Here is a 144,179-nt window from a genome sequence, read left to right as displayed (position 1 = left end):
CTGGAGGAGGTTACAGAGATAGGGAGGTTTGCAGGGGCTGGAGGAGTTTTCAGAGATAGGGAGGGGTGTCGGGACTGGAGGGGCTTACAGAAATAGGGTTGGTTGTAGGGGCTGGAGGAGGTTACAGAGATAGGGAGGTTTGTCGGGGCTGGAGGAGGTTACAGAGATAGGGAGGTTTGTCGGGGCTGGAGGAGGTTACAGAGATAGGGAGGTTTGTCGGGGCTGGAGGAGGTTACAGAGATAGGCAGGGTTGTCGCGGCTGGAGGAGGTTACAGAGATGGGGAGGTTTGTCGGGGCTGGAGGTGGTTACAGAGATAGGCAGGGTTGTAGCGGCTGGAGGAGGTTACAGAGATAGGGAGGTTTGTCGGGGCTGGAGGAGGTTACACAGATAGGGAGGGTTGTAGCGGCTGGAGGAGGTTCCAGAGATGGGGAGGTTTGTCGGGGCTGGAGGTGGTTACAGAGATAGGCAGGGTTGTAGCGGCTGGAGGAGGTTACAGAGATAGGGAGGTTTGTCGGGGCTGGAGGAGGTTACAGAGATAGGGAGGTTTGTCGGGGCTGGAGGAGGTTACAGAGATAGGCAGGGTTGTAGCGGCTGGAGGAGGTTACAGAGATAGGCAGAGTTGTAGCGGCTGGAGGAGGTTACAGAGATAGGGAGGTTTGTCGGGGCTGGAGGAGGTTACAGAGATAGGGAGGGTTGTAGCGGCTGGAGGAGTTTACAGAGATAGGGAGGTTTGTCGTGGCTGGAGGAGGTTACAGAGATAGGCAGGGTTGTCGCGGCTGGAGGAGGTTACAGAGATAGGCCTGGTTGTCGGGGCTGGAAGAGGTTACAGAGATAGGGAGGGTTGTCGTGGCTGGAGGCGGTTGCAGAGATAGGGATGTTTGTCGGGGCTGGAGGAGGTTACAGAGATAGGGAGGTTTGTCGGGGCTGGAGGAAGTTCCAGAGATAGGCAGGGTTGTAGCGGCTGGAGGAGGTTACAGAGATAGGGCGGGTTGTAGGGGCTGGAGGAGGTTACAGAGATAGGCAGGGTAGTAGGGGCTGCAGGAGGCTGCAGAGATGAGGTGCTGTTCCTCGATCTTGTGTTGACCTTCTTTGTAACTCTGTTTAACAAGCTGGCGAGGGGCTGAATGGCCTCCTCCTGTTCCAGTGTGATGGACTGGAGTGGGGCTGAATGGCCTCCTCCTGTTCCTGTGCAACCGGCTGGAGAAAGTACTCGGCGGGCCCTGCATGAACTGCAGACACAAAGGCAGGCAGAGTTAAAGTTTCATGAACAGGAAGGCCATTCAGCCCCTCAAGACTGTCCAGCCACCCTGCAATCTGGTGGTTAATCGGTGACCTATCTCCCCATATCCGCGTTCGCCCCGTGTCCCTTAACACCTTTCGGTTACAAAAATCTATCAATCTCAGATTTCAATGAAACAAGTGTTCCAGCATTAATTGATGTTTGCAGAAGCGAATTCACAATTTGAGCTGGCCTTTGAGTGTAGAAGTGTTTCCTAATTTCACTCCTGACTCTAACGGCTCAAAGTTTTAGACCCTGCACCGAGGCTGAGACTCCCCAACCAGCCGAAATCATTTCTCTCCATCGACCTTTCGCGTTCCCCTTAATATCTCGCAAACTCCCATCACCTCATCGCCTTAACCTTAATCAGGGCCCTGACGAACTTCATCCTAGGGTCTTAAAAGAAGTGATTTGTGATGCCTTAGTTTTAATTTTCCAAAATTCCTTGGATTCGGCGAAGGTTCCATTAGATTGGAAAATAGCCAATGCAACTCATTTATTCAAAACGGGAAGGAGAGAGAAAGCAGGAAACTACGGGCCAGGTAGCTTAACATCTGTCTTAGGGAAAATGTTAGAAGCTATTATTAAAGAGGTGATAGCAGGGCATTTAGAAAAATTCAAGGTAATCAGGCAGCTTCAACATGGTTTTGTGAAAGGGTAATCATGTTTAACCAATTTATTGGAGTTCTTTGAGGGAGTTACATGTGCTGTGGATAAAGGGGAACCGGTGGATGTATTGTACTTAGATTTCCAGAAGGCATTTGACCAATGTGCCACATCAAAGGTTATTGCAGACAATAAAAGCTCATGGTGTGGGGGGTAACATACTGGCATGGATAGAAGATTGGCGAGCTCACAGGAAACAGTAGGCATAGATGGGTCATTTTCTGATTGGCAAGATGAAACGAGTGGTGTGCCACAGGGATCTGTGCTGGGGTCTCAACTTTTTACAATTTGTATAAATGACTTAGATGAAGGGACTGAAGGTACGGTAGCTAAATTTGCTGATGACACAAAGATAGGTAGGAAAGTAACTTGTGAAGAGGACATAAGGAGGCCACAAAGGGAACTAGATCGGTTAAATGAGTGGGCAAAGATCTGGCAAATGGAGGATAATGTTGGAAAGTGTGAAATTGTCCATTTTGGCAGGAAGAATAAAAAAAGAATCATATTATCTCAATGGTGAGAGATTGCAGAGCTCTGAGATGCAGAGGGATCTGGGTGTCCTAGTGCATGAATCGCAAAAGGTTAGTATACAGGTACAGCACGTAATGAGGAAAGCTAATAGAATGTTATTGTTTATCGCGAGGGAAATTGAATACAAAAGTAGGGAGGTTATGCTTCAGCTATACAGGGTATTGGTGAGACCACATCTAGAGTACTGTGTACAGTATTGGTCTCCTTATTTAAGGAAGGATGTAAATGCATTGGAAGCAGTGCAGAGAAGGGTTATTAGACTAATACCTGGAATGGGTGGGTTGTCCGATAAGGAATGGTTGGACAGGCTAAGCTTGTATCAGCTGGAGTTTAGAAGAGTAAGAGGGGACTTGATTCAAATATATAAGATCCTGAGGGGTCTTGACAGGGTGGATGTGGAAAGGATGTTTCCCCTTGTGGGAGAATCTCGAACTAGGGGTCACTGTTTAAAAATAAGGGGTCGTCCATTTAAGACAGAGATGAGGAGAAATTTTTTCTCTCAGAGGGTGGTGAGTCTTTGCAATTCTCTTCCTCAAAAGGCGGTGGAAGCAGAGTCTTTGAAAATATGTTTAAGGCACAGGTAGATAGATTCTTCATAAACAAGGGAGTGCAAGGGTAGCAGGGGTAGGTGGAAATGTGTAGTAATCAGTTCAGTCATGAACTTATTGAATGGCGGAGCAGGATTGAGGGGCCGAGTGGTCTGCTGCGGCTCCTAATTGGTGTGTTCACATGCTCCAAATTGCAGGGAATACAACCCCACTTTGTATCATCTCTCCTAGTCACTTAAACCTTAGAGTTTCTTGTTTCTCTCAGTCTCTCCCTCTCAGGGTGATATCTGTACACTGACTGGTGTCACTCAGTCCCTCTCTCTCAGGGTGATATCTGTACACTGACTGGTGTCTCTCAGTCCCTCTCTCTCAGGGTGATATCTGTACACTGACTGGTGTCTCTCAGTCCCTCTCTCTCAGGGTGATATCTGTACACTGACAGGTGTCTCTCAGTCCCCTCTCTCTCAGGGTGATATCTGTACACTGACTGCTGTCTTTCAGTCTCTCTCTCTCAGGGTGATATCTGTACACTGACTGGTGTCTCTCAGTCCCACTGTCTCAGGGTGATATCTGTACACTGACTGGTGTCTCTCAGCCCCTCTCTCTCAGGGTGATATCTATACACTGACTGGTGTCTCTCAGTCCCTCTCTCTCAGGGTGATATCTGTACACTGACTGGTGTCTCTCAGTCCCTCTCTCTCAGGGTGATATCTGCACACTGACTGGTGTCTCTCAGTACTCTCTCTCAGGGTGATATCTGTACACTGACTGGTGTCTCTCAGTCCCTCTCTCTCAGGGTGATATCTGTACACTGACTGGTGTCTCTCAGTCCCTCTCTCAGGGAGATATCTGTACACTGACTGGTGTCTCTCAGTACTCTCTCTCAGGGGGATATCTGTACACTGACTGGTGTCTCTCAGTCCCTCTCTCTCAGGGTGATATCTGTACACTGACTGGTGTCTCTCAGTCCCTCTCTCTCAGGGTGATATCTGTACACTGACTGCTGTCTCTCAGTCTCTCTCTCTCAGCGTGATATCTGTACACTGACTGGTGTCTCTCAGTCCCTCTCTCTCAGGGAGATATCTGTACACTGACTGGTGCCTCTCAGTCCCTCTCTGTCGGGGAGATATCTGTACATTGACTGGTGTCTCTCAGTCCCTCTCTCTCAGGGTGATATCTGTACACTGACTGGTGTCTCTCAGTCCTCTCTCTCAGGGTGATATCTGTACACTGACTGGTGTCTCTCGGTCCCTCTCTCTCAGGGTGATGTCTGTACACTGACAGGTGTCTCTCAGTCCCCTCTCTCTCAGGGTGATATCTGTACACTGACTACTGTCTTTCAGTCCCTCTCTCTCAGGGTGATATCTGTACACTGAATGGTGTCTCTCAGTCCCACTGTCTCAGGGTGATATCTGTACACTGACTGGTGTCTCTCAGTCCCTCTCTCTCAGGGTGATATCTATACACTGACTGGTGTCTCTCAGTCTCTCTCTCTCAGGGAGATATCTGTACACTGACTGGTGTCTCTCAGTCCGTATCTCTCAGGGTGATATCTGTACACTGACTGGTGTCTCTCAGTCCCTCTCTCTCAGGGTGATATCTGTACACTGACTGGTGTCTCTCAGTCCCCTCTCTCTCAGGGTGATATCTGTACACTGACTGGTGTCTCTCGGTCCCTCTCTCTCAGGGTGATGTCTGTACACTGACAGGTGTCTCTCAGTCCCCTCTCTCTCAGGGTGATATCTGTACACTGAGTACTGTCTTTCAGTCCCTCTCTCTCAGGGTGATATCTGTACACTGACTGGTGTCTCTCAGTCCCCTCTCTCTCAGGGTGATATCTGGACACTGACTGGTGTCTCTCAGCCCCTCTCTCTCAGGGTGATATCTATACACTGACTGGTGTCTCTCAGTCCCTCTCTCTCAGGGTGATATCTGTACACTGACTGGTGTCTCTCAGTCCCCTCTCTCTCAGGGTGATATCTGTACACTGACTGGTGTCTCTCGGTCCCTCTCTCTCAGGGTGATGTCTGTACACTGACAGGTGTCTCTCAGTCCCCTCTCTCTCAGGGTGATATCTGTACACTGAGTACTGTCTTTCAGTCCCTCTCTCTCAGGGTGATATCTGTACACTGACTGGTGTCTCTCAGTCCCCTCTCTCTCAGGGTGATATCTGGACACTGACTGGTGTCTCTCAGCCCCTCTCTCTCAGGGTGATATCTATACACTGACTGGTGTGTCTCAGTCCCTCTCTCTCAGGGTGATATCTGTACACTGACTGGTGTCTCTCAGTCCCTCTCTCTCAGGGAGATATCTGCACACTGACTGGTGTCTCTCAGTACTCTCTCTCAGGGTGATATCTGTACACTGACTGGTGTCTCTCAGTCCCTCTCTCTCAGGGTGATATCTGTACACTGACTGGTGTCTCTCAGTCCCTCTCTCAGGGAGATATCTGTACACTGACTGGTGTCTCTCAGTACTCTCTCTCAGGGGGATATCTGTACACTGACTGGTGTCTCTCAGTCCCTCTCTCTCAGGGTGATATCTGTACACTGACTGGTGTCTCTCAGTCCCTCTCTCTCAGGGTGATATCTGTACACTGACTGGTGCCTATCAGTCCCTCTCTCTCGGGGAGATATCTGTACATTGACTGGTGTCTCTCAGTCCCTCTCTCTCAGGGTGATATCTGTACACTGACTGGTGTCTCTCAGTCCTCTCTCTCAGGGTGATATCTGTACACTGACTGGTGTCTCTCGGTCCCTCTCTCTCAGGGTGATATCTGCACACTGACAGGTGTCTCTCAGTCCCCTCTCTCTCAGGGTGATATCTGTACACTGACTACTGTCTTTCAGTCCCTCTCTCTCAGGGTGATATCTGTACACTGAATGGTGTCTCTCAGTCCCCTCTCTCTCAGGGTGATATCTGTACACTGACTGGTGTCTCTCGGTCCCTCTCTCTCAGGGTGATGTCTGTACACTGACAGGTGTCTCTCAGTCCCCTCTCTCTCAGGGTGATATCTGTACACTGAGTACTGTCTTTCAGTCCCTCTCTCTCAGGGTGATATCTGTACACTGACTGGTGTCTCTCAGTCCCCTCTCTCTCAGGGTGATATCTGTACACTGACTGGTGTCTCTCAGCCCCTCTCTCTCATGGTGATATCTATACACTGACTGGTGTCTCTCAGTCCCTCTCCCTCAGGGTGATATCTGTACACTGACTGGTGTCTCTCAGTCCCTCTCTCTCAGGGAGATATCTGCACACTGACTGGTGTCTCTCAGTACTCTCTCTCAGGGTGATATCTGTACACTGACTGGTGTCTCTCAGTCCCTCTCTCTCAGGGTGATATCTGTACACTGACTGGTGTCTCTCAGTCCCTCTCTCAGGGAGATATCTGTACACTGACAGGTGTCTCTCAGTACTCTCTCTCAGGGGGATATCTGTACACTGACTGGTGTCTCTCAGTCCCTCTCTCTCAGGGTGATATCTGTACACTGACTGGTGTCTCTCAGTCCCTCTCTCTCAGGGTGATATCTGTACACTGACTGGTGCCTCTCAGTCCCTCTCTCTCGGGGAGATATCTGTACATTGACTGGTGTCTCTCAGTCCCTCTCTCTCAGGGTGATATCTGTACACTGACTGGTGTCTCTCAGTCCTCTCTCTCAGGGTGATATCTGTACACTGACTGGTGTCTCTCGGTCCCTCTCTCTCAGGGTGATATCTGCACACTGACAGGTGTCTCTCAGTCCCCTCTCTCTCAGGGTGATATCTGTACACTGACTACTGTCTTTCAGTCCCTCTCTCTCAGGGTGATATCTGTACACTGAATGGTGTCTCTCAGTCCCCTCTCTCTCAGGGTGATATCTGTACACTGACTGGTGTCTCTCGGTCCCTCTCTCTCAGGGTGATGTCTGTACACTGACAGGTGTCTCTCAGTCCCCTCTCTCTCAGGGTGATATCTGTACACTGAGTACTGTCTTTCAGTCCCTCTCTCTCAGGGTGATATCTGTACACTGACTGGTGTCTCTCAGTCCCCTCTCTCTCAGGGTGATATCTGTACACTGACTGGTGTCTCTCAGCCCCTCTCTCTCAGGGTGATATCTATACACTGACTGGTGTCTCTCAGTCCCTCTCTCTCAGGGTGATATCTGTACACTGACTGGTGTCTCTCAGTCCCTCTCTCTCAGGGAGATATCTGCACACTGACTGGTGTCTCTCAGTACTCTCTCTCAGGGTGATATCTGTACACTGACTGGTGTCTCTCAGTCCCTCTCTCTCAGGGTGATATCTGTACACTGACTGGTGTCTCTCAGTCCCTCTCTCAGGGAGATATCTGTACACTGACTGGTGTCTCTCAGTACTCTCTCTCAGGGGGATATCTGTACACTGACTGGTGTCTCTCAGTCCCTCTCTCTCAGGGTGATATCTGTACACTGACTGGTGTCTCTCAGTCCCTCTCTCTCAGGGTGATATCTGTACACTGACTGGTGCCTCTCAGTCCCTCTCTCTCGGGGAGATATCTGTACATTGACTGGTGTCTCTCAGTCCCTCTCTCTCAGGGTGATATCTGTACACTGACTGGTGTCTCTCAGTCCTCTCTCTCAGGGTGATATCTGTACACTGACTGGTGTCTCTCGGTCCCTCTCTCTCAGGGTGATATCTGCACACTGACAGGTGTCTCTCAGTCCCCTCTCTCTCAGGGTGATATCTGTACACTGACTACTGTCTTTCAGTCCGTCTCTCTCAGGGTGATATCTGTACACTGAATGGTGTCTCTCAGTCCCACTGTCTCAGGGTGATATCTGTACACTGACTGGTGTCTCTCAGCCCCTCTCTCTCAGGGTGATATCTATACACTGACTGGTGTCTCTCAGTCTCTCTCTCTCAGGGAGATATCTGTACACTGACTGGTGTCTCTCAGTACTCTCTCTCAGGGTGGTATCTGTACGCTTGACTGGTGTCTCTCAGTCCCTCTCTCTCAGGGTGATATCTGTACACTGACTGGTGTCTCTCAGTCCCTCTCTCCCAGGGAGATATCTGTACACTGACTGGTGTCTCTCAGTACTCTCTCTCAGGGTGGTATCTGTACGCTTGACTGGTGTCTCTCAGTCCCTCTCTCTCAGGGTGATATCTAGACACTGACTGGTGTCTCTCAGTCCCTCTCTCTCAGGGTGATATCTAGACACTGACTGGTGTCTCTCAGTCCCTCTCTCTCAGGGTGATATCTGTACACTGACAGGTGTCTCTCAGTCTCTCTCTCTCAGGGTGATATCTGTACACTGACTGGTGTCTCTCAGTCCCCTCTCGCTCAGGGTGAAAGCTGTACACTGACTGGTGTCTCTCTGTCCCTCTCTCTCAGGGTGATATCTGTACACTGACTGGTGTCTCTCAGTCTCTGTCTCTCAGGGTGATATCTGTACACTGACTGGTGTCTCTCAGTCCCCTCTCTGTCAGGGTGATATCTGTACACTGACTGGTGCCTCTCAGTCTCTCTCTCTCAGGGTGATATCTGTACACTGACTGGTGTCTCTCAGTCCCCTCTCTCTCAGGGTGATATCTGTACACTGACAGGTGTCTCTCAGTCTCTCTCTCTCAGGGTGATATCTGTACACTGACTGGTGTCTCTCAGTCCCTCTCTCTCAGGGTGATATCTGTACACTGACTGGTGACTCTCAGTCCCTCTCTCTCAGGGTGATATCTGTACACTGACTGGTGTCTCTCAGTCCCTCTCTCTCAGGGTGATATCTGTACACTGACTGGTGTCTCTCAGTCCCTCTCTCTCAGGGTGATATCTGTACACTGACTGGTGACTCTCAGTCCCTCTCTCTCAGGGTGATATCTGTACACTGACTGGTGTCTCTCAGTCCCTCTCTCTCAGGGTGATATCTGTACACTGACTGGTGTCTCTCAGTCCCTCTCTCTCAGGGTGATATCTGTACACTGACTGGTGTCTCTCAGTCCCTCTCTCTCAGGGTGATATCTGTACACTGACTGGTGTCTCTCAGTCCCTCTCTCTCAGGGTGATATCTGTACACTGACAGGTGTCTCTCAGTCCCTCTCTCTCAGGTTGATATCTGTACACTGACTGGTGTCTCTCTGTCCCTCTCTCTCAGGGTGATATCTGTACACTGACTGGTCTCTCTCAGTCCCTCTCTCTCAGGGTGATATCTGCACACAGACTGGTGTCTCTCAGTCCCTATCTCTCAGGGTGATATCTGTACACTGACTGGTGTCTCTCTGTCCCTCTCTCTCAGGGTGATATCTGTACACTGACTGGTGTCTCTCTGTCCATCGCTCTCAGGGTGATATCTGTACACTGACTGGTGTCTCTCTGTCCCTCTCTCTCAGGGTGATATCTGTACACTGACTGGTGTCTCTCAGTCCCCCTCTCTCACGGTGATATCTGTACACTGACTGGTGTCTCTCTGTCCCTCTCTCTCAAGGTGATATCTGTACACTGACTGGTGTCTCTCAGTCCCTCTCTCTCAGGGTGATATCTGTACACAGACTGGTGTCTCTCTGTCCCTCTCTCTCAGGGTGATATCTGTCCACTGACTGGTGTCTCTCAGTTCCTCTCTCTCAGTGTGATATCTGTCCACTGACTGGTGTCTCTCAGTCCCTCTCTCTCAGGGTGATATCTGTACACTGACTGGTGTTTCTCAGTCCCTGTCTCTCAGGGTGATATCTGTACACTGACTGGTGTCTCTCAGTCCCTCTCTCTCAGAGTGATATCTGTACACTGACTGGTGTCTCTCAGTCCCTCTCTCTCTCAGGGTGATATCTGTACACTGACTGGTGTCTCTCGGTCCCTCTCTCTCAGGGTGATATCTGTACACTGACTGGTGTCTCTCAGTCCCTCTCTCTCAGGGTGATATCTGTACACTGACTGGTGTCTCTCAGTCCCTCTCTCTCTCAGGGTGATATCTGTACACTGACTGGTGTCTCTCAGTCCCTCTCTCTCAGGGTGAGATCTGTACACTGACTGGTGTCTCTCAGTCCCTCTCTCTCTTAGGGTGATATCTGTACACTGACTGGTGTCTCTCAGTCCCTCTCTCTCAGGGTGATATCTGTACACTGACTGGTGTTTCTCAGTCCCTGTCTCTCAGGGTGAGATCTGTACACTGACTGGTGTCTCTCAGTCCCTCTCTCTCTCAGGGTGATATCTGTACACTGACTGGTGTTTCTCAGTCCCTGTCTCTCAGGGTGATATCTGGACACTGACTGGTGTCTCTCAGTCCCTTTCCCTCAGGGTGATATCTGTACACTGACTGGTGTCTCTCAGTCCCTCTCTCTCTCAGGGTGATATCTGTACACTGACTGGTGTCTCTCAGTCCCTCTCTCTCTCAGGGTGATATCTGTACACTGACTGGTGTCTCTCAGCCCCCTCTCTCACGGTGATATCTGTACACTGACTGGTGTCTGTCTGTCCCTCTTTCTCAGGGTGATATCTGTACACTGACTGGTGTCTCTCAGTCCCTCTCTCTCAGGGTGATATCTGTACACAGACTGGTGTCTCTCAGTCCCTCTCTCAGGGTGATATCTGTACACTGACTGGTGTCTCTCAGTCCCTCTCTCTCTCAGGGTGATATCTGTACACTGACTGGTGTCTCTCATTCCCTCTCTCTCTCAGGGTGATATCTGTACACTGACTGGTGTCTCTCAGTCCCTCTCTCTCAGGGTGATATCTGTACACTGACTGGTGTCTCTCAGTCCCTCTCTCTCAGAGTGATATCTGTACACTGACTGGTGTCTCTCAGTCCCTCTCTCTCTCAGGGTGATATCTGTACACTGACTGGTGTCTCTCAGTCCCTCTCTCTCTCAGGGTGATATCTGTACACTGACTGGTGTTTCTCAGTCCCTGTCTCTCAGGGTGATATCTGTACAGTGACTGGTGTCTCTCAGTCCTTCTCTCTCAGGGTGATATATGTACACTGACTGGTGTCTGTCAGTCCCTCTCTCTCAGGGTGATATCTGTACACAGACTGGTGTCTCTCTGTCCCTCTCTCTCAGGGTGATATCTGTCCACTGACTGGTGTCTCTCAGTTCCTCTCTCTCAGTGTGATATCTGTCCACTGACTGGTGTCTCTCAGTCCCTCTCTCTCAGGGTGATATCTGTACACTGACTGGTGTCTCTCAGTCCCTCTCTCTCAGGGTGATATCTGTACACTGACTGGTGTTTCTCAGTCCCTCTCTCTCAGGGTGATATCTGTACACTGACTGGTGTCTCTCAGTCCCTCCCTCTCAGGGTGATATCTGTACACTGACTGGTGTCTCTCAGTCCCTCTCTCTCAGGGTGATATCTGTACACTGACTGGTGTCTCTCAGTCCCTCTCTCTCAGGGTGATATCTGTACACTGACTGGTGTCTCTCAGTCCCTCTCTCTCAGGGTGATATCTGTACACTGACTGGTGTCTCTCAGTCCCTCTCTCTCAGGGTGATATCTGTACACTGACTTGTGTCTCTCAGTCCCTCCCTCTCAGGGTGATATCTGGACACTGACTGGTGTCTCTCAGTTCCTCTCTCTCAGGGTGATATCTAGACACTGACTGGTGTCTTTCAGTCCCTCTCTCTCAGGGTGATATCTGGACACTGACAGGTGTCTCTCAGTCTCTCTCTCTCAGGGTGATATCTCTACACTGACTGGTGTCTCTCAGTCCCTCTCTCTCTCAGGGTGATATCTGTACACTGACTGGTGTCTCTCTGTCCCTCTCTCTCAGGGTGATATCTAGACACTGACTGGTGTCTCTCAGTCCCTCTTTCTCAGGGTGATATCTGTACACTGACTGGTGTCTCTCAGTCTCTCTCTCTCAGGGTGATATCTGTACACTGACAGGTGTCACTCAGTCTCTCTCTCTCAGGGTGATATCTGTACACTGACTGGTGTCTCTAAGTCCCTCTCTCTCAGGGTGATATCTGTACACTGACTGGTGTCTCTCAGTCCCTCTCTCTCAGGGTGATATCTGTACACTGACTGGTGACTCTCAGTCCCTCTCTCTCAGGGTGATATCTGTACACTGACTGGTGTCTCTCAGTCCCTCTCTCTCAGGGTGATATCTGTACACTGACTGGTGTCTCTCAGTCCCTCTCTCTCAGGGTGATATCTGTACACTGACTGGTGTCTCTCAGTCCCTCTCTCTCAGGGTGATATCTGTACACTGACTGGTGTCTCTCAGTCCCTCTCTCTCAGGGTGATATCTATACACAGACTGGTGTCTCTCAGTCCCTCTCTCTCAGAGTGATATCTGTCCACTGACTGGCGTCTCTCAGTTCCTCTCTCTCAGGGTGATATCTGTACTCTGACTGGTGACTCTCAGTCCCTCTCTCTCAGGGTGATATCTGTACACTGACTGGTGTCTCTCAGTCCCTCTGTCTCAGGGTGATATCTGTACACAGACTGGTGTCTCTCTGTCCCTCTCTCTCAGGGTGATATCTGTCCACTGACTGGTGTCTCTCAGTTCCTCTCAGTGTGATATCTGTCCACTGACTGGTGTCTCTCAGTCCCTCTCTCTCAGGGTGATATCTGTACACTGATTGGTGTCTCTCAGTCCCTCTCTCTCAGGGTGATATCTGTACACAGACTGGTGTCTCTCTGTCCCTCTCTCTCAGGGTGATATCTGTCCACTGACTGGTGTATCTCAGTTACTCTCAGTGTGATATCTGTCCACTGACTGGTGTCTCTCAGTCCCTCCCTCTCAGGGTGATATCTGTACACTGACTGGTGTCTCTCAGTCCCTCTCTCTCAGGGTGATATCTGTACACTGACTGGTGTCTCTCAGTCCCTCTCTCTCAGGGTGATATCTGCACACAGACTGGTGTCTCTCAGTCCCTATCTCTCAGGGTGATATCTGTACACTGACTGGTGTCTCTCTGTCCCTCTCTCTCAGGGTGATATCTGTACACTGACTGGTGTCTCTCTGTCCATCGCTCTCAGGGTGATATCTGTACACTGACTGGTGTCTCTCAGTCCCTATCTCTCAGGGTGATATCTGTACACTCACTCGTGTCTCTCTGTCCCTCTCTCTCAGGGTGATATCTGTACACTGACTGGTGTCTCTCAGTCCCTCACTCTCAGGGTGATATCTGTACACTGACTGGTGTCTCTCTGTCCCTCTGTCTCAGGGTGATATCTGTACACTGACTGGTGTCTCTCAGTCCCCCTCTCTCACGGTGATATCTGTACACTGACTGGTGTCTCTCTGTCCCTCTCTCTCAGGGTGATATCTGTACACTGACTGGTGTCTCTCAGTCCCTCTCTCTCAGGGTGATATCTGTACACAGACTGGTGTCTCTCTGTCCCTCTCTCTCAGGGTGATATCTGTACACTGACTGGTGTCTCTCAGTTCCTCTCTCTCAGTGTGATATCTGTACACTGACTGGTGTCTCTCAGTTCCTCTCTCTCAGGGTGATATCTGTACACTGACTGGTGTTTCTCAGTCCCTGTCTCTCAGGGTGATATCTGTACACTGACTGGTGTCTCTCAGTCCCTCTCTCTCAGAGTGATATCTGTACACTGACTGGTGTCTCTCAGTCCCTCTCTCTCTCAGGGTGATATCTGTACACTGACTGGTGTCTCTCAGTCCCTCTCTCTCAGGGTGATATCTGTACACTGACTGGTGTCTCTCAGTCCCTCTCTCTCGGTGATATCTGTACACTGACTAGTGTCTCTCAGTCCCTCTCTCTCTCAGGGTGATATCTGTACACTGACTGGTGTCTCTCAGTCCCTCTCTCTCAGGGTGATATCTGTACACTGACTGGTGTCTCTCAGTCCCTCTCTCTCTTAGGGTGATATCTGTACACTGACTGGTGTCTCTCAGTCCCTCTCTCTCTCAGGGTGATATCTGTACACTGACTGGTGTTTCTCAGTCCCTGTCTCACAGGGTGAGATCTGTACACTGACTGGTGTCTCTCAGTCCCTCTCTCTCTCAGGGTGATATCTGTACACTGACTGGTGTTTCTCAGTCCCTGTCTCTCAGGGTGATATCTGTACACTGACTGGTGTCTCTCAGTCTCTTTCCCTCAGGGTGATATCTGTACACTGACTGGTGTCTCTCAGTCCCTCTCTCTCTCAGGGTGATATCTGTACACTGACTGGTGTCTCTCATTCCCTCTCTCTCTCAGGGTGATATCTGTACACTGACTGGTGTCTCTCAGTCCCTCTCTCTCAGGGTGATATCTGTACACTGACTGGTGTCTCTCAGTCCCTCTCTCTCAGAGTGATATCTGTACACTGACTGGTGTCTCTCAGTCCCTCTCTCTCTCAGGGTGATATCTGTACACTGACTGGTGTCTCTCAGTCCCTCTCTCTCTCAGGGTGATATCTGTACACTGACTGGTGTTTCTCAGTCCCTGTCTCTCAGGGTGATATCTGTACAGTGACTGGTGTCTCTCAGTCCTTCTCTCTCAGGGTGATATATGTACACTGACTGGTGTCTGTCAGTCCCTCTCTCTCAGGGTGATATCTGTACACAGACTGGTGTCTCTCTGTCCCTCTCTCTCAGGGTGATATCTGTCCACTGACTGGTGTCTCTCAGTTCCTCTCTCTCAGTGTGATATCTGTCCACTGACTGGTGTCTCTCAGTCCCTCTCTCTCAGGGTGATATCTGTACACTGACTGGTGTCTCTCAGTCCCTCTCTCTCAGGGTGATATCTGTACACTGACTGGTGTTTCTCAGTCCCTCTCTCTCAGGGTGATATCTGTACACTGACTGGTGTCTCTCAGTCCCTCCCTCTCAGGGTGATATCTGTACACTGACTGGTGTCTCTCAGTCCCTATCTCTCAGGGTGATATCTGTACACTGACTGGTGTCTCTCAGTCCCTCTCTCTCAGGGTGATATCTGTACACTGACTGGTGTCTCTCAGTCCCTCTCTCTCAGGGTGATATCTGTACACTGACTGGTGTCTCTCAGTCCCTCTCTCTCAGGGTGATATCTGTACACTGACTTGTGTCTCTCAGTCCCTCCCTCTCAGGGTGATATCTGGACACTGACTGGTGTCTCTCAGTCCCTCTCTCTCAGGGTGATATCTAGACACTGACTGGTGTCTTTCAGTCCCTCTCTCTCAGGGTGATATCTGGACACTGACAGGTGTCTCTCAGTCTCTCTCTCTCAGGGTGATATCTCTACACTGACTGGTGTCTCTCAGTCCCTCTCTCTCTCAGGGTGATATCTGTACACTGACTGGTGTCTCTCTGTCCCTCTCTCTCAGGGTGATATCTAGACACTGACTGGTGTCTCTCAGTCCCTCTTTCTCAGGGTGATATCTGTACACTGACTGGTGTCTCTCAGTCTCTCTCTCTCAGGGTGATATCTGTACACTGACAGGTGTCACTCAGTCTCTCTCTCTCAGGGTGATATCTGTACACTGACTGGTGTCTCTAAGTCCCTCTCTCTCAGGGTGATATCTGTACACTGACTGGTGTCTCTCAGTCCCTCTCTCTCAGGGTGATATCTGTACACTGACTGGTGACTCTCAGTCCCTCTCTCTCAGGGTGATATCTGTACACTGACTGGTGTCTCTCAGTCCCTCTCTCTCAGGGTGATATCTGTACACTGACTGGTGTCTCTCAGTCCCTCTCTCTCAGGGTGATATCTGTACACTGACTGGTGACTCTCAGTCCCTCTCTCTCAGGGTGATATCTGTACACTGACTGGTGTCTCTCAGTCCCTCTCTCTCAGGGTGATATCTATACACAGACTGGTGTCTCTCTGTCCCTCTCTCTCAGGGTGATATCTGTCCACTGACTGGCGTCTCTCAGTTCCTCTCTCTCAGGGTGATATCTGTACTCTGACTGGTGACTCTCAGTCCCTCTCTCTCAGGGTGATATCTGTACACTGACTGGTGTCTCTCAGTCCCTCTGTCTCAGGGTGATATCTGTACACAGACTGGTGTCTCTCTGTCCCTCTCTCTCAGGGTGATATCTGTCCACTGACTGGTGTCTCTCAGTTCCTCTCAGTGTGATATCTGTCCACTGACTGGTGTCTCTCAGTCCCTCTCTCTCAGGGTGATATCTGTACACTGATTGGTGTCTCTCAGTCCCTCTCTCTCAGGGTGATATCTGTACACAGACTGGTGTCTCTCTGTCCCTCTCTCTCAGGGTGATATCTGTCCACTGACTGGTGTATCTCAGTTACTCTCAGTGTGATATCTGTCCACTGACTGGTGTCTCTCAGTCCCTCCCTCTCAGGGTGATATCTGTACACTGACTGGTGTCTCTCAGTCCCTCTCTCTCAGGGTGATATCTGTACACTGACTGGTGTCTCTCAGTCCCTCTCTCTCAGGGTGATATCTGCACACAGACTGGTGTCTCTCAGTCCCTATCTCTCAGGGTGATATCTGTACACTGACTGGTGTCTCTCTGTCCCTCTCTCTCAGGGTGATATCTGTACACTGACTGGTGTCTCTCTGTCCATCGCTCTCAGGGTGATATCTGTACACTGACTGGTGTCTCTCAGTCCCTATCTCTCAGGGTGATATCTGTACACTCACTCGTGTCTCTCTGTCCCTCTCTCTCAGGGTGATATCTGTACACTGACTGGTGTCTCTCAGTCCCTCACTCTCAGGGTGATATCTGTACACTGACTGGTGTCTCTCTGTCCCTCTGTCTCAGGGTGATATCTGTACACTGACTGGTGTCTCTCAGTCCCCCTCTCTCACGGTGATATCTGTACACTGACTGGTGTCTCTCTGTCCCTCTCTCTCAGGGTGATATCTGTACACTGACTGGTGTCTCTCAGTCCCTCTCTCTCAGGGTGATATCTGTACACAGACTGGTGTCTCTCTGTCCCTCTCTCTCAGGGTGATATCTGTACACTGACTGGTGTCTCTCAGTTCCTCTCTCTCAGTGTGATATCTGTACACTGACTGGTGTCTCTCAGTTCCTCTCTCTCAGGGTGATATCTGTACACTGACTGGTGTTTCTCAGTCCCTGTCTCTCAGGGTGATATCTGTACACTGACTGGTGTCTCTCAGTCCCTCTCTCTCAGAGTGATATCTGTACACTGACTGGTGTCTCTCAGTCCCTCTCTCTCTCAGGGTGATATCTGTACACTGACTGGTGTCTCTCAGTCCCTCTCTCTCAGGGTGATATCTGTACACTGACTGGTGTCTCTCAGTCCCTCTCTCTCGGTGATATCTGTACACTGACTAGTGTCTCTCAGTCCCTCTCTCTCTCAGGGTGATATCTGTACACTGACTGGTGTCTCTCAGTCCCTCTCTCTCAGGGTGATATCTGTACACTGACTGGTGTCTCTCAGTCCCTCTCTCTCTTAGGGTGATATCTGTACACTGACTGGTGTCTCTCAGTCCCTCTCTCTCTCAGGGTGATATCTGTACACTGACTGGTGTTTCTCAGTCCCTGTCTCACAGGGTGAGATCTGTACACTGACTGGTGTCTCTCAGTCCCTCTCTCTCTCAGGGTGATATCTGTACACTGACTGGTGTTTCTCAGTCCCTGTCTCTCAGGGTGATATCTGTACACTGACTGGTGTCTCTCAGTCTCTTTCCCTCAGGGTGATATCTGTACACTGACTGGTGTCTCTCAGTCCCTCTCTCTCTCAGGGTGATATCTGTACACTGACTGGTGTCTCTCAGTCCCTCTCTCTCTCAGGGTGATATCTGTACACTGACTGGTGTCTGTCTGTCCCTCTTTCTCAGGGTGATATCTGTACACTGACTGGTGTCTCTCAGTCCCTCTCTCTCAGGGTGATATCTGTACACAGACTGGTGTCTCTCAGTCCCTCTCTCTCAGGGTGATATCTGTACACTGACTGGTGTCTCTCAGTCCCTCTCTCTCTCAGGGTGATATCTGTACACTGACTGGTGTCTCTCAGTCCCTCTCTCTCTCAGGGTGATATCTGTACACTGACTGGTGTTTCTCAGTCCCTGTCTCTCAGGGTGATATCTGTACACTGACTGGTGTCTCTCAGTCCCTCTCTCAGAGTGATATCTGTACACTGACTGGTGTCTCTCAGTCCCTCTCTCTCTCAGGGTGATATCTGTACACTGACTGGTGTCTCTCAGTCCCTCTCTCTCTCAGGGTGATATCTGTACACTGACTGGTGTTTCTCAGTCCCTGTCTCTCAGGGTGATATCTGTACACTGACTGGTGTCTCTCAGTCCTTCTCTCTCAGGGTGATATCTGTACACTGACTGGTGTCTCTCAGTCCCTCTCTCTCAGGGTGATATCTGTACACTGACTGGTGTCTCTCAGTCCCTCTCTCTCAGGGTGATATCTGTACACTGACTGGTGTCTCTCAGTCCCTCTCTCTCTCAGGGTGATATCTGTACACTGACTGGTGTCTCTCAGTCCCTCTCTCTCTCAGGGTGATATCTGTACACTGACTGGTGTTTCTCAGTCCCTGTCTCTCAGGGTGAGATCTGTACACTGACTGGTGTCTCTCAGTCCCTCTCTCTCTCAGGGTGATATCTGCACACTGACTGGTGTTTCTCTGTCCCTGTCTTTCAGGGTGATATCTGTACACTGACTGGTGTCTCTCAGTCCCTTTCCCTCAGGGTGATATCTGTACACTGACTGGTGTCTCTCAGTCCCTCTCTCTCTCAGGGTGATATCTGTACACTGACTGGTGTCTCTCAGTCCCTCTCTCTCTCAGGGTGATATCTGTACACTGACTGGTGTCTCTCAGTCCCTCTCTCTCAGGGTGATATCTGTACAGTGACTGGTGTCTCTCAGTCCCTCTCTCTCAGGGTGATATCTGTACACTGACTGGTGTCTCTCAGTCCCTCTCTCTCGGTGATATCTGTACACTGACTGGTGTCTCTCAGTCCCTCTCTCTCTCAGGGTGATAACTGTACACTGACTGGTGTCTCTCAGTCCCTCTCTCTCAGGGTGATATCTGTACACTGACTGGTGTCTCTCAGTCCCTCTCTCTCTTAGGGTGATATCTGTACACTGACTGGTGTCTCTCAGTCCCTCTCTCTCTCAGGGTGATATCTGTACACTGACTGGTGTTTCTCAGTCCCTGTCTCTCAGGGTGAGATCTGTACACTGACTGGTGTCTCTCAGTCCCTCTCTCTCTCAGGGTGATATCTGTACACTGACTGGTGTCTCTCAGTCCCTTTCCCTCAGGGTGATATCTGTACACTGACTGGTGTCTCTCAGTCCCTCTCTCTCTCAGGGTGATATCTGTACACTGACTGGTGTCTCTCAGTCCCTCTCTCTCTCAGGGTGATATCTGTACACTGACTGGTGTCTCTCAGCCCCCTCTCTCACGGTGATATCTGTACACTGACTGGTGTCTGTCTGTCCCTCTTTCTCAGGGTGATATCTGTACACAGACTGGTGTCTCTCAGTCCCTCTCTCTCAGGGTGATATCTGTACACTGACTGGTGTCTCTCAGTCCCTCTCTCTCTCAGGGTGATATCTGTACACTGACTGGTGTCTCTCAGTCCCTCTCTCTCTCAGGGTGATATCTGTACACTGACTGGTGTTTCTCAGTCCCTGTCTCTCAGGGTGATATCTGTACACTGACTGGTGTCTCTCAGTCCCTCTCTCTCAGAGTGATATCTGTACACTGACTGGTGTTTCTCAGTCCCTCTCTCTCTCAGGGTGAGATCTGTACACTGAATGGTGTCTCTCAGTCCCTGTCTCTCAGGGTGATATCTGTACACTGACTGGTGTCTCTCAGTCCTTCTCTCTCAGGGTGATATCTGTACACTGACTGGTGTCTCTCAGTCCCTGTCTCTCAGGGTGATATCTGTACACTGACTGGTGTCTCTCAGTCCCTTTCCCTCAGGGTGATATCTGTACACTGACTGGTGTCTCTGAGTCCCTCTCTCTCTCGGGGAGATATCTGTACACTGACTGGTGTCTCTCAGGACTCTCTCTCAGGGTGATATCTGTACACTGACTGGTGTTTCTCAGTCCCTGTCTCTCAGGGTGATATCTGTACACTGACTGGTATCTCTCAGTCCCTCTCTCTCAGAGTGATATCTGTACACTGACTGGTGTCTCTCAGTCCCTCTCTCTCAGAGTGATATCTGTACACTGACTGGTGTTTCTCAGTCCCTCTCTCTCAGGGTGATATCTGTACACTGACTGGTGTCTCTCAGTCCCTTTCCCTCAGGGTGATATCTGTACACTGACTGGTGTCTCTCAGTCCCTCTCTCTCTCAGGGTGATATCTGTACACTGACTGGTGTCTCTCAGTCCTTCTCTCTCAGGGTGATATCTGTACACTGACTGGTGTCTCTCAGTCCCTCTCTCTCAGGGTGATATCTGTACACTGACTGGTGTCTCTCAGTCCCTCTCTCTCAGGGTGATATCTGTACACTGACTGGTGTCTCTCAGTCCCTCTCTCTCTCAGGGTGATATCTGTACACTGACTGGTGTCTCTCAGTCCCTCTCTCTCTCAGGGTGATATCTGTACACTGACTGGTGTTTCTCAGTCCCTGTCTCTCAGGGTGAGATCTGTACACTGACTGGTGTCTCTCAGTCCCTCTCTCTCTCAGGGTGATATCTGCACACTGACTGGTGTTTCTCAGTCCCTGTCTTTCAGGGTGATATCTGTACACTGACTGGTGTCTCTCAGTCCCTTTCCCTCAGGGTGATATCTGTACACTGACTGGTGTCTCTCAGTCCCTCTCTCTCTCAGGGTGATATCTGTACACTGACTGGTGTCTCTCAGTCCCTCTCTCTCTCAGGGTGATATCTGTACACTGACTGGTGTCTCTCAGTCCCTCTCTCTCAGGGTGATATCTGTACACTGACTGGTGTCTCTCAGTCCCTCTCTCTCGGTGATATCTGTACACTGACTGGTGTCTCTCAGTCCCTCTCTCTCTCAGGGTGATAACTGTACACTGACTGGTGTCTCTCAGTCCCTCTCTCTCAGGGTGATATCTGTACACTGACTGGTGTCTCTCAGTCCCTCTCTCTCTTAGGGTGATATCTGTACACTGACTGGTGTCTCTCAGTCCCTCTCTCTCTCAGGGTGATATCTGTACACTGACTGGTGTTTCTCAGTCCCTGTCTCTCAGGGTGAGATCTGTACACTGACTGGTGTCTCTCAGTCCCTCTCTCTCTCAGGGTGATATCTGTACACTGACTGGTGTCTCTCAGTCCCTTTCCCTCAGGGTGATATCTGTACACTGACTGGTGTCTCTCAGTCCCTCTCTCTCTCAGGGTGATATCTGTACACTGACTGGTGTCTCTCAGTCCCTCTCTCTCTCAGGGTGATATCTGTACACTGACTGGTGTCTCTCAGCCCCCTCTCTCACGGTGATATCTGTACACTGACTGGTGTCTGTCTGTCCCTCTTTCTCAGGGTGATATCTGTACACAGACTGGTGTCTCTCAGTCCCTCTCTCTCAGGGTGATATCTGTACACTGACTGGTGTCTCTCAGTCCCTCTCTCTCTCAGGGTGATATCTGTACACTGACTGGTGTCTCTCAGTCCCTCTCTCTCTCAGGGTGATATCTGTACACTGACTGGTGTTTCTCAGTCCCTGTCTCTCAGGGTGATATCTGTACACTGACTGGTGTCTCTCAGTCCCTCTCTCTCAGAGTGATATCTGTACACTGACTGGTGTTTCTCAGTCCCTCTCTCTCTCAGGGTGAGATCTGTACACTGAATGGTGTCTCTCAGTCCCTGTCTCTCAGGGTGATATCTGTACACTGACTGGTGTCTCTCAGTCCTTCTCTCTCAGGGTGATATCTGTACACTGACTGGTGTCTCTCAGTCCCTGTCTCTCAGGGTGATATCTGTACACTGACTGGTGTCTCTCAGTCCCTTTCCCTCAGGGTGATATCTGTACACTGACTGGTGTCTCTCAGTCCCTCTCTCTCTCGGGGAGATATCTGTACACTGACTGGTGTCTCTCAGGACTCTCTCTCAGGGTGATATCTGTACACTGACTGGTGTCTCTCAGTCCCTATCTCTCAGGGTGATATCTGTACACTGACTGGTGTCTCTCAGTCCCTCTCTCTCAGGGTGATAACTGTACACTGACTGGTGTCTCTCAGTCCCTCTCTCTCAGGGTGATAACTGTACACTGACTGGTGTCTCTCAGTCCCTCTCTCTCTCAGGGTGATATCTGTACACTGACTGGTGTTTCTCAGTCCCTGTCTCTCAGGGTGATATCTGTACACTGACTGGTGTCTCTCAGTCCCTTTCCCTCAGGGTGATATCTTTACACTGACTGGTGTCTCTCAGTCCCTCTCTCTCTCAGGGTGATATCTGTACACTGACTGGTGTCTCTCAGTCCCTCTCTCTCTCAGGGTGATATCTGTACACTGACTGGTGTCTCTCAGTCCCCCTCTCTCACGGTGATATCTGTACACTGACTGGTGTCTGTCTGTCCCTCTTTCTCAGGGTGATATCTGTACACTGACTGGTGTCTCTCAGTCCCTCTCTCTCAGGGTGATATCTGTACACAGACTGGTGTCTCTCAGTCCCTCTCTCTCAGGGTGATATCTGTGCACTGACTGGTGTCTCTCAGTCCCTCTCTCTCTCAGGGTGATATCTGTACACTGACTGGTGTCTCTCAGTCCCTCTCTCTCAGGGTGATATCTGTACACTGACTGGTGTTTCTCAGTCCCTGTCTCTCAGGGTGATATCTGTACACTGACTGGTGTCTCTCAGTCCCTCTCTCTCAGGGTGATATCTGTACACTGACTGGTGTTTCTCAGTCCCTGTCTCTCAGGGTGATATCTGTACACTGACTGGTGTCTCTCAGTCCCTCTCTCTCAGAGTGATATCTGTACACTGACTGGTGTCTCTCAGTCCCTCTCTCTCTCAGGGTGATATCTGTACACTGACTGGTGTCTCTCAGTCCCTCTCTCTCTCAGTGTGATATCTGTACACTGACTGGTGTTTCTCAGCCCCTGTCTCTCAGGGTGATATCTGTACACTGACTGGTGTCTCTCAGTCCTTCTCTCTCAGGGTGATATCTGTACACTGACTGGTGTCTCTCAGTCCCTCTCTCTCAGGGTGATATCTGTACACAGACTGGTGTCTCTCAGTCCCTCTCTCTCAGGGTGATATCTGTGCACTGACTGGTGTCTCTCAGTCCCTCTCTCTCTCAGGGTGATATCTGTACACTGACTGGTGTCTCTCTGTCCCTCTCTCTCAGGGTGATATCTGTCCACAGACTGGTGTCTCTCAGTTCCTCTCAGTGTGATATCTGTCCACTGACTGGTGTCTCTCAGTCCCTCTCTCTCAGGCTGATATCTGTACACTGACTGGTGTCTCTCTGTCCCTCTCTCTCAGGGTGATATCTGCACACAGACTGGTGTCTCTCAGTCCCTATCTCTCAGGGTGATATCTGTACACTGACTGGTGTCTCTCTGTCCCTCTCTCTCAGGGTGATATCTGTACACTGACTGGTGTCTCTCAGTCCCTCTCTCTCTCAGGGTGATATCCGTACACTGACTGGTGTCTCTCAGTCCCTCTCTCTCTCAGGGTGATATCTGTACACTGACTGGTGTTTCTCAGTCTCTGTCTCTCAGGGTGATATCTGTACACTGACTGGTGTCTCTCAGTCCCTTTCCCTCAGGGTGATATCTGTACACTGACTGGTGTCTCTCAGTCCCTCTCTCTCTCAGGGTGATATCTGTACACTGACTGGTGACTCTCAGTCCCTCTCTCTCTCCGGGTGATATCTGGACACTGACTGGTGTCTCTCAGCCCCCTCTCTCACGGTGATATCTGTACACTGACTGGTGTCTGTCTGTCCCTCTTTCTCAGGGTGATATCTGTACACTGACTGGTGTCTCTCAGTCCCTCTCTCTCAGGGTGATATCTGTACACAGACTGGTGTCTCTCAGTCCCTCTCTCTCAGGGTGATATCTGTACACTGACTGGTGTCTCTCAGTCCCTCTCTCTCTCAGGGTGATATCTGTACACTGACTGGTGTCTCTCAGTCCCTCTCTCTCTCAGGGTGATATCTGTACACTGACTGGTGTTTCTCAGTCCCTGTCTCTCAGGGTGATATCTGTACACTGACTGGTGTCTCTCAGTCCCTCTCTCTCTCAGGGTGATATCTGTACACTGACTGGTGTCTCTCAGCCCCCTCTCTCACGGTGATATCTGTACACTGACTGGTGTCTGTCTGTCCCTCTTTCTCAGGGTGATATCTGTACACTGACTGGTGTCTCTCAGTCCCTCTCTCTCAGGGTGATATCTGTACACAGACTGGTGTCTCTCAGTCCCTCTCTCTCAGGGTGATATCTGTACACTGACTGGTGTCTCTCAGTCCCTCTCTCTCAGGGTGATATCTGTACACTGACTGGTGTCTCTCAGTCCCTCTCTCTCGGTGATATCTGTACACTGACTGGTGTCTCTCAGTCCCTCTCTCTCTCAGGGTGATATCTGTACACTGACTGGTGTCTCTCAGTCCCTCTCTCTCAGGGTGATATCTGTACACTGACTGGTGTCTCTCAGTCCCTCTCTCTCTTAGGGTGATATCTGTACACTGACTGGTGTCTCTCAGTCCCTCTCTCTCTCAGGGTGATATCTGTACACTGACTGGTGTTTCTCAGTCCCTGTCTCTCAGGGTGAGATCTGTACACTGACTGGTGTCTCTCAGTCCCTCTCTCTCTCAGGGTGATATCCGTACACTGACTGGTGTCTCTCAGTCCCTCTCTCTCTCAGGGTGATATCTGTACACTGACTGGTGTTTCTCAGTCTCTGTCTCTCAGGGTGATATCTGTACACTGACTGGTGTCTCTCAGTCCCTTTCCCTCAGGGTGATATCTGTACACTGACTGGTGTCTCTCAGTCCCTCTCTCTCTCAGGGTGATATCTGTACACTGACTGGTGACTCTCAGTCCCTCTCTCTCTCAGGGTGATATCTGTACACTGACTGGTGTCTCTCAGCCCCCTCTCTCACGGTGATATCTGTACACTGACTGGTGTCTGTCTGTCCCTCTTTCTCAGGGTGATATCTGTACACTGACTGGTGTCTCTCAGTCCCTCTCTCTCAGGGTGATATCTGTACACAGACTGGTGTCTCTCAGTCCCTCTCTCTCAGGGTGATATCTGTACACTGACTGGTGTCTCTCAGTCCCTCTCTCTCTCAGGGTGATATCTGTACACTGACTGGTGTCTCTCAGTCCCTCTCTCTCTCAGGGTGATATCTGTACACTGACTGGTGTTTCTCAGTCCCTGTCTCTCAGGGTGATATCTGTACACTGACTGGTGTCTCTCAGTCCCTCTCTCTCTCAGGGTGATATCTGTACACTGACTGGTGTCTCTCAGCCCCCTCTCTCACGGTGATATCTGTACACTGACTGGTGTCTGTCTGTCCCTCTTTCTCAGGGTGATATCTGTACACTGACTGGTGTCTCTCAGTCCCTCCCTCTCAGGGTGATATCTGTACACAGACTGGTGTCTCTCAGTCCCTCTCTCTCAGGGTGATATCTGTACACTGACTGGTGTCTCTCAGTCCCTCTCTCTCTCAGGGTGATATCTGTACACTGACTGGTGTCTCTCAGTCCCTCTCTCTCTCAGGGTGATATCTGTACACTGACTGGTGTTTCTCAGTCCCTGTCTCTCAGGGTGATATCTGTACACTGACTGGTGTCTCTCAGTCCCTCTCTCAGAGTGATATCTGTACACTGACTGGTGTCTCTCAGTCCCTCTCTCTCTCAGGGTGATATCTGTACCCTGACTGGTGTCTCTCAGTCCCTCTCTCTCTCAGGGTGATATCTGTACACTGACTGGTGTTTCTCAGTCCCTGTCTCTCAGGGTGATATCTGTACTCTGACTGGTGTCTCTCAGTCCTTCTCTCTCAGGGTGATATCTTTACACTGACTGGTGTCTCTCAGTCCCTCTCTCTCTCAGGGTGATATCTGTACACTGACTGGTGTCTCTCAGTCCCCCTCTCTCACGGTGATATCTGTACACTGACTGGTGTCTGTCTGTCCCTCTTTCTCAGGGTGATATCTGTACACTGACTGGTGTCTCTCAGTCCCTCTCTCTCAGGGTGATATCTGTACACAGACTGGTGTCTCTCAGTCCCTCTCTCTCAGGGTGATATCTGTGCACTGACTGGTGTCTCTCAGTCCCTCTCTCTCTCAGGGTGATATCTGTACACTGACTGGTGTCTCTCAGTCCCTCTCTCTCAGGGTGATATCTGTACGCTGACTGGTGTTTCTCAGTCCCTGTCTCTCAGGGTGATATCTGTACACTGACTGGTGTCTCTCAGTCCCTCTCTCTCAGAGTGATATCTGTACACTGACTGGTGTCTCTCAGTCCCTCTCTCTCTCAGGGTGATATCTGTACACTGACTGGTGTCTCTCAGTCCCTCTCTCTCTCAGGGTGATATCTGTACACTGACTGGTGTTTCTCAGTCCCTGTCTCTCAGGGTGATATCTGTACACTGACTGGTGTCTCTCAGTCCTTCTCTCTCAGGGTGATAGCTGTACACTGACTGGTGTCTCTCAGTCCCACTCTCTCAGGGTGATATCTGTACACTGACTGGTGTCTCTCAGTCCCTCTCTCTCTCAGGGTGATATCTGTACACTGACTGGTGTCTCTCAGTCCCTATCTCTCAGGGTGATATCTGTACACTCACTCGTGTCTCTCTGTCCCTCTCTCTCAGGGTGATATCTGTACACTGACTGGTGTCTCTCAGTCCCTCACTCTCAGGGTGATATCTGTACACTGACTGGTGTCTCTCTGTCCCTCTCTCTCAGGGTGATATCTGTACACTGACTGGTGTCTCTCAGTCCCCCTCTCTCACGGTGATATCTGTACACTGACTGGTGCCTCTCTGTCCCTCTCTCTCAGGGTGATATCTGTACACTGACTGGTGTCTCTCAGTCCCTCTCTCTCAGGGTGATATCTGTACACAGACTGGTGTCTCTCAGTCCCTCTCTCTCAGGGTGATATCTGTACACTGACTGGTGTCTCTCAGTCCCTCTCTCTCTCAGGGTGATATCTGTACACTGACTGGTGTCTCTCAGTCCCTCTCTCTCTCAGGGTGATATCTGTACACTGACTGGTGTTTCTCAGACCCTGTCTCTCAGGGTGATATCTGTACACTGACTGGTGTCTCTCAGTCCCTCTCTCTCAGAGTGATATCTGTACACTGACAGGTGTTTCTCAGTCCCTCTCTCTCTCAGGGTGAGATCTGTACACTGACTGGTGTCTCTCAGTCCCTGTCTCTCAGGGTGATATCTGTACACTGACTGGTGTCTCTCAGTCCTTCTCTCTCAGGGTGATATCTGTACACTGACTGGTGTCTCTCAGTCCCTGTCTCTCAGGGTGATATCTGTACACTGACTGGTGTCTCTCAGTCCCTCTCTCTCTCGGGGAGATATCTGTACACTGACTGGTGTCTCTCAGTACTCTCTCTCAGGGTGATATCTGTACACTGACTGGTGTCTCTCAGTCCCTATCTCTCAGGGTGATATCTGTACACTGACTGGTGTCTCTCAGTCCCTCTCTCTCAGGGTGATAACTGTACACTGACTGGTGTCTCTCAGTCCCTCTCTCTCAGGGTGATAACTGTACACTGACTGGTGTCTCTCAGTCCCTCTCTCTCTCAGGGTGATATCTGTACACTGACTGGTGTTTCTCAGTCCCTGTCTCTCAGGGTGATATCTGTACACTGACTGGTGTCTCTCAGTCCCTTTCCCTCAGGGTGATATCTTTACACTGACTGGTGTCTCTCAGTCCCTCTCTCTCTCAGGGTGATATCTGTACACTGACTGGTGTCTCTCAGTCCCTCTCTCTCTCAGGGTGATATCTGTACACTGACTGGTGTCTCTCAGTCCCCCTCTCTCACGGTGATATCTGTACACTGACTGGTGTCTGTCTGTCCCTCTTTCTCAGGGTGATATCTGTACACTGACTGGTGTCTCTCAGTCCCTCTCTCTCAGGGTGATATCTGTACACAGACTGGTGTCTCTCAGTCCCTCTCTCTCAGGGTGATATCTGTGCACTGACTGGTGTCTCTCAGTCCCTCTCTCTCTCAGGGTGATATCTGTACACTGACTGGTGTCTCTCAGTCCCTCTCTCTCAGGGTGATATCTGTACACTGACTGGTGTTTCTCAGTCCCTGTCTCTCAGGGTGATATCTGTACACTGACTGGTGTCGCTCAGTCCCTTTCCCTCAGGGTGATATCTGTACACTGACTGGTGTCTCTCAGTCCCTCTCTCTCTCAGGGTGATATCTGTACACTGACTGGTGTCTCTCAGTCCCTCTCTCTCTCAGGGTGATATCTGTACACTGACTGGTGTCTCTCAGTCCCTCTCTCTCAGGGTGATATCTGTACACTGACTGGTGTCTCTCAGTCCCTCTCTCTCAGGGTGATATCTGTACACTGACTGGTGTCTCTCAGTCCCTCTCTCTCGGTGATATCTTTACACTGACTGGTGTCTCTCAGTCCCTCTCTCTCTCAGGGTGATATCTGTACACTGACTGGTGTCTCTCAGTCCCTCTCTCTCAGGGTGATATCTGTACACTGACTGGTGTCTCTCAGTCCCTCTCTCTCTTAGGGTGATATCTGTACACTGACTGGTGTCTCTCAGTCCCTCTCTCTCTCAGGGTGATATCTGTACACTGACTGGTGTTTCTCAGTCTCTGTCTCTCAGGGTGATATCTGTACACTGACTGGTGTCTCTCAGTCCCTCTCTCTCTCAGGGTGATATCTGTACACTGACTGGTGACTCTCAGTCCCTCTCTCTCTCAGGGTGATATCTGGACACTGACTGGTGTCTCTCAGCCCCCTCTCTCACGGTGATATCTGTACAATGACTGGTGTCTGTCTGTCCCTCTTTCTCAGGGTGATATCTGTACACTGACTGGTGTCTCTCAGTCCCTCTCTCTCAGGGTGATATCTGTACACAGACTGGTGTCTCTCAGTCCCTCTCTCTCAGGGTGATATCTGTACACTGACTGGTGTCTCTCAGTCCCTCTCTCTCTCAGGGTGATATCTGTACACTGACTGGTGTCTCTCAGTCCCTCTCTCTCTCAGGGTGATATCTGTACACTGACTGGTGTTTCTCAGTCCCTGTCTCTCAGGGTGATATCTGTACACTGACTGGTGTCTCTCAGTCCCTCTCTCTCTCAGGGTGATATCTGTACACTGACTGGTGTCTCTCAGCCCCCTCTCTCACGGTGATATCTGTACACTGACTGGTGTCTGTCTGTCCCTCTTTCTCAGGGTGATATATGTACACTGACTGGTGTCTCTCAGTCCCTCTCTCTCAGGGTGATATCTGTACACAGACTGGTGTCTCTCAGTCCCTCTCTCTCAGGGTGATATCTGTACACTGACTGGTGTCTCTCAGTCCCTCTCTCTCAGGGTGATATCTGTACACTGACTGGTGTCTCTCAGTCCCTCTCTCTCGGTGATATCTGTACACTGACTGGTGTCTCTCAGTCCCTCTCTCTCTCAGGGTGATATCTGTACACTGACTGGTGTCTCTCAGTCCCTCTCTCTCTCAGGGTGATATCTGTACACTGACTGGTGTCTCTCAGTCCCTCTCTCTCTCAGGGTGATATCTGTACACTGACTGGTGTTTCTCAGTCCCTGTCTCTCAGGGTGATATCTGTACACTGACTGGTGTCTCTCAGTCCCTCTCTCAGAGTGATATCTGTACACTGACTGGTGTCTCTCAGTCCCTCTCTCTCTCAGGGTGATATCTGTACACTGACTGGTGTCTCTCAGTCCCTCTCTCTCTCAGGATGATATCTGTACACTGACTGGTGTTTCTCAGTCCCTCTCTCTCAGGGTGATATCTGTACACTGACTGGTGTCTCTCAGTCCTTCTCTCTCAGGGTGATATCTGTACACTGACTGGTGTCTCTCAGTCCCTCTCTCTCAGGGTGATATCTGTACACTGACTGGTGTCTCTCAGTCCCTCTCTCTCAGGGTGATATCTGTACACTGACTGGTGTCTCTCAGTCCCTCTCTCTCTCAGGGTGATATCTGAACACTGACTGGTGTCTCTCAGTCCCTCTCTCTCTCAGGGTGATATCTGTACACTGACTGGTGTTTCTCAGTCTCTGTCTCTCAGGGTGATATCTGTACACTGACTGGTGTCTCTCAGTCCCTTTCCCTCAGGGTGATATCTGTACACTGACTGGTGTCTCTCAGTCCCTCTCTCTCTCAGGGTGATATCTGTACACTGACTGGTGACTCTCAGTCCCTCTCTCTCTCAGGGTGATATCTGGACACTGACTGGTGTCTCTCAGCCCCCTCTCTCTCTCAGGGTGATATCTGTACACTGACTGGTGTCTCTCAGTCCCTCTCTCTCTCAGGGTGATATCTGTACACTGACTGGTGTCTCTCAGTCCCTCTCTCTCAGGGTGATATCTGTACACTGACTGGTGTCTCTCAGTCCCTCTCTCTCAGGGTGATATCTGTACACTGACTGGTGTCTCTCAGTCCCTCTCTCTCGGTGATATCTGTACACTGACTGGTGTCTCTCAGTCCCTCTCTCTCTCAGGGTGATATCTGTACACTGACTGGTGTCTCTCAGTCCCTATCTTTCAGGGTCATATCTGTACACTGACTGGTGTCTCTCAGTCCCTCTCTCTCTTAGGGTGATATCTGTACACTGACTGGTGTCTCTCAGTCCCTCTCTCTCTCAGGGTGATATCTGTACACTGACTGGTGTTTCTCAGTCCCTGTCTCTCAGGGTGAGATCTGTACACTGACTGGTGTCTCTCAGTCCCTCTCTCTCTCAGGGTGATATCTGTACACTGACTGGTGTTTCTCAGTCCCTGTCTCTCAGGGTGATATCTGTACACTGACTGGTGTCTCTCAGTCCCTTTCCCTCAGGGTGATATCTGTACACTGACTGGTGTCTCTCAGTCCCTCTCTCTCTCAGGGTGATATCTGTACACTGACTGGTGTCTCTCAGTCCCTCTCTCTCTCAGGGTGATATCTGTACACTGACTGGTGTCTCTCAGCCCCCTCTCTCACGGTGATATCTGTACACTGACTGGTGTCTGTCTGTCCCTCTTTCTCAGGGTGATATCTGTACACTGACTGGTGTCTCTCAGTCCCTCTCTCTCAGGGTGATATCTGTACACAGACTGGTGTCTCTCAGTCCCTCTCTCTCAGGGTGATATCTGTACACTGACTGGTGTCTCTCAGTCCCTCTCTCTCTCAGGGTGATATCTGTACACTGACTGGTGTCTCTCAGTCCCTCTCTCTCTCAGGGTGATATCTGAACACTGACTGGTGTTTCTCAGTCCCTGTCTCTCAGGGTGATATCTGTACACTGACTGGTGTCTCTCAGTCCCTCTCTCTCAGAGTGATATCTGTACACTGACTGGTGTTTCTCAGTCCCTCTCTCTCTCAGGGTGAGATCTGTACACTGACTTGTGTCTCTCAGTCCCTGTCTCTCAGGGTGATATCTGTACACTTACTTGTGTCTCTCAGTCCTTCTCTCTCAGGGTGATATCTGTACACTGACTGGTGTCTCTCAGTCCCTGTCTCTCAGGGTGATATCTGTACACTGACTGGTGTCTCTCAGTCCCTTTCCCTCAGGGTGATAATGGCGCACTGACACGGAACACAAAAGTCCGAGTGTATCAGGCCTGTGTCCTCAGTACCTTGCTCTACGGCAGCGAGGCCTGGACAACGTATGCCAGCCAAGAGCGACGTCTCAATTCATTCCATCTTCGCTGCCTTCGGAGAATACTTGGCATCAGGTGGCAGGACTATATCTCCAACATAGAAGTCCTTGAAGCGGCCAACATCCCCAGCTTATACACACTACTGAGTCAGCGGCGCTTGAGATGGCTTGGCCATGTTAGCCGCATGGAAGATGGCAGGATCCCCAAAGACACATTGTACAGCGAGCTCGCCACTGGTATCAGACCCACCGGCCGTCCATGTCTCCGTTATAAAGACGTCTGCAAACGCGACATGAAATCGTGTGACATTGATCACAAGTCGTGGGAGTCAGTTGCCAGCATTCGCCAGAGCTGGCGGGCAGCCATAAAGACAGGGCTAAATTGTGGCGAGTCGAAGAGACTTAGTAGTTGGCAGAAAAAAAGACAGAGGCGCAAGGGGAGAGCCAACTGTGCAACAGCCCCAACAAACAAATTTCTCTGCAGCACCTGTGGAAGAGCCTGTCACTCCAGAATTGGCCTTTATAGCCACTCCAGGCGCTGCTTCACAAACCACTGACCACCTCCAGGCGCGTATCCATTGTCTCTCGAGATAAGGAGGCCCAAAAGAAGATATCTGTACACTGACTGGTGTCTCTCAGTCCCTCTCTCTCTCGGGGAGATATCTGTACACTGACTGGTGTCTCTCAGTACTCTCTCTCAGGGTGATATCTGTACACTGACTGGTGTCTCTCAGTCCCTATCTCTCAGGGTGATATCTGTACACTGACTGGTGTCTCTCAGTCCCTCTCTCACAGGGTGATAACTGTACACTGACTGGTGTCTCTCAGTCCCTCTCTCTCAGGGTGATAACTGTACACTGACTGGTGTCTCTCAGTCCCTCTCTCTCTCAGGGTGATATCTGTACACTGACTGGTGTTTCTCAGTCCCTGTCTCTCAGGGTGATATCTGTACACTGACTGGTGTCTCTCATTCCCTTTCCCTCAGGGTGATATCTTTACACTGACTGGTGTCTCTCAGTCCCTCTCTCTCTCAGGGTGATATCTGTACACTGACTGGTGTCTCTCAGTCCCTCTCTCTCTCAGGGTGATATCTGTACACTGAAAGGTGTCTCTCAGTCCCCCTCTCTCACGGTGATATCTGTACACTGACTGGTGTCTGTCTGTCCCTCTTTCTCAGGGTGATATCTGTACACTGACTGGTGTCTCTCAGTCCCTCTCTCTCAGGGTGATATCTGTACACAGACTGGTGTCTCTCAGTCCCTCTCTCTCAGAGTGATATCTGTGCACTGACTGGTGTCTCTCAGTCCCTCTCTCTCTCAGGGTGATATCTGTACACTGACTGGTGTCTCTCAGTCCCTCTCTCTCAGGGTGATATCTGTACACTGACTGGTGTTTCTCAGTCCCTGTCTCTCAGGGTGATATCTGTACACTGACTGGTGTCTCTCAGTCCCTCTCTCTCAGAGTGATATCTGTACACTGACTGGTGTCTCTCAGTCCCTCTCTCTCTCAGGGTGATATCTGTACACTGACTGGTGTCTCTCAGTCCCTCTCTCTCTCAGGGTGATATCTGTACACTGACTGGTGTTTCTCAGTCCCTGTCTCTCAGGGTGATATCTGTACACTGATTGGTGTCTCTCAGTCCTTCTCTCTCAGGGTGATATCTGTACACTGACTGGTGTCTCTCAGTCCCACTCTCTCAGGGTGATATCTGTACACTGACTGGTGTCTCTCAGTCCCTCTCTCTCTCAGGGTGATATCTGTACACTGACTGGTGTCTCTCAGTCCCTCTCTCTCAGAGTGATATCTGAACACTGACTGGTGTCTCTCAATCCCTCTCTCTCTCAGGGTGATATCTGTACACTGACTGGTGTCTCTCAGTCCCTCTCTCTCAGGGTGATATCTGTACACTGACTGGTGTCTCTTAGTCCCTCTCTCTCTTAGGGTGATATCTGTACACTGACTGGTGTCTCTCAGTCCCTCTCTCTCTCAGGGTGATATCTGTACACTGACTGGTGTTTCTCAGTCCCTGTCTCTCAGGGTGAGATCTGTACACTGACTGGTGTCTCTCAGTCCCTCTCTCTCTCAGGGTGATATCTGTACACTGACTGGTGTTTCTCAGTCCCTGTCTCTCAGGGTGATATCTGTACACTGACTGGTGTCTCTCAGTCCCTTTCCCTCAGGGTGATATCTGTACACTGACTGGTGTCTCTCAGTCCCTCTCTCTCTCAGGGTGATATCTGTACACTGACTGGTGTCTCTCAGTCCCTCTCTCTCTCAGGGTGATATCTGTACACTGACTGGTGTCTCTCAGTCCCCCTCTCTCACGGTGATATCTGTACACTGACTGGTGTCTGTCTGTCCCTCTTTCTCAGGGTGATATCTGTACACTGACTGGTGTCTCTCAGTCCCTCTCTCTCAGGGTGATATCTGTACACAGACTGGTGTCTCTCAGTCCCTCTCTCTCAGGGTGATATCTGTACACTGACTGGTGTCTCTCAGTCCCTCTCTCTCTCAGGGTGATATCTGTACACTGACTGGTGTCTCTCAGTCCCTCTCTCTCAGGGTGATATCTGTAGACTGACTGGTGTTTCTCAGTCCCTGTCTCCCAGGGTGATATCTGTACACTGACTGGTGTCTCTCAGTCCCTCTCTCTCAGAGTGATATCTGTACACTGACTGGTGTTTCTCAGTCCCTGTCTCTCAGGGTGATATCTGTACACTGACTGGTGTCTCTCAGTCCTTCTCTCTCAGGGTGATATCTGTACACTGACTGGTGTCTCTCAGTCCCTCTCTCTCAGGGTGATATCTGTACACTGACTGGTGTCTCTCAGTCCCTCTCTCTCAGAGTGATATCTGTACACTGACTGGTGTCTCTCAGTCCCTCTCTCTCTCAGGGTGATATCTGTACACTGACTGGTGTCTCTCAGTCCCTCTCTCTCAGGGTGATATCTGTACACTGACTGGTGTCTCTCAGTCCCTCTCTCTCTCAGGGTGATATCTGTACACTGACTGGTGTCTCTCAGTCCCTCTCTCTCTCAGGGTGATATCTGTACACTGACTGGTGTTTCTCAGTCCCTGTCTCTCAGGGTGAGATCTGTACACTGACTGGTGTCTCTCAGTCCCTCTCTCTCTCAGGGTGATATCTGTACACTGACTGGTGTTTCTCAGTCCCTGTCTCTCAGGGTGATATCTGTACACTGACTGGTGTCTCTCAGTCCCTTTCCCTCAGGGTGATATCTGTACACTGACTGGTGTCTCTCAGTCCCTCTCTCTCTCAGGGTGATATCTGTACACTGACTGGTGTCTCTCAGTCCCTCTCTCTCTCAGGGTGATATCTGTACACTGACTGGTGTCTCTCAGTCCCCCTATCTCACGGTGATATCTGTACACTGACTGGTGTCTGTCTGTCCCTCTTTCTCAGGGTGATATCTGTACACTGACTGGTGTCTCTCAGTCCCTCTCTCTCTCAGGGTGATATCTGTACACTGACTGGTGTCTCTCAGTCCCTCTCTCTCTCAGGGTGATATCTGTACACTGACTGCTGTTTCTCAGTCCCTGTCTCTCAGGGTGATATCTGTACACTGACTGGTGTCTCTCAGTCCTTCTCTCTCAGGGTGATATCTGTACACTGACTGGTGTCTCTCAGTCCCTCTCTCTCAGGGTGATATCTGTACACTGACTGGTGTCTCTCAGTCCCTCTCTCTCAGGGTGATATCTGTACACTGACTGGTGTCTCTCAGTCCCTCTCTCTCTCAGGGTGATATCTGAACACTGACTGGTGTCTCTCAGTCCCTCTCTCTCTCAGGGTGATATCTGTACACTGACTGGTGTTTCTCAGTCCCTGTCTCTCAGGGTGAGATCTGTACACTGACTGGTGTCTCTCAGTCCCTCTCTCTCTCAGGGTGATATCTGCACACTGACTGGTGTTTCTCAGTCCCTGTCTCTCAGGGTGATATCTGTACACTGACTGGTGTCTCTCAGTCCCTTTCCCTCAGGGTGATATCTGTACACTGACTGGTGTCTCTCAGTCCCTCTCTCTCTCAGGGTGATATCTGTACACTGACTGGTGTCTCTCAGTCCCTCTCTCTCTCAGGGTGATATCTGTACACTGACTGGTGTCTCTCAGTCCCTCTCTCTCAGGGTGATATCTGTACACTGACTGGTGTCTCTCAGTCCCTCTCTCTCAGGGTGATATCTGTACACTGACTGGTGTCTCTCAGTCCCTCTCTCTCGGTGATATCTGTACACTGACTGGTGTCTCTCAGTCCCTCTCTCTCTCAGGGTGATATGTGTACACTGACTGGTGTCTCTCAGTCCCTCTCTCTCAGGGTGATATCTGTACACTGACTGGTGTCTCTCAGTCCCTCTCTCTCTTAGGGTGATATCTGTACACTGACTGGTGTCTCTCAGTCCCTCTCTCTCTCAGGGTGATATCTGTACACTGACTGGTGTTTCTCAGTCCCTGTCTCTCAGGGTGAGATCTGTACACTGACTGGTGTCTCTCAGTCCCTCTCTCTCTCAGGGTGATATCTGTACACTGACTGGTGTTTCTCAGTCCCTGTCTCTCAGGGTGATATCTGTACACTGACTGGTGTCTCTCAGTCCCTTTCCCTCAGGGTGATATCTGTACACTGACTGGTGTCTCTCAGTCCCTCTCTCTCTCAGGGTGATATCTGTACACTGACTGGTGTCTCTCAGTCCCTCTCTCTCTCAGGGTGATATCTGTACACTGACTGGTGTCTCTCAGCCCCCTCTCTGACGGTGATATCTGTACACTGACTGGTGTCTGTCTGTCCCTCTTTCTCAGGGTGATATCTGTACACTGACTGGTGTCTCTCAGTCCCTCTCTCTCAGGGTGATATCTGTACACAGACTGGTGTCTCTCAGTCCCTCTCTCTCAGGGTGATATCTGTACACTGACTGGTGTCTCTCAGTCCCTCTCTCTCTCAGGGTGATATCTGTACACTGACTGGTGTCTCTCAGTCCCTCTCTCTCTCAGGGTGATATCTGTACACTGACTGGTGTTTCTCAGTCCCTGTCTCTCAGGGTGATATCTGTACACTGACTGGTGTCTCTCAGTCCCTCTCTCTCAGAGTGATATCTGTACACTGACTGGTGTTTCTCAGTCCCTCTCTCTCTCAGGGTGAGATCTGTACACAGACTGGTGTCTCTCAGTCCCTGTCTCTCAGGGTGATATCTGTACACTGACTGGTGTCTCTCAGTCCTTCTCTCTCAGGGTGATATCTGTACACTGACTGGTGTCTCTCAGTCCCTGTCTCTCAGGGTGATATCTGTACACTGACTGGTGTCTCTCAGTCCCTTTCCCTCAGGGTGATAATGGCGCACTGACACGGAACACAAAAGTCCGAGTGTATCAGGCCTGTGTCCTCAGTACCTTGCTCTACGGCAGCGAGGCCTGGACAACGTATGCCAGCCAAGAGCGACGTCTCAATTCATTCCATCTTCGCTGCCTTCGGAGAATACTTGGCATCAGGTGGCAGGACTATATCTCCAACATAGAAGTCCTTGAAGCGGCCAACATCCCCAGCTTATACACACTACTGAGTCAGCGGCGCTTGAGATGGCTTGGCCATGTGAGCCGCATGGAAGATGGCAGGATCCCCAAAGACACATTGTACAGCGAGCTCGCCACTGGTATCAGACCCACCGGCCGTCCATGTCTCCGTTATAAAGACGTCTGCAAACGCGACATGAAATCGTGTGACATTGATCACAAGTCGTGGGAGTCAGTTGCCAGCATTCGCCAGAGCTGGCGGGCAGCCATAAAGACAGGGCTAAATTGTGGCGAGTCGAAGAGACTTAGTAGTTGGCAGGAAAAAAGACAGAGGCGCAAGGGGAGAGCCAACTGTGCAACAGCCCCAACAAACAAATTTCTCTGCAGCACCTGTGGAAGAGCCTGTCACTCCAGAATTGGCCTTTATAGCCACTCCAGGCGCTGCTTCACAAACCACTGACCACCTCCAGGCGCGTATCCATTGTCTCTCGAGATAAGGAGGCCCAAAAGAAGATATCTGTACACTGACTGGTGTCTCTCAGTCCCTCTCTCTCTCGGGGAGATATCTGTACACTGACTGGTGTCTCTCAGTACTCTCTCTCAGGGTGATATCTGTACACTGACTGGTGTCTCTCAGTCCCTATCTCTCAGGGTGATATCTGTACACTGACTGGTGTCTCTCAGTCCCTATCTCACAGGGTGATAACTGTACACTGACTGGTGTCTCTCAGTCCCTCTCTCTCAGGGTGATAACTGTACACTGACTGGTGTCTCTCAGTCCCTCTCTCTCTCAGGGTGATATCTGTACACTGACTGGTGTTTCTCAGTCCCTGTCTCTCAGGGTGATATCTGTACACTGACTGGTGTCTCTCAGTCCCTTTCCCTCAGGGTGATATCTTTACACTGACTGGTGTCTCTCAGTCCCTCTCTCTCTCAGGGTGATATCTGTACACTGACTGGTGTCTCTCAGTCCCTCTCTCTCTCAGGGTAATATCTGTACACTGAAAGGTGTCTCTCAGTCCCCCTCTCTCACGGTGATATCTGTACACTGACTGGTGTCTGTCTGTCCCTCTTTCTCAGGGTGATATCTGTACACTGACTGGTGTCTCTCAGTCCCTCTCTCTCAGGGTGATATCTGTACACAGACTGGTGTCTCTCAGTCCCTCTCTCTCAGGGTGATATCTGTGCACTGACTGGTGTCTCTCAGTCCCTCTCTCTCTCAGGGTGATATCTGTACACTGACTGGTGTCTCTCAGTCCCTCTCTCTCAGGGTGATATCTGTACACTGACTGGTGTTTCTCAGTCCCTGTCTCTCAGGGTGATATCTGTACACTGACTGGTGTCTCTCAGTCCCTCTCTCTCAGAGTGATATCTGTACACTGACTGGTGTCTCTCAGTCCCTCTCTCTCTCAGGGTGATATCTGTACACTGACTGGTGTCTCTCAGTCCCTCTCTCTCTCAGGGTGATATCTGTACACTGACTGGTGTTTCTCAGTCCCTGTCTCTCAGGGTGATATCGGTACACTGACTGGTGTCTCTCAGTCCTTCTCTCTCAGGGTGATATCTGTACACTGACTGGTGTCTCTCAGTCCCACTCTCTCAGGGTGATATCTGTACACTGACTGGTGTCTCTCAGTCCCTCTCTCTCTCAGGGTGATATCTGTACACTGACTGGTGCCTCTCAGTCCCTCTCTCTCAGAGTGATATCTGAACACTGACTGGTGTCTCTCAATCCCTCTCTCTCTCAGGGTGATATCTGTACACTGACTGGTGTCTCTCAGTCCCTCTCTCTCAGGGTGATATCTGTACACTGACTGGTGTCTCTTAGTCCCTCTCTCTCTTAGGGTGATATCTGTACACTGACTGGTGTCTCTCAGTCCCTCTCTCTCTCAGGGTGATATCTGTACACTGACTGGTGTTTCTCAGTCCCTGTCTCTCAGGGTGAGATCTGTACACTGACTGGTGTCTCTCAGTCCCTCTCTCTCTCAGGGTGATATCTGTACACTGACTGGTGTTTCTCAGTCCCTGTCTCTCAGGGTGATATCTGTACACTGACTGGTGTCTCTCAGTCCCTTTCCCTCAGGGTGATATCTGTACACTGACTGGTGTCTCTCAGTCCCTCTCTCTCTCAGGGTGATATCTGTACACTGACTGGTGTCTCTCAGTCCCTCTCTCTCTCAGGGTGATATCTGTACACTGACTGGTGTCTCACAGTCCCCCTCTCTCACGGTGATATCTGTACACTGACTGGTGTCTGTCTGTCCCTCTTTCTCAGGGTGATATCTGTACACCGACTGGTGTCTCTCAGTCCCTCTCTCTCAGGGTGATATCTGTACACAGACTGGTGTCTCTCAGTCCCTCTCTCTCAGGGTGATATCTGTACACTGACTGGTGTCTCTCAGTCCCTCTCTCTCTCAGGGTGATATCTGTACACTGACTGGTGTCTCTCAGTCCCTCTCTCTCAGGGTGATATCTGTATACTGACTGGTGTTTCTCAGTCCCTGTCTCCCAGGGTGATATCTGTACACTGACTGGTGTCTCTCAGTCCCTCTCTCTCAGAGTGATATCTGTACACTGACTGGTGTCTCTCAGTCCCTCTCTCTCTCAGGGTGATATCTGTACACTGACTGGTGTTTCTCAGTCCCTGTCTCTCAGGGTGATATCTGTACACTGACTGGTGTCTCTCAGTCCTTCTCTCTCAGGGTGATATCTGTACACTGACTGGTGTCTCTCAGTCCCTCTCTCTCAGGGTGATATCTGTACACTGACTGGTGTCTCTCAGTCCCTCTCTCTCAGGGTGATATCTGTACACTGACTGGTGTCTCTCAGTCCCTCTCTCTCTCAGGGTGATATCTGTACACTGACTGGTGTCTCTCAGTCCCTCTCTCTCTCAGGGTGATATCTGTACACTGACTGGTGTTTCTCAGTCCCTGTCTCTCAGGGTGAGATCTGTACACTGACTGGTGTCTCTCAGTCCCTCTCTCTCTCAGGGTGATATCTGTACACTGACTGGTGTTTCTCAGTCCCTGTCTCTCAGGGTGATAACTGTACACTGACTGGTGTCTCTCAGTCCCTCTCTCTCTCAGGGTGATATCTGTACACTGACTGGTGTTTCTCAGTCCCTGTCTCTCAGGGTGATATCTGTACACTGACTGGTGTTTCTCAGTCCTTCTCTCTCAGGGTGATATCTGTACACTGACTGGTGTCTCTCAGTCCCTCTCTCTCTCAGGGTGATATCTGTACACTGACTGGTGTCTCTCAGTCCCTCTCTCTCAGGGTGATATCTGTATACTGACTGGTGTTTCTCAGTCCCTGTCTCCCAGGGTGATATCTGTACACTGACTGGTGTCTCTCAGTCCCTCTCTCTCAGAGTGATATCTGTACACTGACTGGTGTCTCTCAGTCCCTCTCTCTCTCAGGGTGATATCTGTACACTGACTGGTGTCTCTCAGTCCCTCTCTCTCTCAGGGTGATATCTGTACACTGACTGGTGTTTCTCAGTCCCTGTCTCTCAGGGTGATATCTGTACACTGACTGGTGTCTCTCAGTCCTTCTCTCTCAGGGTGATATCTGTACACTGACTGGTGTCTCTCAGTCCCTCTCTCTCAGGGTGATATCTGTACACTGACTGGTGTCTCTCAGTCCCTCTCTCTCAGAGTGATATCTGTACACTGACTGGTGTCTCTCAGTCCCTCTCTCTCTCAGGGTGATATCTGTACACTGACTGGTGTCTCTCAGTCCCTCTCTCTCAGGGTGATATCTGTACACTGACTGGTGTCTCTCAGTCCCTCTCTCTCTCAGGGTGCTATCTGTACACTGACTGGTGTCTCTCAGTCCCTCTCTCTCTCAGGGTGATATCTGTACACTGACTGGTGTTTCTCAGTCCCTGTCTCTCAGGGTGAGATCTGTACACTGACTGGTGTCTCTCAGTCCCTCTCTCTCTCAGGGTGATATCTGTACACTGACTGGTGTTTCTCAGTCCCTGTCTCTCAGGGTGATATCTGTACACTGACTGGTGTCTCTCAGTCCCTTTCCCTCAGGGTGATATCTGTACACTGACTGGTGTCTGTCAGTCCCTCTCTCTCTCAGGGTCATATCTGTACACTGACTGGTGTCTCTCAGTCCCTCTCTCTCTCAGGGTGATATCTGTACACTGACTGGTGTCTCTCAGTCCCCCTATCTCACGGTGATATCTGTACACTGACTGGTGTCTGTCTGTCCCTCTTTCTCAGGGTGATATCTGTACACTGACTGGTGTCTCTCAGTCCCTCTCTCTCAGGGTGATATCTGTACACAGACTGGTGTCTCTCAGTCCCTCTCTCTCAGGGTGATATCTGTACACTGACTGGTGTCTCTCAGTCCCTCTCTCAGGGTGATATCTGTACACTGACTGGTGTCTCTTAGTCCCTCTCTCTCTTAGGGTGATATCTGTACACTGACTGGTGTCTCTCAGTCCCTCTCTCTCTCAGGGTGATATCTGTACACTGACTGGTGTTTCTCAGTCCCTGTCTCTCAGGGTGAGATCTGTACACTGACTGGTGTCTCTCAGTCCCTCTCTCTCTCAGGGTGATATCTGTACACTGACTGGTGTTTCTCAGTCCCTGTGTCTCAGGGTGATATCTGTACACTGACTGGTGTCTCTCAGTCCCTTTCCCTCAGGGTGATATCTGTACACTGACTGGTGTCTCTCAGTCCCTCTCTCTCTCAGGGTGATATCTGTACACTGACTGGTGTCTCTCAGTCCCTCTCTCTCTCAGGGTGATATCTGTACACTGACTGGTGTCTCACAGTCCCCCTCTCTCACGGTGATATCTGTACACTGACTGGTGTCTGTCTGTCCCTCTTTCTCAGGGTGATATCTGTACACTGACTGGTGTCTCTCAGTCCCTCTCTCTCAGGGTGATATCTGTACACAGACTGGTGTCTCTCAGTCCCTCTCTCTCAGGGTGATATCTGTACACTGACTGGTGTCTCTCAGTCCCTCTCTCTCTCAGGGTGATATCTGTACACTGACTGGTGTCTCTCAGTCCCTCTCTCTCAGGGTGATATCTGTATACTGACTGGTGTTTCTCAGTCCCTGTCTCCCAGGGTGATATCTGTACACTGACTGGTGTCTCTCAGTCCCTCTCTCTCAGAGTGATATCTGTACACTGACTGGTGTCTCTCAGTCCCTCTCTCTCTCAGGGTGATATCTGTACACTGACTGGTGTCTCTCAGTCCCTCTCTCTCTCAGGGTGATATCTGTACACTGACTGGTGTTTCTCAGTCCCTGTCTCTCAGGGTGATATCTGTACACTGACTGGTGTCTCTCAGTCCTTCTCTCTCAGGGTGATATCTGTACACTGACTGGTGTCTCTCAGTCCCTCTCTCTCAGGGTGATATCTGTACACTGACTGGTGTCTCTCAGTCCCTCTCTCTCAGAGTGATATCTGTACACTGACTGGTGTCTCTCAGTCCCTCTCTCTCTCAGGGTGATATCTGTACACTGACTGGTGTCTCTCAGTCCCTCTCTCTCAGGGTGATATCTGTACACTGACTGGTGTCTCTCAGTCCCTCTCTCTCTCAGGGTGATATCTGTACACTGACTGGTGTCTCTCAGTCCCTCTCTCTCTCAGGGTGATATCTGTACACTGACTGGTGTTTCTCAGTCCCTGTCTCTCAGGGTGAGATCTGTACACTGACTGGTGTCTCTCAGTCCCTCTCTCTCTCAGGGTGATATCTGTACACTGACTGGTGTTTCTCAGTCCCTGTCTCTCAGGGTGATAACTGTACACTGACTGGTGTCTCTCAGTCCCTCTCTCTCTCAGGGTGATATCTGTACACTGACTGGTGTTTCTCAGTCCCTGTCACTCAGGGTGATATCTGTACACTGACTGGTGTCTCTCAGTCCTTCTCTCTCAGGGTGATATCTGTACACTGACTGGTGTCTCTCAGTCCCTCTCTCTCTCAGGGTGATATCTGTACACTGACTGGTGTCTCTCAGTCCCTCTCTCTCAGGGTGATATCTGTATACTGACTGGTGTTTCTCAGTCCCTGTCTCCCAGGGTGATATCTACACTGACTGGTGTCTCTCAGTCCCTCTCTCTCAGAGTGATATCTGTACACTGACTGGTGTCTCTCAGTCCCTCTCTCTCTCAGGGTGATATCTGTACACTGACTGGTGTCTCTCAGTCCCTCTCTCTCTCAGGGTGATATCTGTACACTGACTGGTGTTTCTCAGTCCCTGTCTCTCAGGGTGATATCTGTACACTGACTGGTGTCTCTCAGTCCTTCTCTCTCAGGGTGATATCTGTACACTGACTGGTGTCTCTCAGTCCCTCTCTCTCAGGGTGATATCTGTTCACTGACTGGTTTCTCTCAGTCCCTCTCTCTCAGAGTGATATCTGTACACTGACTGGTGTCTCTCAGTCCCTCTCTCTCTCAGGGTGATATCTGTACACTGACTGGTGTCTCTCAGTCCCTCTCTCTAAGGGTGATATCTGTACACTGACTGGTGTCTCTCAGTCCCTCTCTCTCTCAGGGTGATATCTGTACACTGACTGGTGTCTCTCAGTCCCTCTCTCTCTCAGGGTGATATCTGTACACTGACTGGTGTTTCTCAGTCCCTGTCTCTCAGGGTGAGATCTGTACACTGACTGGTGTCTCTCAGTCCCTCTCTCTCTCAGGGTGATATCTGTACACTGACTGGTGTTTCTCAGTCCCTGTCTCTCAGGGTGATATCTGTACACTGACTGGTGTCTCTCAGTCCCTTTCCCTCAGGGTGATATCTGTACACTGACTGGTGTCTCTCAGTCCCTCTCTCTCTCAGGGTGATATCTGTACACTGACTGGTGTCTCTCAGTCCCTCTCTCTCTCAGGGTGATATCTGTACACTGACTGGTGTCTCTCAGTCCCCCTATCTCACGGTGATATCTGTACACTGACTGGTGTCTGTCTGTCCCTCTTTCTCAGGGTGATATCTGTACACTGACTGGTGTCTCTCAGTCCATCTCTCTCAGGGTGATATCTGTACACAGACTGGTGTCTCTCAGTCCCTCTCTCTCAGGGTGATATCTGTACACTGACTGGTGTCTCTCAGTCCCTATCTCTCTCAGGGTGATATCTGTACACTGACTGGTGTCTCTCAGTCCCTCTCTCTCTCAGGGTGATATCTGTACACTGACTGGTGTTTCTCAGTCCCTGTCTCTCAGGGTGATATCTGTACACTGACTGGTGTCTCTCAGTCCCTCTCTCTCAGAGTGATATCTGGACACTGACTGGTGTCTCTCAGTCCCTCTCTCTCTCAGGGTGATATCTGTACACTGACTGGTGTCTCTCAGTCCCTCTCTCTCTCAGGGTGATATCTGTACACTGACTGGTGTTTCTCAGTCCCTGTCTCTCAGGGTGATATCTGTACACTGACTGGTGTCTCTCAGTCCTTCTCTCTCAGGGTGATATCTGTACACTGACTGGTGTCTCTCAGTCCCTCTCTCTCAGGGTGACATCTGTACACTGACTGGTGTCTCTCAGTCCCTCTCTCTCTCAGGGTGATATCTGTACACTGACTGGTGTCTCTCAGTCCCTCTCTCTCAGAGTGATATCTGTACACTGACTGGTGTCTCTCAATCCCTCTCTCTCTCAGGGTGATATCTGTACACTGACTGGTGTCGCTCAGTCCCTCTCTCTCAGGGTGATATCTGTACACTGACTGGTGTCTCTTAGTCCCTCTCTCTCTTAGGATGATATCTGTACACTGACTGGTGTCTCTCAGTCCCTCTCTCTCTCAGGGTGATATCTGTACACTGACTGGTGTTTCTCAGTCCGTGTCTCTCAGGGTGAGATCTGTACACTGACTGGTGTCTCTCAGTCCCTCTCTCTCTCAGGGTGATATCTGTACACTGACTGGTGTCTCTCAGTCCCTCTCTCTCACAGTGAGATCTGCACACTGACTGGCGTCTCTCAGTCCCTCTCTCTCTCAGGGTGATATCTGTACACTGACTGTTGTCTCTCAGTCCCTCTCTCTCAGGGTGATATCTGTAAACTGACTGGTGTCTCTCAGTCCCTCTCTCTCTCAGGGTGATATCTGTACACTGACTGGTGTCTCTCAGTCCCTCTCTCTCAGGGTGATATCTGTACTCTGACTGGTGTCTCTCAGTCCCACTCTCTCTCAGGGTGATATCTGTACACTGACTGGTGTCTCTCAGTCCCTCTCTCTCTCAGGGTGATATCTGTACACTGACTGGTGTTTCTCAGTCCCTGTCTCTCAGGGTGAGATCTGTACACTGACTGGTGTCTCTCAGTCCCTCTCTCTCTCAGTGTGATATCTGTACACTGACTGGTGTTTCTCAGTCCCCGTCTCCCAGGGTGATATCTGTACACTGACTGGTGTCTCTCAGTCCCTTTCCCTCAGGGTGATATCTGTACACTGACTGGTGTCTCTCAGTCCCTCTCTCTCTCAGGGTGATATCTGTACACTGACTGGTGTCTCTCAGTCCCTCTCTCTCTCAGGGTGAAATCTGTACACTGACTGGTGTCTCTCAGTCTCCCTCTCTCACGGTGATATCTGTACACTGACTGGTGTCTGTCTGTCCCTCTTTCTCAGGGTGATATCTGTACACTGACTGGTGTCTCTCAGTCCCTCTCTCTCAGGGTGATATCTGTACACAGACTGGTGTCTCTCAGTCCCTCTCTCTCAGGGTGATATCTGTACACTGACTGGTGTCTCTCAGTCCCTCTCTCTCTCAGGTGATATCTGTACACTGACTGGTGTTTCTCAGTCCCTGTCTCTCAGGGTGATATCTGTACACTGACTGGTGTCTCTCAGTCCCTCTCTCTCAGAGTGATATCTGATCACTGACTGGTGTCTCTCAGTCCCTCTCTCTCTCAGGGTGATATCTGTACACTGACTGGTGTCTCTCAGTCCCTCTCTCTCTCAGGGTGATATCTGTACACTGACTGGTGTTTCTCAGTCCCTGTCTCTCAGGGTGATATCTGTACACTGACTGGTGTCTCTCAGTCCTTCTCTCTCAGGGTGATATCTGTACACTGACTGGTGTCTCTCAGTCCCTCTCTCTCAGGGTGATATCTGTACACTGACTGGTGTCTCTCAGTCCCTCTCTCTCAGAGTGATATCTGTACACTGACTGGTGTCTCTCAGTCCCTCTCTCTCTCAGGGTGATATCTGTACACTGACTGGTGTCTCTCAGTCCCTCTCTCTCAGGGTGATATCTGTACACTGACTGGTGTCTCTCAGTCCCTCTCTCTCTCAGGGTGATATCTGTACACTGACTGGTGTCTCTCAGTCCCTCTCTCTCAGGGTGATATCTGTACACTGACTGGCGTCTCTCAGTCCCTCTCTCTCTCAGGGTGATATCTGTACACTGACTGTTGTCTCTCAGTCCCTCTCTCTCAGGGTGATATCTGTAACTGACTGGTGTCTCTCAGTCCCTCTCTCTCTCAGGGTGATATCTGTACACTGACTGGTGTCTCTCAGTCCCTCTCTCTCTCAGAGTGATATCTGTACACTGACTGGTGTTTCTCAGTCCCTGTCGCTCAGGGTGATATCTGTAAACTGACTGGTGTCTCTCAGTCCCTATCTCTCAGGGTGATATCTGTACACTGACTGGTGTCTCTCAGTCCCTATCTCTCAGGGTGATATCTGTACACTGACTGGTGTCTCTCAGTCCCTCTCTCTCAGAGTGATATCTGTACACTGACTGGTGTCTCTCAGTCCCTCTCTCTCAGGGTGATATCTGTACACTGACTGGTGTCTCTCAGTCCCTCTCTCTTCGGGTGATATCTGTGCACTGACTGGTGTCTCTCAGTCCCTCTCTCTCTCAGGGTGATATCTGTACACTGACTGGTGTTTCTCAGTCCCTGTCTCTCAGGGTGATATCTGTACACTGACTGGTGTCTCTCAGTCCCTTTCCCTCAGGGTGATATCTGTACACTGACTGGTGTCTCTCAGTCCCTCTCTCTCTCAGGGTGATATCTGTACACTGACTGGTGTCTCTCTGTCCCTCTCTCTCAGGGTGATATTTGTACACTGACTGGTGTCTCTCAGTCCCTCTCTCTCAGGGTGATATCTGTACACTGACTGGTGTTTCTCAGTCCCTGTCTCTCAGGGTGATATCTGTACACTGACTGGTGTCTCTCAGTCCCTCTCTCTCTCAGGGTGATATCTGTACACTGACTGGTGTCTCTCAGTCTCCCTCTCTCACGGTGATATCTGTACACTGACTGGTGTCTGTCTGTCCCTCTTTCTCAGGGTGATATCTGTACACTGACTGGTGTCTCTCAGTCCCTCTCTCTCAGGGTGATATCTGTACACAGACTGGTGTCTCTCAGTCCCTCTCTCTCAGGGTGATATCTGTACACTGACTGGTGTCTCTCAGTCCCTCTCTCTCTCAGGGTGATATCTGGACACTGACTGGTGTCTCTCAGTCCCTCTCACTCTCAGGGTGATATCTGTGCACTGACTGGTGTTTCTCAGTCCCTGTCTCTCAGGGTGATATCTGTACACTGACTGGTGTCTCTCAGTCCTTCTCTATCAGGGTGATATCTGTACACTGACTGGTGTCTCTCAGTCCCTCTCTCTCAGGGTGATATCTGTACACTGACTGGTGTCTCTCAGTCCCTCTCTCTCAGAGTGATATCTGTACACTGACTGGTGTCTCTCAGTCCCTCTCTCTCTCAGGGTGATATCTGTACACTGACTGGTGTCTCTCAGCCCCCTCTCTCACGGTGATATCTGTACACTGACTGGTGTCTGTCTGTCCCTCTTTCTCAGGGTGATATCTGTACACTGACTGGTGTCTCTCAGTCCCTCTCTCTCAGGGTGATATCTGTACACAGACTGGTGTCTCTCAGTCCCTCTCTCTCAGGGTGATATCTGTACACTGACTGGCGTCTCTCAGTCCCTCTCTCTCTCAGGGTGATATCTGTACACTGACTGGTGTCTCTCAGTCCCTCTCTCTCTCAGGGTGATATCTGTACACTGACTGGTGTTTCGCAGTCCCTGTCTCTCAGGGTGATATCTGTACACTGACTGGTGTCTCTCAGTCCCTCTCTCTCAGAGTGATATCTGTACACTGACTGGTGTTTCTCAGTCCCTCTCTCTCTCAGGGTGAGATCTGTACACTGACTGGTGTCTCTCAGTCCCTGTCTCTCAGGGTGACATCTGTACACTGACTGGTGTCTCTCAGTCCTTCTCTCTCAGGGTGATATCTGTACACTGACTGGTGTCTCTCAGTCCCTGTCTCTCAGGGTGATATCTGTACACTGACTGGTGTCTCTCAATCCCTCTCTCTCTCAGGGTGATATCTGTACACTGACTGGTGTCGCTCAGTCCCTCTCTCTCAGGGTGATATCTGTACACTGACTGGTGTCTCTTAGTCCCTCTCTCTCTTAGGATGATATCTGTACACTGACTGGTGTCTCTCAGTCCGTCTCTCTCTCAGGGTGATATCTGTACACTGACTGGTGTTTCTCAGTCCGTGTCTCTCAGGGTGAGATCTGTACACTGACTGGTGTCTCTCAGTCCCTCTCTCTCTCAGGGTGATATCTGTACACTGACTGGTGTCTCTCAGTCCCTCTCTCTCACAGTGAGATCTGCACACTGACTGGCGTCTCTCAGTCCCTCTCTCTCTCAGGGTGATATCTGTACACTGACTGTTGTCTCTCAGTCCCTCTCTCTCAGGGTGATATCTGTAAACTGACTGGTGTCTCTCAGTCCCTCTCTCTCTCAGGGTGATATCTGTACACTGACTGGTGTCTCTCAGTCCCTCTCTCTCAGGGTGATATCTGTACTCTGACTGGTGTCTCTCAGTCCCACTCTCTCTCAGGGTGATATCTGTACACTGACTGGTGTCTCTCAGTCCCTCTCTCTCTCAGGGTGATATCTGTACACTGACTGGTGTTTCTCAGTCCCTGTCTCTCAGGGTGAGATCTGTACACTGACTGGTGTCTCTCAGTCCCTCTCTCTCTCAGTGTGATATCTGTACACTGACTGGTGTTTCTCAGTCCCTGTCTCTCAGGGTGATATCTGTACACTGACTGGTGTCTCTCAGTCCCTTTCCCTCAGGGTGATATCTGTACACTGACTGGTGTCTCTCAGTCCCTCTCTCTCTCAGGGTGATATCTGTACACTGACTGGTGTCTCTCAGTCCCTCTCTCTCTCAGGGTGAAATCTGTACACTGACTGGTGTCTCTCAGTCTCCCTCTCTCACGGTGATATCTGTACACTGACTGGTGTCTGTCTGTCCCTCTTTCTCAGGGTGATATCTGTACACTGACTGGTGTCTCTCAGTCCCTCTCTCTCAGGGTGATATCTGTACACAGACTGGTGTCTCTCAGTCCCTCTCTCTCAGGGTGATATCTGTACACTGACTGGTGTCTCTCAGTCCCTCTCTCTCTCAGGTGATATCTGTACACTGACTGGTGTTTCTCAGTCCCTGTCTCTCAGGGTGATATCTGTACACTGACTGGTGTCTCTCAGTCCCTCTCTCTCAGGGTGATATCTGTACACTGACTGGTGTCTCTCAGTCCCTCTCTCTCTCAGGGTGATATCTGTACACTGACTGGTGTCTCTCAGTCCCTCTCTCTCTCAGGGTGATATCTGTACACTGACTGGTGTTTCTCAGTCCCTGTCTCTCAGGGTGATATCTGTACACTGACTGGTGTCTCTCAGTCCTTCTCTCTCAGGGTGATATCTGTACACTGACTGGTGTCTCTCAGTCCCTCTCTCTCAGGGTGATATCTGTACACTGACTGGTGTCTCTCAGTCCCTCTCTCTCAGAGTGATATCTGTACACTGACTGGTGTCTCTCAGTCCCTCTCTCTCTCAGGGTGATATCTGTACACTGACTGGTGTCTCTCAGTCCCTCTCTCTCAGGGTGATATCTGTACACTGACTGGTGTCTCTCAGTCCCTCTCTCTCTCAGGGTGATATCTGTACACTGACTGGTGTCTCTCAGTCCCTCTCTCTCAGGGTGATATCTGTACACTGACTGGCGTCTCTCAGTCCCTCTCTCTCTCAGGGTGATATCTGTACACTGACTGTTGTCTCTCAGTCCCTCTCTCTCAGGGTGATATCTGTAACTGACTGGTGTCTCTCAGTCCCTCTCTCTCTCAGGGTGATATCTGTACACTGACTGGTGTCTCTCAGTCCCTCTCTCTCTCAGAGTGATATCTGTACACTGACTGGTGTTTCTCAGTCCCTGTCTCTCAGGGTGATATCTGTACACTGACTGGTGTCTCTCAGTCCCTATCTCTCAGGGTGATATCTGTACACTGACTGGTGTCTCTCAGTCCCTATCTCTCAGGGTGATATCTGTACACTGACTGGTGTCTCTCAGTCCCTCTCTCTCAGAGTGATATCTGTACACTGACTGGTGTCTCTCAGTCCCTCTCTCTCAGGGTGATATCTGTACACTGACTGGTGTCTCTCAGTCCCTCTCTCTTCAGGTGATATCTGTGCACTGACTGGTGTCTCTCAGTCCCTCGCTCTCTCAGGGTGATATCTGTACACTGACTGGTGTTTCTCAGTCCCTGTCTCTCAGGGTGATATCTGTACACTGACTGGTGTCTCTCAGTCCCTTTCCCTCAGGGTGATATCTGTACACTGACTGGTGTCTCTCAGTCCCTCTCTCTCTCAGGGTGATATCTGTACACTGACTGGTGTCTCTCTGTCCCTCTCTCTCAGGGTGATATTTGTACACTGACTGGTGTCTCTCAGTCCCTCTCTCTCAGGGTGATATCTGTACACTGACTGGTGTTTCTCAGTCCCTGTCTCTCAGGGTGATATCTGTACACTGACTGGTGTCTCTCAGTCCCTCTCTCTCTCAGGGTGATATCTGTACACTGACTGGTGTCTCTCAGTCTCCCTCTCTCACGGTGATATCTGTACACTGACTGGTGTCTGTCTGTCCCTCTTTCTCAGGGTGATATCTGTACACTGACTGGTGTCTCTCAGTCCCTCTCTCTCAGGGTGATATCTGTACACAGACTGGTGTCTCTCAGTCCCTCTCTCTCAGGGTGATATCTGTACACTGACTGGTGTCTCTCAGTCCCTCTCTCTCTCAGGGTGATATCTGGACACTGACTGGTGTCTCTCAGTCCCTCTCTCTCTCAGGGTGATATCTGTGCACTGACTGGTTTTTCTCAGTCCCTGTCTCTCAGGGTGATATCTGTACACTGACTGGTGTCTCTCAGTCCTTCTCTATCAGGGTGATATCTGTACACTGACTGGTGTCTCTCAGTCCCTCTCTCTCAGGGTGATATCTGTACACTGACTGGTGTCTCTCAGTCCCTCTCTCTCAGAGTGATATCTGTACACTGACTGGTGTCTCTCAGTCCCTCTCTCTCTCAGGGTGATATCTGTACACTGACTGGTGTCTCTCAGCCCCCTCTCTCACGGTGATATCTGTACACTGACTGGTGTCTGTCTGTCCCTCTTTCTCAGGGTGATATCTGTACACTGACTGGTGTCTCTCAGTCCCTCTCTCTCAGGGTGATATCTGTACACAGACTGGTGTCTCTCAGTCCCTCTCTCTCAGGGTGATATCTGTACACTGACTGGTGTCTCTCAGTCCCTCTCTCTCTCAGGGTGATATCTGTACACTGACTGGTGTCTCTCAGTCCCTCTCTCTCTCAGGGTGATATCTGTACACTGACTGGTGTTTCGCAGTCCCTGTCTCTCAGGGTGATATCTGTACACTGACTGGTGTCTCTCAGTCCCTCTCTCTCAGAGTGATATCTGTACACTGACAGGTGTTTCTCAGTCCCTCTCTCTCTCAGGGTGAGATCTGTACACTGACTGGTGTCTCTCAGTCCCTGTCTCTCAGGGTGACATCTGTACACTGACTGGTGTCTCTCAGTCCTTCTCTCTCAGGGTGATATCTGTACACTGACTGGTGTCTCTCAGTCCCTGTCTCTCAGGGTGATATCTGTACACTGACTGGTGTCTCTCAGTCCCTTTCCCTCAGGGTGATAATGGCGCACTGACACGGAACACAAAAGTCCGAGTGTATCAGGCCTGTGTCCTCAGTACCTTGCTCTACGGCAGCGAGGCCTGGACAACGTATGCCAGCCAAGAGCGACGTCTCAATTCATTCCATCTTCGCTGCCTTCGGAGAATACTTGGCATCAGGTGGCAGGACTATATCTCCAACATAGAAGTCCTTGAAGCGGCCAACATCCCCAGCTTATACACACTACTGAGTCAGCGGCGCTTGAGATGGCTTGGCCATGTGAGCCGCATGGAAGATGGCAGGATCCCCAAAGACACATTGTACAGCGAGCTCGCCACTGGTATCAGACCCACCGGCCGTCCATGTCTCCGTTATAAAGACGTCTGCAAACGCGACATGAAATCGTGTGACATTGATCACAAGTCGTGGGAGTCAGTTGCCAGCATTCGCCAGAGCTGGCGGGCAGCCATAAAGACAGGGCTAAATTGTGGCGAGTCGAAGAGACTTAGTAGTTGGCAGGAAAAAAGACAGAGGCGCAAGGGGAGAGCCAACTGTGCAACAGCCCCAACAAACAAATTTCTCTGCAGCACCTGTGGAAGAGACTGTCACTCCAGAATTGGCCTTTATAGCCACTCCAGGCGCTGCTTCACAAACCACTGACCACCTCCAGGCGCGTATCCATTGTCTCTCGAGATAAGGAGGCCCAAAAGAAGATATCTGTACACTGACTGGTGTCTCTCAGTCCCTCTCTCTCTCGGGGAGATATCTGTACACTGACTGGTGTCTCTCAGTATTCTCTCTCAGGGTGATATCTGTACACTGACTGGTGTCTCTCAGTCCCTATCTCTCAGGGTGATATCTGTACACTGACTGGTGTCTCTCAGTCCCTCTCTCACAGGGTGATAACTGTACACTGACTGGTGTCTCTCAGTCCCTCTCTCTCAGGGTGATAACTGTACACTGACTGGTGTCTCTCAGTCCCTCTCTCTCTCAGGGTGATATCTGTATACTGACTGGTGTTTCTCAGTCCCTGTCTCTCAGGGTGATATCTGTACACTGACTGGTGTCTCTCAGTCCCTTTCCCTCAGGGTGATATCTTTACACTGACTGGTGTCTCTCAGTCCCTCTCTCTCTCAGGGTGATATCTGTACACTGACTGGTGTCTCTCAGTCCCTCTCTCTCTCAGGGTGATATCTGTACACTGACTGGTGTCTCTCAGTCCCCCTCTCTCACGGTGATATCTGTACACTGACTGGTGTCTGTCTGTCCCTCTTTCTCAGGGTGATATCTGTACACTGACTGGTGTCTCTGAGTCCCTCTCTCTCAGGGTGATATCTGTACACAGACTGGTGTCTCTCAGTCCCTCTCTCTCAGGGTGATATCTGTGCACTGACTGGTGTCTCTCAGTCCCTCTCTCTCTCAGGGTGATATCTGTACACTGACTGGTGTCTCTCAGTCCCTCTCTCTCAGGGTGATATCTGTACACTGACTGGTGTTTCTCAGTCCCTGTCTCTCAGGGTGATATCTGTACACTGACTGGTGTCTCTCAGTCCCTCTCTCTCAGAGTGATATCTGTACACTGACTGGTGTCTCTCAGTCCCTCTCTCTCTCAGGGTGATATCTGTACACTGACTGGTGTCTCTCAGTCCCTCTCTCTCTCAGGGTGATATCTCAACACTGACTGGTGTTTCTCAGTCCCTGTCTCTCAGGGTGATATCTGTACACTGACAGGTGTCTCTCAGTCCTTCTCTCTCAGGGTGATATCTGTACACTGACTGGTGTCTCTCAGTCCCACTCTCTCAGGGTGATATCTGTACACTGACTGGTGTCTCTCAGTCCCTCTCTCTCTCAGGGTGATATCTGTACACTGACTGGTGTCTCTCAGTCCCTCTCTCTCAGAGTGATATCTGAACACTGACTGGTGTCTCTCAATCCCTCTCTCTCTCAGGGTGATATCTGTACACTGACTGGTGTCTCTCAGTCCCTCTCTCTCAGGGTGATATCTGTACACTGACTGGTGTCTCTTAGTCCCTCTCTCTCTTAGGGTGATATCTGTACACTGACTGGTGTCTCTCAGTCCCTCTCTCTCTCAGGGTGATATCTGTACACTGACTGGTGTTTCTCAGTCCCTGTCTCTCAGGGTGAGATCTGTACACTGACTGGTGTCTCTCAGTCCCTCTCTCTCTCAGGGTGATATCTGTACACTGACTGGTGTTTCTCAGTCCCTGTCTCTCAGGGTGATATCTGTACACTGACTGGTGTGTCTCAGTCCCTTTCCCTCAGGGTGATATCTGTACACTGACTGGTGTCTCTCAGTCCCTCTCTCTCTCAGGGTGATATCTGTACACTGACTGGTGTCTCTCAGTCCCTCTCTCTCTCAGGGTGATATCTGTACACTGACTGGTGTCTCTCAGTCCCCCTCTCTCACGGTGATATCTGTACACTGACTGGTGTCTGTCTGTCCCTCTTTCTCAGGGTGATATCTGTACACTGACTGGTGTTTCTCAGTCCCTGTCTCTCAGGGTGATATCTGTACACTGACTGGTGTCTCTCAGTCCCTTTCCCTCAGGGTGATATCTGTACACTGACTGGTGTCTCTCAGTCCCTCTCTCTCTCAGGGTGATATCTGTACACTGACTGGTGTCTCTCTGTCCCTCTCTCTCAGGGTGATATTTGTACACTGACTGGTGTCTCTCAGTCCCTCTCTCTCAGGGTGATATCTGTACACTGACTGGTGTTTCTCAGTCCCTGTCTCTCAGGGTGATATCTGTACACTGACTGGTGTCTCTCAGTCCCTCTCTCTCTCAGGGTGATATCTGTACACTGACTGGTGTCTCTCAGTCTCCCTCTCTCACGGTGATATCTGTACACTGACTGGTGTCTGTCTGTCCCTCTTTCTCAGGGTGATATCTGTACACTGACTGGTGTCTCTCAGTCCCTCTCTCTCAGGGTGATATCTGTACACAGACTGGTGTCTCTCAGTCCCTCTCTCTCAGGGTGATATCTGTACACTGACTGGTGTCTCTCAGTCCCTCTCTCTCTCAGGGTGATATCTGGACACTGACTGGTGTCTCTCAGTCCCTCTCTCTCTCAGGGTGATATCTGTGCACTGACTGGTTTTTCTCAGTCCCTGTCTCTCAGGGTGATATCTGTACACTGACTGGTGTCTCTCAGTCCTTCTCTATCAGGGTGATATCTGTACACTGACTGGTGTCTCTCAGTCCCTCTCTCTCAGGGTGATATCTGTACACTGACTGGTGTCTCTCAGTCCCTCTCTCTCAGAGTGATATCTGTACACTGACTGGTGTCTCTCAGTCCCTCTCTCTCTCAGGGTGATATCTGTACACTGACTGGTGTCTCTCAGCCCCCTCTCTCACGGTGATATCTGTACACTGACTGGTGTCTGTCTGTCCCTCTTTCTCAGGGTGATATCTGTACACTGACTGGTGTCTCTCAGTCCCTCTCTCTCAGGGTGATATCTGTACACAGACTGGTGTCTCTCAGTCCCTCTCTCTCAGGGTGATATCTGTACACTGACTGGTGTCTCTCAGTCCCTCTCTCTCTCAGGGTGATATCTGTACACTGACTGGTGTCTCTCAGTCCCTCTCTCTCTCAGGGTGATATCTGTACACTGACTGGTGTTTCGCAGTCCCTGTCTCTCAGGGTGATATCTGTACACTGACTGGTGTCTCTCAGTCCCTCTCTCTCAGAGTGATATCTGTACACTGACAGGTGTTTCTCAGTCCCTCTCTCTCTCAGGGTGAGATCTGTACACTGACTGGTGTCTCTCAGTCCCTGTCTCTCAGGGTGACATCTGTACACTGACTGGTGTCTCTCAGTCCTTCTCTCTCAGGGTGATATCTGTACACTGACTGGTGTCTCTCAGTCCCTGTCTCTCAGGGTGATATCTGTACACTGACTGGTGTCTCTCAGTCCCTTTCCCTCAGGGTGATAATGGCGCACTGACACGGAACACAAAAGTCCGAGTGTATCAGGCCTGTGTCCTCAGTACCTTGCTCTACGGCAGCGAGGCCTGGACAACGTATGCCAGCCAAGAGCGACGTCTCAATTCATTCCATCTTCGCTGCCTTCGGAGAATACTTGGCATCAGGTGGCAGGACTATATCTCCAACATAGAAGTCCTTGAAGCGGCCAACATCCCCAGCTTATACACACTACTGAGTCAGCGGCGCTTGAGATGGCTTGGCCATGTGAGCCGCATGGAAGATGGCAGGATCCCCAAAGACACATTGTACAGCGAGCTCGCCACTGGTATCAGACCCACCGGCCGTCCATGTCTCCGTTATAAAGACGTCTGCAAACGCGACATGAAATCGTGTGACATTGATCACAAGTCGTGGGAGTCAGTTGCCAGCATTCGCCAGAGCTGGCGGGCAGCCATAAAGACAGGGCTAAATTGTGGCGAGTCGAAGAGACTTAGTAGTTGGCAGGAAAAAAGACAGAGGCGCAAGGGGAGAGCCAACTGTGCAACAGCCCCAACAAACAAATTTCTCTGCAGCACCTGTGGAAGAGCCTGTCACTCCAGAATTGGCCTTTATAGCCACTCCAGGCGCTGCTTCACAAACCACTGACCACCTCCAGGCGCGTATCCATTGTCTCTCGAGATAAGGAGGCCCAAAAGAAGATATCTGTACACTGACTGGTGTCTCTCAGTCCCTCTCTCTCTCGGGGAGATATCTGTACACTGACTGGTGTCTCTCAGTATTCTCTCTCAGGGTGATATCTGTACACTGACTGGTGTCTCTCAGTCCCTATCTCTCAGGGTGATATCTGTACACTGACTGGTGTCTCTCAGTCCCTCTCTCACAGGGTGATAACTGTACACTGACTGGTGTCTCTCAGTCCCTCTCTCTCAGGGTGATAACTGTACACTGACTGGTGTCTCTCAGTCCCTCTCTCTCTCAGGGTGATATCTGTATACTGACTGGTGTTTCTCAGTCCCTGTCTCTCAGGGTGATATCTGTACACTGACTGGTGTCTCTCAGTCCCTTTCCCTCAGGGTGATATCTTTACACTGACTGGTGTCTCTCAGTCCCTCTCTCTCTCAGGGTGATATCTGTACACTGACTGGTGTCTCTCAGTCCCTCTCTCTCTCAGGGTGATATCTGTACACTGACTGGTGTCTCTCAGTCCCCCTCTCTCACGGTGATATCTGTACACTGACTGGTGTCTGTCTGTCCCTCTTTCTCAGGGTGATATCTGTACACTGACTGGTGTCTCTGAGTCCCTCTCTCTCAGGGTGATATCTGTACACAGACTGGTGTCTCTCAGTCCCTCTCTCTCAGGGTGATATCTGTGCACTGACTGGTGTCTCTCAGTCCCTCTCTCTCTCAGGGTGATATCTGTACACTGACTGGTGTCTCTCAGTCCCTCTCTCTCAGGGTGATATCTGTACACTGACTGGTGTTTCTCAGTCCCTGTCTCTCAGGGTGATATCTGTACACTGACTGGTGTCTCTCAGTCCCTCTCTCTCAGAGTGATATCTGTACACTGACTGGTGTCTCTCAGTCCCTCTCTCTCTCAGGGTGATATCTGTACACTGACTGGTGTCTCTCAGTCCCTCTCTCTCTCAGGGTGATATCTCAACACTGACTGGTGTTTCTCAGTCCCTGTCTCTCAGGGTGATATCTGTACACTGACAGGTGTCTCTCAGTCCTTCTCTCTCAGGGTGATATCTGTACACTGACTGGTGTCTCTCAGTCCCACTCTCTCAGGGTGATATCTGTACACTGACTGGTGTCTCTCAGTCCCTCTCTCTCTCAGGGTGATATCTGTACACTGACTGGTGTCTCTCAGTCCCTCTCTCTCAGAGTGATATCTGAACACTGACTGGTGTCTCTCAATCCCTCTCTCTCTCAGGGTGATATCTGTACACTGACTGGTGTCTCTCAGTCCCTCTCTCTCAGGGTGATATCTGTACACTGACTGGTGTCTCTTAGTCCCTCTCTCTCTTAGGGTGATATCTGTACACTGACTGGTGTCTCTCAGTCCCTCTCTCTCTCAGGGTGATATCTGTACACTGACTGGTGTTTCTCAGTCCCTGTCTCTCAGGGTGAGATCTGTACACTGACTGGTGTCTCTCAGTCCCTCTCTCTCTCAGGGTGATATCTGTACACTGACTGGTGTTTCTCAGTCCCTGTCTCTCAGGGTGATATCTGTACACTGACTGGTGTGTCTCAGTCCCTTTCCCTCAGGGTGATATCTGTACACTGACTGGTGTCTCTCAGTCCCTCTCTCTCTCAGGGTGATATCTGTACACTGACTGGTGTCTCTCAGTCCCTCTCTCTCTCAGGGTGATATCTGTACACTGACTGGTGTCTCTCAGTCCCCCTCTCTCACGGTGATATCTGTACACTGACTGGTGTCTGTCTGTCCCTCTTTCTCAGGGTGATATCTGTACACTGACTGGTGTCTCTCAGTCCCTCTCTCTCAGGGTGATATCTGTACACAGACTGGTGTCTCTCAGTCCCTCTCTCTCAGGGTGATATCTGTACACTGACTGGTGTCTCTCAGTCCCTCTCTCTCACAGGGTGATATCTGTACACTGACTGGTGTCTCTCAGTCCCTCTCTCTCAGGGTGATATCTGTATACTGACTGGTGTTTCTCAGTCCCTGTCTCCCAGGGTGATATCTGTACACTGACTGGTGTCTCTCAGTCCCTCTCTCTCAGAGTGATATCTGTACACTGACTGGTGTCTCTCAGTCCCTCTCTCTCTCAGGGTGATATCTGTACACTGACTGGTGTCTCTCAGTCCCTCTCTCTCTCAGGGTGATATCTGTACACTGACTGGTGTTTCTCAGTCCCTGTCTCTCAGGGTGATATCTGTACACTGACTGGTGTCTCTCAGTCCTTCTCTCTCAGGGTGATATCTGTACACTGACTGGTGTCTCTCAGTCCCTCTCTCTCAGGGTGATATCTGTACACTGACTGGTGTCTCTCAGTCCCTCTCTCTCAGAGTGATATCTGTACACTGACTGGTGTCTCTCAGTCCCTCTCTCTCTCAGGGTGATATCTGTACACTGACTGGTGTCTCTCAGTCCCTCTCTCTCAGGGTGATATCTGTACACTGACTGGTGTCTCTCAGTCCCTCTCTCTCTCAGGGTGATATCTGTACACTGACTGGTGTCTCTCAGTCCCTCTCTCTCTCAGGGTGATATCTGTACACTGACTGGTGTTTCTCAGTCCCTGTCTCTCAGGGTGAGATCTGTGCACTGACTGGTGTCTCTCAGTCCCTCTCTCTCTCAGGGTGATATCTGTACACTGACTGGTGTTTCTCAGTCCCTGTCTCTCAGGGTGATATCTGTACACTGACTGGTGTCTCTCAGTCCCTCTCTCTCTCAGGGTGATATCTGTACACTGACTGGTGTCTCTCAGTCCCTCTCTCTCTCAGGGTGATATCTGTACACTGACTGGTGTCTCTCAGTCCCCCTATCTCACGGTGATATCTGTACACTGACTGGTGTCTGTCTGTCCCTCTTTCTCAGGGTGATATCTGTACACTGACTGGTGTCTCTCAGTCCCTCTCTCTCAGGGTGATATCTGTACACTGACTGGTGTCTCTCAGTCCCTCTCTCTCTCAGGGTGATATCTGTACACTGACTGGTGTCTCTCAGTCCCTCTCTCTCTCAGGGTGATATCTGTACACTGACTGGTGTCTCTCAGTCCCTCTCTCTCTCAGGGTGATATCTGTACACTGACTGGTGTCTGTCTGTCCCTCTTTCTCAGGGTGATATCTGTACACTGACTGGTGTCTCTCAGTCCCTCTCTCTCAGGGTGATATCTGTACACTGACTGGTGTCTCTCAGTCCCTCTCTCTCTCAGGGTGATATCTGTACACTGACTGTTGTCTCTCAGTCCCTCTCTCTCTCAGGGTGATATCTGTACACTGACTGGTGTTTCTCAGTCCCTGTCTCTCAGGGTGATATCTGTACACTGACTGGTGTCTCTCAGTCCCTCTCTCTCAGAGTGATATCTGGACACTGACTGGTGTCTCTCAGTCCCTCTCTCTCTCAGGGTGATATCTGTACACTGACTGGTGTCTCTCAGTCCCTCTCTCTCTCAGGGTGATATCTGTACACTGACTGGTGTTTCTCAGTCCCTCTCTCTCAGAGTGATATCTGTACACTGACTGGTGTCTCTCAGTCCCCCTATCTCACGGTGATATCTGTACACTGACTGGTGTCTGTCTGTCCCTCTTTCTCAGGGTGATATCTGTACACTGACTGGTGTCTCTCAGTCCCTCTCTCTCAGGGTGATATCTGTACACTGACTGGTGTCTCTCAGTCCCTCTCTCTCTCAGGGTGATATCTGTACACTGACTGGTGTCTCTCAGTCCCTCTCTCTCTCAGGGTGATATCTGTACACTGACTGGTGTCTCTCAGTCCCTCTCTCTCTCAGGGTGATATCTGTACACTGACTGGTGTCTGTCTGTCCCTCTTTCTCAGGGTGATATCTGTACACTGACTGGTGTCTCTCAGTCCCTCTCTCTCAGGGTGATATCTGTACACTGACTGGTGTCTCTCAGTCCCTCTCTCTCTCAGGGTGATATCTGTACACTGACTGTTGTCTCTCAGTCCCTCTCTCTCTCAGGGTGATATCTGTACACTGACTGGTGTTTCTCAGTCCCTGTCTCTCAGGGTGATATCTGTACACTGACTGGTGTCTCTCAGTCCCTCTCTCTCAGAGTGATATCTGGACACTGACTGGTGTCTCTCAGTCCCTCTCTCTCTCAGGGTGATATCTGTACACTGACTGGTGTCTCTCAGTCCCTCTCTCTCTCAGGGTGATATCTGTACACTGACTGGTGTCTCTCAGTCCCTCTCTCTCTCAGGGTGATATCTGTACACTGACTGGTGTCTCTCAGTCCTTCTCTCTCAGGGTGATATCTGTACACTGACTGGTGTCTCTCAGTCCCTCTCTCTCAGGGTGATATCTGTACACTGACTGGTGTCTCTCAGTCCCTCTCTCTCTCAGGGTGATATCTGTACACTGACTGGTGTCTCTCAGTCCCTCTCTCTCAGAGTGATATCTGTACACTGACTGGTGTCTCTCAATCCCTCTCTCTCTCAGGGTGATATCTGTACACTGACTGGTGTCTCTCAGTCCCTCTCTCTCTGGGTGATATCTGTACACTGACTGGTGTCTCTTAGTCCCTCTCTCTCTTAGGGTGATATCTGTACACTGACTGGTGTCTCTCAGTCCCTCTCTCTCTCAGGGTGATATCTGTACACTGACTGGTGTTTCTCAGTCCCTGTCTCTCAGGGTGAGATCTGTACACTGACTGGTGTCTCTCAGTCCCTCTCTCTCTCAGGGTGATATCTGTACACTGACTGGTGTTTCTCAGTCCCTCTCTCTCTCAGGGTGATATCTGTACACTGACTGGTGTCTCTCAGTCCCTCTCTCTCAGGGTGGTATCTGTACACTGACTGGTGTCTCTCAGTCCCTCTCTCTCTCAGGGTGATATCTGTACACTGACTGGTGTCTCTCAGTCCCTCTCTCTCAGAGTGATATCTGCACACTGACTGGCGTCTCTCAGTCCCTCTCTCTGTCAGGGTGATATCTGTACACTGACTGTTGTCTCTCAGTCCCTCTCTCTCAGGGTGATATCTATAAACTGACTGGTGTCTCTCAGTCCCTCTCTCTCACAGGGTGATATCTGTACACTGACTGGTGTCTCTCAGTCCCTCTCTCTCAGGGTGATATCTGTACTCTGACTGGTGTCTCTCAGTCCCACTCTCTCTCAGGGTGATATCTGTACACTGACTGGTGTCTCTCAGTCCCTCTCTCTCTCAGGGTGATATCTGTATACTGACTGGTGTTTCTCAGTCCCTGTCTCTCAGGGTGAGATCTGTACACTGACTGGTGTCTCTCAGTCCCTCTCTCTCTCAGTGTGATATCTGTACACTGACTGGTGTTTCTCAGTCCCTGTCTCTCAGGGTGATATCTGTACACTGACTGGTGTCTCTCAGTCCCTTTCCCTCAGGGTGATATCTGTACACTGACTGGTGTCTCTCAGTCCCTCTCTCTCTCAGGGTGATATCTGTACACTGACTGGTGTCTCTCAGTCCCTCTCTCTCTCAGGGTGATATCTGTACACTGACTGGTGTCTCTCAGTCTCCCTCTCTCACGGTGATATCTGTACACTGACTGGTGTCTGTCTGTCCCTCTTTCTCAGGGTGATATCTGTACACTGACTGGTGTCTCTCAGTCCCTCTCTCTCAGGGTGATATCTGTACACAGACTGGTGTCTCTCAGTCCCTCTCTCTCAGGGTGATATCTGTACACTGACTGGTGTCTCTCAGTCCCTCTCTCTCTCAGGGTGATATCTGTACACTGACTGGTGTTTCTCAGTCCCTGTCTCTCAGGGTGATATCTGTACACTGACTGGTGTCTCTCAGTCCCTCTCTCTCAGAGTGATATCTGGACACTGACTGGTGTCTCTCAGTCCCTCTCTCTCTCAGGGTCATATCTGTACACTGACTGGTGTCTCTCAGTCCCTCTCTCTCTCAGGGTGATATCTGTACACTGACTGGTGTTTCTCAGTCCCTGTCTCTCAGGGTGATATCTGTACACTGACTGGTGTCTCTCAGTCCTTCTCTCTCAGGGTGATATCTGTACACTGACTGGTGTCTCTCAGTCCCTCTCTCTCAGGGTGATATCTGTACACTGACTGGTGTCTCTCAGTCCCTCTCTCTCAGAGTGATATCTGTACACTGACTGGTGTCTCTCAGTCCCTCTCTCTCTCAGGGTGATATCTGTACACTGACTGGTGTCTCTCAGTCCCTCTCTCTCAGGGTGATATCTGTACACTGACTGGTGTCTCTCAGTCCCTCTCTCTCTCAGGGTGATATCTGTACACTGACTGGTGTCTCTCAGTCCCTCTCTCTCAGAGTGATATCTGTACACTGACTGGCGTCTCTCAGTCCCTCTCTCTCTCAGGGTGATATCTGTACACTGACTGGTGTCTCTCAGTCCCTCTCTCTCTCAGGGTGATATCTGTACACTGACTGGTGTCTCTCAGTCCCTCTCTCTCTCAGGGTGATATCTGTACACTGACTGGTGTTTCTCAGTCCCTGTCTCTCAGGGTGATATCTGTCCACTGACTGGTGTCTCTCAGTCCCTATCTCTCAGGGTGATATCTGTACACTGACTGGTGTCTCTCAGTCCCTATCTCTCAGGGTGATATCTGTACACTGACTGGTGTCTCTCAGTCCCTCTCTCTCTCAGGGTGAGATCTGTACACTGACTGGTGTCTCTCAGTCCCTCTCTCTCAGGGTGATATCTGTCCACTGACTGGTGTCTCTCAGTCCCTCTCTCTTCGGCTGATATCTGTACACTGACTGGTGTCTCTCAGTCCCTCTCTCTCAGGGTGATATCTGTACACTGACTGGTGTCTCTCAGTCCCTCTCTCTTCGGCTGATATCTGTGCACTGACTGGTGTCTCTCAGTCCCTCTCTCTCTCAGGGTGATATCTGTACACTGACTGGTGTTTCTCAGTCCCTGTCTCTCAGGGTGATATCTGTACACTGACTGGTGTCTCTCAGTCCCTCTCTCTCTCAGGGTGATATCTGTACACTGACTGGTGTCTCTCAGTCCCTCTCTCTCAGGGTGATATCTGTACACTGACTGGTGTCTCTCAGTCCTTCTCTCTCAGGGTGATATCTGTACACTGACTGGTGTCTCTCAGTCCCTCTCTCTCAGGGTGATATCTGTACACTGACTGGTGTCTCTCAGTCCCTCTCTCTCAGAGTGATATCTGTACACTGACTGGTGTCTCTCAGTCCCTCTCTCTCTCAGGGTGATATCTGTACACTGACTGGTGTCTCTCAGTCCCTCTCTCTCAGGGTGATATCTGTACACTGACTGGTGTCTCTCAGTCCCTCTCTCTCTCAGGGTGATATCTGTACACTGACTGGTGTCTCTCAGTCCCTCTCTCTCAGGGTGATATCTGTACACTGACTGGCGTCTCTCAGTCCCTCTCTCTCTCAGGGTGATATCTGTACACTGACTGTTGTCTCTCCGTCCCTCTCTCTCAGGGTGATATCTGTAAACTGACTGGTGTCTCTCAGTCCCTCTCTCTCTCAGGGTGATATCTGTACACTGACTGGTGTCTCTCAGTCCCTCTCACTCTCAGGGTGATATCTGTACTCTGACTGGTGTTTCTCAGTCCCTGTCTCTCAGGGTGATATCTGTACACTGACTGGTGTCTCTCAGTCCCTATCTCTCAGGGTGATATCTGTACACTGACTGGTGTCTCTCAGTCCCTATCTCTCAGGGTGATATCTGTACACTGACTGGTGTCTCTCAGTCCCTCTCTCTCAGAGTGATATCTGTACACTGACTGGTGTCTCTCAGTCCCTCTCTCTCTCAGGGTGATATCTGTACACTGACTGGTGTCTCTCAGTCCCTCTCTCTCAGGGTGATATCTGTGCACTGACTGGTGTCTCTCAGTCCCTCTCTCTTCGGGTGATATCTGTGCACTGACTGGTGTCTCTCAGTCCCTCTCTCTCTCAGGGTGATATCTGTACACTGACTGGTGTTTCTCAGTCCCTGTCTCTCAGGGTGATATCTGTACACTGACTGGTGTTTCTCAGTCCCTGTCTCTCAGGGTGATATCTGTACACTGACTGGTGTCTCTCAGTCCCTTTCCCTCAGGGTGATATCTGTACACTGACTGGTGTCTCTCAGTCCCTCTCTCTCTCAGGGTGATATCTGTACATTGACTGGTGTCTCTCTGTCCCTCTCTCTCAGGGTGATATTTGTACACTGACTGGTGTCTCTCAGTCCCTCTCTCTCTCAGGGTGATATCTGTACACTGACTGGTGTCTCTCAGTCCCTCTCTCTCTCAGGGTGATATCTGTACACTGACTGGTGTTTCTCAGTCCCTGTCTCTCAGGGTGATATCTGTACACTGACTGGTGTCTCTCAGTCCTTCTCTCTCAGGGTGATATCTGTACACTGACTGGTGTCTCTCAGTCCCTCTCTCTCAGGGTGATATCTGTACACTGACTGGTGTCTCTCAGTCCCTCTCTCTCAGAGTGATATCTGTACACTGACTGGTGTCTCTCAGTCCCTCTCTCTCTCAGGGTGATATCTGTACACTGACTGGTGTCTCTCAGTCCCTCTCTCTCAGGGTGATATCTGTACACTGACTGGTGTCTCTCAGTCCCTCTCTCTCTCAGGGTGATATCTGTACACTGACTGGTGTCTCTCAGTCCCTCTCTCTCAGAGTGATATCTGTACACTGACTGGTTTCTCTCAGTCCCTCTCTCTCTCAGGGTGATATCTGTACACTGACTGGTGTCTCTCAGTCCCTCTCTCTCTCAGGGTGATATCTGTACACTGACTGGTGTCTCTCAGTCCCTCTCTCTCTCAGGGTGATATCTGTACACTGACTGGTGTTTCTCAGTCCCTGTCTCTCAGGGTGATATCTGTCCACTGACTGGTGTCTCTCAGTCCCTATCTCTCAGGGTGATATCTGTACACTGACTGGTGTCTCTCAGTCCCTATCTCTCAGGGTGATATCTGTACACTGACTGGTGTCTCTCAGTCCCTCTCTCTCTCAGGGTGAGATCTGTACACTGACTGGTGTCTCTCAGTCCCTCTCTCTCAGGGTGATATCTGTCCACTGACTGGTGTCTCTCAGTCCCTCTCTCTTCGGCTGATATCTGTACACTGACTGGTGTCTCTCAGTCCCTCTCTCTCAGGGTGATATCTGTACACTGACTGGTGTCTCTCAGTCCCTCTCTCTTCGGCTGATATCTGTGCACTGACTGGTGTCTCTCAGTCCCTCTCTCTCTCAGGGTGATATCTGTACACTGACTGGTGTTTCTCAGTCCCTGTCTCTCAGGGTGATATCTGTACACTGACTGGTGTCTCTCAGTCCCTCTCTCTCTCAGGGTGATATCTGTACACTGACTGGTGTCTCTCAGTCCCTCTCTCTCAGGGTGATATCTGTACACTGACTGGTGTCTCTCAGTCCTTCTCTCTCAGGGTGATATCTGTACACTGACTGGTGTCTCTCAGTCCCTCTCTCTCAGGGTGATATCTGTACACTGACTGGTGTCTCTCAGTCCCTCTCTCTCAGAGTGATATCTGTACACTGACTGGTGTCTCTCAGTCCCTCTCTCTCTCAGGGTGATATCTGTACACTGACTGGTGTCTCTCAGTCCCTCTCTCTCAGGGTGATATCTGTACACTGACTGGTGTCTCTCAGTCCCTCTCTCTCTCAGGGTGATATCTGTACACTGACTGGTGTCTCTCAGTCCCTCTCTCTCAGGGTGATATCTGTACACTGACTGGCGTCTCTCAGTCCCTCTCTCTCTCAGGGTGATATCTGTACACTGACTGTTGTCTCTCCGTCCCTCTCTCTCAGGGTGATATCTGTAAACTGACTGGTGTCTCTCAGTCCCTCTCTCTCTCAGGGTGATATCTGTACACTGACTGGTGTCTCTCAGTCCCTCTCACTCTCAGGGTGATATCTGTACTCTGACTGGTGTTTCTCAGTCCCTGTCTCTCAGGGTGATATCTGTACACTGACTGGTGTCTCTCAGTCCCTATCTCTCAGGGTGATATCTGTACACTGACTGGTGTCTCTCAGTCCCTATCTCTCAGGGTGATATCTGTACACTGACTGGTGTCTCTCAGTCCCTCTCTCTCAGAGTGATATCTGTACACTGACTGGTGTCTCTCAGTCCCTCTCTCTCTCAGGGTGATATCTGTACACTGACTGGTGTCTCTCAGTCCCTCTCTCTCAGGGTGATATCTGTGCACTGACTGGTGTCTCTCAGTCCCTCTCTCTTCGGGTGATATCTGTGCACTGACTGGTGTCTCTCAGTCCCTCTCTCTCTCAGGGTGATATCTGTACACTGACTGGTGTTTCTCAGTCCCTGTCTCTCAGGGTGATATCTGTACACTGACTGGTGTTTCTCAGTCCCTGTCTCTCAGGGTGATATCTGTACACTGACTGGTGTCTCTCAGTCCCTTTCCCTCAGGGTGATATCTGTACACTGACTGGTGTCTCTCAGTCCCTCTCTCTCTCAGGGTGATATCTGTACATTGACTGGTGTCTCTCTGTCCCTCTCTCTCAGGGTGATATTTGTACACTGACTGGTGTATCTCAGTCCCTGTCTCTCAGGGTGATATCTGTACACTGACTGGTGTTTCTCAGTCCCTGTCTCTCAGGGTGATATCTGTACACTGACTGGTGTCTCTCAGTCCCTCTCTCTCTCAGGGTGATATCTGTACACTGACTGGTGTCTCTCAGTCTCCCTCTCTCACGGTGATATCTGTACACTGACTGGTGTCTGTCTGTCCCTCTTTCTCAGGGTGATATCTGTACACTGACTGGTGTCTCTCAGTCCCTCTCTCTCAGGGTGATATCTGTACACAGACTGGTGTCTCTCAGTCCCTCTCTCTCAGGGTGATATCTGTACACTGACTGGTGTCTCTCAGTCCCTCTCTCTCTCAGGGTGATATCTGTACACTGACTGGTATTTCTCAGTCCCTGTCTCTCAGGGTGATATCTGTACACTGACTGGTGTCTCTCAGTCCCTCTCTCTCAGAGTGATATCTGGACACTGACTGGTGTCTCTCAGTCCCCCTCTCTCAGGGTGATATCTGTACACTGACTGGTGTCTCTCAGTCCCTCTCTCTCTCAAGGTGATATCTGTACACTGACTGGTGTCTCTCAGTCCCTCTCTCTCTCAGGGTGATATCTGTACACTGACTGGTGTCTCTCAGTCCCTCTCTCTCAGGGTGATATCTGTACACTGACTGGTGTCTCTCAGTCCCTCTCTCTCTCAGGGTGATATCTGTACACTGACTGGTGTCTCTCAGTCCCTCTCTCTCAGGGTGATATCTGTACACTGACTGGTGTCTCTCAGTCCCTCTCTCTCTCAGGGTGATATCTGTACACTGACTGGTGTCTCTCAGTCCCTCTCTCTCAGAGTAATATCTGTACACTGACTGGCGTCTCTCAGTCCCTCTCTCTCTCAGGGTGATATCTGTACACTGACTGTTGTCTCTCAGTCCCTCTCTCTCAGGGTGATATCTGTAAACTGACTGGTGTCTCTCAGTCCCTCTCTCTCTCAGGGTGATATCTGTACACTGAATGGTGTCTCTCAGTCCCTCTCTCTCTCAGGGTGATATCTGTACACTGACTGGTGTTTCTCAGTCCCTGTCTCTCAGGGTGATATCTGTACACTGACTGGTGTCTCTCAGTCCCTATCTCTCAGGGTGATATCTGTACACTGACTGGTGTCTCTCAGTCCCTCTCTCTCTCAGGGTGATATCTGTACACTGACTGGTGTCTCTCAGTCCCTCTCTCTCAGGGTGATATCTGTACACTGACTGGTGTCTCTCAGTCCCTCTCTCTTCGGCTGATATCTGTACACTGACTGGTGTCTCTCAGTCCCTCTCTCTCAGGGTGATATCTGTACACTGACTGGTGTCTCTCAGTCCCTCTCTCTTCGGCTGATATCTGTGCACTGACTGGTGTCTCTCAGTCCCTCTCTCTCTCAGGGTGATATCTGTACACTGACTGGTGTTTCTCAGTCCCTGTCTCTCAGGGTGATATCTGTACACTGACTGGTGTCTCTCAGTCCCTCTCTCTCTCAGGGTGATATCTGTACACTGACTGGTGTTTCTCAGTCCCTGTCTCTCTGGGTGATATCTGTACACTGACTGGTGTCTCTCAGTCCCTTTCCCTCAGGGTGATATCTGTACACTGACTGGTGTCTCTCAGTCCCTCTCTCTCTCAGGGTGATATCTGTACACTGACTGGTGTCTCTCAGTCCCTCTCTCTCTCAGGGTGATATCTGTACACTGACTGGTGTCTCTCAGTCCCCCTCTCTCACGGTGATATCTGTACACTGACTGGTGTCTCTCTGACCCTCTCTCTCAGGGTGATATTTGTACACTGACTGGTGTCTCTCAGTCCCTCTCTCTCTCAGGGTGAGATCTGTACACTGACTGGTGTCTCTCAGTCCCTCTCTCTCAGGGTGATATCTGTACACTGACTGGTGTCTCTCAGTCCCTCTCTCTTCGGCTGATATCTGTACACTGACTGGTGTCTCTCAGTCCCTCTCTCTCAGGGTGATATCTGTACACTGACTGGTGTCTCTCAGTCCCTCTCTCTTCGGCTGATATCTGTGCACTGACTGGTGTCTCTCAGTCCCTCTCTCTCTCAGGGTGATATCTGTACACTGACTGGTGTCTCTCAGTCCCTCTCTCTCAGAGTGATATCTGTACACTGACTGGTGTCTCTCAGTCCCTCTCTCTCTCAGGGTGATATCTGTACACTGACTGGTGTCTCTCAGTCCCTCTCTCTCAGGGTGATATCTGTGCACTGACTGGTGTCTCTCAGTCCCTCTCTCTTCGGGTGATATCTGTGCACTGACTGGTGTCTCTCAGTCCCTCTCTCTCTCAGGGTGATATCTGTACACTGACTGGTGTTTCTCAGTCCCTGTCTCTCAGGGTGATATCTGTACACTGACTGGTGTTTCTCAGTCCCTGTCTCTCAGGGTGATATCTGTACACTGACTGGTGTCTCTCAGTCCCTTTCCCTCAGGGTGATATCTGTACACTGACTGGTGTCTCTCAGTCCCTCTCTCTCTCAGGGTGATATCTGTACATTGACTGGTGTCTCTCTGTCCCTCTCTCTCAGGGTGATATTTGTACACTGACTGGTGTATCTCAGTCCCTGTCTCTCAGGGTGATATCTGTACACTGACTGGTGTTTCTCAGTCCCTGTCTCTCAGGGTGATATCTGTACACTGACTGGTGTCTCTCAGTCCCTCTCTCTCTCAGGGTGATATCTGTACACTGACTGGTGTCTCTCAGTCTCCCTCTCTCACGGTGATATCTGTACACTGACTGGTGTCTGTCTGTCCCTCTTTCTCAGGGTGATATCTGTACACTGACTGGTGTCTCTCAGTCCCTCTCTCTCAGGGTGATATCTGTACACAGACTGGTGTCTCTCAGTCCCTCTCTCTCAGGGTGATATCTGTACACTGACTGGTGTCTCTCAGTCCCTCTCTCTCTCAGGGTGATATCTGTACACTGACTGGTATTTCTCAGTCCCTGTCTCTCAGGGTGATATCTGTACACTGACTGGTGTCTCTCAGTCCCTCTCTCTCAGAGTGATATCTGGACACTGACTGGTGTCTCTCAGTCCCCCTCTCTCAGGGTGATATCTGTACACTGACTGGTGTCTCTCAGTCCCTCTCTCTCTCAAGGTGATATCTGTACACTGACTGGTGTCTCTCAGTCCCTCTCTCTCTCAGGGTGATATCTGTACACTGACTGGTGTCTCTCAGTCCCTCTCTCTCAGGGTGATATCTGTACACTGACTGGTGTCTCTCAGTCCCTCTCTCTCTCAGGGTGATATCTGTACACTGACTGGTGTCTCTCAGTCCCTCTCTCTCAGGGTGATATCTGTACACTGACTGGTGTCTCTCAGTCCCTCTCTCTCTCAGGGTGATATCTGTACACTGACTGGTGTCTCTCAGTCCCTCTCTCTCAGAGTAATATCTGTACACTGACTGGCGTCTCTCAGTCCCTCTCTCTCTCAGGGTGATATCTGTACACTGACTGTTGTCTCTCAGTCCCTCTCTCTCAGGGTGATATCTGTAAACTGACTGGTGTCTCTCAGTCCCTCTCTCTCTCAGGGTGATATCTGTACACTGAATGGTGTCTCTCAGTCCCTCTCTCTCTCAGGGTGATATCTGTACACTGACTGGTGTTTCTCAGTCCCTGTCTCTCAGGGTGATATCTGTACACTGACTGGTGTCTCTCAGTCCCTATCTCTCAGGGTGATATCTGTACACTGACTGGTGTCTCTCAGTCCCTCTCTCTCTCAGGGTGATATCTGTACACTGACTGGTGTCTCTCAGTCCCTCTCTCTCAGGGTGATATCTGTACACTGACTGGTGTCTCTCAGTCCCTCTCTCTTCGGCTGATATCTGTACACTGACTGGTGTCTCTCAGTCCCTCTCTCTCAGGGTGATATCTGTACACTGACTGGTGTCTCTCAGTCCCTCTCTCTTCGGCTGATATCTGTGCACTGACTGGTGTCTCTCAGTCCCTCTCTCTCTCAGGGTGATATCTGTACACTGACTGGTGTTTCTCAGTCCCTGTCTCTCAGGGTGATATCTGTACACTGACTGGTGTCTCTCAGTCCCTCTCTCTCTCAGGGTGATATCTGTACACTGACTGGTGTTTCTCAGTCCCTGTCTCTCTGGGTGATATCTGTACACTGACTGGTGTCTCTAAGTCCCTTTCCCTCAGGGTGATATCTGTACACTGACTGGTGTCTCTCAGTCCCTCTCTCTCTCAGGGTGATATCTGTACACTGACTGGTGTCTCTCAGTCCCTCTCTCTCTCAGGGTGATATCTGTACACTGACTGGTGTCTCTCAGTCCCCCTCTCTCACGGTGATATCTGTACACTGACTGGTGTCTCTCTGACCCTCTCTCTCAGGGTGATATTTGTACACTGACTGGTGTCTCTCAGTCCCTCTCTCTCTCAGGGTGAGATCTGTACACTGACTGGTGTCTCTCAGTCCCTCTCTCTCAGGGTGATATCTGTACACTGACTGGTGTCTCTCAGTCCCTCTCTCTTCGGCTGATATCTGTACACTGACTGGTGTCTCTCAGTCCCTCTCTCTCAGGGTGATATCTGTACACTGACTGGTGTCTCTCAGTCCCTCTCTCTTCGGCTGATATCTGTGCACTGACTGGTGTCTCTCAGTCCCTCTCTCTCTCAGGGTGATATCTGTACACTGACTGGTGTTTCTCAGTCCCTGTCTCTCAGGGTGATATCTGTACACTGACTGGTGTCTCTCAGTCCCTCTCTCTCTCAGGGTGATATCTGTACACTGACTGGTGTCTCTCAGTCCCTCTCTCTCAGGGTGATATCTGTACACTGACTGGTGTCTCTCAGTCCTTCTCTCTCAGGGTGATATCTGTACACTGACTGGTGTCTCTCAGTCCCTCTCTCTCAGGGTGATATCTGTACACTGACTGGTGTCTCTCAGTCCCTCTCTCTCAGAGTGATATCTGTACACTGACTGGTGTCTCTCAGTCCCTCTCTCTCTCAGGGTGATATCTGTACACTGACTGGTGTCTCTCAGTCCCTCTCTCTCAGGGTGATATCTGTACACTGACTGGTGTCTCTCAGTCCCTCTCTCTCTCAGGGTGATATCTGTACACTGACTGGTGTCTCTCAGTCCCTCTCTCTCAGGGTGATATCTGTACACTGACTGGCGTCTCTCAGTCCCTCTCTCTCTCAGGGTGATATCTGTACACTGACTGTTGTCTCTCAGTCCCTCTCTCTCAGGGTGATATCTGTAAACTGACTGGTGTCTCTCAGTCCCTCTCTCTCTCAGGGTGATATCTGTACACTGACTGGTGTCTCTCAGTCCCTCTCACTCTCAGGGTGATATCTGTACTCTGACTGGTGTTTCTCAGTCCCTGTCTCTTAGGGTGATATCTGTACACTGACTGGTGTCTCTCAGTCCCTATCTCTCAGGGTGATATCTGTACACTGACTGGTGTCTCTCAGTCCCTATCTCTCAGGGTGATATCTGTACACTGACTGGTGTCTCTCAGTCCCTCTCTCTCAGAGTGATATCTGTACACTGACTGGTGTCTCTCAGTCCCTCTCTCTCTCAGGGTGATATCTGTACACTGACTGGTGTCTCTCAGTCCCTCTCTCTCAGGGTGATATCTGTGCACTGACTGGTGTCTCTCAGTCCCTCTCTCTTCGGGTGATATCTGTGCACTGACTGGTGTCTCTCAGTCCCTCTCTCTCTCAGGGTGATATCTGTACACTGACTGGTGTTTCTCAGTCCCTGTCTCTCAGGGTGATATCTGTACACTGACTGGTGTTTCTCAGTCCCTGTCTCTCAGGGTGATATCTGTACACTGACTGGTGTCTCTCAGTCCCTTTCCCTCAGGGTGATATCTGTACACTGACTGGTGTCTCTCAGTCCCTCTCTCTCTCAGGGTGATATCTGTACATTGACTGGTGTCTCTCTGTCCCTCTCTCTCAGGGTGATATTTGTACACTGACTGGTGTATCTCAGTCCCTCTCTCTCAGGGTGATATCTGTACACTGACTGGTGTTTCTCAGTCCCTGTCTCTCAGGGTGATATCTGTACACTGACTGGTGTCTCTCAGTCCCTCTCTCTCTCAGGGTGATATCTGTACCCTGACTGGTGTCTCTCAGTCTCCCTCTCTCACGGTGATATCTGTACACTGACTGGTGTCTGTCTGTCCCTCTTTCTCAGGGTGATATCTGTACACTGACTGGTGTCTCTCAGTCCCTCTCTCTCAGGGTGATATCTGTACACAGACTGGTGTCTCTCAGTCCCTCTCTCTCAGGGTGATATCTGTACACTGACTGGTGTCTCTCAGTCCCTCTCTCTCTCAGGGTGATATCTGTACACTGACTGGTATTTCTCAGTCCCTGTCTCTCAGGGTGATATCTGTACACTGACTGGTGTCTCTCAGTCCCTCTCTCTCAGAGTGATATCTGGACACTGACTGGTGTCTCTCAGTCCCTCTCTCTCTCAGGGTGATATCTGTACACTGACTGGTGTCTCTCAGTCCCTCTCTCTCTCAGGGTGATATCTGTACACTGACTGGTGTTTCTCAGTCCCTGTCTCTCAGGGTGATATCTGTACACTGACTGGTGTCTCTCAGTCCCTCTCTCTCAGGGTGATATCTGTACACTGACTGGTGTCTCTCACTCCCTCTCTCTCAGGGTGATATCTGTACACTGACTGGTGTCTCTCAGTCCCTCTCTCTCAGAGTGATATCTGTACACTGACTGGTGTCTCTCAGTCCCTCTCTCTCTCAGGGTGATATCTGTACACTGACTGGTGTCTCTCAGTCCCTCTCTCTCAGGGTGATATCTGTACACTGACTGGTGTCTCTCAGTCCCTCTCTCTCTCAGGGTGATATCTGTACACTGACTGGTGTCTCTCAGTCCCTCTCTCTCAGAGTAATATCTGTACACTGACTGGTGTCTCTCAGTCCCTCTCTCTCTCAGGGTGATATCTGTACACTGACTGGTGTCTCTCAGTCCCTCTCTCTCAGGGTGATATCTGTACACTGACTGGTGTCTCTCAGTCCCTCTCTCTCTCAGGGTGATATCTGTACACTGACTGGTGTCTCTCAGTCCCTCTCTCTCAGGGTGATATCTGTACACTGACTGGTGTCTCTCAGTCCCTCTCTCTCTCAGGGTGATATCTGTACACTGACTGGTGTCTCTCAGTCCCTCTCTCTCAGAGTAATATCTGTACACTGACTGGCGTCTCTCAGTCCCTCTCTCTCTCAGGGTGATATCTGTACACTGACTGTTGTCTCTCAGTCCCTCTCTCTCAGGGTGATATCTGTAAACTGACTGGTGTCTCTCAGTCCCTCTCTCTCTCAGGGTGATATCTGTACACTGAATGGTGTCTCTCAGTCCCTCTCTCTCTCAGGGTGATATCTGTACACTGACTGGTGTTTCTCAGTCCCTGTCTCTCAGGGTGATATCTGTACACTGACTGGTGTCTCTCAGTCCCTATCTCTCAGGGTGATATCTGTACACTGACTGGTGTCTCTCAGTCCCTCTCTCTCTCAGGGTGATATCTGTACACTGACTGGTGTCTCTCAGTCCCTCTCTCTCAGGGTGATATCTGTACACTGACTGGTGTCTCTCAGTCCCTCTCTCTTCGGCTGATATCTGTACACTGACTGGTGTCTCTCAGTCCCTCTCTCTCAGGGTGATATCTGTACACTGACTGGTGTCTCTCAGTCCCTCTCTCTCTCAGGGTGATATCTGTACACTGACTGGTGTTTCTCAGTCCCTGTCTCTCAGGGTGATATCTGTACACTGACTGGTGTCTCTCAGTCCCTCTCTCTCTCAGGGTGATATCTGTACACTGACTGGTGTTTCTCAGTCCCTGTCTCTCTGGGTGATATCTGTACACTGACTGGTGTCTCTCAGTCCCTTTCCCTCAGGGTGATATCTGTACACTGACTGGTGTCTCTCAGTCCCTCTCTCTCTCAGGGTGATATCTGTACACTGACTGGTGTCTCTCAGTCCCTCTCTCTCTCAGGGTGATATCTGTACACTGACTGGTGTCTCTCAGTCCCCCTCTCTCACGGTGATATCTGTACACTGACTGGTGTCTCTCTGACCCTCTCTCTCAGGGTGATATTTGTACACTGACTGGTGTCTCTCAGTCCCTCTCTCTCTCAGGGTGAGATCTGTACACTGACTGGTGTCTCTCAGTCCCTCTCTCTCAGGGTGATATCTGTACACTGACTGGTGTCTCTCAGTCCCTCTCTCTTCGGCTGATATCTGTACACTGACTGGTGTCTCTCAGTCCCTCTCTCTCAGGGTGATATCTGTACACTGACTGGTGTCTCTCAGTCCCTCTCTCTTCGGCTGATATCTGTGCACTGACTGGTGTCTCTCAGTCCCTCTCTCTCTCAGGGTGATATCTGTACACTGACTGGTGTTTCTCAGTCCCTGTCTCTCAGGGTGATATCTGTACACTGACTGGTGTCTCTCAGTCCCTCTCTCTCTCAGGGTGATATCTGTACACTGACTGGTGTCTCTCAGTCCCTCTCTCTCAGGGTGATATCTGTACACTGACTGGTGTCTCTCAGTCCTTCTCTCTCAGGGTGATATCTGTACACTGACTGGTGTCTCTCAGTCCCTCTCTCTCAGGGTGATATCTGTACACTGACTGGTGTCTCTCAGTCCCTCTCTCTCAGAGTGATATCTGTACACTGACTGGTGTCTCTCAGTCCCTCTCTCTCTCAGGGTGATATCTGTACACTGACTGGTGTCTCTCAGTCCCTCTCTCTCAGGGTGATATCTGTACACTGACTGGTGTCTCTCAGTCCCTCTCTCTCTCAGGGTGATATCTGTACACTGACTGGTGTCTCTCAGTCCCTCTCTCTCAGGGTGATATCTGTACACTGACTGGCGTCTCTCAGTCCCTCTCTCTCTCAGGGTGATATCTGTACACTGACTGTTGTCTCTCAGTCCCTCTCTCTCAGGGTGATATCTGTAAACTGACTGGTGTCTCTCAGTCCCTCTCTCTCTCAGGGTGATATCTGTACACTGACTGGTGTCTCTCAGTCCCTCTCACTCTCAGGGTGATATCTGTACTCTGACTGGTGTTTCTCAGTCCCTGTCTCTTAGGGTGATATCTGTACACTGACTGGTGTCTCTCAGTCCCTATCTCTCAGGGTGATATCTGTACACTGACTGGTGTCTCTCAGTCCCTATCTCTCAGGGTGATATCTGTACACTGACTGGTGTCTCTCAGTCCCTCTCTCTCAGAGTGATATCTGTACACTGACTGGTGTCTCTCAGTCCCTCTCTCTCTCAGGGTGATATCTGTACACTGACTGGTGTCTCTCAGTCCCTCTCTCTCAGGGTGATATCTGTGCACTGACTGGTGTCTCTCAGTCCCTCTCTCTTCGGGTGATATCTGTGCACTGACTGGTGTCTCTCAGTCCCTCTCTCTCTCAGGGTGATATCTGTACACTGACTGGTGTTTCTCAGTCCCTGTCTCTCAGGGTGATATCTGTACACTGACTGGTGTTTCTCAGTCCCTGTCTCTCAGGGTGATATCTGTACACTGACTGGTGTCTCTCAGTCCCTTTCCCTCAGGGTGATATCTGTACACTGACTGGTGTCTCTCAGTCCCTCTCTCTCTCAGGGTGATATCTGTACATTGACTGGTGTCTCTCTGTCCCTCTCTCTCAGGGTGATATTTGTACACTGACTGGTGTATCTCAGTCCCTCTCTCTCAGGGTGATATCTGTACACTGACTGGTGTTTCTCAGTCCCTGTCTCTCAGGGTGATATCTGTACACTGACTGGTGTCTCTCAGTCCCTCTCTCTCTCAGGGTGATATCTGTACCCTGACTGGTGTCTCTCAGTCTCCCTCTCTCACGGTGATATCTGTACACTGACTGGTGTCTGTCTGTCCCTCTTTCTCAGGGTGATATCTGTACACTGACTGGTGTCTCTCAGTCCCTCTCTCTCAGGGTGATATCTGTACACAGACTGGTGTCTCTCAGTCCCTCTCTCTCAGGGTGATATCTGTACACTGACTGGTGTCTCTCAGTCCCTCTCTCTCTCAGGGTGATATCTGTACACTGACTGGTATTTCTCAGTCCCTGTCTCTCAGGGTGATATCTGTACACTGACTGGTGTCTCTCAGTCCCTCTCTCTCAGAGTGATATCTGGACACTGACTGGTGTCTCTCAGTCCCTCTCTCTCTCAGGGTGATATCTGTACACTGACTGGTGTCTCTCAGTCCCTCTCTCTCTCAGGGTGATATCTGTACACTGACTGGTGTTTCTCAGTCCCTGTCTCTCAGGGTGATATCTGTACACTGACTGGTGTCTCTCAGTCCCTCTCTCTCAGGGTGATATCTGTACACTGACTGGTGTCTCTCACTCCCTCTCTCTCAGGGTGATATCTGTACACTGACTGGTGTCTCTCAGTCCCTCTCTCTCAGAGTGATATCTGTACACTGACTGGTGTCTCTCAGTCCCTCTCTCTCTCAGGGTGATATCTGTACACTGACTGGTGTCTCTCAGTCCCTCTCTCTCAGGGTGATATCTGTACACTGACTGGTGTCTCTCAGTCCCTCTCTCTCTCAGGGTGATATCTGTACACTGACTGGTGTCTCTCAGTCCCTCTCTCTCAGAGTAATATCTGTACACTGACTGGCGTCTCTCAGTCCCTCTCTCTCTCAGGGTGATATCTGTACACTGACTGTTGTCTCTCAGTCCCTCTCTCTCAGGGTGATATCTGTAAACTGACTGGTGTCTCTCAGTCCCTCTCTCTCTCAGGGTGATATCTGTACACTGAATGGTGTCTCTCAGTCCCTCTCTCTCTCAGGGTGATATCTGTACACTGACTGGTGTTTCTCAGTCCCTGTCTCTCAGGGTGATATCTGTACACTGACTGGTGTCTCTCAGTCCCTATCTCTCAGGGTGATATCTGTACACTGACTGGTGTCTCTCAGTCCCTCTCTCTCTCAGGGTGATATCTGTACACTGACTGGTGTCTCTCAGTCCCTCTCTCTCAGGGTGATATCTGTACACTGACTGGTGTCTCTCAGTCCCTCTCTCTTCGGCTGATATCTGTACACTGACTGGTGTCTCTCAGTCCCTCTCTCTCAGGGTGATATCTGTACACTGACTGGTGTCTCTCAGTCCCTCTCTCTTCGGCCGATATCTGTGCACTGACTGGTGTCTCTCAGTCCCTCTCTCTCTCAGGGTGATATCTGTACACTGACTGGTGTTTCTCAGTCCCTGTCTCTCAGCGTGATATCTGTACACTGACTGGTGTCTCTCAGTCCCTCTCTCTCTCAGGGTGATATCTGTACACTGACTGGTGTTTCTCAGTCCCTGTCTCTCTGGCTGATATCTGTACACTGACTGGTGTCTCTCAGTCCCTTTCCCTCAGGGTGATATCTGTACACTGACTGGTGTCTCTCAGTCCCTCTCTCTCTCAGGGTGATATCTGTACACTGACTGGTGTCTCTCAGTCCCCCTCTCTCACGGTGATATCTGTACACTGACTGGTGTCTCTCTGACCCTCTCTCTCAGGGTGATATTTGTACACTGACTGGTGTCTCTCAGTCCCTCTCTCTCAGGGTGATATCTGTACACTGACTGGTGTCTCTCAGTCCCTCTCTCTCTCAGGGTGATATCTGTACACTGACTGGTGTCTCTCAGTCCCTCTCTCTCAGGGTGATATCTGTACACTGACTGGTGTTTCTCAGTCCCTGTCTCTCAGGGTGATATCTGTACACTGACTGGTGTCTCTCAGTCCCTCTCTCTCAGGGTGATATCTGTACACTGACTGGTGTCTCTCAGTCCCTCTCTCTCTCAGGGTGATATCTGTACACTGACTGGTGTCTCTCAGTCCCTCTCTCTCTCAGGGTGATATCTGTACACTGACTGGTGTTTCTCAGTCCCTGTCTCTCAGGGTGATATCTGTACACTGACTGGTGTCTCTCAGTCCCTCTCTCTCAGAGTGATATCTGTACACTGACTGGTGTCTCTCAGTCCCTCTCTCTCTCAGGGTGATATCTGTACACTGACTGGTGTCTCTCAGTCCCTCTCTCTCAGGGTGATATCTGTACACTGACTGGTGTCTCTCAGTCCCTCTCTCTCAGAGTGATATCTGTACACTGACTGGCTTCTCTCAGTCCCTCTCTCTCTCTCAGGGTGATATCTGTACACTGACTGGTGTCTCTCAGTCCCTCTCTCTCAGGGTGATATCTGTAAACTGACTGGTGTCTCTCAGTCCCTCTCTCTCTCAGGGTGATATCTGTACACTGACTGGTGTCTCTCAGTCCCTCTCTCTCTCAGGGTGATATCTGTACACTGACTGGTGTTTCTCAGTCCCTGTCTCTCAGGGTGATATCTGTACACTGACTGGTGTCTCTCAGTCCCTATCTCTCTGGGTGATATCTGTACACTGACTGGTGTCTCTCTGTCCCTCTCTCTCAGGGTGATATCTGTACACTGACTGGTGTCTCTCAGTCCCTATCTCTCAGGGTGATATCTGTACACTGACTGGTGTCTCTCAGTCCCTCTCTCTCAGAGTGATATCTGTACACTGACTGGTGTCTCTCAGTCCCTCTCTCTCTCAGGGTGATATCTGTACACTGACTGGTGTCTCTCAGTCCCTCTCTCTCTCAGGGTGATATCTGTACACTGACTGGTGTTTCTCAGTCCCTGTCTCTCAGGGTGATATCTGTACACTGACTGGTATCTCTCAGTCCCTCTCTCTCAGAGTGATATCTGTACACTGACTGGTGTCTCTCAGTCCCTCTCTCTCAGAGTGATATCTGTACACTGACTGGTGTCTCTCAGTCCCTCTCTCTCTCAGGGTGATATCTGTACACTGACTGGTGTCTCTCAGTCCCTCTCTCTCTCAGGGTGATATCTGTACACTGACTGGTGTTTCTCAGTCCCTGTCTCTCAGGGTGATATCTGTACACTGACTGGTGTCTCTCAGTCCCTCTCTCTCAGAGTGATATCTGTACACTGACTGGTGTCTCTCAGTCCCTCTCTCTCTCAGGGTGATATCTGTACACTGACTGGTGTCTCTCAGTCCCTCTCTCTCAGGGTGATATCTGTACACTGACTGGTGTCTCTCAGTCCCTCTCTCTCTCAGGGTGATATCTGTACACTGACTGGTGTCTCTCAGTCCCTCTCTCTCAGAGTGATATCTGTACACTGACTGGCTTCTCTCAGTCCCTCTCTCTCTCTCAGGGTGATATCTGTACACTGACTGGTGTCTCTCAGTCCCTCTCTCTCTCAGGGTGATATCTGTACACTGACTGGTGTCTCTCAGTCCCTCTCTCTCTCAGGGTGATATATGTACACTGACTGGTGTCTCTCAGTCCCTCTCTCTCAGGGTGATATCTGTACACTGACTGGTGTCTCTCAGTCCCTCTCTCTCTCAGGGTGATATCTGTACACTGACTGGTGTCTCTCAGTCCCTCTCTCTCAGGGTGATATCTGTACACTGACTGGTGATTCTCAGTCCCTCTCTCTCTCAGGGTGATATCTGTACACTGACTGGTGTCTCTCAGTCCCTATCTCTCAGGGTGATATCTGTACACTGACTGGTGTCTCTCAGTCCCTCTCTCTCAGAGTGATATCTGTACAGTGACTGGTGTCTCTCAGTCCCTCTCTCTCTCAGGGTGATATCTGTACACTGACTGGTGTCTCTCAGTCCCTCTCTCTCTCAGGGTGATATATGTACACTGACTGGTGTCTCTCAGTCCCTCTCTCTCAGGGTGATATCTGTACACTGACTGGTGTCTCTCAGTCCCTCTCTCTCTCAGGGTGATATCTGTACACTGACTGGTGTCTCTCAGTCCCTCTCTCTCAGGGTGATATCTGTACACTGACTGGTGTCTCTCAGTCCCTCTCTCTCTCAGGGTGATATCTGTACACTGACTGGTGTTTCTCAGTCCCTGTCTCTCAGGGTGATATCTGTACACTGACTGGTGTCTCTCAGTCCCTCTCTCTCTCAGGGTGATATCTGTACACTGACTGGTGTTTCTCAGTCCCTGTCTCTCAGGGTGATATCTGTACACTGACTGGTGTCTCTCAGTCCCTCTCTCTCATGGTGATATCTGTACACTGACTGGTGTCTCTCAGTCCCTCTCTCTCAGGGTGATATCTGTACACTGACTGGTGTTTCTCAGTCCCTGTCTCTCAGGGTGATATCTGTACACTGACTGGTGTCTCTCAGTCCCTCTCTCTCAGGGTGATATCTGTACACTGACTGGTGTCTCTCAGTCCCTCACTCTCACGGTGATATCTGTACACTGACTGGTGTCTCTCTGTCCCTCTCTCTCAGGGTGATATCTGTACACTGACTGGTGTCTCTCAGTCCCTCTCTCTCAGTGTGATATCTGTCCACAGACTGGTGTCTCTCAGTCCCTCTCTCTCAGGGTGATATCTGTACACTGACTGGTGTCTCTCTGTCCCTCTCTCTCAGGGTGATATCTGTACACTGACTGGTGTCTCTCAGTCCCTCTCTCTCAGGGTGATATCTGTACACTGACTGGTGTCTCTCAGTCCCTCTCTCTCAGAGTGATATCTGTACACTGACTGGTGTCTCTCAGTCCCTCTCTCTCTCAGGGTGATATCTGTACACTGACTGGTGTCTCTCAGTCCCTCTCTCTCTCAGGGTGATATCTGGACACTGACTGGTGTCTCTCAGTCCCTCTCTCTCAGAGTGATATCTGTACACTGACTGGTGTCTCTCAGTCCCTCTCTCTCTCAGGGTGATATCTGTACACTGACTGGTGTCTCTCAGTCCCTCTCTCTCAGGGTGATATCTGTACACTGACTGGTGTCTCTCAGTCCCTCTCTCTCTTAGGGTGATTTCTGTACACTGACTGGTGTCTCTCAGTCCCTCTCTCTCTCAGGGTGATATCTGTACACTGACTGGTGTTTCTCAGTCCCTGTCTCTCAGGGTGATATCTGTACACTGACTGGTGTCTCTCAGTCCCTCTCTCTCTCAGGGTGATATCTGTACACTGACTGGTGTTTCTCAGTCCCTGTCTCTCAGGGTGATATCTGTACACTGACTGGTGTCTCTCAGTCCCTTTCCCTCAGGGTGATATCTGTACACTGACTGGTGTCTCTCAGTCCCTCTCTCTCAGGGTGATATCTGTACACTGACTGGTGTTTCTCAGTCCCTCTCTCTCTCAGGGTGATATCTGCACACTGACTGGTGTCTCTCAGTCCCTCTCTCTCTCAGGGTGATATCTGTACACTGACTGGTGTTTCTCAGTCCCTGTCTCTCAGGGTGATATCTGTACACTGACTGGTGTCTCTCAGTCCCTCTCTCTCTCAGGGTGATATCTGTACACTGACTGGTGTTTCTCAGTCCCTGTCTCTCAGGGTGATATCTGTACACTGACTGGTGTCTCTCAGTCCCTCTCTCTCAGGGTGATATCTGTACACTGACTGGTGTCTCTCAGTCCCTCTCTCTCAGGGTGATATCTGTACACTGACTGGTGTTTCTCAGTCCCTGTCTCTCAGCGTGATATCTGTACACTGACTGGTGTCTCTCAGTCCCTCTCTCTCTCAGGGTGATATCTGTACACTGACTGGTGTCTCTCAGTCCCTCACTCTCACGCTGATATCTGTACACTGACTGGTGTCTCTATGTCCCTCTCTCTCAGGGTGATATCTGTACACTGACTGGTGTCTCTCTGTCCCTCTCTCTCAGGGTGATATCTGTACACTGACTGGTGTCTCTCAGTCCCTCTCTCTCAGGGTGATATCTGTACACTGACTGGTGTCTCTCTGTCCCTCTCTCTCAGGGTGATATCTGTCCACTGACTGGTATCTCTCAGTCCCTCTCTCTCAGTGTGATATCTGTCCACTGACTGGTGTCTCTCAGTCCCTCTCTCTCAGGGTGATATCTGTACACTGACTGGTGTCTCTCAGTCCCTCTCTCTCAGGGTGATATCTGTACACTGACTGGTGTCTCTCAGTCCCTCTCTCTCAGGGTGATATCTGTACACTGACTGGTGTTTCTCAGTCCCTGTCTCTCAGGGTGATATCTGTACACTGACTGGTGTCTCTCAGTCCCTCTCTCTCAGAGTGATATCTGTACACTGACTGGTGTCTCTCAGTCCCTCTCTCTCTCAGGGTGATATCTGTACACTGACTGGTGTCTCTCAGTCCCTCTCTCTCTCAGGGTGATATCTGTACACTGACTGGTGTTTCTCAGTCCCTATCTCTCAGGGTGATATCTGTACACTGACTGGTGTCTCTCAGTCCCTCTCTCTCAGGGTGATATCTGTACACTGACTGGTGTCTCTCAGTCCCTCTCTCTCAGAGTGATATCTGTACACTGACTGGTGTCTCTCAGTCCCTCTCTCTCTCAGGGTGATATCTGTACACTGACTGGTGTCTCTCAGTCCCTCTCTCTCTCAGGGTGATATCTGGACACTGACTGGTGTCTCTCAGTCCCTCTCTCTCAGAGTGATATCTGTACACTGACTGGTGTCTCTCAGTCCCTCTCTCTCTCAGGGTGATATCTGTACACTGACTGGTGTCTCTCAGTCCCTCTCTCTCAGGGTGATATCTGTACACTGACTGGTGTCTCTCAGTCCCTCTCTCTCTTAGGGTGATTTCTGTACACTGACTGGTGTCTCTCAGTCCCTCTCTCTCTCAGGGTGATATCTGTACACTGACTGGTGTTTCTCAGTCCCTGTCTCTCAGGGTGATATCTGTACACTGACTGGTGTCTCTCAGTCCCTCTCTCTCTCAGGGTGATATCTGTACACTGACTGGTGTTTCTCAGTCCCTGTCTCTCAGGGTGATATCTGTACACTGACTGGTGTCTCTCAGTCCCTTTCCCTCAGGGTGATATCTGTACACTGACTGGTGTCTCTCAGTCCCTCTCTCTATCAGGGTGATATCTGTACACTGAATGGTGTCTCTCAGTCCCTCTCTCTCTCAGGGTGATATCTGTACACTGACTGGTGTCTCTCAGTCCCTCTCTCTCTCAGGGTGATATATGTACACTGACTGGTGTCTCTCAGTCCCTCTCTCTCAGGGTGATATCTGTACACTGACAGGTGTCTCTCAGTCCCTCTCTCTCTCAGGGTGATATCTGTACACTGACTGGTGTCTCTCAGTCCCTCTCTCTCAGGGTGATATCTGTACACTGACTGGTGTTTCTCAGTCCCTCTCTCTCTCAGGGTGATATCTGCACACTGACTGGTGTCTCTCAGTCCCTCTCTCTCTCAGGGTGATATCTGTACACTGACTGGTGTTTCTCAGTCCCTGTCTCTCAGGGTGATATCTGTACACTGACTGGTGTCTCTCAGTCCCTCTCTCTCTCAGGGTGATATCTGTACACTGACTGGTGTTTCTCAGTCCCTGTCTCTCAGGGTGATATCTGTACACTGACTGGTGTCTCTCAGTCCCTCTCTCTCAGGGTGATATCTGTACACTGACTGGTGTCTCTCAGTCCCTCTCTCTCAGGGTGATATCTGTACACTGACTGGTGTTTCTCAGTCCCTGTCTCTCAGGGTGATATCTGTACACTGACTGGTGTCTCTCAGTCCCTCTCTCTCAGGGTGATATCTGTACACTGACTGGTGTCTCTCAGTCCCTCACTCTCACGGTGATATCTGTACACTGACTGGTGTCTCTCTGTCCCTCTCTCTCAGGGTGATATCTGTACACTGACTGGTGTCTCTCTGTCCCTCTCTCTCAGGGTGATATCTGTACACTGACTGGTGTCTCTCAGTCCCTCTCTCTCAGGGTGATATCTGTACACTGACTGGTGTCTCTCTGTCCCTCTCTCTCAGGGTGATATCTGTCCACTGACTGGTATCTCTCAGTCCCTCTCTCTCAGTGTGATATCTGTCCACTGACTGGTGTCTCTCAGTCCCTCTCTCTCAGGGTGATATCTGTACACTGACTGGTGTCTCTCAGTCCCTCTCTCTCAGGGTGATATCTGTACACTGACTGGTGTCTCTCAGTCCCTCTCTCTCAGGGTGATATCTGTACACTGACTGGTGTTTCTCAGTCCCTGTCTCTCAGGGTGATATCTGTACACTGACTGGTGTCTCTCAGTCCCTCTCTCTCAGAGTGATATCTGTACACTGACTGGTGTCTCTCAGTCCCTCTCTCTCTCAGGGTGATATCTGTACACTGACTGGTGTCTCTCAGTCCCTCTCTCTCTCAGGGTGATATCTGTACACTGACTGGTGTTTCTCAGTCCCTATCTCTCAGGGTGATATCTGTACACTGACTGGTGTCTCTCAGTCCCTCTCACTCAGGGTGATATCTGTACACTGACTGGTGTCTCTCAGTCCCTCTCTCTCAGAGTGATATCTGTACACTGACTGGTGTCTCTCAGTCCCTCTCTCTCTCAGGGTGATATCTGTACACTGACTGGTGTCTCTCAGTCCCTCTCTCTCTCAGGGTGATATCTGGACACTGACTGGTGTCTCTCAGTCCCTCTCTCTCAGAGTGATATCTGTACACTGACTGGTGTCTCTCAGTCCCTCTCTCTCTCAGGGTGATATCTGTACACTGACTGGTGTCTCTCAGTCCCTCTCTCTCAGGGTGATATCTGTACACTGACTGGTGTCTCTCAGTCCCTCTCTCTCTTAGGGTGATTTCTGTACACTGACTGGTGTCTCTCAGTCCCTCTCTCTCTCAGGGTGATATCTGTACACTGACTGGTGTTTCTCAGTCCCTGTCTCTCAGGGTGATATCTGTACACTGACTGGTGTCTCTCAGTCCCTCTCTCTCTCAGGGTGATATCTGTACACTGACTGGTGTTTCTCAGTCCCTGTCTCTCAGGGTGATATCTGTACACTGACTGGTGTCTCTCAGTCCCTTTCCCTCAGGGTGATATCTGTACACTGACTGGTGTCTCTCAGTCCCTCTCTCTATCAGGGTGATATCTGTACACTGACTGGTGTCTCTCAGTCCCTCTCTCTCTCAGGGTGATATCTGTACACTGACTGGTGTCTCTCAGTCCCTCTCTCTCAGGGTGATATCTGGACACTGACTGGTGTCTCTCAGTCCCTCTCTCTCAGGGTGATATCTGTACACTGACTGGTGTCTCTCAGTCCCTCTCTCTCAGGGTGATATCTGTACACAGACTGGTGTCTCTCAGTCCCTCTCTCTCAGGGTGATATCTGTCCACTGACTTTTGTCTCTCAGTCCCTCTCTCTCTCAGGGTGATATCTGTACACAGACTGGTGTCTCTCAGTCCCTCTCTCTCAGGGTGATATCTGTCCACCGACTGGTGTCTCTCATTCCCTCTCTCTCTCAGGGTGATATCTGTACACTGACTGGTGTCTCTCAGTCCCTCTCTCTCAGAGTGATATCTGTACACTGACTGGTGTTTCTCAGTCCCTATCTCTCAGGGTGATATCTGTACACTGACTGGTGTCTCTCAGTCCCTCTCTCTCAGGGTGATATCTGTACACTGACTGGTGTCTCTCAGTCCCTCTCTCTCAGAGTGATATCTGTACACTGACTGGTGTCTCTCAGTCCCTCTCTCTCTCAGGGTGATATCTGTACACTGACTGGTGTCTCTCAGTCCCTCTCTCTCTCAGGGTGATATCTGGACACTGACTGGTGTCTCTCAGTCCCTCTCTCTCAGAGTGATATCTGTACACTGACTGGTGTCTCTCAGTCCCTCTCTCTCTCAGGGTGATATCTGTACACTGACTGGTGTCTCTCAGTCCCTCTCTCTCAGGGTGATATCTGTACACTGACTGGTGTCTCTCAGTCCCTCTCTCTCTTAGGGTGATTTCTGTACACTGACTGGTGTCTCTCAGTCCCTCTCTCTCTCAGGGTGATATCTGTACACTGACTGGTGTTTCTCAGTCCCTGTCTCTCAGGGTGATATCTGTACACTGACTGGTGTCTCTCAGTCCCTCTCTCTCTCAGGGTGATATCTGTACACTGACTGGTGTTTCTCAGTCCCTGTCTCTCAGGGTGATATCTGTACACTGACTGGTGTCTCTCAGTCCCTTTCCCTCAGGGTGATATCTGTACACGGACTGGTGTCTCTCAGTCCCTCTCTCTATCAGGGTGATATCTGTACACTGACTGGTGTCTCTCAGTCCCTCTCTCTCTCAGGGTGATATCTGTACACTGACTGGTGTCTCTCAGTCCCTCTCTCTCAGGGTGATATCTGGACACTGACTGGTGTCTCTCAGTCCCTCTCTCTCAGGGTGATATCTGTACACTGACTGGTGTCTCTCAGTCCCTCTCTCTCAGGGTGATATCTGTACACAGACTGGTGTCTCTCAGTCCCTCTCTCTCAGGGTGATATCTGTCCACTGACTTTTGTCTCTCAGTCCCTCTCTCTCTCAGGGTGATATCTGTACACAGACTGGTGTCTCTCAGTCCCTCTCTCTCAGGGTGATATCTGTCCACCGACTGGTGTCTCTCATTCCCTCTCTCTCTCAGGGTGATATCTGTACACTGACTGGTGTCTCTCAGTCCCTCTCTCTCAGAGTGATATCTGTACACTGACTGGTGTCTCTCAGTCCCTCTCTCTCTCAGGGTGATATCTGTACACTGACTGGTGTCTCTCAGTCCCTCTCTCTCTCAGGGTGATATCTGTACACTGACTGGTGTCTCTCAGTTCCTCTCTCTCTCAGGGTGATATCTGTACACTGACTGGTGTTTCTCAGTCCCTATCTCTCAGGGTGATATCTGTACACTGACTGGTGTCTCTCAGTCCCTCTCTCTCAGGGTGATATCTGTACACTGACTGGTGTCTCTCAGTCCCTCTCTCTCTTAGGGTGATATCTGTACACTGACTGGTGTTTCTCAGTCCCTGTCTCTCAGGGTGATATCTGTACACTGACTGGTATCTCTCAGTCCCTCTCTCTCAGAGTGATATCTGTACACTGACTGGTGTCTCTCAGTCCCTCTCTCTCAGAGTGATATCTGTACACTGACTGGTGTCTCTCAGTCCCTCTCTCTCTCAGGGTGATATCTGTACACTGACTGGTGTCTCTCAGTCCCTCTCTCTCTCAGGGTGATATATGTACACTGACTGGTGTCTCTCAGTCCCTCTCTCTCAGGGTGATATCTGTACACTGACTGGTGTCTCTCAGTCCCTCTCTCTCTCAGGGTGATATCTGTACACTGACTGGTGTCTCTCAGTCCCTCTCTCTCAGGGTGATATCTGTACACTGACTGGTGATTCTCAGTCCCTCTCTCTCTCAGGGTGATATCTGTACACTGACTGGTGTCTCTCAGTCCCTATCTCTCAGGGTGATATCTGTACACTGACTGGTGTCTCTCAGTCCCTCTCTCTCAGAGTGATATCAGTACACTGACTGGTGTCTCTCAGTCCCTCTCTCTCTCAGGGTGATATCTGTACACTGACTGGTGTCTCTCAGTCCCTCTCTCTCTCAGGGTGATATATGTACACTGACTGGTGTCTCTCAGTCCCTCTCTCTCAGGGTGATATCTGTACACTGACTGGTGTCTCTCAGTCCCTCTCTCTCTCAGGGTGATATCTGTACACTGACTGGTGTCTCTCAGTCCCTCTCTCTCAGGGTGATATCTGTACACTGACTGGTGTCTCTCAGTCCCTCTCTCTCTCAGGGTGATATCTGTACACTGACTGGTGTTTCTCAGTCCCTGTCTCTCAGGGTGATATCTGTACACTGACTGGTGTCTCTCAGTCCCTCTCTCTCTCAGGGTGATATCTGTACACTGACTGGTGTTTCTCAGTCCCTGTCTCTCAGGGTGATATCTGTACACTGACTGGTGTCTCTCAGTCCCTCTCTCTCAGGGTGATATCTGTACACTGACTGGTGTCTCTCAGTCCCTCTCTCTCAGGGTGATATCTGTACACTGACTGGTGTTTCTCAGTCCCTGTCTCTCAGGGAGATATCTGTACACTGACTGGTGTCTCTCAGTCCCTCTCTCTCAGGGTGATATCTGTACACTGACTGGTGTCTCTCAGTGCCTCACTCTCACGGTGATATCTGTACACTGACTAGTGTCTCTCTGTCCCTCTCTCTCAGGGTGATATCTGTACACTGACTGGTGTCTCTCAGTCCCTCTCTCTCAGGGTGATATCTGTACACTTACTGGTGTCTCTCTGTCCCTCTCTCTCAGGGTGATATCTGTCCACTGACTGGTGTCTCTCAGTCCCTCTCTCTCAGTGTGATATCTGTCCACAGACTGGTGTCTCTCAGTCCCTCTCTCTCAGGGTGATATCTGTACACTGACTGGTGTCTCTCTGTCCCTCTCTCTCAGGGTGATATCTGTACACTGACTGGTGTCTCTCAGTCCCTCTCTCTCAGGGTGATATCTGTACACTGACTGGTGTTTCTCAGTCCCTGTCTCTCAGGGTGATAGCTGTACACTGACTGGTGTCTCTCAGTCCCTCTCTCTCAGGGTGATATCTGTACACTGACTGGTGTCTCTCAGTCCCTCTCTCTCAGAGAGATATCTGTACACTGACTGGTGTCTCTCAGTCCCTCTCTCTCTCAGGGTGATAGCTGTACACTGACTGGTGTCTCTCAGTCCCTCTCTCTCTCAGGGTGAAATCTGTACACTGACTGGTGTTTCTCAGTCCCTGTCTCTCAGGGTGATATCTGTACACTGACTGGTGTCTCTCAGTCCCTCTCTCTCAGAGTGATATCTGTACACTGACTGGTGTCTCTCAGTCCCTCTCTCTCTCAGGGTGATATCTGTACACTGACTGGTGTCTCTCAGTCCCTCTCTCTCTCAGGGTGATATATGTACACTGACTGGTGTCTCTCAGTCCCTCTCTCTCAGGGTGATATCTGTACACTGACTGGTGTCACTCAGTCCCTCTCTCTCTCAGGGTGATATCTGTACACTGACTGGTGTCTCTCAGTCCCTCTCTCTCAGGGTGATATCTGTACACTGACTGGTGTTTCTCAGTCCCTCTCTCTCTCAGGGTGATATCTGCACACTGACTGGTGTCTCTCAGTCCCTCTCTCTCTCAGGGTGATATCTGTACACTGACTGGTGTTTCTCAGTCCCTGTCTCTCAGGGTGATATCTGTACACTGACTGGTGTCTCTCAGTCCCTCTCTCTCTCAGGGTGATATCTGTACACTGACTGGTGTTTCTCAGTCCCTGTCTCTCAGGGTGATATCTGTACACTGACTGGTGTCTCTCAGTCCCTCTCTCTCAGGGTGATATCTGTACACTGACTGGTGTCTCTCAGTCCCTCTCTCTCAGGGTGATATCTGTACACTGACTGGTGTTTCTCAGTCCCTGTCTCTCAGGGTGATATCTGTACACTGACTGGTGTCTCTCAGTCCCTCTCTCTCAGGGTGATATCTGTACACTGACTGGTGTCTCTCAGTCCCTCACTCTCACGGTGATATCTGTACACTGACTGGTGTCTCTCTGTCCCTCTCTCTCAGGGTGATATCTGTACACTGACTGGTGTCTCTCTGTCCCTCTCTCTCAGGGTGATATCTGTACACTGACTGGTGTCTCTCAGTCCCTCTCTCTCAGGGTGATATCTGTACACTGACTGGTGTCTCTCTGTCCCTCTCTCTCAGGGTGATATCTGTCCACTGACTGGTATCTCTCAGTCCCTCTCTCTCAGTGTGATATCTGTCCACTGACTGGTGTCTCTCAGTCCCTCTCTCTCAGGGTGATATCTGTACACTGACTGGTGTCTCTCAGTCCCTCTCTCTCAGGGTGATATCTGTACACTGACTGGTGTCTCTCAGTCCCTCTCTCTCAGGGTGATATCTGTACACTGACTGGTGTTTCTCAGTCCCTGTCTCTCAGGGTGATATCTGTACACTGACTGGTGTCTCTCAGTCCCCCTCTCTCAGAGTGATATCTGTACACTGACTGGTGTCTCTCAGTCCCTCTCTCTCTCAGGGTGATATCTGTACACTGACTGGTGTCTCTCAGTCCCTCTCTCTCTCAGGGTGATATCTGTACACTGACTGGTGTTTCTCAGTCCCTATCTCTCAGGGTGATATCTGTACACTGACTGGTGTCTCTCAGTCCCTCTCTCTCAGGGTGATATCTGTACACTGACTGGTGTCTCTCAGTCCCTCTCTCTCAGAGTGATATCTGTACACTGACTGGTGTCTCTCAGTCCCTCTCTCTCTCAGGGTGATATCTGTACACTGACTGGTGTCTCTCAGTCCCTCTCTCTCTCAGGGTTATATCTGGACACTGACTGGTGTCTCTCAGTCCCTCTCTCTCAGAGTGATATCTGTACACTGACTGGTGTCTCTCAGTCCCTCTCTCTCTCAGGGTGATATCTGTACACTGACTGGTGTCTCTCAGTCCCTCTCTCTCAGGGTGATATCTGTACACTGACTGGTGTCTCTCAGTCCCTCTCTCTCTTAGGGTGATTTCTGTACACTGACTGGTGTCTCTCAGTCCCTCTCTCTCTCAGGGTGATATCTGTACACTGACTGGTGTTTCTCAGTCCCTGTCTCTCAGGGTGATATCTGTACACTGACTGGTGTCTCTCAGTCCCTCTCTCTCTCAGGGTGATATCTGTACACTGACTGGTGTTTCTCAGTCCCTGTCTCTCAGGGTGATATCTGTACACTGACTGGTGTCTCTCAGTCCCTTTCCCTCAGGGTGATATCTGTACACTGACTGGTGTCTCTCAGTCCCTCTCTCTATCAGGGTGATATCTGTACACTGACTGGTGTCTCTCAGTCCCTCTCTCTCTCAGGGTGATATCTGGACACTGACTGGTGTCTCTCAGTCCCTCTCTCTCAGGGTGATATCTGTACACTGACTGGTGTCTCTCAGTCCCTCTCTCTCAGGGTGATATCTGTACACAGACTGGTGTCTCTCAGTCCCTCTCTCTCAGGGTGATATCTGTCCACTGACTTTTGTCTCTCAGTCCCTCTCTCTCTCAGGGTGATATCTGTACACAGACTGGTGTCTCTCAGTCCCTCTCTCTCAGGGTGATATCTGTCCACCGACTGGTGTCTCTCAGTCCCTCTCTCTCTCAGGGTGATATCTGTACACTGACTGGTGTCTCTCAGTCCCTCTCTCTCAGAGTGATATCTGTACACTGACTGGTGTCTCTCAGTCCCTCTCTCTCTCAGGGTGATATCTGTACACTGACTGGTGTCTCTCAGTCCCTCTCTCTCTCAGGGTGATATCTGTACACTGACTGGTGTTTCTCAGTCCCTGTCTCTCAGGGTGATATCTGTACACTGACTGGTGTCTCTCAGTCCCTCTCTCTCAGGGTGATATCTGTACACTGACTGGTGTCTCTCAGTCCCTCTCTCTCAGAGTGATATCTGTACACTGACTGGTGTCTCTCAGTCCCTCTCTCTCTCAGGGTGATATCTGTACACTGACTGGTGTCTCTCAGTCCCTCTCTCTCAGGGTGATATCTGTACTCTGACTGGTGTCTCTCAGTCCCTCTCTCTCTCAGGGTGATATCTGTACACTGACTGGTGTCTCTCAGTCCCTCTCTCTCAGAGTGAAATCTGTACACTGACTGGCGTCTCTCAGTCCCTCTCTCTCTCAGGGTGATATCTGTACACTGACTGGTGTCTCTCAGTCCCTCTCTCTCAGGGTGATATCTGTAAACTGACTGTTGTCTCTCAGTCCCTCTCTCTCTCAGGGTGATATCTGTACACTGACTGGTGTCTCTCAGTCCCTCTCTCTCTCAGGGTGATATCTGTACACTGACTGGTGTTTCTCAGTCCCTGTCTCTCAGGGTGATATCTGTACACTGACTGGTGTCTCTCAGTCCCTATCTCTCAGGGTGATATCTGTACACTGACTGGTGTCTCTCTGTCCCCCTCTCTCTGGGTGATATCTGTACACTGACTGGTGTCTCTCAGTCCCTATCTCTCAGGGTGATATCTGTACACTGACTGGTGTCTCTCAGTCCCTCTCTCTCAGAGTGATATCTGTACACTGACTGGTGTCTCTTAGTCCCTCTCTCTCTCAGGGTGATATCTGTACACTGACTGGTGTCTCTCAGTCCCTCTCTCTCTCAGGGTGATATATGTACACTGACTGGTGTCTCTCAGTCCCTCTCTCTCAGGGTGATATCTGTACACTGACTGGTGTCTCTCAGTCCCTCTCTCTCTCAGGGTGATATCTGTACACTGACTGGTGTCCTTCAGTCCCTCTCTCTCAGGGTGATATCTGTACACTGACTGGTGTTTCTCAGTCCCTCTCTCTCTCAGGGTGATATCTGCACACTGACTGGTGTCTCTCAGTCCCTCTCTCTCTCAGGGTGATATCTGTACACTGACTGGTGTTTCTCAGTCCCTGTCTCTCAGGGTGATATCTGTACACTGACTGGTGTCTCTCAGTCCCTCTCTCTCTCAGGGTGATATCTGTACACTGACTGGTGTTTCTCAGTCCCTGTCTCTCAGGGTGATATCTGTACACTGACTGGTGTCTCTCAGTCCCTCTCTCTCAGGGTGATATCTGTACACTGACTGGTGTCTCTCAGTCCCTCTCTCTCAGGGTGATATCTGTACACTGACTGGTGTTTCTCAGTCCCTGTCTCTCAGGGTGATATCTGTACACTGACTGGTGTCTCTCAGTCCCTCTCTCTCAGGGTGATATCTGTACACTGACTGGTGTCTCTCAGTCCCTCACTCTCACGGTGATATCTGTACACTGACTGGTGTCTCTCTGTCCCTCTCTCTCAGGGTGATATCTGTACACTGACTGGTGTCTCTCTGTCCCTCTCTCTCAGGGTGATATCTGTACACTGACTGGTGTCTCTCAGTCCCTCTCTCTCAGGGTGATATCTGTACACTGACTGGTGTCTCTCTGTCCCTCTCTCTCAGGGTGATATCTGTCCACTGACTGGTATCTCTCAGTCCCTCTCTCTCAGTGTGATATCTGTCCACTGACTGGTGTCTCTCAGTCCCTCTCTCTCAGGGTGATATCTGTACACTGACTGGTGTCTCTCAGTCCCTCTCTCTCAGGGTGATATCTGTACACTGACTGGTGTCTCTCAGTCCCTCTCTCTCAGGGTGATATCTGTACACTGACTGGTGTTTCTCAGTCCCTGTCTCTCAGGGTGATATCTGTACACTGACTGGTGTCTCTCAGTCCCTCTCTCTCAGAGTGATATCTGTACACTGACTGGTGTCTCTCAGTCCCTCTCTCTCTCAGGGTGATATCTGTACACTGACTGGTGTCTCTCAGTCCCTCTCTCTCTCAGGGTGATATCTGTACACTGACTGGTGTTTCTCAGTCCCTATCTCTCAGTGTGATATCTGTACACTGACTGGTGTCTCTCAGTCCCTCTCTCTCAGGGTGATATCTGTACACTGACTGGTGTCTCTCAGTCCCTCTCTCTCAGAGTGATATCTGTACACTGACTGGTGTCTCTCAGTCCCTCTCTCTCTCAGGGTGATATCTGTACACTGACTGGTGTCTCTCAGTCCCTCTCTCTCTCAGGGTTATATCTGGACACTGACTGGTGTCTCTCAGTCCCTCTCTCTCAGAGTGATATCTGTACACTGACTGGTGTCTCTCAGTCCCTCTCTCTCTCAGGGTGATATCTGTACACTGACTGGTGTCTCTCAGTCCCTCTCTCTCAGGGTGATATCTGTACACTGACTGGTGTCTCTCAGTCCCTCTCTCTCTTAGGGTGATTTCTGTACACTGACTGGTGTCTCTCAGTCCCTCTCTCTCTCAGGGTGATATCTGTACACTGACTGGTGTTTCTCAGTCCCTGTCTCTCAGGGTGATATCTGTACACTGACTGGTGTCTCTCAGTCCCTCTCTCTCTCAGGGTGATATCTGTACACTGACTGGTGTTTCTCAGTCCCTGTCTCTCAGGGTGATATCTGTACACTGACTGGTGTCTCTCAGTCCCTTTCCCTCAGGGTGATATCTGTACACTGACTGGTGTCTCTCAGTCCCTCTCTCTATCAGGGTGATATCTGTACACTGACTGGTGTCTCTCAGTCCCTCTCTCTCTCAGGGTGATATCTGGACACTGACTGGTGTCTCTCAGTCCCTCTCTCTCAGGGTGATATCTGTACACTGACTGGTGTCTCTCAGTCCCTCTCTCTCAGGGTGATATCTGTACACAGACTGGTGTCTCTCAGTCCCTCTCTCTCAGGGTGATATCTGTCCACTGACTTTTGTCTCTCAGTCCCTCTCTCTCTCAGGGTGATATCTGTACACAGACTGGTGTCTCTCAGTCCCTCTCTCTCAGGGTGATATCTGTCCACCGACTGGTGTCTCTCAGTCCCTCTCTCTCTCAGGGTGATATCTGTACACTGACTGTTGTCTCTCAGTCCCTCTCTCTCTCAGGGTGATATCTGTACACTGACTGGTGTTTCTCAGTCCCTGTCTCTCAGGGTGATATCTGTACACTGACTGGTGTCTCTCAGTCCCTATCTCTCAGGGTGATATCTGTACACTGACTGGTGTCTCTCTGTCCCCCTCTCTCTGGGTGATATCTGTACACTGACTGGTGTCTCTCAGTCCCTATCTCTCAGGGTGATATCTGTACACTGACTGGTGTCTCTCAGTCCCTCTCTCTCAGAGTGATATCTGTACACTGACTGGTGTCTCTCAGTCCCTCTCTCTCTCAGGGTGATATCTGTACACTGACTGGTATCTCTCAGTCCCTCTCTCTCTCAGGGTGATATCTGTACACTGACTGGTGTCTCTCAGTCCCTCTCTCTCTCAGGGTGATATCTGTACACTGACTGGTGTCTCTCAGTCCCCCTCTCTCACGGTGATATCTGTACACTGACTGGTGTCTGTCTGTCCCTCTTTCTCAGGGTGATATCTGTACACTGACTGGTGTCTCTCAGTCCCTCTCTCTGAGGGTGATATCTGTACACTGACTGGTGTCTCTCAGTCCCTCTCTCTCTCAGGGTGATATCTGTACACTGACTGGTGTCTCTCAGTCCCTCTCTCTCTCAGGGTGATATCTGTACACTGACTGGTGTTTCTCAGTCCCTGTCTCTCAGGGTGATATCTGTACACTAACTGGTGTCTCTCAGTCCCTCTCTCTCTCAGGGTGATATCTGTACACTGACTGGTGTTTCTCAGTCCCTGTCTCTCAGGGTGATATCTGTACACTGACTGGTGTCTCTCAGTCCCTCTCTCTCAGGGTGATATCTGTACACTGACTGGTGTCTCTCAGTCCCTCTCTCTCAGGGTGATATCTGTACACTGACTGGTGTCTCTCAGTCCCTGTCTCTCAGGGTGATATCTGTACACTGACTGGTGTCTCTCAGTCCCTCTCTCTCAGAGTGATATCTGGACACTGACTGGTGTCTCTCAGACCCTCTCTCTCTCAGGGTGATATCTGTACACTGACTGGTGTCTCTCAGTCCCTCTCTCTCTCAGGGTGATATCTGTACACTGACTGGTGTTTCTCAGTCCCTGTCTCTCAGGGTGATATCTGTACACTGACTGGTGTCTCTCAGTCCCTCTCTCTCAGGGTGATATCTGTACACTGACTGGTGTCTCTCAGTCCCTCTCTCTCAGAGTGATATCTGTACACTGACTGTCGTCTCTCAGTCCCTCTCTCTCAGAGTGATATCTGTACACTGACTGGTGTCTCTCAGTCCCTCTCTCTCTCAGGGTGATATCTGTACACTGACTGGTGTCTCTCAGTCCCTCTCTCTCTCAGGGTGATATCTGTACACTGACTGGTGTCTCTCAGTCCCTCTCTCTCAGAGTGATATCTGTACACTGACTGGTGTCTCTCAGTCCCTCTCTCTCTCAGGGTGATATCTGTACACTGACTGGTGTCTCTCAGTCCCTCTCTCTCAGGGTGATATCTGTACACTGACTGGTGTCTCTCAGTCCCTCTCTCTCTCAGGGTGATATCTGTACACTGACTGGTGTCTCTCAGTCCCTCTCTCTCTCAGGGTGATATCTGTACACTGACTGGTGTTTCTCAGTCCCTGTCTCTCAGGGTGAGATCTGTACACTGACTGGTGTCTCTCAGTCCCTTTCCCTCAGGGTGATATCTGTACACTGACTGGTGTTTCTCAGTCCCAGTCTCTCAGGGTGATATCTGTACACTGACTGGTGTCTCTCAGTCCCTCTCTCTCTCAGGGTGATATCTGTACACTGACTGGTGTTTCTCAGTCCCTGTCTCTCAGGGTGAGATCTGTACACTGACTGGTGTCTCTCAGTCCCTTTCCCTCAGGGTGATATCTGTACACTGACTGGTGTCTCTCAGTCCCTCTCTCTCTCAGGGTGATATCTGTACACTGACTGGTGTCTCTCAGTCCCCCTCTCTCACGGTGATATCTGTACACTGACTGGTGTCTCTCTGTCCCTCTCTCTCAGGGTGATATCTGTACACTGACTGGTGTCTCTCAGTCCCTCTCTCTCAGGGTGATATCTGTACACAGACTGGTGTCTCTCAGTCCCTCTCTCTCTCAGGGTGATATCTGTACACTGACTGGTGTCTCTCAGTCCCTCTCTCTCTCAGGGTGATATCTGTACACTGACTGGTGTTTCTCAGTCCCTGTCTCTCAGGGTGATATCTGTACACTGACTGGTGTCTCTCAGTCCCTATCTCTCAGGGTGATATCTGTACACTGACTGGTGTCTCTCTGTCCCCCTCTCTCTGGGTGATATCTGTACACTGACTGGTGTCTCTCAGTCCCTATCTCTCAGGGTGATATCTGTACACTGACTGGTGTCTCTCAGTCCCTCTCTCTCAGAGTGATATCTGTACACTGACTGGTGTCTCTCAGTCCCTCTCTCTCTCAGGGTGATATCTGTACACTGACTGGTATCTCTCAGTCCCTCTCTCTCTCAGGGTGATATCTGTACACTGACTGGTGTCTCTCAGTCCCTCTCTCTCTCAGGGTGATATCTGTACACTGACTGGTGTCTCTCAGTCCCCCTCTCTCACGGTGATATCTGTACACTGACTGGTGTCTGTCTGTCCCTCTTTCTCAGGGTGATATCTGTACACTGACTGGTGTCTCTCAGTCCCTCTCTCTGAGGGTGATATCTGTACACTGACTGGTGTCTCTCAGTCCCTCTCTCTCTCAGGGTGATATCTGTACACTGACTGGTGTCTCTCAGTCCCTCTCTCTCTCAGGGTGATATCTGTACACTGACTGGTGTTTCTCAGTCCCTGTCTCTCAGGGTGATATCTGTACACTGACTGGTGTCTCTCAGTCCCTCTCTCTCTCAGGGTGATATCTGTACACTGACTGGTGTTTCTCAGTCCCTGTCTCTCAGGGTGATATCTGTACACTGACTGGTGTCTCTCAGTCCCTCTCTCTCAGGGTGATATCTGTACACTGACTGGTGTCTCTCAGTCCCTCTCTCTCAGGGTGATATCTGTACACTGACTGGTGTTTCTCAGTCCCTGTCTCTCAGGGTGATATCTGTACACTGACTGGTGTCTCTCAGTCCCTCTCTCTCAGAGTGATATCTGGACACTGACTGGTGTCTCTCAGACCCTCTCTCTCTCAGGGTGATATCTGTACACTGACTGGTGTCTCTCAGTCCCTCTCTCTCTCAGGGTGATATCTGTACACTGACTGGTGTTTCTCAGTCCCTGTCTCTCAGGGTGATATCTGTACACTGACTGGTGTCTCTCAGTCCCTCTCTCTCAGGGTGATATCTGTACACTGACTGGTGGCTCTCAGTCCCTCTCTCTCAGAGTGATATCTGTACACTGACTGTCGTCTCTCAGTCCCTCTCTCTCAGAGTGATATCTGTACACTGACTGGTGTCTCTCAGTCCCTCTCTCTCTCAGGGTGATATCTGTACACTGACTGGTGTCTCTCAGTCCCTCTCTCTCTCAGGGTGATATCTGTACACTGACTGGTGTCTCTCAGTCCCTCTCTCTCAGAGTGATATCTGTACACTGACTGGTGTCTCTCAGTCCCTCTCTCTCTCAGGGTGATATCTGTACACTGACTGGTGTCTCTCAGTCCCTCTCTCTCAGGGTGATATCTGTACACTGACTGGTGTCTCTCAGTCCCTCTCTCTCTCAGGGTGATATCTGTACACTGACTGGTGTCTCTCAGTCCCTCTCTCTCTCAGGGTGATATCTGGCCACTGACTGGTGTTTCTCAGTCCCAGTCTCTCAGGGTGATATCTGTACACTGACTGGTGTCTCTCAGTCCCTCTCTCTCTCAGGGTGATATCTGTACACTGACTGGTGTTTCTCAGTCCCTGTCTCTCAGGGTGATATCTGTACACTGACTGGTGTCTCTCAGTCCCTTTCCCTCAGGGTGATATCTGTACACTGACTGGTGTCTCTCAGTCCCTCTCTCTCTCAGGGTGATATCTGTACACTGACTGGTGTCTCTCAGTCCCCCTCTCTCACGGTGATATCTGTACACTGACTGGTGTCTCTCTGTCCCTCTCTCTCAGGGTGATATCTGTACACTGACTGGTGTCTCTCAGTCCCTCTCTCTCAGGGTGATATCTGTACACAGACTGGTGTCTCTCAGTCCCTCTCTCTCTCAGGGTGATATCTGTACACTGACTGGTGTCTCTCAGTCCCTCTCTCTCTCAGGGTGATATCTGTACACTGACTGGTGTTTCTCAGTCCCTGTCTCTCAGGGTGATATCTGTACACTGACTGGTGTCTCTCAGTCCCTCTCTCTCAGAGTGATATCTGTACACTGACTGGTGTCTCTCAGTCCCTCTCTCTCTCAGGGTGATATCTGTACACTGACTGGTGTCTCTCAGTCCCTCTCTCTCTCAGGGTGATATCTGTACACTGACTGGTGTTTCTCAGTCCCTGTCTCTCAGGGTGATATCTGTACACTGACTGGTGTCTCTCAGTCCCTCTCTCTCAGGGTGATATCTGTACACTGACTGGTGTCTCTCAGTCCCTCTCTCTCAGGGTGATATCTGTACACTGACTGGTGTCTCTCAGTCCCTCTCTCTCAGAGTGATATCTGTACACTGACTGGTGTCTCTCAGTCCCTCTCTCTCTCAGGGTGATATCTGTACACTGACTGGTGTCTCTCAGTCCCTCTCTCAGGGTGATATCTGTACACTGACTGGTGTCTCTCAGTCCCTCTCTCTCTCAGGGTGATATCTGTACACTGACTGGTGTCTCTCAGTCCCTCTCTCTCAGAGTGATATCTGTACACTGACTGGCGTCTCTCAGTCCCTCTCTCTCTCAGGGTGATATCTGTACACTGACTGTTGTCTCTCAGTCCCTCTCACTCAGGGTGATATCTGTAAACTGCCTGGTGTCTCTCAGTCCCTCTCTCTCTTAGGGTGATATCTGGACACTGACTGGTGTCTCTCAGTCCCTCTCTCTCAGGGTGATATCTGTACACTGACTGGTGTCTCTCAGTCCCTCTCTCTCTCAGGGTGATATCTGTACACTGACTGGTGTCTCTCAGTCCCTCTCTCTCTCAGGGTGATATCTGTACACTGACTGGTGTTTCTCAGTCCCAGTCTCTCAGGGTGATATCTGTACACTGACTGGTGTCTCTCAGTCCCTCTCTCTCTCAGGGTGATATCTGTACACTGACTGGTGTTTCTCAGTCCCTGTCTCTCAGGGTGATATCTGTACACTGACTGGTGTCTCTCAGTCCCTCTCTCTCTCAGGGTGATATCTGTACACTGACTGGTGTTTCTCAGTCCCTGTCTCTCAGGGTGAGATCTGTACACTGACTGGTGTCTCTCAGTCCCTTTCCCTCAGGGTGATATCTGTACACTGACTGGTGTTTCTCAGTCCCAGTCTCTCAGGGTGATATCTGTACACTGACTGGTGTCTCTCAGTCCCTCTCTCTCTCAGGGTGATATCTGTACACTGACTGGTGTTTCTCAGTCCCTGTCTCTCAGGGTGAGATCTGTACACTGACTGGTGTCTCTCAGTCCCTTTCCCTCAGGGTGATATCTGTACACTGACTGGTGTCTCTCAGTCCCTCTCTCTCTCAGGGTGATATCTGTACACTGACTGGTGTCTCTCAGTCCCCCTCTCTCACGGTGATATCTGTACACTGACTGGTGTCTCTCTGTCCCTCTCTCTCAGGGTGATATCTGTACACTGACTGGTGTCTCTCAGTCCCTCTCTCTCAGGGTGATATCTGTACACAGACTGGTGACTCTCAGTCCCTCTCTCTCTCAGGGTGATATCTGTACACTGACTGGTGTCTCTCAGTCCCTCTCTCTCTCAGGGTGATATCTGTACACTGACTGGTGTTTCTCAGTCCCTGTCTCTCAGGGTGATATCTGTACACTGACTGGTGTCTCTCAGTCCCTATCTCTCAGGGTGATATCTGTACACTGACTGGTGTCTCTCTGTCCCCCTCTCTCTGGGTGATATCTGTACACTGACTGGTGTCTCTCAGTCCCTATCTCTCAGGGTGATATCTGTACACTGACTGGTGTCTCTCAGTCCCTCTCTCTCAGAGTGATATCTGTACACTGACTGGTGTCTCTCAGTCCCTCTCTCTCTCAGGGTGATATCTGTACACTGACTGGTATCTCTCAGTCCCTCTCTCTCTCAGGGTGATATCTGTACACTGACTGGTGTCTCTCAGTCCCTCTCTCTCTCAGGGTGATATCTGTACACTGACTGGTGTCTCTCAGTCCCCCTCTCTCACGGTGATATCTGTACACTGACTGGTGTCTGTCTGTCCCTCTTTCTCAGGGTGATATCTGTACACTGACTGGTGTCTCTCAGTCCCTCTCTCTGAGGGTGATATCTGTACACTGACTGGTGTCTCTCAGTCCCTCTCTCTCTCAGGGTGATATCTGTACACTGACTGGTGTCTCTCAGTCCCTCTCTCTCTCAGGGTGATATCTGTACACTGACTGGTGTTTCTCAGTCCCTGTCTCTCAGGGTGATATCTGTACACTGACTGGTGTCTCTCAGTCCCTCTCTCTCTCAGGGTGATATCTGTACACTGACTGGTGTTTCTCAGTCCCTGTCTCTCAGGGTGATATCTGTACACTGACTGGTGTCTCTCAGTCCCTCTCTCTCAGGGTGATATCTGTACACTGACTGGTGTCTCTCAGTCCCTCTCTCTCAGGGTGATATCTGTACACTGACTGGTGTTTCTCAGTCCCTGTCTCTCAGGGTGATATCTGTACACTGACTGGTGTCTCTCAGTCCCTCTCTCTCAGAGTGATATCTGGACACTGACTGGTGTCTCTCAGACCCTCTCTCTCTCAGGGTGATATCTGTACACTGACTGGTGTCTCTCAGTCCCTCTCTCTCTCAGGGTGATATCTGTACACTGACTGGTGTTTCTCAGTCCCTGTCTCTCAGGGTGATATCTGTACACTGACTGGTGTCTCTCAGTCCCTCTCTCTCAGGGTGATATCTGTACACTGACTGGTGGCTCTCAGTCCCTCTCTCTCAGAGTGATATCTGTACACTGACTGTCGTCTCTCAGTCCCTCTCTCTCAGAGTGATATCTGTACACTGACTGGTGTCTCTCAGTCCCTCTCTCTCTCAGGGTGATATCTGTACACTGACTGGTGTCTCTCAGTCCCTCTCTCTCTCAGGGTGATATCTGTACACTGACTGGTGTCTCTCAGTCCCTCTCTCTCAGAGTGATATCTGTACACTGACTGGTGTCTCTCAGTCCCTCTCTCTCTCAGGGTGATATCTGTACACTGACTGGTGTCTCTCAGTCCCTCTCTCTCAGGGTGATATCTGTACACTGACTGGTGTCTCTCAGTCCCTCTCTCTCTCAGGGTGATATCTGTACACTGACTGGTGTCTCTCAGTCCCTCTCTCTCTCAGGGTGATATCTGGCCACTGACTGGTGTTTCTCAGTCCCAGTCTCTCAGGGTGATATCTGTACACTGACTGGTGTCTCTCAGTCCCTCTCTCTCTCAGGGTGATATCTGTACACTGACTGGTGTTTCTCAGTCCCTGTCTCTCAGGGTGATATCTGTACACTGACTGGTGTCTCTCAGTCCCTTTCCCTCAGGGTGATATCTGTACACTGACTGGTGTCTCTCAGTCCCTCTCTCTCTCAGGGTGATATCTGTACACTGACTGGTGTCTCTCAGTCCCCCTCTCTCACGGTGATATCTGTACACTGACTGGTGTCTCTCTGTCCCTCTCTCTCAGGGTGATATCTGTACACTGACTGGTGTCTCTCAGTCCCTCTCTCTCAGGGTGATATCTGTACACAGACTGGTGTCTCTCAGTCCCTCTCTCTCTCAGGGTGATATCTGTACACTGACTGGTGTCTCTCAGTCCCTCTCTCTCTCAGGGTGATATCTGTACACTGACTGGTGTTTCTCAGTCCCTGTCTCTCAGGGTGATATCTGTACACTGACTGGTGTCTCTCAGTCCCTCTCTCTCAGAGTGATATCTGTACACTGACTGGTGTCTCTCAGTCCCTCTCTCTCTCAGGGTGATATCTGTACACTGACTGGTGTCTCTCAGTCCCTCTCTCTCTCAGGGTGATATCTGTACACTGACTGGTGTTTCTCAGTCCCTGTCTCTCAGGGTGATATCTGTACACTGACTGGTGTCTCTCAGTCCCTCTCTCTCAGGGTGATATCTGTACACTGACTGGTGTCTCTCAGTCCCTCTCTCTCAGGGTGATATCTGTACACTGACTGGTGTCTCTCAGTCCCTCTCTCTCAGAGTGATATCTGTACACTGACTGGTGTCTCTCAGTCCCTCTCTCTCTCAGGGTGATATCTGTACACTGACTGGTGTCTCTCAGTCCCTCTCTCAGGGTGATATCTGTACACTGACTGGTGTCTCTCAGTCCCTCTCTCTCTCAGGGTGATATCTGTACACTGACTGGTGTCTCTCAGTCCCTCTCTCTCAGAGTGATATCTGTACACTGACTGGCGTCTCTCAGTCCCTCTCTCTCTCAGGGTGATATCTGTACACTGACTGTTGTCTCTCAGTCCCTCTCACTCAGGGTGATATCTGTAAACTGCCTGGTGTCTCTCAGTCCCTCTCTCTCTTAGGGTGATATCTGGACACTGACTGGTGTCTCTCAGTCCCTCTCTCTCAGGGTGATATCTGTACACTGACTGGTGTCTCTCAGTCCCTCTCTCTCTCAGGGTGATATCTGTACACTGACTGGTGTCTCTCAGTCCCTCTCTCTCTCAGGGTGATATCTGTACACTGACTGGTGTTTCTCAGTCCCAGTCTCTCAGGGTGATATCTGTACACTGACTGGTGTCTCTCAGTCCCTCTCTCTCTCAGGGTGATATCTGTACACTGACTGGTGTTTCTCAGTCCCTGTCTCTCAGGGTGATATCTGTACACTGACTGGTGTTTCTCAGTCCCTGTCTCTCAGGGTGATATCTGTACACTGACTGGTGTCTCTCAGTCCCTTTCCCTCAGGGTGATATCTGTACACTTACTGGTGTCTCTCAGTCCCTCTCTCTCTCAGGGTGATATCTGTACACTGACTGGTGTCTCTCAGTCTCTCTCTCTCTCAGGGTGATATCTGTACACTGACTGGTGTCTCTCAGTCCCTCTCTCAGGGTGATATCTGTACACTGACTGGTGTCTCTCAGTCCCTCTCTCTCTCAGGGTGATATCTGTACACTGACTGGTGTCTCTCAGTCCCTCTCTCTCAGAGTGATATCTGTACACTGACTGGCGTCTCTCAGTCCCTCTCTCTCTCAGGGTGATATCTGTACACTGACTGGTGTCTCTCAGTCCCTCTCTCTCAGAGTGATATCTGGACACTGACTGGTGTCTCTCAGACCCTCTCTCTCTCAGGGTGATATCTGTACACTGACTGGTGTCTCTCAGTCCCTCTCTCTCTCAGGGTGATATCTGTACACTGACTGGTGTTTCTCAGTCCCTGTCTCTCAGGGTGATATCTGTACACTGACTGGTGTCTCTCAGTCCCTCTCTCTCAGGGTGATATCTGTACACTGACTGGTGGCTCTCAGTCCCTCTCTCTCAGAGTGATATCTGTACACTGACTGTCGTCTCTCAGTCCCTCTCTCTCAGAGTGATATCTGTACACTGACTGGTGTCTCTCAGTCCCTCTCTCTCTCAGGGTGATATCTGTACACTGACTGGTGTCTCTCAGTCCCTCTCTCTCTCAGGGTGATATCTGTACACTGACTGGTGTCTCTCAGTCCCTCTCTCTCAGAGTGATATCTGTACACTGACTGGTGTCTCTCAGTCCCTCTCTCTCTCAGGGTGATATCTGTACACTGACTGGTGTCTCTCAGTCCCTCTCTCTCAGGGTGATATCTGTACACTGACTGGTGTCTCTCAGTCCCTCTCTCTCTCAGGGTGATATCTGTACACTGACTGGTGTCTCTCAGTCCCTCTCTCTCTCAGGGTGATATCTGGCCACTGACTGGTGTTTCTCAGTCCCAGTCTCTCAGGGTGATATCTGTACACTGACTGGTGTCTCTCAGTCCCTCTCTCTCTCAGGGTGATATCTGTACACTGACTGGTGTTTCTCAGTCCCTGTCTCTCAGGGTGATATCTGTACACTGACTGGTGTCTCTCAGTCCCTTTCCCTCAGGGTGATATCTGTACACTGACTGGTGTCTCTCAGTCCCTCTCTCTCTCAGGGTGATATCTGTACACTGACTGGTGTCTCTCAGTCCCCCTCTCTCACGGTGATATCTGTACACTGACTGGTGTCTCTCTGTCCCTCTCTCTCAGGGTGATATCTGTACACTGACTGGTGTCTCTCAGTCCCTCTCTCTCAGGGTGATATCTGTACACAGACTGGTGTCTCTCAGTCCCTCTCTCTCTCAGGGTGATATCTGTACACTGACTGGTGTCTCTCAGTCCCTCTCTCTCTCAGGGTGATATCTGTACACTGACTGGTGTTTCTCAGTCCCTGTCTCTCAGGGTGATATCTGTACACTGACTGGTGTCTCTCAGTCCCTCTCTCTCAGAGTGATATCTGTACACTGACTGGTGTCTCTCAGTCCCTCTCTCTCTCAGGGTGATATCTGTACACTGACTGGTGTCTCTCAGTCCCTCTCTCTCTCAGGGTGATATCTGTACACTGACTGGTGTTTCTCAGTCCCTGTCTCTCAGGGTGATATCTGTACACTGACTGGTGTCTCTCAGTCCCTCTCTCTCAGGGTGATATCTGTACACTGACTGGTGTCTCTCAGTCCCTCTCTCTCAGGGTGATATCTGTACACTGACTGGTGTCTCTCAGTCCCTCTCTCTCAGAGTGATATCTGTACACTGACTGGTGTCTCTCAGTCCCTCTCTCTCTCAGGGTGATATCTGTACACTGACTGGTGTCTCTCAGTCCCTCTCTCAGGGTGATATCTGTACACTGACTGGTGTCTCTCAGTCCCTCTCTCTCTCAGGGTGATATCTGTACACTGACTGGTGTCTCTCAGTCCCTCTCTCTCAGAGTGATATCTGTACACTGACTGGCGTCTCTCAGTCCCTCTCTCTCTCAGGGTGATATCTGTACACTGACTGTTGTCTCTCAGTCCCTCTCACTCAGGGTGATATCTGTAAACTGACTGGTGTCTCTCAGTCCCTCTCTCTCTTAGGGTGATATCTGGACACTGACTGGTGTCTCTCAGTCCCTCTCTCTCAGGGTGATATCTGTACACTGACTGGTGTCTCTCAGTCCCTCTCTCTCTCAGGGTGATATCTGTACACTGACTGGTGTCTCTCAGTCCCTCTCTCTCTCAGGGTGATATCTGTACACTGACTGGTGTTTCTCAGTCCCAGTCTCTCAGGGTGATATCTGTACACTGACTGGTGTCTCTCAGTCCCTCTCTCTCTCAGGGTGATATCTGTACACTGACTGGTGTTTCTCAGTCCCTGTCTCTCAGGGTGATATCTGTACACTGACTGGTGTTTCTCAGTCCCTGTCTCTCAGGGTGATATCTGTACACTGACTGGTGTCTCTCAGTCCCTTTCCCTCAGGGTGATATCTGTACACTGACTGGTGTCTCTCAGTCCCTCTCTCTCTCAGGGTGATATCTGTACACTGACTGGTGTCTCTCAGTCTCTCTCTCTCTCAGGGTGATATCTGTACACTGACTGGTGTCTCTCAGTCCCTCTCTCAGGGTGATATCTGTACACTGACTGGTGTCTCTCAGTCCCTCTCTCTCTCAGGGTGATATCTGTACACTGACTGGTGTCTCTCAGTCCCTCTCTCTCAGAGTGATATCTGTACACTGACTGGCGTCTCTCAGTCCCTCTCTCTCTCAGGGTGATATCTGTACACTGACTGTTGTCTCTCAGTCCCTCTCTCTCAGGGTGATATCTGTAAACTGACTGGTGTCTCTCAGTCCCTCTCTCTCTTAGGGTGATATCTGGACACTGACTGGTGTCTCTCAGTCCCTCTCTCTCAGGGTGATATCTGTACACTGACTGGTGTCTCTCAGTCCCTCTCTCTCTCAGGGTGATATCTGTACACTGACTGGTGTCTCTCAGTCCCTCTCTCTCTCAGGGTGATATCTGTACACTGACTGGTGTTTCTCAGTCCCAGTCTCTCAGGGTGATATCTGTACACTGACTGGTGTCTCTCAGTCCCTCTCTCTCTCAGGGTGATATCTGTACACTGACTGGTGTTTCTCAGTCCCTGTCTCTCAGGGTGATATCTGTACACTGACTGGTGTTTCTCAGTCCCTGTCTCTCAGGGTGATATCTGTACACTGACTGGTGTCTCTCAGTCCCTTTCCCTCAGGGTGATCTCTGTACACTGACTGGTGTCTCTCAGTCCCTCTCTCTCTCAGGGTGATATCTGTACACTGACTGGTGTCTCTCAGTCCCCCTCTCTCACGGTGATATCTGTACACTGACTGGTGTCTCTCTGTCCCTCTCTCTCAGGGTGATATCTGTACACTGACTGGTGTCTCTCAGTCCCTCTCTCTCAGGGTGATATCTGTACACAGACTGGTGTCTCTCAGTTCCTCTCTCTCTCAGGGTGATATCTGTACACTGACTGGTGTCTCTCATTTCCTCTCTCTCTCAGGGTGATATCTGTACACTGACTGGTGTTTCTCAGTCCCTCTCTCTCTCAGGGTGATATCTGTACACTGACTGTTGTCTCTCAGTCCCTCTCTCAGGGTGATATCTGTACACTGACTGGTGTCTCTCAGTCCCTCTCTCTCTCTGGGTGATATCTGTAAACTGACTGGTGTCTCTCAGTCCCTCTCTCTCTTAGGGTGATATCTGGACACTGACTGGTGTTTCTCAGTCCCTATCTCTCAGGGTGATATCTGTACACTGACTGGTGTCTCTCAGTCCCTCTCTCTCAGAGTGATATCTGTACACTGACTGGTGTCTCTCAGTCCCTCTCTCTCTCAGGGTGATATCTGTACACTGACTGGTGTCTCTCAGTCCCTCTCTCTCTCAGGGTGATATCTGTACACTGACTGGTGTCTCTCAGTCCCTCTCTCTCAGAGTGATATCTGTACACTGACTGGTGTCTCTCAGTCCCCCTCTCTCACGGTGATATCTGTACACTGACTGGTGTCTCTCTGTCCCTCTCTCTCAGGGTGATATCTGTACACTGACTGGTGTCTCTCAGTCCCTCTCTCTCAGGGTGATATCTGTACACAGACTGGTGTCTCTCAGTTCCTCTCTCTCTCAGGGTGATATCTGTACACTGACTGGTGTCTCTCATTTCCTCTCTCTCTCAGGGTGATATCTGTACACTGACTGGTGTTTCTCAGTCCCTCTCTCTCTCAGGGTGATATCTGTACACTGACTGTTGTCTCTCAGTCCCTCTCTCAGGGTGATATCTGTACACTGACTGGTGTCTCTCAGTCCCTCTCTCTCTCTGGGTGATATCTGTAAACTGACTGGTGTCTCTCAGTCCCTCTCTCTCTTAGGGTGATATCTGGACACTGACTGGTGTTTCTCAGTCCCTATCTCTCAGGGTGATATCTGTACACTGACTGGTGTCTCTCAGTCCCTCTCTCTCAGAGTGATATCTGTACACTGACTGGTGTCTCTCAGTCCCTCTCTCTCTCAGGGTGATATCTGTACACTGACTGGTGTCTCTCAGTCCCTCTCTCTCTCAGGGTGATATCTGTACACTGACTGGTGTCTCTCAGTCCCTCTCTCTCAGAGTGATATCTGTACACTGACTGGTGTCTCTCAGTCCCTCTCTCTCTCAGGGTGATATCTGTACACTGACTGTTGTCTCTCAGTCCCTCTCTCAGGGTGATATCTGTACACTGACTGGTGTCTCTCAGTCCCTCTCTCTCTCTGGGTGATATCTGTACATTGACTGGTGTCTCTCAGTCCCTCTCTCTCAGAGTGATATCTGTACACTGACTGGCGTCTCTCAGTCCCTCTCTCTCTCAGGGTGATATCTGTACACTGACTGGTGTCTCTCAGTCCCTCTCTCTCAGGGTGATATCTGTAAACTGACTGGTGTCTCTCAGTTCCTCTCTCTCTTAGGGTGATATCTGGACACTGACTGGTGTCTCTCAGTCCCTCTCTCTCAGGGTGATATCTGTACACTGACTGGTGTCTCTCAGTCCATCTCTCTCTCAGGGTGATATCTGTACACTGACTGGTGTCTCTCAGTCCCTCTCTCTCTCAGGGTGATATCTGTACACTGACTGGTGTTTCTCAGTCCCAGTCTCTCAGGGTGATATCTGTACACTGACTGGTGTCTCTCAGTCCCTCTCTCTCTCAGGGTGATATCTGTACACTGACTGGTGTTTCTCAGTCCCTCTCTCTCTCAGGGTGATATCTGTACACTGACTGGTGTTTCTCAGTCCCTGTCTCTCAGGGTGATATCTGTACACTGACTGGTGTCTCTCAGTCCCTTTCCCTCAGGCTGATATCTGTACACTGACTGGTGTCTCTCAGTCCCTCTCTCTCTCAGGGTGATATCTGTACACTGACTGGTGTCTCTCAGTCCCCCTCTCTCAGAGTGATATCTGTACACTGACTGGTGTCTCTCTGTCCCTCTCTCTCAGGGTGATATCTGTACACTGACTGGTGTCTCTCAGTCCCTCGCTCTCAGGGTGATATCTGTACACAGACTGGTGTCTCTCAGTCCCTCTCTCTCTCAGGGTGATATCTGTACACTGACTGGTGTCTCTCAGTCCCTCTCTCTCTCAGGGTGATATCTGTACACTGACTGGTGTTTCTCAGTCTCTGTCTCTCAGGGTGATATCTGTACACTGACTGGTGTCTCTCAGTCCCTCTCTCTCAGAGTGATATCTGTACACTGACTGGTGTCTCTCAGTCCCTCTCTCTCTCAGGGTGATATCTGTACACTGACTGGTGTCTCTCAGTCCCTCTCTCTCTCAGGGTGATATCTGTACACTGACTGGTGTTTCTCAGTCCCTGTCTCTCAGGGTGATATCTGTACACTGACTGGTGTCTCTCAGTCCCTCTCTCTCAGGGTGATATCTGTACACTGACTGGTGTCTCTCAGTCCCTCTCTCTCAGGGTGATATCTGTACACTGACTGGTGTCTCTCAGTCCCTCTCTCTCTCAGGGTGATATCTGTACACTGACTGGTGTCTCTCAGTCCCTCTCTCTCTCAGGGTGATATCTGTACACTGACTGGTGTTTCTCAGTCCCAGTCTCTCAGGGTGATATCTGTACACTGACTGGTGTCTCTCAGTCCCTCTCTCTCTCAGGGTGATATCTGTACACTGACTGGTGTTTCTCAGTCCCTGTCTCTCAGGGTGATATCTGTACACTGACTGGTGTTTCTCAGTCCCTGTCTCTCAGGGTGATATCTGTACACTGACTGGTGTCTCTCAGTCCCTTTCCCTCAGGGTGATATCTGTACACTGACTGGTGTCTCTCAGTCCCTCTCTCTCTCAGGGTGATATCTGTACACTGACTGGTGTCTCTCAGTCCCCCTCTCTCACAGTGATATCTGTACACTGACTGGTGTCTCTCTGTCCCTCTCTCTCAGGGTGATATCTGTACACTGACTGGTGTCTCTCAGTCCCTCGCTCTCAGGGTGATATCTGTACACAGACTGGTGTCTCTCAGTCCCTCTCTCTCTCAGGGTGATATCTGTACATTGACTGGTGTCTCTCAGTCCCTCTCTCTCAGAGTGATATCTGTACACTGACTGGCGTCTCTCAGTCCCTCTCTCTCTCAGGGTGATATCTGTACACTGACTGGTGTCTCTCAGTCCCTCTCTCTCAGGGTGATATCTGTAAACTGACTGGTGTCTCTCAGTCCCTCTCTCTCTTAGGGTGATATCTGGACACTGACTGGTGTCTCTCAGTCCCTCTCTCTCAGGGTGATATCTGTACACTGACTGGTGTCTCTCAGTCCCTCTCTCTCTCAGGGTGATATCTGTACACTGACTGGTGTCTCTCAGTCCCTCTCTCTCTCAGGGTGATATCTGTACACTGACTGGTGTTTCTCAGTCCCAGTCTCTCAGGGTGATATCTGTACACTGACTGGTGTCTCTCAGTCCCTCTCTCTCTCAGGGTGATATCTGTACACTGACTGGTGTTTCTCAGTCCCTGTCTCTCAGGGTGATATCTGTACACTGACTGGTGTTTCTCAGTCCCTGTCTCTCAGGGTGATATCTGTACACTGACTGGTGTCTCTCAGTCCCTTTCCCTCAGGGTGATATCTGTACACTGACTGGTGTCTCTCAGTCCCTCTCTCTCTCAGGGTGATATCTGTACACTGACTGGTGTCTCTCAGTCCCCCTCTCTCACAGTGATATCTGTACACTGACTGGTGTCTCTCTGTCCCTCTCTCTCAGGGTGATATCTGTACACTGACTGGTGTCTCTCAGTCCCTCGCTCTCAGGGTGATATCTGTACACAGACTGGTGTCTCTCAATCCCTCTCTCTCTCAGGGTGATATCTGTACACTGACTGGTGTCTCTCAGTCCCTCTCTCTCTCAGGGTGATATCTGTACACTGACTGGTCTTTCTCAGTCCCTTTCTCTCAGGGTGATATCTGTACACTGACTGGTGTCTCTCAGTCCCTCTCTCTCAGAGTGATATCTGTACACTGACTGGTGTCTCTCAGTCCCTCTCTCTCTCAGGGTGATATCTGTACACTGACTGGTGTCTCTCAGTCCCTCTCTCTCTCAGGGTGATATCTGTACACTGACTGGTGTTTCTCAGTCCCTGTCTCTCAGGGTGATATCTGTACACTGACTGGTGTCTCTCAGTCCCTCTCTCTCAGGGTGATATCTGTACACTGACTGGTGTCTCTCAGTCCCTCTCTCTCAGGGTGATATCGGTACACTGACTGGTGTCTCTCAGTCCCTCTCTCTCAGAGTGATATCTGTACACTGACTGGTGTCTCTCAGTCCCTCTCTCTCTCAGGGTGATATCTGTACACTGACTGGTGTCTCTCAGTCCCTCTCTCAGGGTGATATCTGTACACTGACTGGTGTCTCTCAGTCCCTCTCTCTCTCAGGGTGATATCTGTACACTGACTGGTGTCTCTCAGTCCCTCTCTCTCAGAGTGATATCTGTACACTGACTGGCGTCTCTCAGTCCCTCTCTCTCTCAGGGTGATATCTGTACACTGACTGGTGTCTCTCAGTCCCTCTCTCTCAGGGTGATATCTGTAAACTGACTGGTGTCTCTCAGTCCCTCTCTCTCTTAGGGTGATATCTGGACACTGACTGGTGTCTCTCAGTCCCTCTCTCTCAGGGTGATACCTGTACACTGACTGGTGTCTCTCAGTCCCTCTCTCTCTCAGGGTGATATCTGTACACTGACTGGTGTCTCTCAGTCCCTCTCTCTCTCAGGGTGATATCTGTACACTGACTGGTGTTTCTCAGTCCCAGTCTCTCAGGGTGATATCTGTACACTGACTGGTGTCTCTCAGTCCCTCTCTCTCTCAGGGTGATATCTGTACACTGACTGGTGTCTCTCAGTCCCTCTCTCTCTCAGGGTGATATCTGTACACTGACTGGTGTCTCTCAGTCCCTCTCTCTCTCTGGGTGATATCTGTACATTGACTGGTGTCTCTCAGTCCCTCTCTCTCAGAGTGATATCTGTACACTGACTGGCGTCTCTCAGTCCCTCTCTCTCTCAGGGTGATATCTGTACACTGACTGGTGTCTCTCAGTCCCTCTCTCTCAGGGTGATATCTGTAAACTGACTGGTGTCTCTCAGTTCCTCTCTCTCTTAGGGTGATATCTGGACACTGACTGGTGTCTCTCAGTCCCTCTCTCTCAGGGTGATATCTGTACACTGACTGGTGTCTCTCAGTCCATCTCTCTCTCAGGGTGATATCTGTACACTGACTGGTGTCTCTCAGTCCCTCTCTCTCTCAGGGTGATATCTGTACACTGACTGGTGTTTCTCAGTCCCAGTCTCTCAGGGTGATATCTGTACACTGACTGGTGTCTCTCAGTCCCTCTCTCTCTCAGGGTGATATCTGTACACTGACTGGTGTTTCTCAGTCCCTCTCTCTCTCTGGGTGATATCTGTACACTGACTGGTGTTTCTCAGTCCCTGTCTCTCAGGGTGATATCTGTACACTGACTGGTGTCTCTCAGTCCCTTTCCCTCAGGCTGATATCTGTACACTGACTGGTGTCTCTCAGTCCCTCTCTCTCTCAGGGTGATATCTGTACACTGACTGGTGTCTCTCAGTCCCCCTCTCTCAGAGTGATATCTGTACACTGACTGGTGTCTCTCTGTCCCTCTCTCTCAGGGTGATATCTGTACACTGACTGGTGTCTCTCAGTCCCTCGCTCTCAGGGTGATATCTGTACACAGACTGGTGTCTCTCAGTCCCTCTCTCTCTCAGGGTGATATCTGTACACTGACTGGTGTCTCTCAGTCCCTCTCTCTCTCAGGGTGATATCTGTACACTGACTGGTGTTTCTCAGTCTCTGTCTCTCAGGGTGATATCTGTACACTGACTGGTGTCTCTCAGTCCCTCTCTCTCAGAGTGATATCTGTACACTGACTGGTGTCTCTCAGTCCCTCTCTCTCTCAGGGTGATATCTGTACACTGACTGGTGTCTCTCAGTCCCTCTCTCTCTCAGGGTGATATCTGTACACTGACTGGTGTTTCTCAGTCCCTGTCTCTCAGGGTGATATCTGTACACTGACTGGTGTCTCTCAGTCCCTCTCTCTCAGGGTGATATCTGTACACTGACTGGTGTCTCTCAGTCCCTCTCTCTCAGGGTGATATCTGTACACTGACTGGTGTCTCTCAGTCCCTCTCTCTCTCAGGGTGATATCTGTACACTGACTGGTGTCTCTCAGTCCCTCTCTCTCTCAGGGTGATATCTGTACACTGACTGGTGTTTCTCAGTCCCAGTCTCTCAGGGTGATATCTGTACACTGACTGGTGTCTCTCAGTCCCTCTCTCTCTCAGGGTGATATCTGTACACTGACTGGTGTTTCTCAGTCCCTGTCTCTCAGGGTGATATCTGTACACTGACTGGTGTTTCTCAGTCCCTGTCTCTCAGGGTGATATCTGTACACTGACTGGTGTCTCTCAGTCCCTTTCCCTCAGGGTGATATCTGTACACTGACTGGTGTCTCTCAGTCCCTCTCTCTCTCAGGGTGATATCTGTACACTGACTGGTGTCTCTCAGTCCCCCTCTCTCACAGTGATATCTGTACACTGACTGGTGTCTCTCTGTCCCTCTCTCTCAGGGTGATATCTGTACACTGACTGGTGTCTCTCAGTCCCTCGCTCTCAGGGTGATATCTGTACACAGACTGGTGTCTCTCAGTCCCTCTCTCTCTCAGGGTGATATCTGTACATTGACTGGTGTCTCTCAGTCCCTCTCTCTCAGAGTGATATCTGTACACTGACTGGCGTCTCTCAGTCCCTCTCTCTCTCAGGGTGATATCTGTACACTGACTGGTGTCTCTCAGTCCCTCTCTCTCAGGGTGATATCTGTAAACTGACTGGTGTCTCTCAGTCCCTCTCTCTCTTAGGGTGATATCTGGACACTGACTGGTGTCTCTCAGTCCCTCTCTCTCAGGGTGATATCTGTACACTGACTGGTGTCTCTCAGTCCCTCTCTCTCTCAGGGTGATATCTGTACACTGACTGGTGTCTCTCAGTCCCTCTCTCTCTCAGGGTGATATCTGTACACTGACTGGTGTTTCTCAGTCCCAGTCTCTCAGGGTGATATCTGTACACTGACTGGTGTCTCTCAGTCCCTCTCTCTCTCAGGGTGATATCTGTACACTGACTGGTGTTTCTCAGTCCCTGTCTCTCAGGGTGATATCTGTACACTGACTGGTGTCTCTCAGTCCCTTTCCCTCAGGGTGATATCTGTACACTGACTGGTGTCTCTCAGTCCCTCTCTCTCTCAGGGTGATATCTGTACACTGACTGGTGTCTCTCAGTCCCCCTCTCTCACAGTGATATCTGTACACTGACTGGTGTCTCTCTGTCCCTCTCTCTCAGGGTGATATCTGTACACTGACTGGTGTCTCTCAGTCCCTCGCTCTCAGGGTGATATCTGTACACAGACTGGTGTCTCTCAATCCCTCTCTCTCTCAGGGTGATATCTGTACACTGACTGGTGTCTCTCAGTCCCTCTCTCTCTCAGGGTGATATCTGTACACTGACTGGTCTTTCTCAGTCCCTTTCTCTCAGGGTGATATCTGTACACTGACTGGTGTCTCTCAGTCCCTCTCTCTCAGAGTGATATCTGTACACTGACTGGTGTCTCTCAGTCCCTCTCTCTCTCAGGGTGATATCTGTACACTGACTGGTGTCTCTCAGTCCCTCTCTCTCTCAGGGTGATATCTGTACACTGACTGGTGTTTCTCAGTCCCTGTCTCTCAGGGTGATATCTGTACACTGACTGGTGTCTCTCAGTCCCTCTCTCTCAGGGTGATATCTGTACACTGACTGGTGTCTCTCAGTCCCTCTCTCTCAGGGTGATATCGGTACACTGACTGGTGTCTCTCAGTCCCTCTCTCTCAGAGTGATATCTGTACACTGACTGGTGTCTCTCAGTCCCTCTCTCTCTCAGGGTGATATCTGTACACTGACTGGTGTCTCTCAGTCCCTCTCTCAGGGTGATATCTGTACACTGACTGGTGTCTCTCAGTCCCTCTCTCTCTCAGGGTGATATCTGTACACTGACTGGTGTCTCTCAGTCCCTCTCTCTCAGAGTGATATCTGTACACTGACTGGCGTCTCTCAGTCCCTCTCTCTCTCAGGGTGATATCTGTACACTGACTGGTGTCTCTCAGTCCCTCTCTCTCAGGGTGATATCTGTAAACTGACTGGTGTCTCTCAGTCCCTCTCTCTCTTAGGGTGATATCTGGACACTGACTGGTGTCTCTCAGTCCCTCTCTCTCAGGGTGATACCTGTACACTGACTGGTGTCTCTCAGTCCCTCTCTCTCTCAGGGTGATATCTGTACACTGACTGGTGTCTCTCAGTCCCTCTCTCTCTCAGGGTGATATCTGTACACTGACTGGTGTTTCTCAGTCCCAGTCTCTCAGGGTGATATCTGTACACTGACTGGTGTCTCTCAGTCCCTCTCTCTCTCAGGGTGATATCTGTACACTGACTGGTGTCTCTCAGTCCCTCTCTCTCTCAGGGTGATATCTGTACACTGACTGGTGTCTCTCAGTCCCTCTCTCTCTCAGGGTGATATCTGTACACTGACTGGTGTTTCTCAGTCCCAGTCTCTCAGGGTGATATCTGTACACTGACTGGTGTCTCTCAGTCCCTCTCTCTCTCAGGGTGATATCTGTACACTGACTGGTGTCTCTCAGTCCCTCTCTCTCTCAGGGTGATATCTGTACACTGACTGGTGTTTCTCAGTCCCAGTCTCTCAGGGTGATATCTGTACACTGACTGGTGTCTCTCAGTCCCTCTCTCTCTCAGGGTGATATCTGTACACTGACTGGTGTTTCTCAGTCCCTGTCTCTCAGGGTGATATCTGTACACTGACTGGTGTTTCTCAGTTCCTGTCTCTCAGGGTGATATCTGTACACTGACTGGTGTCTCTCAGTCCCTTTCCCTCAGGGTGATATCTGTACACTGACTGGTGTCTCTCAGTCCCTCTCTCTCTCAGGGTGATATCTGTGCACTGACTGGTGTCTCGCAGTCCCCCTCTCTCACGGTGATATCTGTACACTGACTGGTGTCTCTCTGTCCCTCTCTCTCAGGGTGATATCTGTACACTGACTGGTGTCTCTCAGTCCCTCTCTCTCAGGGTGATATCTGTACACAGACTGGTGTCTCTCAGTCCCTCTCTCTCTCAGGGTGATATCTGTACACTGACTGGTGTCTCTCAGTCCCTCTCTCTCTCAGGGTGATATCTGTACACTGACTGGTGTTACTCAGTCCCTGTCTCTCAGGGTGATATCTGTACACTGACTGGTGTCTCTCAGTCCCTCTCTCTCAGGGTGATATCTGTACACTGACTGGTGTCTCTCAGTCCCTCTCTCTCAGGGTGATATCTGTACACTGACTGGTGTCTCTCAGTCCCTCTCTCTCAGAGTGATATCTGTACACTGACTGGTGTCTCTCAGTCCCTCTCTCTCTCAGGGAGATATCTGTACACTGACTGGTGTCTCTCAGTCCCTCTCTCAGGGTGATATCTGTACACTGACTGGTGTCTCTCAGTCCCTCTCTCTCTCAGGGTGATATCTGTACACTGACTGGTGTCTCTCAGTCCCTCTCTCTCAGAGTGATATCTGTACACTGACTGGCGTCTCTCAGTCCCTCTCTCTCTCAGGGTGATATCTGTACACTGACTGGTGTCTCTCAGTCCCTCTCTCTCAGGGTGATATCTGTAAACTGACTGGTGTCTCTCAGTCCCTCTCTCTCTTAGGGTGATATCTGGACACTGACTGGTGTCTCTCAGTCCCTCTCTCTCAGGGTGATACCTGTACACTGACTGGTGTCTCTCAGTCCCTCTCTCTCTCAGGGTGATATCTGTACACTGACTGGTGTCTCTCAGTCCCTCTCTCTCTCAGGGTGATATCTGTACACTGACTGGTGTTTCTCAGTCCCAGTCTCTCAGGGTGATATCTGTACACTGACTGGTGTCTCTCAGTCCCTCTCTCTCTCAGGGTGATATCTGTACACTGACTGGTGTTTCTCAGTCCCTGTCTCTCAGGGTGATATCTGTACACTGACTGGTGTTTCTCAGTTCCTGTCTCTCAGAGTGATATCTGTACACTGACTGGTGTCTCTCAGTCCCTTTCCCTCAGGGTGATATCTGTACACTGACTGGTGTCTCTCAGTCCCTCTCTCTCTCAGGGTGATATCTGTGCACTGACTGGTGTCTCGCAGTCCCCCTCTCTCACGGTGATATCTGTACACTGACTGGTGTCTCTCTGTCCCTCTCTCTCAGGGTGATATCTGTACACTGACTGGTGTCTCTCAGTCCCTCTCTCTCAGGGTGATATCTGTACACAGACTGGTGTCGCTCAGTCCCTCTCTCTCTCAGGGTGATATCTGTACACTGACTGGTGTCTCTCAGTCCCTCTCTCTCTCAGGGTGATATCTGTACACTGACTGGTGTTTCTCAGTCCCTGTCTCTCAGGGTGATATCTGTACACTGACTGGTGTCTCTCAGTCCCTCTCTCTCAGAGTGATATCTGTACACTGACTGGTGTCTCTCAGTCCCTCTCTCTCTCAGGGTGATATCTGTACACTGACTGGTGTCTCTCAGTCCCTCTCTCTCTCAGGGTGATATCTGTACACTGACTGGTGTTTCTCAGTCCCTGTCTCTCAGGGTGATATCTGTACACTGACTGGTGTCTCTCAGTCACTCTCTCTCAGGGTGATATCTGTACACTGACTGGTGTCTCTCAGTCCCTCTCTCTCAGGGTGATATCTGTACACTGACTGGTGTCTCTCAGTCCCTATCTCTCAGAGTGATATCTGTACACTGACTGGTGTCTCTCAGTCCCTCTCTCTCTCAGGGTGATATCTGTACACTGACTGGTGTCTCTCAGTCCCTCTCTCAGGGTGATATCTGTACACTGACTGGTGTCTCTCAGTCCCTCTCTCTCTCAGGGTGATATCTGTACACTGACTGGTGTCTCTCAGTCCCTCTCTCTCAGAGTGATATCTGTACACTGACTGGCGTCTCTCAGTCCCTCTCTCTCTCAGGGTGATATCTGTACACTGACTGGTGTCTCTCAGTCCCTCTCCCTCAGGGTGATATCTGTAAACTGACTGGCGTCTCTCAGTCCCTCTCTCTCTTAGGGTGATATCTGGACACTGACTGGTGTCTCTCAGTCCCTCTCTCTCAGGGTGATATCTGTACACTGACTGGTGTCTCTCAGTCCCTCTCTCTCTCAGGGTGATATCTGTACACTGACTGGTGTCTCTCAGTCCCACTCTCTCTCAGGGTGATATCTGTACACTGACTGGTGTTTCTCAGTCCCAGTCTCTCAGGGTGATATCTGTACACTGACTGGTGTCTCTCAGTCCCTCTCTCTCTCAGGGTGATATCTGTACACTGACTGGTGTTTCTCAGTCCCTGTCTCTCAGGGTGATATCTGTACACTGACTGGTGTCTCTCAGTCCCTTTCCCTCAGGGCGATATCTGTACACTGACTGGTGTCTCTCAGTCCCTCTCTCTCTCAGGGTGATATCTGTACACTGACTGGTGTCTCTCTGTCCCTCTCTCTCAGGGTGATATCTGTACACTGACTGGTGTCTCTCAGTCCCTCTCTCTCAGGGTGATATCTGTACACAGACTGGTGTCTCTCAGTCCCTCTCTCTCTCAGGGTGATATCTGTACACTGACTGGTGTCTCTCAGTCCCTCTCTCTCTCAGGGTGATATCTGTAGACTGACTGGTGTCTCTCAGTCCCTCTCTCTCTCAGGGTGATATCTGTACACTGACTGGTGTCTCTCAGTCCCTCTCTCTCAGGGTGATATCTGTAAACTGACTGGTGTCTCTCAGTCCCTCTCTCTCTTAGGGTGATATCTGGACACTGACTGGTGTCTCTCAGTCCCTCTCTCTCAGGGTGATACCTGTACACTGACTGGTGTCTCTCAGTCCCTCTCTCTCTCAGGGTGATATCTGTACACTGACTGGTGTCTCTCAGTCCCTCTCTCTCTCAGGGTGATATCTGTACACTGACTGGTGTTTCTCAGTCCCAGTCTCTCAGGGTGATATCTGTACACTGACTGGTGTCTCTCAGTCCCTCTCTCTCTCAGGGTGATATCTGTACACTGACTGGTATTTCTCAGTCCCTGTCTCTCAGGGTGATATCTGTACACTGACTGGTGTTTCTCAGTTCCTGTCTCTCAGGGTGATATCTGTACACTGACTGGTGTCTCTCAGTCCCTTTCCCTCAGGGTGATATCTGTACACTGACTGGTGTCTCTCAGTCCCTCTCTCTCTCAGGGTGATATCTGTGCACTGACTGGTGTCTCGCAGTCCCCCTCTCTCACGGTGATATCTGTACACTGACTGGTGTCTCTCTGTCCCTCTCTCTCAGGGTGATATCTGTACACTGACTGGTGTCTCTCAGTCCCTCTCTCTCAGGGTGATATCTGTACACAGACTGGTGTCTCTCAGTCCCTCTCTCTCTCAGGGTGATATCTGTACACTGACTGGTGTCTCTCAGTCCCTCTCTCTCTCAGGGTGATATCTGTACACTGACTGGTGTTTCTCAGTCCCTGTCTCTCAGGGTGATATCTGTACACTGACTGGTGTCTCTCAGTCCCTCTCTCTCAGAGTGATATCTGTACACTGACTGGTGTCTCTCAGTCCCTCTCTCTCTCAGGGTGATATCTGTACACTGACTGGTGTCTCTCAGTCCCTCTCTCTCTCAGGGTGATATCTGTACACTGACTGGTGTTTCTCAGTCCCTGTCTCTCAGGGTGATATCTGTACACTGACTGGTGTCTCTCAGTCCCTCTCTCTCAGGGTGATATCTGTACACTGACTGGTGTCTCTCAGTCCCTCTCTCTCAGGGTGATATCTGTACACTGACTGGTGTCTCTCAGTCCCTCTCTCTCAGTGTGATATCTGTACACTGACTGGTGTCTCTCAGTCCCTCTCTCTCTCAGGGTGATATCTGTACACTGACTGGTGTCTCTCAGTCCCTCTCTCAGGGTGATATCTGTACACTGACTGGTGTCTCTCAGTCCCTCTCTCTCTCAGGGTGATATCTGTACACTGACTGGTGTCTCTCAGTCCCTCTCTCTCAGAGTGATATCTGTACACTGACTGGCGTCTCTCAGTCCCTCTCTCTCTCAGGGTGATATCTGTACACTGACTGGTGTTTCTCAGTCCCAGTCTCTCAGGGTGATATCTGTACACTGACTGGTGTCTCTCAGTCCCTCTCTCTCTCAGGGTGATATCTGTACACTGACTGGTGTTTCTCAGTCCCTGTCTCTCAGGGTGATATCTGTACACTGACTGGTGTCTCTCAGTCCCTTTCCCTCAGGGCGATATCTGTACACTGACTGGTGTCTCTCAGTCCCTCTCTCTCTCAGGGTGATATCTGTACACTGACTGGTGTCTCTCTGTCCCTCTCTCTCAGGGTGATATCTGTACACTGACTGGTGTCTCTCAGTCCCTCTCTCTCAGGGTGATATCTGTACACAGACTGGTGTCTCTCAGTCCCTCTCTCTCTCAGGGTGATATCTGTACACTGACTGGTGTCTCTCAGTCCCTCTCTCTCTCAGGGTGATATCTGTAGACTGACTGGTGTCTCTCAGTCCCTCTCTCTCTCAGGGTGATATCTGTACACTGACTGGTGTCTCTCAGTCCCTCTCTCTCTCAGGGTGATATCTGTGCACTGACTGGTGTTTCTCAGTCCCAGTCTCTCAGGGTGATATCTGTACACTGACTGGTGTCGCTCAGTCCCTCTCTCTCTCAGGGTGATATCTGTACACTGACTGGTGTCTCGCAGTCCCCCTCTCTCACGGTGATATCTGTACACTGACTGGTGTCTCTCTGTCCCTCTCTCTCAGGGTGATATCTGTACACTGACTGGTGTCTCTCAGTCCCTCTCTCTCAGGGTGATATCTGTACACAGACTGGTGTCTCTCAGTCCCTCTCTCTCTCAGGGTGATATCTGTACACTGACTGGTATCTCTCAGTCCCTCTCTCTCTCAGGGTGATATCTGTACACTGACTGGTGTTTCTCAGTCCCTGTCTCTCAGGGTGATATCTGTACACTGACTGGTGTCTCTCAGTCCCTCTCTCTCAGAGTGATATCTGTACACTGACTGGTGTCTCTCAGTCCCTCTCTCTCTCAGGGTGATATCTGTACACTGACTGGTGTCTCTCAGTCCCTCTCTTTCTCAGGGTGATATCTGTACACTGACTGGTGTTTCTCAGTCCCTGTCTCTCAGGGTGATATCTGTACACTGACTGGTGTCTCTCAGTCCCTCTCTCTCAGGGTGATATCTGTACACTGACTGGTGTCTCTCAGTCCCTCTCTCTCAGCGTGATATCTGTACACTGACTGGTGTCTCTCAGTCCCTCTCTCTCAGAGTGATATCTGTACACTGACTGGTGTCTCTCAGTCCCTCTCTCTCTCAGGGTGATATCTGTACACTGACTGGTGTCTCTCAGTCCCTCTCTCAGGGTGATATCTGTACACTGACTGGTGTCTCTCAGTCCCTCTCTCTCTCAGGGTGATATCTGTACACTGACTGGTGTCTCTCAGTCCCTCTCTCTCAGAGTGATATCTGTACACTGACTGGCGTCTCTCAGTCCCTCTCTCTCTCAGGGTGATATCTGTACACTGACTGGTGTCTCTCAGTCCCTCTCTCTCAGGGTGATATCTGTAAACTGACTGGTGTCTCTCAGTCCCTCTCTCTCTTAGGGTGATATCTGGACACTGACTGGTGTCTCTCAGTCCCTCTCTCTCAGGGTGATATCTGTACACTGACTGGTGTCTCTCAGTCCCTCTCTCTCTCAGGGTGATATCTGTACACTGACTGGTGTCTCTCAGTCCCTCTCTCTCTCAGGGTGATATCTGTACACAGACTGGTGTTTCTCAGTCCCAGTCTCTCAGGGTGATATCTGTACACTGACTGGTGTCTCTCAGTCCCTCTCTTTCTCAGGGTGATATCTGTACACTGACTGGTGTTTCTCAGTCCCTGTCTCTCAGGGTGATATCTGTACACTGACTGGTGTCTCTCAGTCCCTTTCCCTCAGGGCGATATCTGTACACTGACTGGTGTCTCTCAGTCCCTCTCTCTCTCAGGGTGATATCTGTACACTGACTGGTGTCTCTCTGTCCCTCTCTCTCAGGGTGATATCTGTACACTGACTGGTGTCTCTCAGTCCCTCTCTCTCAGGGAGATATCTGTACACAGACTGGTGTCTCTCAGTCCCTCTGTCTCTCAGGGTGATATCTGTACACTGACTGGTGTTTCTCAGTCCCAGTCTCTCAGGGTGATATCTGTACACTGACTGGTGTCTCTCAGTCCCTCTCTTTCTCAGGGTGATATCTGTACACTGACTGGTGTCTCTCAGTCCCTCTCTCTCTCAGGGTGATATCTGTAGACTGACTGGTGTCTCTCAGTCCCTCTCTCTCTCAGGGTGATATCTGTACACTGACTGGTGTCTCTCAGTCCCTCTCTCTCAGGGTGATATCTGTAAACTGACTGGCGTCTCTCAGTCCCTCTCTCTCTTAGGGTGATATCTGGACACTGACTGTTGTCTCTCAGTCCCTCTCTCTCAGGGTGATACCTGTACACTGACTGGTGTCTCTCAGTCCCTCTCTCTCTCAGGGTGATATCTGTACACTGACTGGTGTCTCTCAGTCCCTCTCTCTCTCAGGGTGATATCTGTACACTGACTGGTGTTTCTCAGTCCCAGTCTCTCAGGGTGATATCTGTACACTGACTGGTGTCTCTCAGTCCCTCTCTCTCTCAGGGTGATATCTGTACACTGACTGGTGTTTCTCAGTCCCTGTCTCTCAGGGTGATATCTGTACACTGACTGGTGTTTCTCAGTTCCTGTCTCTCAGGGTGATATCTGTACACTGACTGGTGTCTCTCAGTCCCTTTCCCTCAGGGTGATATCTGTACACTGACTGGTGTCTCTCAGTCCCTCTCTCTCTCAGGGTGATATCTGTGCACTGACTGGTGTCTCGCAGTCCCCCTCTCTCACGGTGATATCTGTACACTGACTGGTGTCTCTCTGTCCCTCTCTCTCAGGGTGATATCTGTACACTGACTGGTGTCTCTCAGTCCCTCTCTCTCAGGGTGATATCTGTACACAGACTGGTGTCTCTCAGTCCCTCTCTCTCTCAGGGTGATATCTGTACACTGACTGGTGTCTCTCAGTCCCTCTCTCTCTCAGGGTGATATCTGTACACTGACTGGTGTTTCTCAGTCCCTGTCTCTCAGGGTGATATCTGTACACTGACTGGTGTCTCTCAGTCCCTCTCTCTCAGAGTGATATCTGTACACTGACTGGTGTCTCTCAGTCCCTCTCTCTCTCAGGGTGATATCTGTACACTGACTGGTGTCTCTCAGTCCCTCTCTCTCTCAGGGTGATATCTGTACACTGACTGGTGTTTCTCAGTCCCTGTCTCTCAGGGTGATATCTGTACACTGACTGGTGTCTCTCAGTCCCTCTCTCTCAGGGTGATATCTGTACACTGACTGGTGTCTCTCAGTCCCTCTCTCTCAGGGTGATATCTGTACACTGACTGGTGTCTCTCAGTCCCTCTCTCTCAGAGTGATATCTGTACACTGACTGGTGTCTCTCAGTCCCTCTCTCTCTCAGGGTGATATCTGTACACTGACTGGTGTCTCTCAGTCCCTCTCTCAGGGTGATATCTGTACACTGACTGGTGTCTCTCAGTCCCTCTCTCTCTCAGGGTGATATCTGTACACTGACTGGTGTCTCTCAGTCCCTCTCTCTCAGAGTGATATCTGTACACTGACTGGCGTCTCTCAGTCCCTCTCTCTCTCAGGGTGATATCTGTACACTGACTGGTGTCTCTCAGTCCCTCTCTCTCATGGTGATATCTGTAAACTGACTGGTGTCTCTCAGTCCCTCTCTCTCATGGTGATATCTGTAAACTGACTGGTGTCTCTCAGTCCCTCTCTCTCTCAGGGTGATATCTGTACACTGACTGGTGTCTCTCAGTCCCTCTCTCTCTCAGGGTGATATCTGTACACTGACTGGTGTTTCTCAGTCCCTGTCTCTCTGGGTGATATCTGTACACTGACTGGTTTCTCTCAGTCCCTTTTCCTCAGGGTGATATCTGTACACTGACTGGTGTCTCTCAGTCCCTCTCTCTCAGGGTGATATCTGTACAATGACTGGTGTCTCTCAGTCCCTCTCTCAGGGTGATATCTGGACACTGACTGGTGTCTCTCAGTCCCTCTCTCTCAGGGTGATATCTGTACACTGACTGGTGTCTCTCAGTCCCTCTCTCTCAGCGTGATATCTGTACACTGACTGGTGTCTCTCAGTCCCTCTCTCTCAGAGTGATATCTGTACACTGACTGGTGTCTCTCAGTCCCTCTCTCTCTCAGGGTGATATCTGTACACTGACTGGTGTCTCTCAGTCCCTCTCTCAGGGTGATATCTGTACACTGACTGGTGTCTCTCAGTCCCTCTCTCTCTCAGGGTGATATCTGTACACTGACTGGTGTCTCTCAGTCCCTCTCTCTCAGAGTGATATCTGTACACTGACTGGCGTCTCTCAGTCCCTCTCTCTCTCAGGGTGATATCTGTACACTGACTGGTGTCTCTCAGTCCCTCTCTCTCAGGGTGATATCTGTAAACTGACTGGTGTCTCTCAGTCCCTCTCTCTCTTAGGGTGATATCTGGACACTGACTGGTGTCTCTCAGTCCCTCTCTCTCAGGGTGATATCTGTACACTGACTGGTGTCTCTCAGTCCCTCTCTCTCAGCGTGATATCTGTACACTGACTGGTGTCTCTCAGTCCCTCTCTCTCAGAGTGATATCTGTACACTGACTGGTGTCTCTCAGTCCCTCTCTCTCTCAGGGTGATATCTGTACACTGACTGGTGTCTCTCAGTCCCTCTCTCAGGGTGATATCTGTACACTGACTGGTGTCTCTCAGTCCCTCTCTCTCTCAGGGTGATATCTGTACACTGACTGGTGTCTCTCAGTCCCTCTCTCTCAGAGTGATATCTGTACACTGACTGGCGTCTCTCAGTCCCTCTCTCTCTCAGGGTGATATCTGTACACTGACTGGTGTCTCTCAGTCCCTCTCTCTCAGGGTGATATCTGTAAACTGACTGGTGTCTCTCAGTCCCTCTCTCTCTTAGGGTGATATCTGGACACTGACTGGTGTCTCTCAGTCCCTCTCTCTCAGGGTGATATCTGTACACTGACTGGTGTCTCTCAGTCCCTCTCTCTCTCAGGGTGATATCTGTACACTGACTGGTGTCTCTCAGTCCCTCTCTCTCTCAGGGTGATATCTGTACACAGACTGGTGTTTCTCAGTCCCAGTCTCTCAGGGTGATATCTGTACACTGACTGGTGTCTCTCAGTCCCTCTCTTTCTCAGGGTGATATCTGTACACTGACTGGTGTTTCTCAGTCCCTGTCTCTCAGGGTGATATCTGTACACTGACTGGTGTCTCTCAGTCCCTTTCCCTCAGGGCGATATCTGTACACTGACTGGTGTCTCTCAGTCCCTCTCTCTCTCAGGGTGATATCTGTACACTGACTGGTGTCTCTCTGTCCCTCTCTCTCAGGGTGATATCTGTACACTGACTGGTGTCTCTCAGTCCCTCTCTCTCAGGGAGATATCTGTACACAGACTGGTGTCTCTCAGTCCCTCTGTCTCTCAGGGTGATATCTGTACACTGACTGGTGTTTCTCAGTCCCAGTCTCTCAGGGTGATATCTGTACACTGACTGGTGTCTCTCAGTCCCTCTCTTTCTCAGGGTGATATCTGTACACTGACTGGTGTCTCTCAGTCCCTCTCTCTCTCAGGGTGATATCTGTAGACTGACTGGTGTCTCTCAGTCCCTCTCTCTCTCAGGGTGATATCTGTACACTGACTGGTGTCTCTCAGTCCCTCTCTCTCAGGGTGATATCTGTAAACTGACTGGCGTCTCTCAGTCCCTCTCTCTCTTAGGGTGATATCTGGACACTGACTGTTGTCTCTCAGTCCCTCTCTCTCAGGGTGATACCTGTACACTGACTGGTGTCTCTCAGTCCCTCTCTCTCTCAGGGTGATATCTGTACACTGACTGGTGTCTCTCAGTCCCTCTCTCTCTCAGGGTGATATCTGTACACTGACTGGTGTTTCTCAGTCCCAGTCTCTCAGGGTGATATCTGTACACTGACTGGTGTCTCTCAGTCCCTCTCTCTCTCAGGGTGATATCTGTACACTGACTGGTGTTTCTCAGTCCCTGTCTCTCAGGGTGATATCTGTACACTGACTGGTGTTTCTCAGTTCCTGTCTCTCAGGGTGATATCTGTACACTGACTGGTGTCTCTCAGTCCCTTTCCCTCAGGGTGATATCTGTACACTGACTGGTGTCTCTCAGTCCCTCTCTCTCTCAGGGTGATATCTGTGCACTGACTGGTGTCTCGCAGTCCCCCTCTCTCACGGTGATATCTGTACACTGACTGGTGTCTCTCTGTCCCTCTCTCTCAGGGTGATATCTGTACACTGACTGGTGTCTCTCAGTCCCTCTCTCTCAGGGTGATATCTGTACACAGACTGGTGTCTCTCAGTCCCTCTCTCTCTCAGGGTGATATCTGTACACTGACTGGTGTCTCTCAGTCCCTCTCTCTCTCAGGGTGATATCTGTACACTGACTGGTGTTTCTCAGTCCCTGTCTCTCAGGGTGATATCTGTACACTGACTGGTGTCTCTCAGTCCCTCTCTCTCAGAGTGATATCTGTACACTGACTGGTGTCTCTCAGTCCCTCTCTCTCTCAGGGTGATATCTGTACACTGACTGGTGTCTCTCAGTCCCTCTCTCTCTCAGGGTGATATCTGTACACTGACTGGTGTTTCTCAGTCCCTGTCTCTCAGGGTGATATCTGTACACTGACTGGTGTCTCTCAGTCCCTCTCTCTCAGGGTGATATCTGTACACTGACTGGTGTCTCTCAGTCCCTCTCTCTCAGGGTGATATCTGTACACTGACTGGTGTCTCTCAGTCCCTCTCTCTCAGAGTGATATCTGTACACTGACTGGTGTCTCTCAGTCCCTCTCTCTCTCAGGGTGATATCTGTACACTGACTGGTGTCTCTCAGTCCCTCTCTCAGGGTGATATCTGTACACTGACTGGTGTCTCTCAGTCCCTCTCTCTCTCAGGGTGATATCTGTACACTGACTGGTGTCTCTCAGTCCCTCTCTCTCAGAGTGATATCTGTACACTGACTGGCGTCTCTCAGTCCCTCTCTCTCTCAGGGTGATATCTGTACACTGACTGGTGTCTCTCAGTCCCTCTCTCTCATGGTGATATCTGTAAACTGACTGGTGTCTCTCAGTCCCTCTCTCTCTTAGGGTGATATCTGGACACTGACTGGTGTCTCTCAGTCCCTCTCTCTCAGGGTGATATCTGTACACTGACTGGTGTCTCTCAGTCCCTCTCTCTCTCAGGGTGATATCTGTACACTGACTGGTGTCTCTCAGTCCCTCTCTCTCTCAGGGTGATATCTGTACACTGACTGGTGTTTCTCAGTCCCAGTCTCTCAGGGTGATATCTGTACACTGACTGGTGTCTCTCAGTCCCTCTCTCTCTCAGGGTGATATCTGTACACTGACTGGTGTTTCTCAGTCCCTGTCTCTCAGGGTGATATCTGTACAATGACTGGTGTCTCTCAGTCCCTTTCCGTCAGGGCGATATCTGTACACTGACTGGTGTCTCTCAGTCCCTCTCTCTCTCAGGGTGATATCTGTACACTGACTGGTGTCTCTCTGTCCCTCTCTCTCAGGGTGATATCTGTACACTGACTGGTGTCTCTCAGTCCCTCTCTCTCAGGGTGATATCTGTACACAGACTGGTGTCTCTCAGTCCCTCTCTCTCTCAGGGTGATATCTGTACACTGACTGGTGTCTCTCAGTCCCTCTCTCTCTCAGGGTGATATCTGTAGACTGACTGGTGTCTCTCAGTCCCTCTCTCTCTCAGGGTGATATCTGTACACTGACTGGTGTCTCTCAGTCCCTCTCTCTCTCAGGGTGATATCTGTGCACTGACTGGTGTTTCTCAGTCCCAGTCTCTCAGGGTGATATCTGTACACTGACTGGTGTCTCTCAGTCCCTCTCTCTCAGGGTGATATCTGTACACTGATGGTGTCTCGCAGTCCCCCTCTCTCACGGTGATATCTGTACACTGACTGGTGTCTCTCTGTCCCTCTCTCTCAGGGTGATATCTGTACACTGACTGGTGTCTCTCAGTCCCTCTCTCTCAGGGTGATATCTGTACACTGACTGGTGTCTCTCTGTCCCTCTCTCTCAGGGTGATATCTGTACACAGACTGGTGTCTCTCTGTCCCTCTCTCTCTCAGGGTGATATCTGTACACTGACTGGTGTCTCTCAGTCCCTCTCTCTCTCAGGGTGATATCTGTACACTGACTGGTGTTTCTCAGTCCCTGTCTCTCAGGGTGATATCTGTACACTGACTGGTGTCTCTCAGTCCCTCTCTCTCAGAGTGATATCTGTACACTGACTGGTGTCTCTCAGTCCCTCTCTCTCTCAGGGTGATATCTGTACACTGACTGGTGTCTCTCAGTCCCTCTCTCTCTCAGGGTGATATCTGTACACTGACTGGTGTTTCTCAGTCCCTGTCTCTCAGGGTGATATCTGTACACTGACTGGTGTCTCTCAGTCCCTCTCTCTCTCAGGGTGATATCTGTACACTGACTGGTGTCTCTCAGTCCCTCTCTCTCAGAGTGATATCTGTCCACTGACTGGCGTCTCTCAGTCCCTCTCTCTCTCAGGGTGATATCTGTACACTGACTGGTGTCTCTCAGTCCCTCTCTCTCAGGGTGATATCTGTAAACTGACTGGTGTCTCTCAGTCCCTCTCTCTCTTAGGGTGATATCTGGACACTGACTGGTGTCTCTCAGTCCCTCTCTCTCAGGGTGATATCTGTACACTGACTGGTGTCTCTCAGTCCCTCTCTCTCTCAGGGTGATATCTGTACACTGACTGGTGTCTCTCAGTCCCTCTCTCTCTCAGGGTGATATCTGTACACTGACTGGTGTTTCTCAGTCCCAGTCTCTCAGGGTGATATCTGTACACTGACTGGTGTCTCTCAGTCCCTCTCTTTCTCAGGGTGATATCTGGACACTGACTGGTGTTTCTCAGTCCCTGTCTCTCAGGGTGATATCTGTACACTGACTGGTGTCTCTCAGTCCCTTTCCCTCAGGGCGATATCTGTACACTGACTGGTGTCTCTCAGTCCCTCTCTCTCTCAGGGTGATATCTGTACACTGACTGGTGTCTCTCTGTCCCTCTCTCTCAGGGTGATATCTGTACACTGACTGGTGTCTCTCAGTCCCTCTCTCTCAGGGTGATATCTGTACACAGACTGGTGTCTCTCAGTCCCTCTGTCTCTCAGGGTGATATCTGTACACTGACTGGTGTCTCTCAGTCCCTCTCTCTCTCAGGGTGATATCTGTAGACTGACTGGTGTCTCTCAGTCCCTCTCTCTCTCAGGGTGATATCTGTCCACTGACTGGTGTCTCTCAGTCCCTCTCTCTCAGGGTGATATCTGTAAACTGACTGGTGTCTCTCAGTCCCTCTCTCTCTTAGGGTGATATCTGGACACTGACTGTTGTCTCTCAGTCCCTCTCTCTCAGGGTGATACCTGTACACTGACTGGTGTCTCTCAGTCCCTCTCTCTCTCAGGGTGATATCTGTACACTGACTGGTGTCTCTCAGTCCCTCTCTCTCTCAGGGTGATATCTGTACACTGACTGGTGTTTCTCAGTCCCAGTCTCTCAGGGTGATATCTGTACACTGACTGGTGTCTCTCAGTCCCTCTCTCTCTCAGGGTGATATCTGTACACTGACTGGTGTTTCTCAGTCCCTGTCTCTCAGGGTGATATCTGTACACTGACTGGTGTTTCTCAGTTCCTGTCTCTCAGGGTGATATCTGTACACTGACTGGTGTCTCTCAGTCCCTTTCCCTCAGGGTGATATCTGTACACTGACTGGTGTCTCTCAGTCCCTCTCTCTCTCAGGGTGATATCTGTGCACTGACTGGTGTCTCGCAGTCCCCCTCTCTCACGGTGATATCTGTACACTGACTGGTGTCTCTCTGTCCCTCTCTCTCAGGGTGATATCTGTACACTGACTGGTGTCTCTCAGTCCCTCTCTCTCAGGGTGATATCTGTACACAGACTGGTGTCTCTCAGTCCCTCTCTCTCTCAGGGTGATATCTGTACACTGACTGGTGTCTCTCAGTCCCTCTCTCTCTCAGGGTGATATCTGTACACTGACTGGTGTTTCTCAGTCCCTGTCTCTCAGGGTGATATCTGTACACTGACTGGTGTCTCTCAGTCCCTCTCTCTCAGAGTGATATCTGTACACTGACTGGTGTCTCTCAGTCCCTCTCTCTCTCAGGGTGATATCTGTACACTGACTGGTGTCTCTCAGTCCCTCTCTCTCAGGGTGATATCTGTGCACTGACTGGTGTCTCGCAGTCCCCCTCTCTCACGGTGATATCTGTACACTGACTGGTGTCTCTCTGTCCCTCTCTCTCAGGGTGATATCTGTACACTGACTGGTGTCTCTCAGTCCCTCTCTCTCAGGGTGATATCTGTACACAGACTGGTGTCTCTCAGTCCCTCTCTCTCTCAGGGTGATATCTGTACACTGACTGGTGTCTCTCAGTCCCTCTCTCTCTCAGGGTGATATCTGTACACTGACTGGTGTTTCTCAGTCCCTGTCTCTCAGGGTGATATCTGTACACTGACTGGTGTCTCTCAGTCCCTCTCTCTCAGAGTGATATCTGTACACTGACTGGTGTCTCTCAGTCCCTCTCTCTCTCAGGGTGATATCTGTACACTGACTGGTGTCTCTCAGTCCCTCTCTCTCTCAGGGTGATATCTGTACACTGACTGGTGTTTCTCAGTCCCTGTCTCTCAGGGTGATATCTGTACACTGACTGGTGTCTCTCAGTCCCTCTCTCTCAGGGTGATATCTGTACACTGACTGGTGTTTCTCAGTCCCTGTCTCTCAGGGTGATATCTGTACACTGACTGGTGTTTCTCAGTCCCAGTCTCTCAGGGTGATATCTGTACACTGACTGGTGTCTCTCAGTCCCTCTCTCTCTCAGGGTGATATCTGTAGACTGACTGGTGTCTCTCAGTCCCTTTCCCTCAGGGTGATATCTGTAAACTGACTGGTGTCTCTCAGTCCCTCTCTCTCTCAGGGTGATATCTGTAGACTGACTGGTGTCTCTCAGTCCCTTTCCCTCAGGGTGATATCTGTAGACTGACTGGTGTCTCTCAGTCCCTCTCTCTCAGGGTGATATCTGTAAACTGACTGGTGTCTCTCAGTCCCTCTCTCTCTTAGGGTGATATCTGGACACTGACTGGTGTCTCTCAGTCCCTCTCTCTCAGGGTCATATCTGTACACTGACTGGTGTCTCTCAGTCCCTCTCTCTCTCAGGGTGATATCTGTACACTGACTGGTGTCTCTCAGTCCCACTCTCTCTCAGGGTGATATCTGTACACTGACTGGTGTTTCTCAGTCCCAGTCTCTCAGGGTGATATCTGTACACTGACTGGTGTCTCTCAGTCCCTCTCTCTCTCAGGGTGATATCTGTACACTGACTGGTGTTTCTCAGTCCCTGTCTCTCAGGGTGATATCTGTACACTGACTGGTGTCTCTCAGTCCCTTTCCCTCAGGGCGATATCTGTACACTGACTGGTGTCTCTCAGTCCCTCTCTCTCTCAGGGTGATATCTGTACACTGACTGGTGTCTCTCTGTCCCTCTCTCTCAGGGTGATATCTGTACACTGACTGGTGTCTCTCAGTCCCTCTCTCTCAGGGTGATATCTGTACACAGACTGGTGTCTCTCAGTCCCTCTCTCTCTCAGGGTGATATCTGTACACTGACTGGTGTCTCTCAGTCCCTCTCTCTCTCAGGGTGATATCTGTAGACTGACTGGTGTCTCTCAGTCCCTCTCTCTCTCAGGGTGATATCTGTACACTGACTGGTGTCTCTCAGTCCCTCTCTCTCTCAGGGTGATATCTGTGCACTGACTGGTGTTTCTCAGTCCCAGTCTCTCAGGGTGATATCTGTACAATGACTGGTGTCTCTCAGTCCCTCTCTCTCTCAGGGTGATATCTGTACACAGACTGGTGTCTCTCAGTCCCTCTCTCTCTCAGGGTGATATCTGTACACTGACTGGTGTCTCTCAGTCCCTCTCTCTCTCAGGGTGATATCTGTACACTGACTGGTGTTTCTCAGTCCCTGTCTCTCAGGGTGATATCTGTACACTGACTGGTGTCTCTCAGTCCCTCTCTCTCAGAGTGATATCTGTACACTGACTGGTGTCTCTCAGTCCCTCTCTCTCTCAGGGTGATATCTGTACACTGACTGGTGTCTCTCAGTCCCTCTCTCTCAGAGTGATATCTGTACACTGACTGGTGTCTCTCAGTCCCTCTCTCTCTCAGGGTGATATCTGTACACTGACTGGTGTCTCTCAGTCCCTCTCTCAGGGTGATATCTGTACACTGACTGGTGTCTCTCAGTCCCTCTCTCTCTCAGGGTGATATCTGTACACTGACTGGTGTCTCTCAGTCCCTCTCTCTCAGAGTGATATCTGTACACTGACTGGCGTCTCTCAGTCCCTCTCTCTCTCAGGGTGATATCTGTACACTGACTGGTGTCTCTCAGTCCCTCTCTCTCAGGGTGATATCTGTAAACTGACTGGTGTCTCTCAGTCCCTCTCTCTCTTAGGGTGATATCTGGACACTGACTGGTGTCTCTCAGTCCCTCTCTCTCAGGGTGATATCTGTACACTGACTGGTGTCTCTCAGTCCCTCTCTCTCTCAGGGTGATATCTGTACACTGACTGGTGTCTCTCAGTCCCTCTCTCTCTCAGGGTGATATCTGTACACTGACTGGTGTTTCTCAGTCCCAGTCTCTCAGGGTGATATCTGTACACTGACTGTTGTCTCTCAGTCCCTCTCTCTCTCAGGGTGATATCTGTACACTGACTGGTGTTTCTCAGTCCCTGTCTCTCAGGGTGATATCTGTACACTGACTGGTGTCTCTCAGTCCCTTTCCCTCAGGGCGATATCTGTACACTGACTGGTGTCTCTCAGTCCCTCTCTCTCTCAGGGTGATATCTGTACACTGACTGGTGTCTCTCTGTCCCTCTCTCTCAGGGTGATATCTGTACACTGACTGGTGTCTCTCAGTCCCTCTCTCTCAGGGTGATATCTGTACACAGACTGGTGTCTCTCAGTCCCTCTCTCTCTCAGGGTGATATCTGTACACTGACTGGTGTCTCTCAGTCCCTCTCTCTCTCAGGGTGATATCTGTAGACTGACTGGTGTCTCTCAGTCCCTCTCTCTCTCAGGGTGATATCTGTACACTGACTGGTGTCTCTCAGTCCCTCTCTCTCTCAGGGTGATATCTGTGCACTGACTGGTGTTTCTCAGTCCCAGTCTCTCAGGGTGATATCTGTACACTGACTGGTGTCTCTCAGTCCCTCTCTCTCTCAGGGTGATATCTGTACACTGACTGGTGTCTCGCAGTCCCCCTCTCTCACGGTGATATCTGTACACTGACTGGTGTCTCTCTGTCCCTCTCTCTCAGGGTGATATCTGTACACTGACTGGTGTCTCTCAGTCCCTCTCTCTCTCAGGGTGATATCTGTGCACTGACTGGTGTTTCTCAGTCCCAGTCTCTCAGGGTGATATCTGTACAATGACTGGTGTCTCTCAGTCCCTCTCTCTCTCAGGGTGATATCTGTACACAGACTGGTGTCTCTCAGTCCCTCTCTCACTCAGGGTGATATCTGTACACTGACTGGTGTCTCTCAGTCCCTCTCTCTCTCAGGGTGATATCTGTACACTGACTGGTGTCTCTCTGTCCCTCTCTCTCAGGGTGATATCTGTACACTGACTGGTGTCTCTCAGTCCCTCTCTCTCAGGGTGATATCTGTACACAGACTGGTGTCTCTCAGTCCCTCTCTCTCTCAGGGTGATATCTGTACACTGACTGGTGTCTCTCAGTCCCTCTCTCTCTCAGGGTGATATCTGTAGACTGACTGGTGTCTCTCAGTCCCTCTCTCTCTCAGGGTGATATCTGTACACTGACTGGTGTCTCTCAGTCCCTCTCTCTCTCAGGGTGATATCTGTGCACTGACTGGTGTTTCTCAGTCCCAGTCTCTCAGGGTGATATCTGTACACTGACTGGTGTCTCTCAGTCCCTCTCTCTCTCAGGGTGATATCTGTACACTGACTGGTGTCTCGCAGTCCCCCTCTCTCACGGTGATATCTGTACACTGACTGGTGTCTCTCTGTCCCTCTCTCTCAGGGTGATATCTGTACACTGACTGGTGTCTCTCAGTCCCTCTCTCTCTCAGGGTGATATCTGTACACTGACTGGTGTTTCTCAGTCCCTGTCTCTCAGGGTGATATCTGTACACTGACTGGTGTCTCTCAGTCCCAGTCTCTCAGGGTGATATCTGTACACTGACTGTTGTCTCTCAGTCCCTCTCTCTCTCAGGGTGATATCTGTACACTGACTGGTGTTTCTCAGTCCCTGTCTCTCAGGGTGATATCTGTACACTGACTGGTGTCTCTCAGTCCCTTTCCCTCAGGGCGATATCTGTACACTGACTGGTGTCTCTCAGTCCCTCTCTCTCTCAGGGTGATATCTGTACACTGACTGGTGTCTCTCTGTCCCTCTCTCTCAGGGTGATATCTGTACACTGACTGGTGTCTCTCAGTCCCTCTCTCTCAGGGTGATATCTGTACACAGACTGGTGTCTCTCAGTCCCTCTCTCTCTCAGGGTGATATCTGTACACTGACTGGTGTCTCTCAGTCCCTCTCTCTCTCAGGGTGATATCTGTAGACTGACTGGTGTCTCTCAGTCCCTCTCTCTCTCAGGGTGATATCTGTACACTGACTGGTGTCTCTCAGTCCCTCTCTCTCTCATTGTGATATCTGTGCACTGACTGGTGTTTCTCAGTCCCAGTCTCTCAGGGTGATATCTGTACACTGACTGGTGTCTCTCAGTCCCTCTCTCTCTCAGGGTGATATCTGTACACTGACTGGTGTCTCGCAGTCCCCCTCTCTCACGGTGATATCTGTACACTGACTGGTGTCTCTCTGTCCCTCTCTCTCAGGGTGATATCTGTACACTGACTGGTGTCTCTCAGTCCCTCTCTCTCAGGGTGATATCTGTACACTGACTGGTGTCTCTCTGTCCCTCTCTCTCAGGGTGATATCTGTACACAGACTGGTGTCTCTCAGTCCCTCTCTCTCTCAGGGTGATATCTGTACACTGACTGGTGTCTCTCAGTCCCTCTCTCTCTCAGGGTGATATCTGTACACTGACTGGTGTTTCTCAGTCCCTGTCTCTCAGGGTGATATCTGTACACTGACTGGTGTCTCTCAGTCCCTCTCTCTCAGAGTGATATCTGTACACTGACTGGTGTCTCTCAGTCCCTCTCTCTCTCAGGGTGATATCTGTACACTGACTGGTGTCTCTCAGTCCCTCTCTCTCAGGGTGATATCTGTAAACTGACTGGTGTCTCTCAGTCCCTCTCTCTCTTAGGGTGATATCTGGACACTGACTGGTGTCTCTCAGTCCCTCTCTCTCAGGGTCATATCTGTACACTGACTGGTGTCTCTCAGTCCCTCTCTCTCTCAGGGTGATATCTGTACACTGACTGGTGTCTCTCAGTCCCACTCTCTCTCAGGGTGATATCTGTACACTGACTGGTGTTTCTCAGTCCCAGTCTCTCAGGGTGATATCTGTACACTGACTGGTGTCTCTCAGTCCCTCTCTCTCTCAGGGTGATATCTGTACACTGACTGGTGTTTCTCAGTCCCTGTCTCTCAGGGTGATATCTGTACACTGACTGGTGTCTCTCAGTCCCTTTCCCTCAGGGCGATATCTGTACACTGACTGGTGTCTCTCAGTCCCTCTCTCTCTCAGGGTGATATCTGTACACTGACTGGTGTCTCTCTGTCCCTCTCTCTCAGGGTGATATCTGTACACTGACTGGTGTCTCTCAGTCCCTCTCTCTCTCAGGGTGATATCTGTACACAGACTGGTGTCTCTCAGTCCCTCTCTCTCTCAGGGTGATATCTGTACACTGACTGGTGTCTCTCAGTCCCTCTCTCTCTCAGGGTGATATCTGTAGACTGACTGGTGTCTCTCAGTCCCTCTCTCTCTCAGGGTGATATCTGTACACTGACTGGTGTCTCTCAGTCCCTCTCTCTCTCAGGGTGATATCTGTGCACTGACTGGTGTTTCTCAGTCCCAGTCTCTCAGGGTGATATCTGTACAATGACTGGTGTCTCTCAGTCCCTCTCTCTCTCAGGGTGATATCTGTACACAGACTGGTGTCTCTCAGTCCCTCTCTCACTCAGGGTGATATCTGTACACTGACTGGTGTCTCTCAGTCCCTCTCTCTCTCAGGGTGATATCTGTACACTGACTGGTGTTTCTCAGTCCCTGTCTCTCAGGGTGATATCTGTACACTGACTGGTGTCTCTCAGTCCCTCTCTCTCAGAGTGATATCTGTACACTGACTGGTGTCTCTCAGTCCCTCTCTCTCTCAGGGTGATATCTGTACACTGACTGGTGTCTCTCAGTCCCTCTCTCTCAGGGTGATATCTGTAAACTGACTGGTGTCTCTCAGTCCCTCTCTCTCTTAGGGTGATATCTGGACACTGACTGGTGTCTCTCAGTCCCTCTCTCTCAGGGTCATATCTGTACACTGACTGGTGTCTCTCAGTCCCTCTCTCTCTCAGGGTGATATCTGTACACTGACTGGTGTCTCTCAGTCCCACTCTCTCTCAGGGTGATATCTGTACACTGACTGGTGTTTCTCAGTCCCAGTCTCTCAGGGTGATATCTGTACACTGACTGGTGTCTCTCAGTCCCTCTCTCTCTCAGGGTGATATCTGTACACTGACTGGTGTTTCTCAGTCCCTGTCTCTCAGGGTGATATCTGTACACTGACTGGTGTCTCTCAGTCCCTTTCCCACAGGGCGATATCTGTACACTGACTGGTGTCTCTCAGTCCCTCTCTCTCTCAGGGTGATATCTGTACACTGACTGGTGTCTCTCTGTCCCTCTCTCTCAGGGTGATATCTGTACACTGACTGGTGTCTCTCAGTCCCTCTCTCTCAGGGTGATATCTGTACACAGACTGGTGTCTCTCAGTCCCTCTCTCTCTCAGGGTGATATCTGTACACTGACTGGTGTCTCTCAGTCCCTCTCTCTCTCAGGGTGATATCTGTAGACTGACTGGTGTCTCTCAGTCCCTCTCTCTCTCAGGGTGATATCTGTACACTGACTGGTGTCTCTCAGTCCCTCTCTCTCTCAGGGTGATATCTGTGCACTGACTGGTGTTTCTCAGTCCCAGTCTCTCAGGGTGATATCTGTACAATGACTGGTGTCTCTCAGTCCCTCTCTCTCTCAGGGTGATATCTGTACACTGACTGGTGTTTCTCAGTCCCTGTCTCTCAGGGTGATATCTGTACACTGACTGGTGTCTCTCAGTCCCTCTCTCTCTCAGGGTGATATCTGTACACTGACTGGTGTTTCTCAGTCCCTGTCTCTCTGGGTGATATCTGTACACTGACTGGTTTCTCTCAGTCCCTTTCCCTCAGGGTGATATCTGTACACTGACTGGTGTCTCTCAGTCCCTCTCTCTCAGGGTGATATCTGTACAATGACTGGTGTCTCTCAGTCCCTCTCTCAGGGTGATATCTGTACACTGACTGGTGTCTCTCAGTCCCTCTCTCTCAGGGTGATATCTGTACACTGACTGGTGTCTCAGTCCCTCTCTCTCAGGGTGATATCTGTACACTGACTGGTGTCTCTCAGTCCCTCTCTCTCAGGGTGATATCTGTACACTGACTGATGTCTCTCAGTCTCTCTCTCTCAGGGTGATATCTGTACACTGACTGGTGTCTCTCAGTCTCTCTCTCTCAGAGTGATATCTGTATGTGAACTGGTCAGGCAGCTTCTGTGAAACTGAGACTGAGCAAATGGTTCAGTTCATTGTTTGAGAGTGCAACACGTTTTTAAGGGCTAAAAACCAGAAATGCTGGAAATACTCAGCAGGTCTGGCAGCATCTGTTGACAGAGAAGCAGAGTTATCGATTCAGGTCAGTGACCTTTCATCAGAACTGGCAAATATTAGAAATGTAAAAGGTTATAAGCAAGTAAAGTGGGGGTGGGGCAAGAGATAACAAAGGAGAATGTGTAGATTGGACAAGGTCACAGAATAACTGACCGGAAGGTCATGGAGCAAAGGCAAACAATATGTTAATGGTGTGTTGAAAGACAAAGCGTTAGTACAGAGAGGGTGTTTAACGGACTGATAATTGAACAGCAGCAAGTACAAACATGAGAAAAAAACAGTGGGTAAGCAAACTGAACAAACTAAGATGAAATGAGATAAAACAAACACAAATAAAAATGAAAAAAAGGAAAATAAAAAAAATAACTAAAAATGAAAGTAAAATGGGGGGCCCGTCATGCTCTGAAATTATTGAACTCAGTGTTCAGTCCGGCAGGCTGTAGTGTGCCTAATCGGTAGATGAGATGCTGTTCCTCAAGCTTGCGTTGATGTTCACTGGAACACTGCAGCAATCCCAGGACAGAGATGTGAGCACGAGATTTGAAGGAATTTCAGAGAGTGCTGAGTGATCAGAAGGGAGTGGTCTGTGACAGGGCAGAGTTAGAGAGGCAGTGATTGAGAACAGGGAAGTACTGTGGGTCAGCTTCACAAACAGTGCCATAAAAGCAAAATACTGCAGATGCTGGAATCTTAAAGAAAACGGAAAGTGTCGGAAACCCTCAGCAGGTCTGGCAGCATCTGTGGAGAGAGAGGCAGAGTTAATGTCACTTCAGAACTGGCAACATTTGGAAATATAATATTTTTAAGCAAGTGAAGCGGAGGTGGTGGGGGAAGGTGCCTGATCGGGTAGAGTGAGATTAAATAACAAAGCTGTCCTGGGACAAAGGCAAAGAGTGTGTTAATGCTTCTGGTGAAAGACAAAGCATTAGTCCAGAGAGAGTGTCAAAAGTGGAATAATGAGCAGCTCTGTCGGCATCAAAAACAGGAACATGGTTAAAAATAAAATATTTTAAAAAAGGTCAGTCATGCCCTGAAATTATTGAACTCAATGTTCAGTCCGGCAGGCTGTAGTGTGCCTAATCGGTAAATGAGATGCTGTTCCTCAAGCTTGTGTTGATGTTCACTGGAACACTGCAGCAATCCCAGGACAGAGATGTGAGCATGAGAGCAGGGGGGAGTGTTGAAATGGCAAGCAACCGGAAGCTCGGGGTCCTGCTTGCGGACTGAGCGGAGATGTTCCGCAAAGTGGTCACCCAGTCTGCGCTTGGTCTCCCCAATGTAGAGGAGACCACACTGTGAGCAGCGAATACAGTATACTACATTGAAAGAAGTACAAGTAAATCGCTGCTTCACCTGAAAGGAGTGTTTGGGGCCTGGGATAGTGAGGAGAGAGGATGTAAATGGGCAGGTGTTACACCTCCTGCGATTGCAGGGGAAGGTGCCATGGGACGGGGACGAGGTGTTGGGGGTAATGGAGGAGTGGACCAGGGTGTCGCGGAGGGAACGATCCCTTCGGAATGCTGACGGGGGAAGGGAGGGGAAGATGCGTTTGGTAGTGGCATCATGCTGGAGGTGGCGGAAATGGCGGAGGATGATCCTTTGGATATGGAGGCTGATGGGGTGGAAAGTGAGGACAAGGGGAACCCTGTCACGGTTCTGGGAGGGAGGGGAAGGGGTGAGGGTAGAGGTGCGGGAAATGGGCCGGACACGGTTGAGGGCCCTGTCAACAACAGTGGGGGGGAATCCTCGGTTGAGGAAAAAGGAGGTCATACCAGAAGCACCGTCATGGAAGGTAGCATCATCAGAGCAGATGCGTCGGAGACGGAGAAACTGGGAGAATGGAATGGAGTCCTTACAGGAGGTAGGGTGTGAAGAAGTGTAGTCGAGGTAGCTGTGGGAGTCGGTGGGCTCATAATGGATATTAATCGACAACCTATCCCCAGAGATGGAGACAGAGAAGTCGAGGAAGGGAAGGGAAGTGTCAGAGATGGACCATGTAAAGATGAGAGAAGGGTGGAAATTGGAAGCAAAGTTGATAAAGTTTTCCAGTTCGGGGCTGGAGCAGGAAACGGCACCGATACAGTCATCAATGTACCGGAAAAAGAGTTGGGGGGAGGGGGCCTGAGTAGGACTGGAACAAGGAATGTTTGACATATCCCACAAAAAGACAGGCATAACTAGGACCCATGCGGGTACCCATAGCGACACCTTTTACTTGAAGGAAGTTCGAGTGGAGTTGAAGGAGAAGTTGTTCAATGTGAGAACAAGTTCAGCCAGGCGGAGGAGGGTGTTGGTGGATGGGGACTGGTTGGGCTTCTGTTCCAGGAGGAAGCGGAGAGCCCTCAAACCATCCTGGTGGGGGATGAAGGTGTAGAGCGATTGGACGTCCATAGTGAAGAGGAGGCGGTTGGGAACAGGAAACTGGAAATTGTCAAAATGACGTAGGGCGTCAGAAGAGTCACGGATGTAGGTGGGAAGAGACTGGACCAGCGGAGAAAAGATAGAGTCTAGATAGGAAGAAATAAGTTCAGTGGGGCAGGAGCAGGCTGACACAATGGGTCTGCTGGGACAGTCCTGTTTGTGGATTTTGGGAAGGAGGTAGAAGCGGGCTGTCTGGGGTTGTGGTACTATGAGGTTGGAAGCTGTAGAGGGAAGATCTCCAGAGGAGATGAGGTCAGTGACAGTCCTTTGGACAGTGGCTTGAAGTTCGGTGGTGGGGTCATGGTCCAGAGGGAGGTAGGAAGAGGTGTCTGTGAGTTGGCATTGAGCCTCTGCAAGGTAGAGGTCGGTACGCCATACAACAACAGCACCACCCTTGTCTGCAGGTTTGATGACTATGTCGGGGTTAGACCTGACAGAACGGAGTGCCTCAAGTTCAGAGGGGGACAGGTTAGAGTGAGTGAGGGGGGCAGAGAAATTGAGATGACCAATGTCTCGCCGACAGTTTTCAATGAAAAGATCAAGAGCGGGTAAGAGGCCAGAGGGAGGGGTCCAGGTAGAAGGAGAATGCTGGAGGCGGGTGAATGGGTCTGCTGGTCGGGGGGAGGACTCCTGGTCGAAGAAGTGAGCCCGGAGGCGGAGGCGACGGAAGAAGAGCTCAACGTCATGCCGAGCGCGAAATTCATTGAGGTGGGGACGTAAGGGGATAAAACTGAGACCTTTGCTGAGTACAGAACGTTCAGCTTGCCATTTCAACACTCCCCCCTGCTCTCATGCTCACATCTCTGTCCTGGGATTGCTGCAGTGTTCCAGTGAACATCAACGCAAGCTCGAGGAACAGCATCTCATTTACCGATTAGGCACACTACAGCCTGCCGGACTGAACATTGAGTTCAATAATTTCAGAGCATGACTGACCTTTTTTAAAATATTTTATTTTTTAACCATGTTCCTGTTTTTGATGCCGACAGAGCTGCTCATTATTCCACTTTTGACACTCTCTCTGGACTAATGCTTTGTCTTTCACCAGAAGCATTAACACACTCTTTGCCTTTGTCCCAGGACAGCTTTGTTATTTAATCTCACTCTACCCTATCAGGCACCTTCCCCTTTGTTCTCTCCTCCACGCACCCCCCTCCCCTTCACTTGCTTCAAGCCTATTACACTTCTGACCGTTGTCAGTTCTGCTGAAGGGTCACTGACCTGAAACGTTAACTCTGCTCCTCTCTCCGCAGATGCTGCCAGACCTGCTGAGTGTTTCCAGCACTCTCTGTTTTGTTTTCGAGACAGTACATCAGATCAGAGGAGGTGTTTAGACATCAGAATCGCAGAGAATTCCAACTATGGGGAATCTGGCAAACTGGAGTGTCACTTCGGAATGTGAGTAAATGGGACAAGTTGTGTGTTGTGTTTCGAAGACTGAGAGGTGATCTGATTGAAATGTGTAAAATTCTCAGAGGGTTTTACAGGGAAGATGCTGAGAGGCTGTTTCCCCCCCGGGCTGGAGAGTCTTGAACTCGGGGGGTGGTGGGGGCAGGGGGGGTGGTGGGAGTCACAGTCTCAGGATAAGGAGTCGGACATTTGGGACTGAGATGAGGAGAAATATCTTCACTCAGAGGGTTGTGAGTCTTTGGAATTCTCCACTCCAGAGAGCTGTGATAACTCAGTCACTGAGTATATACAAGACTGAGGTGGGTAGAGTCTTGGGGACTGAGGGAAACGAGGAGAATGCAAATTGGGAAGGAAAGTGGAGTTGACACAGGAGATCAGCCACAAGATCATCGAAGGGCGGAACAGGCTTGAGGGGCCAAATGGTGCATTGGTGTGCCTGTGTATGTGTGAGTATACGGGAGTGTGAATATGTTTTGTCAGCTTGCATGTGCGTCAACGTATGTGTGTCTGTAAGTGTGAGTGTGTAAGTGTATAAGTGTGAGAGTGTGTGTGAGTGTGTGTGTGTGTGAAAGTGTGCGTGTATGTGAGTGTGTTCGCGAGCATTTGTGTGTGTGCATGTTTGTTTGTGTGTGCGTGTTTGTGTGTGTGTGTTTGTGTGAGAGTGTGTGTGAGAGTGTGTGAGTATGAGAGTGTGTGTAAGTGTGAATGTGTGTTTGTTTGAGTGTGTGTTTGTGTGAGTGTGTGTGGGTGTGCGTTTGTGTGTTTGTGTGTGTGTGAGTGAGAGTGTTTGTGTGTGTGTGAGTGAGAGTGTTTGTGTGTGTGTGAGTGAGAGTGTGCGTGTTTGTCAGTGTGCGTGCTTGGGTGTTTGTTTGTGTGAGTGTGTGTGAGTGTGAATGGGTGTGCTTGTGTGAGAGTGCCTGTTTGTGTGAGTGTGTGTGCGAGTGTGTGAGAGTGTGTGAATGTGTGAGAGTGTGCGAGAGTGTGCACGAGTGAGAGCGTGTGTGAGAGTGTGCATGTTTGTGAGTGTGCATGTTTGTGTGTCAGTGAGTGAGTGTGTTTGTGTGAGCGTGTGTTTGCGTGAGTGTGTGCGAGTTTGTGTGTGTTTGTTTGAGTGTGTGCATTTGTCTGAGTGTGTGAGAGTGTGTGCTTGTGTGAGTGTGTGTGAGTGTTTTGTGAGTGTTGTGTGAATGTGTGTGTAAGTGTGTGTGTTTAT

The sequence above is a fragment of the Heterodontus francisci genome, unplaced genomic scaffold (genome assembly GCF_036365525.1).
Source record: "Heterodontus francisci isolate sHetFra1 unplaced genomic scaffold, sHetFra1.hap1 HAP1_SCAFFOLD_944, whole genome shotgun sequence".
NCBI classification, from domain to species: Eukaryota; Metazoa; Chordata; class Chondrichthyes; order Heterodontiformes; family Heterodontidae; genus Heterodontus; species Heterodontus francisci.
This window is presented reverse-complemented; position numbering follows the sequence as displayed.